The 121,816-nt window shown below is 48.9% G+C and overlaps 6 protein-coding genes across 19 annotated transcripts; 3 read left to right on the top strand and 3 right to left on the bottom strand.

Annotated features, from left to right (window-relative positions):
- Window positions 1-124: 124 nt before the first annotated feature.
- PGA5 (pepsinogen A5) lies at window positions 125-8,930 on the top strand. Its single transcript, XM_057727611.1, has 9 exons — window positions 125-180; window positions 631-790; window positions 2,796-2,913; window positions 3,408-3,526; window positions 4,224-4,423; window positions 5,890-6,006; window positions 7,175-7,319; window positions 7,413-7,511; window positions 8,617-8,930. Exons 1-9 carry the CDS (start codon window positions 125-127, stop codon window positions 8,764-8,766), a joined length of 1,164 nt encoding a protein of 387 aa, XP_057583594.1. The 3' UTR covers window positions 8,767-8,930.
- A 7,027-nt stretch (window positions 8,931-15,957) lies between these two features.
- On the bottom strand, window positions 15,958-48,978 carry VWCE (von Willebrand factor C and EGF domains). The gene is made up of 20 exons (XM_057727610.1): window positions 48,756-48,978; window positions 46,180-46,274; window positions 45,969-46,058; window positions 45,511-45,639; window positions 43,168-43,284; window positions 40,556-40,672; window positions 39,529-39,657; window positions 37,783-38,213; window positions 37,607-37,700; window positions 36,264-36,346; window positions 34,520-34,607; window positions 28,231-28,316; window positions 26,825-26,942; window positions 26,034-26,119; window positions 24,559-24,655; window positions 22,809-22,891; window positions 21,639-21,729; window positions 21,474-21,556; window positions 21,049-21,139; window positions 15,958-16,980 (listed from the first exon to the last, which is right to left on the bottom strand). The coding sequence occupies exons 1-20, from the start codon at window positions 48,863-48,865 to the stop codon at window positions 16,346-16,348; spliced, it is 2,853 nt and encodes a 950-aa protein (XP_057583593.1). The 5' UTR covers window positions 48,866-48,978; the 3' UTR covers window positions 15,958-16,345.
- Window positions 48,979-52,614: 3,636 nt separating this feature from the next.
- On the bottom strand, window positions 52,615-82,194 carry DDB1 (damage specific DNA binding protein 1). 2 transcript variants are annotated; one of them, XM_057728444.1, is made up of 27 exons: window positions 81,991-82,194; window positions 80,665-80,813; window positions 79,508-79,624; window positions 78,939-79,160; window positions 76,536-76,650; window positions 75,514-75,611; window positions 74,607-74,765; window positions 73,911-73,994; window positions 73,216-73,332; window positions 72,508-72,610; window positions 69,876-69,951; window positions 69,672-69,780; window positions 66,775-66,953; window positions 66,514-66,677; window positions 66,328-66,435; window positions 65,960-66,167; window positions 65,057-65,152; window positions 64,841-64,952; window positions 63,305-63,428; window positions 62,839-63,003; window positions 62,045-62,139; window positions 56,821-56,991; window positions 56,388-56,497; window positions 55,964-56,133; window positions 55,665-55,767; window positions 54,130-54,253; window positions 52,617-53,531 (listed from the first exon to the last, which is right to left on the bottom strand). In XM_057728444.1, the coding sequence occupies exons 1-27, from the start codon at window positions 82,049-82,051 to the stop codon at window positions 53,448-53,450; spliced, it is 3,423 nt and encodes a 1,140-aa protein (XP_057584427.1). In that variant the 5' UTR covers window positions 82,052-82,194; the 3' UTR covers window positions 52,617-53,447. The 2 variants fall into 2 exon arrangements, with proteins under 2 accessions (XP_057584428.1, XP_057584427.1); XM_057728445.1 differs by lacking the exon at window positions 73,216-73,332 and having other exon boundaries at window positions 52,615-53,531.
- A 121-nt stretch (window positions 82,195-82,315) lies between these two features.
- Window positions 82,316-94,202, top strand: TKFC (triokinase and FMN cyclase). 9 transcript variants are annotated; one of them, XM_057728449.1, is made up of 21 exons: window positions 82,331-82,410; window positions 82,518-82,622; window positions 82,893-83,015; window positions 83,118-83,893; window positions 85,853-86,042; window positions 87,023-87,133; window positions 87,208-87,389; window positions 88,678-88,756; window positions 89,052-89,141; window positions 89,781-89,815; window positions 89,892-89,976; window positions 90,067-90,156; window positions 90,707-90,823; window positions 91,188-91,307; window positions 91,415-91,552; window positions 92,646-92,752; window positions 92,836-92,939; window positions 93,052-93,085; window positions 93,194-93,283; window positions 93,641-93,794; window positions 94,129-94,202. In XM_057728449.1, exons 4-21 carry the CDS (start codon window positions 83,891-83,893, stop codon window positions 94,137-94,139), a joined length of 1,740 nt encoding a protein of 579 aa, XP_057584432.1. In that variant the 5' UTR covers window positions 82,331-82,410; window positions 82,518-82,622; window positions 82,893-83,015; window positions 83,118-83,890; the 3' UTR covers window positions 94,140-94,202. The 9 variants fall into 9 exon arrangements, with proteins under 9 accessions (XP_057584436.1, XP_057584432.1, XP_057584435.1 ...); XM_057728452.1 differs by having other exon boundaries at window positions 82,909-83,015; XM_057728446.1 differs by having other exon boundaries at window positions 82,518-83,015.
- A 78-nt stretch (window positions 94,203-94,280) lies between these two features.
- Window positions 94,281-105,154, bottom strand: LOC130849509 (lysosomal membrane ascorbate-dependent ferrireductase CYB561A3). Of its 3 annotated transcripts, none has more exons than XM_057728459.1 (8): window positions 104,953-105,154; window positions 104,714-104,802; window positions 102,571-102,678; window positions 101,334-101,532; window positions 99,114-99,322; window positions 98,339-98,493; window positions 97,458-97,614; window positions 94,281-96,173 (listed from the first exon to the last, which is right to left on the bottom strand). In XM_057728459.1, the coding sequence occupies exons 4-8, from the start codon at window positions 101,515-101,517 to the stop codon at window positions 96,087-96,089; spliced, it is 792 nt and encodes a 263-aa protein (XP_057584442.1). In that variant the 5' UTR covers window positions 101,518-101,532; window positions 102,571-102,678; window positions 104,714-104,802; window positions 104,953-105,154; the 3' UTR covers window positions 94,281-96,086. The 3 variants fall into 3 exon arrangements, with proteins under 3 accessions (XP_057584442.1, XP_057584439.1, XP_057584438.1); XM_057728456.1 differs by having other exon boundaries at window positions 94,847-96,805; XM_057728455.1 differs by lacking the exons at window positions 94,281-96,173; window positions 104,714-104,802 and having other exon boundaries at window positions 97,389-97,614.
- Window positions 105,155-105,563: 409 nt separating this feature from the next.
- On the top strand, window positions 105,564-111,716 carry TMEM138 (transmembrane protein 138). Of its 3 annotated transcripts, none has more exons than XM_057728461.1 (5): window positions 105,564-105,675; window positions 107,591-107,854; window positions 109,024-109,195; window positions 110,380-110,455; window positions 110,728-111,716. In XM_057728461.1, the coding sequence occupies exons 2-5, from the start codon at window positions 107,727-107,729 to the stop codon at window positions 110,838-110,840; spliced, it is 489 nt and encodes a 162-aa protein (XP_057584444.1). In that variant the 5' UTR covers window positions 105,564-105,675; window positions 107,591-107,726; the 3' UTR covers window positions 110,841-111,716. The 3 variants fall into 3 exon arrangements, with proteins under 3 accessions (XP_057584444.1, XP_057584443.1, XP_057584445.1); XM_057728460.1 differs by having other exon boundaries at window positions 105,581-105,693; XM_057728462.1 differs by lacking the exon at window positions 105,564-105,675 and adding an exon at window positions 105,761-105,888.
- Window positions 111,717-121,816: the final 10,100 nt, after the last annotated feature.

Raw genomic sequence — 121,816 nt, forward strand, 5'->3', positions numbered from 1 at the left:
TGACGTTTGGCAGCTGATAAGGCCACGCTCCGAGACTTGGGCTGTATATAAGGAGCAGCTCCTGCCTGCTACGGTACACCTTCCCATCTTCCCTTCTCTGGAGACTTGGGAGCCAGGAAGAACCATGAAGTGGCTGCTTCTGCTCACCTTGGTGGCGCTCTCCGAGTGCATCTCCTACAAGTAAGTCTGGGGGACGTGCTGCACGAAGAGCAGCTTCCCAGGGGCTGTATCCCTTTGCTACCCTTCTCATTACCTTTCTTTTCTCTCGTGTTTTTCCTCTTCCCTCTTCCCTCCCACAACTCCTCTCTCTTTCTCTTCAACCATCCCAAGCCTCCTTTCTCTGCTCGTTTGGGGACATAGCACAGCAGACACGGGTAACAGCCCAGACCCTCCAGTCCAACCTGAGTTGGGTTCCCAGCCCCAGCACTGGGCCCGGTGACTGTGGGCAATGACGTACCCTCCCTGCATCACTGTGTCCAAAACGGGAGCATCTCTCCTCTCAACTTCCTTCTTCAGCTCTTGGGCCAGCTTTCGGTTCCCTCCAGGCTCTCCATGGCACCCCATGAGCAGGCCCCTTGCCTAATTTCTCTTCTTCCTCCAAACCATCTGTTTGCAAATGCTCCGCCACAGGGTCCCGCTCACCAGAAAGAAGTCCTTGAGGCAGAACCTGATCGAGAATGGCAAGCTGAGGGACTTCCTGAAGAAGCACAAATACAACCCAGCCAGCAAGTACTTCCCCAAGGAGACTGCCACCTTGATATCCAACGAGCCCCTTCAGAACTACCTGGATGTGAGTGCACGGGCAGGCAGCGGGCCGGCTCCAAGGATGCGGCCCAGTGGAGAGAGGGGGGTCCCAGGGGTCTGGGAAGACAGGCCAGCGTTCTAAGCCCCCAGGCAGCAGTAACCCAGGGATCTGCTCCCTGGATCTCAGAGGTACAGGGAGGGCAGGAAGACTCACAGTCAGAGTTGTTGGTCTGATCTACTCATTCGTTCATTCATTCATCCAGTGCTTACATGTATGGAGCACCTTGTGTGTATCAGGCACTGTGCTGGGCCCAGAGAAGCAGCAGTGACCAAACCTCAGGGAGCCCACAGTCTAATAGGAAGGACAGACGATAATCAGTGAAGCTCACAAAGCATGACAAGTACAACCAGGCAGAGGCCACGCAGTGAAGGTGACACACTGAGAGTGTGCAGGTGACGGTCAGGGACACCTCCCTGGGGCAATGAGGAGAGAACAGGGGTTCCAAGAGGACAGGAGAGGGCCCCAGAGAGTGGGATGACTTGCACCTGACCCTGTGACAGCAGGGAGCAGAGTGTATTTGAGGAAAGAAAGCCAGTGTCCATTTTCAAAGCAAGGTCCGTGGGGGTCGGCGGGTGGAGAAAGACCAGTCTGGGACAAGGGTCTGCATCCTAATTGCCACTGAATCATCTTAACTAGGGGGGGGTTGACAAGATCAGATTGGAGTTTCAGGAAGATCACTCTGACTCTTCGTGACCCAATGGCCTTGCCCTTCAGTAGGTACTGTATGTCCCCTGTGTGAAAGCCAAGGTTATGAAGCAATGTCACCCGTCATTAGAAGCTTAGCCTGTGAAATTTGCCAGACCTGGAGCAAAATCTAGGGTCTAAAGCTTCCAAGCCATGGGACCTTGGGCAAGTCATTTAAATTCCCTGAGTGAGACTCAGCTTCCTCGTCCATAAGACAGAACCATTACTATCTGCCATCAGAGGGCTGTTTTGAGTAAGTCACGCAATAATGTAGGTTTTGCGGGGGGGGGGGGTTGTTTTGAGTCCTTAGCACAGGGCCTGGCCCTTGGTAAGAGCTTGGTAAAAGCCTGATAAAGTTAGCCCATTTGTTCACTTAACAAATATTTACGAAACGCCTACCCTGTGCCAGAGGTCCTCTGTCAGGAGCTGGGGAAACAATGGTGACTAAGCAAAGATCCTGGAGCTTATATTCTAGGGGGCAAGACAAATAAGAGACAAGTAAAGAAGGATGTAAGATAATTCCAGGTAATGACAAGTGCCACAAAGAAAAATTAATTAATTAGAGTACGGGGAAGAAGAAGAATGGGGCAGAGGCAAAGTTAGATAAAGTAGTCAGGGAGGGCCTCTTGGTGGAGGTGACATTTGACTAGAGCAATGAAGGATCGATGAGAAGGAGCCAGCCAAGGAAAGATCTAGAATAAATATTTTCCTAGCTCAAGGAATAGCAAGTGCAAAGGCCCTGGGACGGGAATGAGCTGGTCATTGAAGGAGAGCCACATCAGCGTGGCTGGGACACAGCTGGTAAGGGAGAAACTGCTGCCACTAAGAATAAAATCCTGAGGACACCCTTTCTTGAAACCCACTATATGTACCTAGGTTTAGGAATAAGATATCTCAAGGGGTCCCCACCTTTAGGTGACTTGTTTACCTCTCCTCCAACAATTGAATGAAAAAGCGCTTAAGCATTTACTCTGCCGGGTGCTGTAAGGTTCCACCCCTATTCAAGAGTGCATTCTCTAGGATGGCAAGACTATGACATTCAAGGCAAGAGGGGACAGCAGATTATTGTTGGGTGTTAATGAGGCTTAGAAAAGTCAGAGGGTAACAGAGCAATCGGGGAAGACTTCAAGGAGGAGGGGAGACCAGGCTGGGCCTCGAAGGATGGATACTCTGGATAGAGAGACAAAGGCAAGAAGGCCAGTGCAGGGGAAGGTGGGAGGTGGCCGAGATGACCCAGAGACTGTCCCCGGGGAGGCCAGACTGGGGAGCCCCCAGTCACTGCGCTATGCTGTCCCCACCCTGGCAGACGGAGTACTTCGGCACCATCAGCATCGGAACCCCCGCTCAGGACTTCACCGTCATCTTTGACACTGGCTCCTCCAACCTGTGGGTGCCCTCCGTCTACTGCTCCAGTTATGCCTGCAGTGAGTGCCCCCCCTGCGCTCTCCAGGTCCCCAGCACCAAGTCACCTAGGAGCCCTGAATGCTCAGGGGCCTCAAATAGGTCCGATTTCAAGCCTGCTGGAGTCAGTCAAGGTTCCACTCAGCAGGCATTCACTGAGCACCCACCAGGTGCCAGGCACTCGGTTAGGTGCCCTGGGGGATGAAGGGGTGAATTACACGTGGTTCCAGCCCTCAGGAAGTTCAGTCCAATGGAAGAGAGAGTGTGAGCGTGCACATCCCCACGGGCAGCCTGGGGGGTCCTTGGGAGGACCTTCCATCGATGAGATGGTCCCAATTGGTCCAATCAGACAGGAATGGAAACTGGGAACACATGGGCTCCAAGGTCTAAAGAAAAAGCTAACTTTCTCCTCCAAAGCCCCACCCAGAACCAAGGCACCCACCCCGGGAAGACACCCCTGGCCCATGACTCTGGCTCAGCTTTTGGAGTTTGACGATGTCTTTTCTTGCCCTTGCAGCCAACCACAACCTCTTCAACCCTGAGGATTCCTCCACCTTCGAGAGCACCAGTGAGACACTCTCCATCACCTACGGTACCGGCAGCATGACGGGCATCCTCGGATATGACACAGTCCAGGTGAGCACCCACTGGCCAGCCACCTCATCCTGCCCAGCCCTGGGGCCAGCTTCCGTCCCCGGAACCAGCTCTTTCAAGCAGTACGGGTTTTGGTGATCCCAAAAGTAACCTGATTGGGGCATGCGGAAAGGGGCAGAGATACCACAGACATTTCTAGCAGTTGGGGGGAGGCAGGGGCGGGGGAGAACAGCAGTGGTAAGGGGGTGGGGTGCCTGGATCAGAAGCCAACCTCAGCGCCACCCACGTTGCATGCAATGGAGGGGGCGGCGAGAAGGCAAAAAAGGCCTGGGTTCTCTCTTAGCACCTCCTCTTCTTCCTCCTCCCCACAACCCACAGCCCCCCTTGAGTCACAAAAGCTCCACAAACACCCCCCCCCCCCACTTTCCAGGGCACCACAGGGGTCTGGGGTCTGCTTTGCATCCGATCTTCAGAAACACACACACACGGTGACCATCTGTTCCGCAGAAAATTCTCACACCAAGTCGCAGACAGTGGCCATCTGGAGATCAGCCTCGACTGTTACTTCCCATGGAATAACAAGCATTCCCAGGGATAACCCCTCTCCCCTCCTTCCAGCCTGATGCACCAGAAGCCAAGTCCTACACGAAATGAACCAGGGATGCTCTGGCACAGGGCTGGCACCCCACAGTGCTCAGCCAGCACAAGCTGATTATGAATGCCTTGCTCCCCCACCCAGGTTGGAGGCATCTCAGACACCAACCAGATCTTTGGCCTGAGCGAGACAGAGCCCGGCTCCTTCCTGTACTACGCTCCCTTCGACGGCATCCTGGGTCTGGCTTACCCCAGCATCTCCTCCTCCGGGGCCACTCCTGTCTTTGACAACATATGGGACCAGGGTCTGGTTTCCCAAGACCTCTTCTCCGTCTACCTGAGCAGGTAAGTTAGGCAAGGAGGTCACGGTCACCTGGTCCAGGTGGGCTGGAGAGAATCTTGGCAAGCAGGAGATTGGAAAGGTCAATGTCTAAGGCTCAAGAGGTATATCTTTGGAGAGAATGGTGCCAAATTCCTCTCTGACGAACCATTTTCATTCATCTTATTTTACTGGAGAGAGTCTTTGTCACCTTGCCTTACACAAGTCAAATATACCATTAGCCATTTGCTCTCCAGAAGACCACCATTTAAAGCGAATCCACTTAAAACTGGGGCCAAAAGTCCACAGCAAAAAAATGAAAAGAAGATTTGATTGGGATTTACATCTTGACCAGTGAAACTTATAAATGATGAAAGCAAGTGTCTTTTATTAGTTAACAAAATCTATGTTCCAGGTGTGACTGTGAGTTAATTCTAAGAATAAGGAATAACCAAGTGTTGGTTTTGGGTGACTAGAAGTTTATGCCAGAATTTCTGAGGGTGTGTCATTCACTTTCCCAAGACACTCGACCTACCTCTGACACATCCTTCTCTTTTGAAGTGACTTGTCACCATTGATGTGCTTTTTTTTTTTTTAGTTATTGACTCTTCTGCTATAATCTTGTGTCACAGGTACTGTCAGATGTTTACAGGAAAGGCGGGGTGGGGTTAGGTGAGTGGAGTCACATTCTGTCTGTGACCAGTTCTTCGGTGATTAATTTCTTATCGTCATCTACATTTGATTCCCTATCTAACCAGAAACAGCAGAGATTTAGACAATGAATAGTCCAGTAACCAGGGCCCTTTTATCCTTTTTTCCTCTTGGCCACTTAGCATTCAAGTTTCAGCTCTTAAACATAATCTGCCTTAACGGGCACTTAGATACCAACTTGATTAGAGTTTCTCAATCTTAGCACTATTGACACTTTTGGACCAGGTGATTCATTGCTGTTGGGGGGTGTCCTGAGATGTTTGGCAGCCTCCCTATACTAGACGCCAGTGGCTCCCCCAACCCCCACCCAATCACGGCCATCAAAACCACCTCTAGACATTGGCAAGCCATGAACTACCCTTTCAAAGCCTTAAGAGCAGACACTGTCATTCATTCATTTCTCCTGAGGTCGCCACAGCAACGAGACTGAGTATGTGGTGGAAACCACACAGCACTTTGGAGCCGTAAAGACCCAGGTTCTCATCGCGGTTTGCAACCCCTCAGCTGTCTGACCTTGGGGACGTGGCCTCAGCTCTCTGAGCCTCAGTTTCCTCACTGTAAAATAGAAATAATAATAATAATAGTGACCACGGTGTGGATCTTGGTGTGAGGAGTACAGGAAACCCTGTGGGTCACACACTCTGCATGGCTCCTGGAACCAGCACGAGTCCAATCAAGAGTAGTTCTTAGAATGCTCGCAGCTTATGTCTTCAGTTGGATGAGTGAGTGAATGAATGAATGAATGAATTCATTCCTGCCTTTTCCCCTTCACCTTCCACAGCAATGAGGAAAGCGGCAGCGTCGTGCAGTTCGGTGGCACCGATTCTTCTTACTACACGGGAAGCCTGAACTGGGTGCCTGTTTCTGTTCAGGGATATTGGCAGATCACCGTGGACAGGTGAGGTCACTGTGGATGGGCAATATCCTGGCATGGGCCCCAGACCCCATTTTTTTACAGACTCGTAGTTAACTAAGAATTCCAGGATCCCCCTGGAACAGTCAGCACAGGGAAATGTGATCCAGGAGAGAAGGTGGAAATTGGGCCGAGCCAGAGAGACCCTGAGAAGAGCACGTCACTGGAGGAAGAGCGCTGTCAGGGACCCCCCGACACTCAGCAAGGATGAGAGAGCCACCTCCCTTCTGATCAAGGAGGCAGGACAGTCTACCAGCATCCCTGGGGAGAGTGGAGGACCACCCCCACCACCCTGTCCATACATCTCGGCGTTTAGGAAGACTGTCACTTTTGGTCTAGGGTCAGGGCAAAATGGCAGAGAAGTTGTTTCAAACCATTTCCTCCCACTTTCCCCTTCAAAGCCTGTCTGACCCCAGGCAGCTTCATCCTCTGGCTGTTCTGCCCCAAGCTGGCCTGTTAGGGTGACCCATTGCCCAGGTTTGCTCAGGAGTGAGCAGTTTCCTGGGATGCCAGCCTTTCAGTACTAAAACCAAGACAGTCCTAGGCAAACTAGGACACACCGGTCACCCTTCGTCTGCCTCAGCCATGCTAAAACCACATCAGTTCCTCCAACTCCCGCCCCTGCTCCCCTTGGGTCTGGAACAGGGCAGTCAGGGCTGGACTTACCTGGCCATCACTCCAGTGTCTCTGTCACTTCCCACCCTCTGTCCCCTCTACCTGTGATGTCCTCCTCCATCTCCTCACCTCCCAGCAACCTCTGGGTATCTGCCTCTCTGAGAAGCCTTCCCTGGTGCTCCACACCACCACCCTCACCCTGGCTTGTGTTCCTGTTCCCCTGCCATGTGCCCTGCTCATTCTCCTCCTCCTTGATCATAACTTATCTTTCCAACTTGAGCGGAAGCTCCCTGCAGCCGGAAACCATGCACCCATCTTGTTCGGCTTTGCATCTCCTGTCCCTGACACAGAGTAGGCACTCAGTAAATATTCATGGAATACATGAATGCATTGAATGAATGTGTGTGAACAAGAGAAGCTGAAATTTTATGCACTGGCCAATGGCTGGGGAAGAGGGATCCTCCACGGTCACCTGGTTCCTCCTTGGGAGATGTGCCCCTAGGGGCTCAGGGGACCCTGACTTGCATCTCATCCTCAGCATCACCATGAATGGAGAGTCCATCGCTTGTAGCGATGGCTGCCAGGCCATTGTTGACACCGGTACCTCTCTGCTGACTGGCCCAACCAGTGCCATCTCCAACATCCAGAGCTACATTGGAGCCAGCGAGGATTCCTCTGGTGAAGTAAGTCCAGCCCTGATTGCCCCGTTCTAGACCCAAGTGGTGGATCTGCTACACAGGAGGAATGAAAGCCCTTCTAATCCTCACTCCTTCCAGATGATGGTCAGCTGCTCCTCCATTGACAGCCTGCCTGACATCATCTTCACCATCAACGGTGTCCAGTACCCTGTTCCCCCCAGTGCCTACATCCTGGAGGTAAGGGGGCTCTGAGCCTTCACCCTAGATGTACCCACACAGAATGTGGCCACATACCTCCCTTGGCACAAGGGCAAGTGCACTTCCACAATCTGGAGCTAACATCTGCTCTGGACAGCCGCTGGAGAAAAAGAATACATCAAAAATAAATGCATTAATGAGGATTGAGATGCAACACCCCCGGGGGGAAAAGCAAAGCAAAGGCTGATGGCGTGAAAAGAAGATTTTTAGTTGGACACCAGAGTCCAAGCTCTGGGTCTCAATTACTAGCCCATGGATTCTGAGCAAGTTACAACCTTCCTTAGCCTCAGTTTCCTCATCTAAAAGCTAGAGCCTTCCCCATGCTCAGGGGGTGGTTAGGGTATCACGCGAGACTGGCCACATCAAAGCTACAAAGGGTTGGGCAAATGGAATCACAGCTTCCATAGGGTCAGAGCTTATAACACTCCTACTGTCTCTACCAAATAATAAATCTGTCGTTAGATGAGCCACAGGAAAATTCTGCCTTCAATTACAATGCCGATGAAAAACTAGTTTTGCCCAGTGGGTCGATGTTATTCAGCAAGAAGTACGGAAGCCAAGCCCCCCCCCCAACCAGGGATGCTGATTAATTAGGAGGGGATGGGGCCTGAACCATGGTGGGGGGGAGGGGAGGGGTGCAGAGGATCAAAGCTCCGCAGGTGATTCTAATACGCACCCAAGGTTGCTGGCCCAGTGACTTAGTGAATGTAAAGGACTAACAGCTGATCAGGTTTGCCACTGGTCGGGATCAGAATAATGAGAAAAGGCTGTGTCACCGGGGCTTCCAAACTCCTTCCCGGCAGCTGAGTTCTCCCTAAATCCCTTAGCTGCGATGCTGACGTCAGGGTGTGTGCATCTGCCAGAAACACTGGATAATATCTGGTAATCCCTGGAAACCAAGAGTGCAGTAAGCGGCTTACACAGGCAGACCCCAGGCCAGGAAGAGCCAAGTCCCCAGGCACGAGCCAGGAAGCTCCTCCTTGCACGTGCCTGGCAGCGGACCACGGCCCTGGATGCTCACGCCCCGGTGCCTGTCCCTGCTGGGTCTGTGTCCCAGCTCCAGTTTTATTCTCCTTTCCTACAGAGCGACGATACCTGCTTCAGCGGATTCGAGGGCATGGATGTCTCCACCTCCTCCGGAGAGCTCTGGATCCTGGGTGACGTCTTCATCCGCCAGTACTACACCGTCTTTGACAGGGCCAACAACAAAGTCGGCCTGGCTCCCGTGGCCTGAGCCCAAGTCTTTCCAGCCACTTCCCAGGAAGATCCCGTCCTAGTTCTGTCCCCCATCTTCGATGTAGATAATTCTCCTGATTGTTCTTCCTCTGGGATTGTGGAGGTGGAATCTTGGCCCTGTTCCCTGTTACACCAATAACATAGAATAAATCATAACCTTCTGGAAAATGCTTTGTGGGGTTGCTTCTCTTTGTCAAGGTTCCCCTTTACATCACTGGGGTCAGAACACCAGGGCACCGGGGGAGAGAATTGATTACATCCATTTGGACAGCACCAAACACCGTGACAGTGACAGCACAGGCTTTGTAACAGAGCCGGGAGGATGAACAGACCTCGGCTGGGCTGGCTGAGAGCATCACATAAAGACTTGGGGACCAGAAATGCCAGGAGGCCCGTTGCCTCCTCATAGGAGACAGCACCTGAGTTCTTGGTTGAAGGAGTAACTTCTTACTTTTCCCAAAGCCCAGAAGAGATAGTGAGAAAGGGAAAAAAGATTAAGGAGAAGTGCCCACTGACATTCCTACACAGGCCAGGCAGGGCGGAAATAACTGTGAGACATGAGCCAGAGCAGTGAGAGAAGCTGACACCCCAAAATCTACCAGGCTGTTCTGTGATGAGCTGGTTGATGCAGACTAACCCTTGGGAGCCCCTCAACTCTCTGGGTACAGGACACTGATCTGATCCATTTCTCTATCCGTGACTGAAAGAGGATGGTTTTCCATTCCGCAAGGAGTGGTTGAGGGAGCTGACACGCTGTGAGCAAATCTGCCCTCGAAAAGCATCCAGGAAATATCTAGAGCAGCATTTCTCAGAATGGGTTTTAGTAGCAAAATGTTCAATGAAAAGTTTCAAAATAAGTATGGAACCGGCTGCCTTCTAGACCCTTCTTCGAGGTTCACAAGGCATGATTCCCAATCAAAGGCTCTGAGAACTCCTGCTGCAAAGTGATCTGTTTCACCTTGACTCAGCTCAGCTTGTTCCCAGTTCCTCATTTGCTGGTGAACCTTTTGGAGTCCTGTGCTCCTCCGCGTGCACGTTGGAAAAATTCCCACAGCTCCTGCTTCTGCTGGAGACACCAGCCTGAGCGCTCGTGAGCTGGGCCTCCCTGCTGGGGGGTGCCCACAACAACACGGCTTTGGGAACTCTTGTCACATCATCCCCCAATTTATAATTCATCACGTAAAATACAAGATGTTAGTGTCAACGAAGGGGTGAGGTGAGCTCTCCCAGCCAGTGCTCCAGGTCCCCCCAGTGTCACTTATACACTTTCTAGCCCCATTTTCCACAGCTACATAGTCTTTTTTTTTTCTTTTTTGGCTGCATTGGGTCTTTGTTGCTGTACACAGGCTTTCTCTAGTTGTGGCGAGTGGGGGCTCCTCTTCACTGCTGAGCACGGGCTCTAGGTGCACGGTCTTCAGCAGTTGTGGCACATGGGCTTAGTTGCTCTGCGGCATGTGGGATCTTCCCAGACCAGGGATTAAACCCGTGTCCCCTGCATTGGCAGGCGAATTCTTAACCACTGTGCCACCAGGGAAGTTGTACACAATCTTTTTAAAACGTAAATTTGATCACATCCCTCCCTTGCTTCAAACGTTTCATCAATGCTCTGCAATTGCACTTGGAATAAGACAATATATCTTCGGCGTGGCTTCCAGGCCCTACATGCTCTGGTCCCCATGGACTTTCCCTGTCTCACCTTGATCCCTCTTACCCTGAGCTCCCACCTCCACAAATACCCAAGTTCTTCCCCACCTCCAGGCCTTTGCACACACTGTTCCCTTTGCTTGCTGTTCCCTTTTTTCTTGACCTGCTAACTCCTAGCCTCCTGCAGGTGTCAGCTTACACATCACTTCCCAGCAAAGCCCTCCCTGACAACCCTCTCACAGGGCGAGGCCCTCCTTTCCTTTATGGCACTGGTCACAGCTGGGGATGACGCCTTAGTGGGAGTGCTTGCGTCAGATGCACCGAGGCAGAGACTGTGATCATTTCCTGTTGAAGCTGCAGCAGCAGGAGCAGAGCCTGGCACGTTGAAAGTGCTCAATAAATATTTGTCAACCGAATGATGAATTCAAGAAAATTTTTTTTCTGGCCGCACTGCATGGCTTGTGGGGTCTTAGTTCCCCAATCAGGGATCGAACCTGCCTCCTCAGCAGTGAAAACACGGGGTCCTAACCACTGGATGGCCAGGGAATTCCCGCAAGATAATTTTTTGAAAGGAAACAATTAGAATAAGATGAGAGAGTGGATCTGTTTTGAGAGAGGCCATGGTTAAGCGTAAAGATGGGTCCACTCTCAACCCCCCACCTACATTCTGTCCCAGCCATATTTGGTCATGGGACAAACAGGTGAATTCTCAGGCTTCTGGGGATGAATTTCACGGCATCCTGGCTCTTTGCTGTGTTTGTGTTTCTATTTCCCGAGTACCTCCTATGCCCCCAGGCAGTATTCTAGGCTCCAGGGATGCAGCCAGGTCTCCCCAGACCCTTCCTGTTCTCCTGCTCCTGGCCCCAACCCCCTCCCCGTGTTCCCCCTTCTCAGCCCCAGCAGCTGCAGCTCAGCCCCTCCCTCCCAGGCCCTCACCCTGGGATTTCTGGGTCCAGACAGAATCTAAAAAGGCCCCCCATTAGACAGATCATTTATACTAGAAAACCCTGCGCTAACATACCTGATCTGACACTTCACTCCACAAGATAAGATGGATTCACATTCCTTTTCTATGGTCTCAGTCCTCTTCCCCATCCATCTTTCCCCATTTCCTGAGGGCCTCAGGGGTCCAAGCTAGCTCAATCCATCTTTCCCCCCATACTTGTCCAGGAGGTGTTTGCTTTTTCTTTTCTTTCTTTTTCTTTTTTCTTTTTTTTTTTTTTTGCTGCCTCACGCAGTGTACAGGATCTTAGTTCCCCAACCAGGGATCGAACCCGTGCCCACGGTAGTGAGAGCACCGAGTCCTAACCACTGGGCCATCAGGGAATTCCCCAGGAGTGTTATTTTCATCTCATAGGTCTCTGCTCTGATCTGTGGAATCCAGGCCCTCCCGAACGCAGATTCCCGCGCATCACTTGTGGGAGCATCCGTTGCTACAACCCCTAAGGCGTGCCACTTGGCACTATCCATCAAAATGAGAAATGGGCATAACTTTTGGCCCAGTAACTTGACTTCTGGGAATTTATCTTAAAGACAGACTTGCACACGTGCAAAATGATGTAAGGCCGAGGTTATTCTTCGCAGCATCATTTGTAAGAGCAAGATCTGAAACAACCCGAACGTCCGCTCCCAGGGGATGGTTAAATGCTGCTATGTGCACACAGGAGCCGCTGTGCAGCTGTTCAAAGCAAAGAAATGAGGATGCTCGCTGCAGACTGGGACGGAAAGATCTTGAGAAGACAGTGTTAGGTGAAAAAACACAAACAAACTGAAACCCAGGTGATAACAGAGCCTATACTATTCTATCTTTGGCTTATAAAGAAAATAAGGTTTGCTTGCATACACATAAAGAAACAGAAAGGGTGCCCAAGAGCCAGACGCCACAAAAGGGGTGGGGTGGGAAGCAGGGGGCCTAGGTGGAGGTAGGGATGGGGAGACTCCTCACTGAATACAATTTTACGTATTTTTATTTCTAATGATGTGGATTACCACACAGTCAAAATAAGTTAATGAAAGGCATTTTTAAACCTCTGAAAGTTTATCCTAATTTGAAACCTACTATGGTATGTCCTCAAGCCCGCTTATCTAATAAACTCCAAAAGCATGCATCTGGAACGGGGTCTGATCATTTGGCCCTTGGGGAATTCCCTAGGGCCAGTGAAACGGACCCTGTGGAAGAGGCTCCAGCCCACCCTCCCCCTCTGCTACTGCTTCTCAGAACCCGACATGTGGACTCCTAGGTAATGGAAAATGCAGGGTGTACTCACCCAAGAACAAACACTCCCCACCCCACCCCCCACACACCCCTTCTTGTTGGAGCCCGGGGTGCTGAGAATTCAGACCAGCTCATCCCTTCATTAAAAGCACTCTGTGCCCAGGAGTTCCCTGGCAGTCCAGTGGTTAGGGCTCGGTGCTTTCACTGCCGTGAACCCAGATTCGATCCCTGGTCAGGGAACTAAGATCCCACAAGCCAAGTGGCATGGCAAAAAAAAGAAAGCACTCTGTGCCCACCTGGAGTCTTGAAGGTGGTCCTCCAGCCTCCTGGTGCCAGCCAGCCCTGGGCAGGGGGCGTCATACTGGGGCTAATTGCAGGCAGACCATGTTCTTACCCAGTTGGGTCCCACCAAGGTCTCCCAACATGTCACAATGGCACTGCCTACCCACGAGGTGGGGGTGGGGGGTCAGGGGGGTGGGGAGAAGGGAAGAAGGAGAGCTCTGAGCTCCCCCCACAGGGGTCCTGTATTGACCACAGTATGGGTGATGAGAGCCCTGGGGGGCGGTGCTCTGTCGGCAGCTCCTGCACCTCCTCCCCCCACCACCAACCCCCCAGGTCTTCTTATGCCTGGAGCAAGCAAACAGCAGGCAGGTGTGATCCTTGGGTAGGGTCAGCTGGACATGCTGGAGAGCTGACAGGAGCCCAGGAGCAAGAGTGGCATCCTCAGACAATTCCGTGGCCTGTGCTACATGATCTCCCAGAGGGTTCGAAGGGAGACAGGGTTCCAGTTGCCCATGGCAGTGGCCTGATCTTTAATGAGAGTTGATTGGCTTTCTTCCCTTCTCTGTCTCCCTTCCCCCTCCCTCACCGTGCTCCCTGGGATCACCTCCAGGGTAGCCACTCTTACCCAGATCTCTTTCTCCAGGTCTGCTCTTGCAGAGCTCAAACTGAGATAAGGCATTCGGGATTTCCCTGGTGGCGCAATTGTTAAGTCTCCGCGCTCCCAATGCAGGAGGCCTGGGTTCCATCCCTGCTCAGGGAACTAGATCCTACATGCATGCTGCAACTAAGAGTTCGCATGCCACAGCTAAGGAGCCCGCAAGCCGCAACCAAGACCCAGTGTAACCAAATAAATAAAATTAAAATATATATATATAAGGTGGTCATGGCACCCTTGAATAAACTGCAGCTGTCAACTGTCTCTTTGAAACTCGAACGGAACAAGTCAGCCAAATGTGACATGAAGGAAGAAAGCCCAGACTGGGAGTCAGAAGCCCAGAGCCCTCCTCCCAGCCCCGCCTTCCTAACCTGTGCAACCTTCAGACACTCTCCTGACCTCTCTGGGCCTCTGTGGTCTCAGCTGTAAGTGGGGGATGGGGGTGTCTCAGATGACCATGTTTTTATACTTGGGCCAACTTGAGGGAAGTGTTTACAGCTATCCTCCCACCCCCAACTCCTCAGCCTTTTTTCCTTTTTTTGGCTGTGCTGTGCAGCTTGTGGGATCTCAGTTCCCCGATTAGGAATTGAACCTGGGTGACAGCAGTGAAAGTGCAGAGTCCTAACCACTAGGCCACCAAGGAACCACCCCCCACACACACACACACACACACCGCCCCAATCTTTTTTTTAATGTTCGAAATGAACACCAATTACTTGAGTTCTATGAAGAGGGAAGGCTAGTGCTAAAACTTGAATTGCACCCTTTATTGAATAGAGGGATAGTGTTGAGAACATTGGCACTGACTTTGAGTCTCTACTATGCTGACATATGGCTTGTTTGAGAAGTCGAGGCAGCCAGTGTTCTACACTCTCATCCTGAAATCAGATCCCAGGCAGCATCGCAAAGCTGGGCGGGCTGCACAAGGTCACAAGCACAAAGCACCGAGACTTAACGGAGTCTGTACCACATGCCACTGTCTCAACTCCATGGAGTAGGACCACTGTGATCCCATTATACAGATGTGGGAGCCAAGACCTAAGGTCCCACGGCTAGTCACAGCAAGTAGGGCTCAAACCTGGGTATCATGGGGCACCCCAGACCTCATTCAACCACATCGTTTGTGTTCTACTGGTCTCTAAGTAAGATGGTCTCTAAGTCCTTTGCATCCCTAACGTCTTTGGTTTTCATGCTCCTAATTCCAAGTTCATCACCCCTGCCATCCTGGTCGGATTAGGACCCCTCCGTACACTAACATCTGGGCTGGATATCCCAGATGGCCTTTGCAGCCAGTACCCACTGGGGACACTCCCCCTGGAATACATGGTGGGCAGCAGGACAGAGAAGAGCCAAGGGGAGGGTGGCCTGGGCCAGTGTTGGTGAGGTCTGTACACTGGGGGCTGCAGGTTATTCTGCAGGCCCTTGGGTTTCAGGGGCAGCAAGTTGGTGACTTGGTGACAGCACAGTTCTCTGTCTTACACACCTATCTCACTTCCTCCCATCAGTGCTAGCACTGTCCTCTTTCCAGCTGTCATGGAAGCTGGGCTGCACCACCCAGATGGCCTCTTCAGGACGGACACATTTACTCCCCCAGCTGCAGGGAAGGTTGTTGGCTGACAGCTCTCAGCCACCAGCCATCGGAGGGAACTGCCTTGGCTGACGCCCCTTTCCTGGGGTGGCCCCCGCAGGTAGAATTGCTGGCCAATATGGGACCACAAAGCCCTGTCCCCTTGTCCCAACTCAGGACGACTCTGAAGGCCACACCAGCCTCAGAGCTCCACAGGGGGTTGGCTGAGACCTTGGCACCTCCTAGCCCCACCCCTGCCTCCTGCTCCCCTCCCTGGTGCCCACAGATGTTAAAGTTGAGCACAGGCCCTAAGACCCCACCTGCCTACTGTTGCATCTCAGAGGTTCCCTCCCAGGGAATCCAACCCGCAAAGCCCTCTCCATCCATCTTTTCTCCCCACTTTATTTTATTGTTAATGTTTATTTATTGATTTATTTATTTGGCTGCATCAGGTCTTAATTGTGGCACGTCGGATCTTTAGCTGTGGCACATGGAATCTTTAGTTGTGGCATGTGAGCTCTTAGTTGCAGCATGCATGCAGGATCTAGTTCCCTGACCAGGAATCAAACCCAGGCCCCTGCACTGGGAGTGCAGAGTCTTACCCACTGGACCACCAGGGAAGTCCCTCCTCCCGACTTTAGAAGTCTTCCAGCATCAAACGCCACCAGGTGCTGACCTAAGACCCCTCCCAATCTAGCCCCAGGTCCGTGCAGGCTTTTCTCCCAAGCTGGGAGTTGAGGTGGGTCCTAGTTCACCTGTGGGCTTGCAGTGACGTTTTCCCACCTTTCCAAAGGCAAGAAGTGAATGAGCAGGGCAGCCTGGGGGAGACCGAGACAGATTTTAATCAGGAAACCTCAGGTGAGGACACATGATGGCTGGTGGCACAATCCTAGTGGAATCCCAGGCCCCTCAGACCCTCCTCCTCCAGAAGGGGGCCTCAGCTGTCCCAACCTTTCTCAAAAGATAGGTGGGCCATGTGGTCCAGGGAGGATGCTGACCATGGGGAACACGTTACTGGATTCTCACAACACATCCCACTTGCTTCTTGGGAACAAGGCTACATCAGGCCCTGAGGGTTTTCCATCCCCATCAGGAGTCCTGCTGGAGTCAGCAGCCTCATTGGCCCCCAGAGCCGCCCTGCAAGCTCCCAGGGCTACTGGCAGAGTCTTCTCTGTCCGGCGTCTCCCAGGCACGGCCCAGAAATGGAGGCCTGCTTAAACTGTGGACTCCTCCTCCTGTGAGGTCCCCGTGGTGGGCTGCTGGGGGCCGGGGCTGGCCGTGGCTGCAAGGGCTGCAGAGAGTCTGGAGGTGGCCAGAGAGAGTCTGCGAGGCCTGAGGACGGTGATGGGGGTCTCTGAGGACCTGGGGCCCATCATGGAAAGGGCTGAGGCTCCATGAGGGATGGTGGCAGGCAGAGAAGGCCGTCTGGATGCTGTGTGGGCCCCAGAGGCTGACGACAAGGACTCTGGAGTAACAGAAGGTGGCTCAGGAGCCCCGGGAGAGGCCGGAGGTAGAGATGAGGCTCCCGGAGGGATCGAAGGCCCTGATGGGGGCTGAGGGGTCCAGGAGGCCCCAGGCTCTCCTGGGAACGTGCCCCCTGGCCCCAAAGGGGGTTCAGGTGAGGCCTGGGCTCCTGAGGGCCTCGCGGGTAAAGTCTGCATGTTAGACAGGTTTGTTCTTAGGAGGAGCTGGAGGAGCTGGAGCACTGGCCTTTGAGGCGACTCCGCTGGGGGCCCCGGGCAGGAGCTGCAGTTGACGGGGGCCTCGGTGTCTCCCCGGGGACTCCGGGCTGCTTTGCTGATCTCCACGTCTCCACGAGGGGAGAGCCCCCGGCTTTCTTCCAGGGAATCTAGAGAGAGGGGCGGTGCAAGAAGACGCACAGTGTTTCACCCCGATGGCTGAGGCAGGTCTGGGGGGAGGTGCACCAGGGACAAGGCCCCAGCTCTGTCCTCTGAGGGTCCCTGCACACCTGGGGGGGGGGGGGACCCTACCAGCTCCTGCCTCCAGGGAGGGAAGACCCAAAAGGAACCATGAGCAGAGAGAGGCAGTTCACCAAGGCACTGGCTGTGTGACCTTGTGTAAGGCACATAACTCCCCTGGGCCTCCACTTCCTCATCTGTAAAATGGGCGTCATAATCACAATGACAGCCCAGGCAGGGCCGTGCAATGAGGACTGAATGAAACGGAGCCTGAGAGGTCTCAGCCTAAATCTGAATGTAAACTCTGGCCTTCGGGTGACAGTCATGTGTCAGAGTGGGTTCATCAGTTGTAGCAAATGTACCATCTGGTGAGGGATGTTGACAGTGGGGGAGGCTGTGCACGTGGAGGGACAGGGGATACAGGAGAGCTGTCTGTACCTTCTGCTCAATTTTGCTCTGAATCTAAAATCGCTCTAAAAAAGAGTCTATTGAAAAAAATTTGTTTTTAAGTCTCAGCCTGGAGCCCAGTGCATCATAAGGGCTTAATCCAAGGCAGGAGAACAAGGGAAGGAAGGAAGAATATTGGAGAAAAGTATGATCAGGGAGGAGACAGAAACTGGCAGACACACTACAAACTGGAATGATTACATTTTAAAATCATCAAAAGATAACCTATAACCTTTAAAAATTGTGAGTCACCATGCCATATACCTGAAATGTATAATATTGTACATCAACTATACCTCAAGTTAAAATAAATATATATGTGTATATATATATATATATAAACCATCAAAAGGACAATTACACAACTCTACCAAAAATCACTGAATTGTGTACTTTGAGTGTGTGATTTATATGGTGTGTGAATTATATCTCAAGAAAACTGGTTTTTTTTTTTAATTATCAAAAGGCAACAATTCACACTGTATTTTAATAAAAAGCATTTCTCCTTAAAAGGAGCTCTCACTAGGAAGAGGTCCATGGTGAACGTAGCTGAGGCAGGTGCCCCAGGTGAAGGAGGTGGGCTCTGCATCTCGCCTCTTTGGGCCTCAGTTTCCCCATCAGGAGGCAGGAGAGCAAAATGGGAACAAGCACGGGGTGAGGAATCAGAGAGACCTGGCCCTGAGTCTGACAACACCATCACCTAGATTTTGACTTTAAAGACAGAAACGTGGGGATTCCCTGGCACTCCAGTGGTTAGGATTCGGCGCTTTCACTGCCTGGAACCAGGGTTTGATCTCTGGTCAGGGAACTAAGTCCCACAAGCTGTGCAGGGCAGCCAAAAAATTTTTTAAATAAATAAATCTTTTTTTAAAAAGACAGAAAGCTAACCTCTCTGAGCCTCCATTTCCCCATCTGCAAGATGGAGATAATCAGAGCAGCCATGCATAAACATTCCCAGGGCATTAAAAAGAGACAATACAGGTAAAATGCTCAGTACACAGCCTGGTACCTTGGATACTGATGAGTCTCCAGAAAGCAGGGGCTAATACCCATCAGCTTGCAGAGGGGTTTGTGCTGGTTAAAGTCAAATCTATAATCACTCAACAGTTCCCAACATAATGACTGGATGGGATCAGGGTGTTTCCAGCCCCACCAGTCCTGACAGCAGCTCTTCATCCGCAGGTCTGAAGAGCTGCCCTAATACAGAATATCCGCTTCAAAAGGTCAAAGGAGTTAAACAGATATTTTATACAAGAGGAAATTCAGGTCACAAATTCATGGAAAAATTCACTGTCTTCCTGGAAGTTTAAAAAATGTGAAATAGCCACATGTAAGGTACTTTATGGACACGTTAAACTGGAAAAATTAAATTCAAAACATACAGTGTAGAGTTGGTGGGCATATGGGGGACCAGCTACGTCTCTGTAAGTTTCCTCTTTCTCTAGGACCCCATCTGGTAACGTGCTGTCATGCTGTGGGAGTCACCAAACCACTCCCAACACCCCGTGACCTAGTTACTCCACCTATTAAGCACACGATCCGAACACAACTCACAAAATTTGAAAAAAAAAGTTGTCTGACCAAAGATTTTTCACAGTAGGTCCATTACGGATAGGAAAAAAAACAGAAGAAGAAAGAAACCACCTAAATGTCAACCAAAAAGGCAAGGGGTAAGCAAACCGCAATATTTGGGAGCTTTTAAAAATGGCCAGCTGTGGGCTACATCAATACTTTGAAACTATGTGACAGTAGGTTGTCCATGTCCTCTTTATACCTCTGCAAAAAAGATCCACGTGGACGAACACCCATGATGGAGAAAGATAGACTAATGAGAACAATTTTCAGGAATCAATGCAGCAGAGTAGCCAGAAGCATCGGTTCTGGGCGCAAATCCTGGCTCCACTGCCAACCAGCTCTGTGACCTTGAGTACCTCACTTCATCTCTCTGTGCCTCAGTTTCCTTACCTGGAAAATGGGGATGCTAACAGTACCTACCACGAAGAGTTGCTGTGAAAAGGGAATGAAATAAGACATATGAAAACAGATAGATGGAAAAAAAAAAAAAAAAAAACAGATAGATGGCCAATAGGGACATGAAAAAATGCTCCACATCACTAATTATTACGGAAAAGCAAGTCAAAACCACAACAAAATACCACCTCACACCTGTCAGAATGGCTATCATCACAAAGACAAAACACAGCAAGTGTTGGTAAGGGAAGTAGAGAAAAGGGAACCCCCATGCACTGTTGGTGGGAATGTAAACTGGTACAGCCACTGTGGAAAACAGTATGGAGGGTTCTCAAAATACTAAAAATAGAACTACTCTATAATCCAGCAATTCCACTCCTGGGTATGTATCCAAAAAAAGATGAAAACAGAAATTCAAAAAGATACATGCACCCCAAGGTTCACTGCAGCATTATTTATAACAGCCAAGACATGGGTTAAGTTCATCTATAGATAAAGATAAAATGGATAAAGATGTGGTGTGTGTATATATATATATCTGTATACACACACACACACATGCACACACACAATGGAATATTATTCAACCACAAAAAAGAATGAAATCTTACCATTTGCAATAACATGGATGGACCTAGAAGGTATTATGCTAAATGAATAAATCAGAGAAAGATAAATACCATATGATCTCACTTGTATGTGGAATCATTTTTTTTTTAAACTGAGCTCATAGATATGGAGAACAGACTGGTGGTTGCCAGAGGTGGGAGGAAAGGTGTGGGCAAAATAGGTGAAGGGGGTCAAAAGGCACAAATGTTCAGTTATAAATAAGCCATGAGGACATAACGTACAACATGGTGACTATAGTTAATAATGCTATATTAAAATGCTATATTTGAAAGTTGCTGAGATTAGATCTTAGAAGTTCTCATCAGGAGAAAAAAATATTTTGTAACTATGTGGGGTGACAGATGTTAACTAGACTTAACTGTGGTGATCATTTTGCAATACATACAAATTTGAATCATTATGTTGTATACCTGAAACCAATATAATGTTATATGTCAATTACACCTCAATTTAAAAAAAAAAAAAAAGAAATACAAGGGTGAGTCAAAAATTATCCACACTCTGGCTGTAGAATTTACAGAAGTTTTAATATAAACAAAGTGCGGATAATATTCAATACATGATGTTCCCTGACACATAATGGGTACTCAATACATATTAGCAATTATTCTTCTGTAAAGTTGATTCAGTTCCTAAATTCTAATTTTTAAAAAAGGAAGAGAGCAGAGGAAGAGATACAGAAAGGAGGAGACAAAGAAGAAAAGCGAACAGTAAACAGACTTGTCAGACGGCACAGCACAGTGTGGCACAAAAAGCACCAACGAAGGTCAGCAAGCCCAGGCATGGGCCTGGGCGCACAACATGCTGGCTGTGTGACCTTGAGCAGGGCACGTTCCCTCTGTGAGCCTGGGTTTCTCACACCCAGCCCTGTACAAGTCCTGTGTTTCTGGGAAGAAGAGCAATGTGGAAAAACATGGTAGTGAGACTCCAGGATGCAGAGGCCCACTTACCTGGACAGGAGGAGCAGCAGTCCCTGAGGGGCGTGGAGGGGTCCGAGCAGACCTGCTGGCAGGGCACCTTCTCACAGCTCACCTCTCCCAGCTGGGGAAGCAGAAGGACACACGTGAGGAAGCCGGAGCACCTCACCCGCCCAGAGCAGCGCCCCCAAGGACCTCTGACACTAGCAGCTGGACCCACAGAAAGATCCAGGACAGAAGCTACAGGGTCTGGCCCTCACCTGAACAACCATCCACAGTGGGCCACCTTAAGGGAATGACAAAGGCAGAGGATACCGTTAAATCTGAAAGTATCCCCGCAGGTAACTAAAGCTGAAGAACAGCAGTACACTGGCTAAGTGGCTCCAAGTTTGGCAAAGGGACAGAAGGCTAAAAGCAGCCCTGGTTGGACAGCTCCAGGGTCCCCAGGCCCAGCTCACCTGGCATATGCACTGGGTACAGGGCTCATCGTCCAAGGTGAACACCTGGCCGTTCACCACCTTCCTCCCCTCGTAGTTGCAGTCTGCAGGGGCAGAGCAGACAGGGGCCATGAGAGCCAAGGCCCACCAGGGGGCCCTGCATGAGGGACGGCTGGTCCCACTCACCTCGGCACACCGGACAGCACTCCCCATCAGGGTGGAAAGGGTAGGAGCAGGTGATGGGGCAGTCCACGGGCGAGCAGGCCACCGAGCCCAGCTGCAGGACACAGAAAACGCACAAGGCCCTTCGTTCTGGGGGATGATGGGACACTCAAGAAAGACAGATCATGCAGCCATTGAGTGCCCATCGGAACCACCAAGGTAAGGCAAGAGGTCCACGGTCAGGGGACAGACTGAGTTAGAGGCTGTCCTCCCACTAGAACACAACCCCACCAGGCTCAGCCTTGTCCTCAGAACTCATCTGTCAACAGGTACCTGTCGAACAAATCCATGAACCGCCCAGGGCAGCTGAGAACCAAAAACTCAGGGCAAAGAACCCGGAAGCCAAAGCTCCCCAAATCACGTGGCTGTGAACGAACAGGGCCACTCAGAGGGCAGAGACGTTCACCCCAAGTTTCTCAATCTTTCTGCATGCCTGTCCCTTTTCACCCACAGCCAGCAAAAAGCCTCATCGGCATGAAACATTTCCAGCATGACAAGCAATAAGGACTTATTTTTTCCATTTTCCAAACACTAAAGGATATTCCTATCATTTAGACAGAGAGGCAGTATGGCTCAGGGGTGAACGTGTGCTTTCTGAGCAGATTCAGGATGCTGGGATCGATTCTTGGCATTTCACTTGACTAGTTGTGGGGTCTTGAGCAAATGACTTGTCTCTCTGTGACTGGTTTTCTCACCTATCAGTTTGGGATACAGGTGGTACCCACATCACAGGATTCCCTATAGATTAACTGAGGTTGTGCTGAGATCAGGGACCGGCACACAGCAGGGGCTTGAGAATGTGTGTATATAAAAGATTCCGTACAGAGTCCCGGGTTTGCATTCCTCACATTCACTCTCAGCAAGAATCCCTGGGCCATATTTTATACCATAAGGCCCCCAGGACCCTCCCTGGTCACCCAGAAGCAGAGGACTTTTGTCAGGCAGGGTTAAAAGTTATTTCTCTGGCCCTGAACAGAGATTCACCCTGGGCAGAGCTGGAGGGAGCCAGCTTTCAGCATGGCCCAGAAGCAGCCTTTCTCTTGGAGGTCTCTGGATTTTGCCTCCAGGGTTCAGGAGCTGGTGGCAGTTCCTGGGGAATTTCTGCGGACAAAGACTGGGTCTGTGTGGTCGTACCAGGCAGATGCAGCTCAGACACGGGTCCAGCATGGACGGGAAGGTCTGGTTGTTGTAGAAGATTCTGCCTATGTAGGTGCAACCTGCCAGAGAGAGCACATGATGAGGGCCAGCCAGGGGATGGCCAGCCTTCACCAGGGCAAAAGTCCAAGTCCTAGCTGGGCTGCAAAGATCAGGCCAATGACCTCTCTAGGCACTTGCCCAGGGGGTTGGGGAAGGGACAGAACACACATCTGGATTGGGTGCTGACTTTTTTTCTCGCTGGATTCAGCAAAGGGATCATAGTGTCTTCATTTCAGGGTTCTCCCCAAGGGAAGGGAGCAGTTCTCCTACCCATCACCAGGCAGGATCAGGATGAGGGACCTGGAGACTCAACCTGGGTGCTGGGTGCCACGGCCATCCTCTCTGCTCCACTCCATTCAGCCAAATCCCAAACCTCACCTTCCCGGAGGGTCCCCCCACAGTTCCCCTCTCTGCTTCCGGAAGCCTGCAGAAGCCCCATCTGAGCGCTGCCACCTTGATGACATTTATCACATACTAGTACGTATAAAAGCAGGTGATGAGACACCAGGGAAGCATTTTATAAGAAAAAATATATAGGGAGTTCCCTGGCAGTCCAGTGGTTAGGACTCCGTGCTTCCCCTGCTGAGGGTTCGGGTTTGATCCCTGTTGGGGAACTAAGATCCCACAAGCCACAGGATGCGGCCAAAAAAAAAGAAAAAAGAAAAAATATATAAAATATATCTATGATATGCTATATACCTATGACATTATAGATAGATATATAGATGTATGTTATAGATACATTATAGATATAGATAGAAATAGAGATATTTAGATACTGATGTTATATCACGAAAAGAGACTAGAAAGACAAAACCATGAAGTTAAAAGTGATAATGGGCCCTTTCCAATTTTTTCTTTGTTTTCTGTATTTTCTAAATGTTCTGTAATAAAACGTCACTTTTTTTTTCTTTACTGGATTACAATTGCTTTACAGTATTGTGTTAGTTTCTGCTGTACAACCAAGTCAATCAGCTGTATGTATACATATATCCCCATATCCCCTCCCTCTTGAGCTTCCCTCCCACCCTCCCTATCCCACCCCCTCTAGGTCTTCACAAAGCATCGAGCTGATCTCCCTGTGCTCTATAGCATCTTTCCACTAGCTATTTATTTTACATTTGGTAGTGTGTATGTGTCAATGCTACTCTCTCACTAAGTCCCAGCTTCCCCTTCCCCGAACCGTGACCTCAAGTCCATTCTCTATGTCTTCATCTCTATTCCTGCCCCACCACTAGGTTCATCAGTACCATTTTTCTAGATTCCATATATATGCATTAGCATACGGTATTTGTTTCTCTTTTTCTGATTTACTTCACTCTGTATGACAGACTCCAGGTCATGGAAAAGGTGAATATTACTGTCAAAGCATAAGGATCACTTTAATTTCTCCCTGTTCTCTAATTGTCTAAAGGTATGTTCCTTTATCACCCACCTAGGCTGTAAGCTCTGCATATCTTCATATCTGCTTCTAGCACCCAGACAGGGCCTCCCTTGGGCAAAGTGCTTTCCGTTCCTAAGCCTCAGTTTCCTCACCTCTAAAATGGGGTTGCCCTATGGGGTTGTTGCAAGGATGAGAGATGAAGCATGTGTGGTGCTTTGCACAGAGAAGTCTGATATAGGGTGAGCCCAGATGTGGGGGCCGGGGGTGCTGTGCACCCCCCCACCCCCCAGGCAGGGGTCTTACCTGCTGAACAGTCCGGGCAGCACTGTCCAGGGATCCGAATAGGGTGAGGGCAGGAGTCCACACAGTCAGTCCTCTTGCAGCTCACTGAGCCATCTGCCTGAAGGAAGGAGGAACTTCACCAAGACTCCACCTGCCATGCCAGTCCCCACCTCCCCACCCCACTCCACCCTGCCAGCCCCCCAAAAGAAAGGACAGTGCTGAAAACTGGCTGGGACCTGTCCTAAGGGGCACCATGAAGCAGCTGGAAGGTGGCAGGGTTCCCCCAAAGAGGACGGCTACTTGGGAAAGGGGGTGTGAGCCTTCCAGAAAGCCTTCATTTATCCCAGAGGGGGAAGGTCAGAGCTGGGGTTCTGGGCTCCTAGGCTTCCTGTCCCTTCCCCGCAGCAGCCGAGGCTGCACCACGAACCCCATTCAAATTCTGAGTTTCCCTGAAACCCTGGCTCACCCCAAATCTATGGAGTACAATCAAATCCTATTTTTATAGAAAGCTATTCCACCGGAAATGTCTTTCAGAAGATGAAAGCACCATATACAGTTTCTTTCTTTTTTTTTTTTTCATAAGAAGCTGAAGTTTTGTGTTATTTTCTTGTAATATGAGCGCCCTAGGTCAGTCCTAAAGGAGAAAAAAAGGCAGCGGATGTACTTTCCTCCCCACTCTAATTCCAATGAAACGTTCCAAGTTTTGTAAGAGTCTAAGGCTTTTTAACAAAGGGCGCATCTAAGGGACGTGAAGGCCATGCTTCTCACGCGCTCGTGTGCACACAAGTCACCCGAGAAGATAACTTGTGGGAATTAAAATGCAGATTCTGAGTCTGAGGCCTGGGCAGCCCTGAGGTTATTCTACCAGGCTCCGCCGCGATGCTGATGACACAGCCGGTGCGGGGACCTCATTGTGAGAAGTAAAGCTCTAGGTTCTAAGGGACTAAAAGCTCTTCTAAAGTAGAAAGAAAGCCGACCCATACTTAGATATGCTACAACGATTGCGTTTCTTGGTAAATAGCTGTGTTTGCACGTCTGTCAATCTGACTCTCAAACTCGCACACCCTCACCTTATCCATTTCTGATAAGATGAGGTCACGTGACTCACATTAATGAAGGAAGCACTGCAACTCACAGAAAAGGCCTGAACTACCGGTAGGCCCCAGGCTGCCCGACTCCCTCTGTTATCTGCGCCCCGGGGGAAACCTGCTCCTGGGAATCCTATTCCCAGCCCCTTAGGCCAGCAGCTCCCTCACAGGCACAGTGGGTCACATGCCACTCTTACGACAGACAGACTGCCAAGCCCTGTCGTCCCGAACATTCACCGAGGACAGAATAGCCTGGATCCCAGCCCCTCTGTAAAAACGGGATTTGACAGCATGGAAGGCAGACTGGGACAGGCCTGAGGTGTCCCCGCTTCTGGAGGGGCAGGGATGCCCGGCCCAGGACGGGGGAGTGCAGGGAAAGCAGCTGAAGGCGCGCAGGTTGTCATTCACCTGGCAGATGCATAACTCACAGGGATCACCGGGAGACCAGATCTGTCCAACCGGAAACTCAACCCCATTGTCGTCCAGAGAGCAGCCTGGCCGGGGGACAGTGGAGGAGAGGGCTGAACGGACAGAAGTGCCAAGGAGGGTCCTAAGTGCCTGAGGGGCCTACAGCACTGCCCAGCGAGGACAGACAGACGCCTCTGTGCACTCACACGGCATCCACACAGCCACCTGCTGGGCCCAGGGCTGCCCGCAGCTGCCTCTCGGCTCTCTCGGTTAGTGAATTTTGCTGCCCAACGTGAGCCTGGCATACACGGGCATGCTCACACAAACGTACAGCTCCATTCACACCCACAAACACATTCATTCACACACACAGAAACCACTCCCACACAGACACATGCATACAGATACAACACGCAACAAAAACACACAGAGAGAATGAATTGGGAGATTGGGATACCAAATTGTACACTCTAAATATATGCAGTTTATTGTAAAAAATTAAAAATTGAAAATTAAAAAAAACACACAGAGACACACACTCAAAAGCACACACAGGTACCACTCACACACAAACACAGAGACACATGTACACAAGTTCACACACAGATACCACTCACACACACAAATATACACACAGACACACACAAACACACTACCAAACACATACAACACACACAGAGCACACACACACACAGAAAGAGTCTTAGAGGGTGAAGCTCAGCCTCCCCGCTCTCGGGCATCCAGGCCTGGGGCTGGGTGTAGACTGGGACGCAGGGCTGGACGGCCCTCACCTGTCATGGGTGTGGGTTCCCTGCAGGTGAAGCAGCACTGCCCAGGGCCCAGCCACCACTCCTCGCGGGGGCAGTCCAGCTCTGGACATGGCGTGAAGGAACATTCCACCTCCCCATTCTGGAAGACAGCCAAGGGGCACGAACCAGTGAGGGCTGAAGAGGAGGCCGGCAGGCTGCCATCACCCCCCTAAAAGTGACAAACCTCCAGGGAGCAAGAGTGGAAGGAAGGGGCTGGGGTGAGGCTGGGAGAGGGTCCCGGGAATGTGCCGGCTGTGTGGCTGCAGGGTCCCCAGCTGCCCTAGCTGCAGCCTCAGAGTCTCTTCCCTCACTTCTGCAACAGCTTTCTGCTCTCTCTCCAATCCTCTCTCACCTGCAGCCAGAAGACTTTCTCGCGCACCAGTCTGATCTCACCACTCCACCACTTAAAACCCTCGGCAGCTCTGCCAAGTCCAAACCTTCTGCCTGGCTGGCAAAGCCCTTCATGACTGAGTTTGAGGCGAAGACTGTCGCCCCCCACAGACCCCTTCCCCTAAGCACCGCCCTTGGCTGATGGGGACCTTGTCCTCCACATGCCTGGATGGTTCCTTCGACCCCACTCCCTGGGGAGCAAGGGAGTATACACAACCGCCTGATGCTGGGGGTGGAAGAGCCCAGCTCCCTGGCCTCTGGACACACCCACGGCTGTGCCACTCACACTCCAGAGCTCCCCATGGAATCAGCACAAGACCCCGTCTTCACATGGCCCCTCCCCCTGCCTGACCTGCATCCCCGGTCCATTTCTCCTGAGAGCACACCCTCAGAAAACCACTTACACAAGGGGCCCGCCCCAGGTCCTGATTCTCGGAACTCAGCCCAAACAGGACCCCTGCCTCAGCCTCATCTCCGGCCCCTCTCACAGTCCAGGCTCCAGCCAGAACGGACATCCTGAGGCCTTAGAACACACCGTGCTCTCTCCTGCTTCCTGCCTTCTGCTCATGCAGTGCCTTCTGCCAGGTACACCTGTCTCAGCTCCTCACCTGGTTAGTCCTAGTCATCCTTCAGGTCTCAGCTTAGCAACCTTCCCTCCAAGAAGGCTTCCCTGAAGCCCACCGTCTGCTTAAGAGCCCCATTCCCCTGTCCATTTGTGGGCCCCTTGACGGAGGGGACCGGGGCTGTCTCACGCTCAGCTGTGTCCCAAGCGCTCAGCATTGCCCCAGGCATATACTAGGTGCTTTGTAAATAGCAATGCTGAAGAAGAGATTTCAAGGAGACTTCGTGCAGGCCTTGGTACCTGCTAAGGTCCCTTTAGTCTCTTTTCCACCTCAGTTTCCCTTTTGCTGCATGACAGCTCCTCTTCTCCTGGGCATGGCATCCTGAAAGGCCTGTGCCCTGCCCCCTCCCCAGCACCCACCCACTCAGCCCCCTACCTGGCAGACACAGGTGGTGCACTCGTCACCACCCCCACTGAACACAGCCCCATCTGCGTACCACCGGCCGTGGAAATAGCATCTCACTGCAGAGGAGAAAGGAAGAGGCAGCTCAAGGTCTTTGGGCAGCTAAAGAAAAGGGGGAGCAAATGGGCAGGAGGGTCTAAGGTGAAGAAAACGCATCCCCACAATACTCCACGGCACGCCCACACCCAAGAGCCCAATTGCCGCTCCCCTCCAAACCCTCACCTAAAGGTACACCAGTACTTAAAAACTGACAGAGAGGGACTTCCCTGGTGGTCCAGTGGTTGAGACACCATGCTCCCAATGCAGGGTGCACAGGTTTGATCCCTGGTCAGGGAACTAAGATTCCACATGTGGCCAAAAAAAGAAAAAAGAAAAACTGATAGAGAATGAACTACATGCAAAAGAAGATTCTTAACCAAGAAGGCAGGGAAGCCCCTAATAACTAAAGAGTAAGAGAAATGAAAAAATTAAAGAAGACAGCCCCAGACACCTATGGCAAGATCTGGGAATGCTACCATCCACTGGAGGCGGGGAGGATTCAGTGAGAGCCTCTCATCTGAAGATTCCCCCATCCCTGCTGGTAAAAACAACTTAAAAACCTGCCCAGGCCCCACCTGGCTTTAGTCAGAGGGCACTGGGTTCAAATCTCAGCTACACAACTCACTAGGGGCGAGATACTTAAGCTCTCCTGAGCCTCAGTTTTCTCATCTGTAGAATGGGATTAACAGTTCCTACCTCATAGGGAGTACATTGCCTATTCAAAAAATCTTTTAACTAAAAATAAGAGAGACAAAGGAGAAGCCACAATGAGATGGTAGGAGGGGCACAATCACGTTAAAATCAAATTGCATGAATGCTGGGTGGGTGACTCACAAGCTGGAGAACAGTTGTACTGCAGAGGTCCTGGGGGTTCTGAGCCCCACGTCAGGCTTCCTAACCTGGGGGTCCAGCAACGGGAGGAGGAATCCCCAGAGAATCAGACTTTGAGGGACAGCGGGATTTGGTGGCAGGACCTCCATAAGACTGGGGAAAATGGAGACTTCACTCTTGGAGGGCACACGGGAAAGTGTGCTCACCAGGACCCGGGGCGGGGGGGAGCAGTGACCCCATGGGAGGCTGGGCCAGGCCTGCCTGCTGGTGTTGGAGGGTTGCCTGCAGAGGTGGGGGGCAGCTGTGGCTCACCGAGGAGACAAGGGCACTGGCAGCAGGAGTTCTGAGAAGTGCTCATTGGCGTGAGCCCTTCCAGAGTCCAACATTAGCTCCAACAAAGAGCCTGTAAGCTCCAGGGCTGTGTCACCTCAAGCCAAACGACCACCAGGGTGGGAACACAGCCCCACCCATTAGCAGGCAAGCAGATTAAAATGTCACTGAGCTCCACCCACTAAATCGGATTAAAGTTGTACTGAGCTCCACCCACCCAGCCCAACCCACCATCAGTCCCTCCCATCAGGAAGCACCCAGGAGCCTCCTAGACAGCTTCCTCCACAAGAGGGCAGACAGCAGAATCAAGCAGTAGCAGCACTATTTCATCTTGTGGAACTGAAAATCACAGCCACAGAAAGACAGAGAAAAAGAAAAGGCAAAAGACTTTGTACCAGATGAAGGGACAAGATAAAACACCAGAAAAATAACTAAATGAAGAGGAGATAGGCACTCTTCCAGAAAGAGAATTCAGAATAATGATGGTGAAGATGATCCAGGACTTTGAAAAAAGATTGGATGCAAAGATCGAAAAGTTGCAAGAAAAGTTTACCAAAGACCTAGAAGAATTAAAGAACAAACAAACAGAGTTATGCAACACAATACCTGAAATGAAAAATACACTAGAAGGAACCAATACCAGATTAACTGAGGCAGAAGGACGAATAAGTGACCTGGAAGACAGAATGGTGATAATCACTGATGCGGAAAAGAATAAAGAAAAAAGAATGAAAAGAACTGAAGACAGCCTAAGATATCTCTGGGACAATGTTAAACGCACCAACATTTGCATTATAGGGGTCCCAGAAGGAGAAGAGAGAGAGAAAGGACCTGAGAAAATATTGGAAGGTATTATAGTTGAAAACTTCCCTAACATGGGAAAGGAAATAGCTACCCAAGTCCAGGAAGCACAGAGAGTCCCAAGCAGGATAAACCCAAGAAGAAACACGCCAAGACACAGAGTAGTCAAACTGACAAAAATGAAAGACAGAGAAAAGTTATTAAAAGCAAGAAGGGAAAAACGAGAAATAACATACAAGGGAACGCCCATCAGGTTAACAGCTGATTTCTCAGCAGAAACTCTACAAGCCAGAAGGGAGTGGCATGATATATTTAAAGTGATGACCGAGAAGAACCTACAACCAAGAATACTCTACCCAGCAAGGATCTCATTCAGATTCGATCGAGAAATCAAAAGCTTTACAGACAAGCAACAGCTAAGAGAATTCAGCACCACCAAACCAGCCCTACGACAAATGCTAAAGGAACTTCTCTAAGCGGGAAACATAAGAGAAGAAAAGGACCTACAAAAACAAATCCAAAACAATTAAGAAAATGGTAATAGGAACATACATATCGATAATCACCTTGAATGTAAATGGACTAACTGCCCCAACCAAAAGACACAGACTGGCTGGATGGATACAAAAACAAGACCCATATATATGCTGTCTACAAGAAACCCACTTCAGACCTAGGGACACATAGAGATGGAAAGTGAGGGGATGGAAAAAGATATTCCATACAAATGGAAATCAAAAGAAAGCTGGAGTAGCAATACTCATATCAGATAAAGTAGACTTTAAAATAAAAAATGTTACAAGAGACAAGAAAGGACACTACATAAAGATTGGGGGAATCAATCCAAGAAGAAGAGATAACAATTATAAATATATATGCACCCAATATAGGAGCACCTCAATACATAAGGCAAATGATAACTATGAAAGAGGAAATCGACAGTAATACAATCATAGTGGGGGACTTTAACACCCCACTTACACCAATGGACAGATCATCCAGACAGAAAATTAATAAGGAAACACAAGCTTTAAATGACACAATAAATCGGCTGGTTTTAATAGATATCTACAGGACATTACATCCAAAAACAGCAGATTACACATTCTCCTCAAGTGCACATGGGACATTCTCCAGGATAGATCACATTTTGGGTCATAAATCAAGCTTTGGTAAATTCAAGAAAATTGAAATCGTATTAAGCATCTTTTCTGACCACAACGCTATGAGATTAGAAATCAATTACAGGAAAAAAACTGTAAAAAACACAAACACATGGAGGCTAAACAATACGCTACTAAATAACCAACAGATCACTGAAGAAATCAAAGAGGAAATCAAAAAATACCTAGAGACAAATGACAATGAAAACAGAATGATCCAAAACCTATGGGATGCAGCAAAGGCAATTCTAAGAGGGAAGTTTACAGCAATACAATCCTACCTCAAGAAACAAGGAAAATCTCAAATAAACAATCTCACCTTACACCTAAAGAAACTAGAAAAAGAAGAGCAAACAAAACCCAAAGTGAGTAGACAGAGAGAAATCATAAAGATCAGAGCAGAAATAAATGAGATAGAGACAAAGGAAACAATAGCAAAAATCAATAAAACTAAAAGCTGGTTCTTTGAGAAGATAAATAAAATCGATGAACCTCTAGCAAGACTCATCAAGAAAAAGAGGGAGAGGACTCAAATCAATAAAATTAGAAAGGAAACAGGAGAAGTTACAATGGACACCACAGAAATAAAAAGCACCATAAGAGACTACTACAAGCAACTATATGCCAATAAAATGGACAACCTGGATGAAATGGACAGATTCTTAGAAAAGTATAACCTTCCAAGACTGAATCAGGAAGAAACAGAAAATATGAACAGACCAATCACGAGTAATGAAATTGAAACTGCGATTAAAAATCTCCCAACAAACAAAAGTCCAGGACAAGATGGATTCACAGGTGAATTTTATCAAACATTTAGAGAAGAGCTAACACCCATCCTTCTCAAACTCTTCCAAAACATTGCAGAGGGAGGAACACTCCCAAACTCATTTTATGAAGCCACCATCACCCTGATACCAAAACCAGACACAGATTCTACAAAAAAAGAAAACTACAGACCAATATCACTGATGAATTTAGATGCAAAAATCCTCAACAAAATACTAGCCAACAGAATCCAACAACACATTAAAAGGATCATACACCATGATCAAGTGGGGTTTATCCCTGGAATGCAAGGATTCTTCAATATACACAAATCAATCAATGTGATACACCATATTAACAAATCAAATGATAAAAACCACATGATCATCTCAATAGATGCAGAAAAAGCTTTTGACAAAATTCAACACCCATTTATGATAAAAACTTTCCAGAAGGTGGGCATAGAGTCAACCTACCTCAGCATAATAAAGGCCATATATGACAAACCCACAGCAAACATCATTCTCAATGGTGAAAAACTGGAAGCATTCCCTCTAAGATCAGGAACAAGACAAGGATGTCCACTCTCGCCACTACTATTCAACATAGTTTTGGAAGTCCTTGCCACAGCAATCAGAGAAGGAAAAGAAATCAAAGGAATCCAAATTGGAAAAGAAGAAGTAAAACTGTCACTGGTTGCAGATGGCATGATACTATACATAGAAAATCCTAAAGATGCCACCAGAAAACTACTCGAGCTAATCAATGAATTTGGTAAAGTTGCAGGATACAAAATTAACACACAGAAATCTCTTGCATTTCTATACACTAACAATGAAAGATCAGAAACAGAAATTAAGGAAATAATCCCATTCACCATTGCAGCAAAAAGAATAAAATACCTAGGAATAAACCTAACCAAGGAGGTAAAAGACCTGTACTCAGAAAACTATAAGACACTAATGAAAGAAATCAAAGAAGACACAAACAGATGGAGGGACATACCATGTTCTTGGATTGGAAGAATCAACATTGTGAAAATGACTATGCTACCCAAAGCAATTTACAGATTCAATGCACTCCCCATCAAATTACCAATGGCATTTTTCACAGAACTAGAACAAGAAATTTTACTATTTCTATGGAAACGCAAAAGACCTCGAATAGCCAAAGCAATCTTGAGAAGGAAAGACAAGTTGGGGGAATCAGGCTTCCTGACTTCAGGCTATACTATAAGGCTACAGTGATCAAGACAGTATGGTACTGGCACAAAAACAGAAATATAGATCAATGGAACAGGACAGAAAGCCCAGAGATAAACTATGGTCAACTAATCTATGATAAAGGAGGCAAGGATATACAGTGCAGAAAAGGCAGCCTCTTCAATAAGTGATGCTGGGAAAACTGGACAGCTACATGTAAAAGAATGAAATAAGAACACTTCCTAACACCATACACAAAAATAAACTCAAAATGGATAAAAGACCTAAATGTAAGGCCAGACACTATAAAAATAATATAACCTTTGGGACTTCCTGGGCAGTCCAGTGGTTAAGACTCCACGTTCCCAATGCAGGGGGCCCAGGTTCAATCCCTGGTAGGGGAACTGAGATCCCACATGCCACATGGTGCATCAAAAAACAAATAAATAAAATAAAAATAACATAACATTCAAAAGTCAAGGGAAATATAGTATTTAATAAGAACACTAGCTTTGAAATCAGGTAAGCTTGAGTTCAAGCTCTGCTCCTTTACTAACAGGCTTGCGTCTTTGGGCAGCGATGACCTCTCTGAGCCTCAGTTTCCTCATCTATAAAATGGAACTATGAATAGCACTCCCTCAGGACTGTATACACAGATTCAGTGAGATCAAGGGTTGGCAAGCAGCCCACACAGCAACAGCCCAGGGCCAGCAGTGATGGCCATGAGGTCATCTCAGGAAAGAAAACCACATTTTAACAAAGGACCAACTCATTAGTGGGGCAGGGGAGACCTCCTCCCAGTCTCTGGACAGAGCCACACCAAGGGTGGACCCAAACCCCTTCCTGTCAGTGTTGAAGGCACCACCCCTGGTAGGGGGCAGCCTGGGCTATGAGCCCAGTCTAGCATCCAAACCTTTGTGCACACAGTAGGTGCTCAATTAAGTAGGTGCTCAATTAAAACGGGCACCTTGAAATGCTTCACTTGATCTGAGTTTCTAAAGCAGAAACAATATCCTTCCTCTCTCCTCCACTCAACCCACCCCCAAAAACATACTCAAAAGACACCCCTCCACCCCCACATACAAAATGCTAAATTCCCCTGTCCTCCTCCCCCAAAGAGTCCCTTACCTGGTATACAAGTACAGCAATCTGACTTCGGGAAGGCCTGACAGGGGCCAGGAGGACACTCGGGGGAGATGCAGGACACATTTCCAGCCTGAGGAGGTGAGAGGTGGCATGGGTCGAGGAGGGCTGACCATCAGGCCCATCAGAAACAGCTCACTAGCTATTTCACACCACTCTCAAGATTCCTGCCCCACATGAAAGCCTCCTAAAGGAAGCTATCCTGGGACTTCCCTGGTGGTCCAGTGGTTAAGACTCCACGCTCCCAATGCAGCGGGCCCAGGTTTGATCCCTGGTCAGGGAACTAGACACCACGTGCCACAACTAAGACCTGGTGCAGCCAAATAAATACTTAACGATTAAGAAAAAAGGAAAAGAAAAGAAAGGAGGCCACCCAAGACCTTTAAATGCCACATGATCACACAAGGATACTGTACTAGGACCCAGTATCAGGGTTTATTACAGTTTCCAACAACCCCCTTTCCAAGACGAGGGGCAGACCAGAGAACAGAGCACACTGCCTTCCTCCTGAAAATGGATGAGCCTAGCCTCCCATGGCACTCCCCACCACGGCATTCTCCCCCCATGGCATACGGAAACTCTGTAAGGATGCTGAGAAGTGGAAAACAGGGGTTACTCCACCAGAGACATCTTCCTGTTCATCTGAGTTTTGAACCAAGTGACTAACACCAGCCAAGGAATTACATTTAAAACTCAATTTTTAAAAATCAAAGTTAAGACAAAAAAGCCCCTGGCTTTGGAGCCAGCCAGACCTGAGGTCCAGGGTCTACTCCTCCAAGCCGTGTGACTTTGAGCAAAGTACATCACCTCTCTGAGCCTCAGCCTCCCTATCTGTGAGATGAGCCCGAAAGAGCGCTTCTACCGGAGTTGCTGAGGATTGCGGGAAATGCGATAGGCATGAAAGCGTAGCTACTACATGAGTGTGGCGCACAGGTAGGCCTCAATAAGGGTGGTGGTAGCAGTCTACGTGCCCCCCGCATCTTACACTGCAGCTTCTGTCATCACTGTCAGACCAGGGGTATTTTTAAAGATGATCAAAGGCAGCGAGGGCTGGTGGTTAGAGCCCAGGCTTTGGATGCAGACAGATCTCAGCTCAAATCCCAACTCTGCCACCTCCCAGCCTCAGTCTTTTCATCTGTAGAATGGGCACAGTACAGCCGACCCTGAAGAGCCACCAGGAGCCTCAGGTGAGGAACTGAATGGAAAGTACCAAGCCCCCTGCCTGGTACGCACTGGGTGTTCATGATCCAATCCACAGGACAGCATCTGGCTGGGCCTGGCACATAGTAGGAGCTTCATAACTATTCTTAGAGCAGTGAATTTGCCTCAAGTAAAATACTCTTTAACAAGCTGAGTCTGCTAACGAGCCTTCTCCCTCCCAGTGTGGATACCTTTACTGCGCTGGCAAATATTCCGCCTGGAGAGAAAAACGGCCTCCCTCGTAGGAAGTTTCCGAGCGAGTTTCATCCCCTCCCCCTTCCTAGACAGATGGACGCTGTTTGCCTGTTGGCTCTTTTCTGCTCAGCAGAAGCCTCCCTGACTCCACCGACTACAGGCTTCCCATCCCCCACGCTTTTAAATTCGGCAGGTTCCAACCAAAATCCACAACCTGAGAACTCTCCCTCCATTTAACAAGCTCACCTTTAACATTCGGTCCTTCCCCCTTCCTCTAAAACCCCCAAAGGTTAAGAAAACACCTGCGAGGCTTCAGGGATCTTGTGATGCTCACCAGACAGACACAGACGGTGCAGTTCTGGTTGGGAGGGGAAAACACGTCCCCTTCAGCCCGGAAGACGTCACTGTGAAAACAGCCTTTGAAAGACAAACAGAAGTGGAGGCATCAGACCTCTTCAAAGTAGGGGAAGCTTGAGGTCTCATTACTTTTCCAGGCATAATGTACCTGGAACCTTCTCTCACTGGCTTGGATGCCCCAGGAGTGGCAGATCTAGGTACTCAGAACTGTGTGGCCCTAGGACCCCTGGAGAACTATAGGAGACACCCACATAGCGTGCCCCAGGAGGGTCCCATTCATGTCTGATAAATCCAGAATTGTATTGAAAGCATGGCATTTTATTCCCATAAGGCAGCAAAGGCAGCCAGACAGCCCCGGGTTCCAAACCTGGCCTGTCACCTGAGTGGCCTTGGACTTGGATGTGTCACTTAACCTCTCTGGGACTCAGTTGTCTTTATTGCAAAATGGAAATACCACCACATGCCCTGCAGGGGACTTGGAAGGATCCACAGCCTCAGATGTAAATGTACCCAGCCCTTTACATTCAGGGCTTAACGCACAGTAGAAACACAGTAAAAGATCACAATTAGTAAGAAAATCAGTAAGCTTCATTTTCACTTTAACCCTTAGAAAGACTCTTTCACTGCTGCTCAAAGTGCAGCAACTTCAGCATCTTATCACCAGGAGCTTCACAGACATGCAGCAGCTGGGCCCCTCCCCACATCTACTGAATGAGAATCTGCCTTTTAACAAGATCCCCCGTGATTCATGTGCAGGGTGAGTTTTGAGGAGCTCTGTTGGAGGCCTTGTTAAGATTTGGGGTCTTTAGCCTAACAGCAATGGGAAGAAAATGAAAACTTGTCAGCAGATTGTGGGAGGGAATCAGAACAGGGGTAGAATTTATAAACGATTACTCCTCCTGCAGTAGGAGGGAGCCTGAGGCAGGGGAGGGGACTGCAGAGTGGGTCTGGAGAAACGTGCTGAATGAATAAATAAATGAAAGAACAAAGCTCAAAAAGGTTACCCAGAAGACGAAAAGTTCCCCTTGAGAGCACAGACCAGTGGTTCTCAAAGTGTGGTCCCGAGAGCACAGACCAGTGGTTCTCAAAGTGTGGCTCCCGGGCCAGCAGCATTGACATCACCTGGGAACTTGTTAGAAATGCAAATTCCTGGGCCTTACCCAGCACCAGCTGAAACCAGCTCTGAGGGCTGGGCCCAGGGATCACCCTTCAGGTGATACACGAGAGTTGGAGAACAGCCTTTCACCTGCAGAAAGGCTAGGAAAGGGGAAAGGCAGGACCATGTGGGAAACTCACAGCCTTCCCTGGACCAGCTCCCACCTGTACACGATGGGCAGCATCCCCCATTTTCAGAGGGAATCGGGTGAGAACAAGCAGCTTCACACGTCACCTTTTCACAGGTCACTTCCCCATCCTAGAAGCAGAAACAGGAGTTCCAGCCACCACAATGTGCCAGACACCAGACCAGGGAAGCCCCAAGAGCCCCACACACCCACCTCACACCAGCACTGGGAACAGCCAGGCTCTGTCCAGCGGCTCCCTGACTCATACATGGCTCCCAGGTGCCAACAGGCAGAGGGCCCTGGTGCCAGCTGTGTGGCCTCAGGGCCCCTGGGCAAGGAAGGGGTCACCACCACCTTCTCCTGGAGTTGTGAAGGAGGTCCGAGGGTCCCCAACAGAGAGGGACTAGGCACCAGGGTGGAGAGCAGCTGTGTTGGGGCAAAAGCAGAGGACGTGGGCAGTGCAGGTGTGAGAGACGGCAGTTGTGTGATCCTGACTCCAGTCGGGGGCCCTGGAGCCCCGGGAGGAGGGCTGTGCCCTGGGGAGAGGGCGGGCCGGCCTGCCTCTGGAAGCAGCAGTAGCATCTTAGGGGGGTGCTGCAGGGGCTGCAGGATGGCAGACGGGGCCAGGACGGCTTTCGGAAAAGCTGAAACGGAAACACAGAAGTGTTTGGAGGGAGACAGCAGGGGGAGGAGGCAAGATTCGAGGGGCGTGGACTCAGGTCTACCACCACAAGTCACTGAATGTCTCTGGGCCACTTTCTTCATCAACAGGATGGGTCTAATACCACCAGTTCAACATCAGACTAAGGAGTCTGCGGTGACTAAGGGGAGAAGATGGATGAAAGTACTAAACTAGCAGTCCAAAGTTACAAGCTGGTAGTGCTGAAGGTCCAGCTTCTTCAGACTCAGCAAAATCAGAGTCTTCTCCCGTCTCTTCCTCGGGGAAGGAAAGAGACTCTGGTTTTCCTCAGCCAGGCAGACCTTTCTCTAAGCCCTCAGGGATCCATCCTGGGAATGACCCTTCCCTACTCCTGTACAAGTGGGGAGTATGTCTCCTACTCCCTGACCCAGATGTGGCTTCCCAGGAGGAGATGCTGAGGCTCAGGGAAGGAAGAATCCAGGTTTCTCTCTGGTTCCATGGCAGATGGGCCAGCTTCCAAGAGGATGCCTCCCCAGACACACACACACACACACACACACACACACACACACACACACACACACACTTAGGAACAGTGCACACTTTCCTTGCTGATGGACACCAACTACCCAACAGTCTGAAAGACAGGGAGAGTCAGAAAACACCAAGATGGCAGAGAAGGGCACAGATGTGGGGCAAGAGTGAGAAAGAGGAGAAAGGGAGAGAGTCACAAATCAGAGTGAGACCCTGAGAAAACAGGCTAGGCTGGGAGGGGGAAATGGGGTGGCTGATCTCAGACCATCACGGGAGATTACATGATGGAAAACTGGCCCTGGACTAGAAAGAACACTTTCAGTATTGACATGACATTACAGTGATGTTTACAGGCACGCTGTTAAATCATGGCAGAGATCTGACACCACACTGTCCAAAGTGTCCCTGGGAGCCCAGGTTACTGGGACTCCTTCCCTTCCCTCCTTCCTCACAGACTCCTCTATCATTGTTTTTTGGTTGTTTTTTTTTTTTTCTCTTCCTTTTACTATTTGAGGGGAAACAGGCTGGGGAAACAATAAAAGGAAAATAAAAGAATGGATAAAGAAGTGGAAGGAGAAAGAGAGGATGAAAGAGGGATGCTGGAAATAACAAACAAGATGACCTGAAAGATAATTTCTTGGGGAGGGAAGTCGGGCCCCCCTCCGACCCCGCCCCCACCCCCGCCCCGGCTCCGGCTCCGGCTCGGGCTCGGGGAAGGTGGGGCCTGGAGTGGGGGCGGGGCCTTGGACTCAGCCCAGCGCCAGGGGGCGGGGCCGGGCGCTCACCTTCACAGGACACTCGGTCAGCTCGGAGCCTGAAGCCGGGTCGGCAGGTGCACAGGAAGCTGCCCACGGTGTTATGGCAAGAATGGTGACAGACTCGCCTCTCCAGCGGCCTCCGACACTCGTTTACATCTGCGGGAGAGCCTCGCTACCGACGGCTGCCTTGTCGGGGCTATCGAGTCCTTCTTCCTCCATCCCTTAGCCCAAAAGGCTGGGGGAGCCTCCCTGCCATGTTCTTATGGGGTCCTTCCCTGCCCCAGGGTGCCGATGTGACTCAGATGTCTGGGAATGGGGCTGAAATCTAGTGCTAGTCTCCTTGGAAGGTTCATACATCCAGTAGGCATTTAATGAATGCACCAGTGACTCACGCCCCAGCACTGAGCAGCAGTGATTAAGTGCTGGTTGGTGGGGATGGGACCCACCGGGAATCTCATCTCCAAACCTTCCACCATCCCACTGTTGGGCATTGGGTGCTGTGGGCCCTTCTGAAAAAAAGAGCCTCAAAAAATCACTGCACCGCTCAGGGCAGGCTTCAGGACAAACACCCAACTCTGCTAGAACAAGGTCTTTTTTCAGGCCCATGGGACCCCACCTTCAACCCTTGAGCCAAGCTCAAGCCAAACATGCCAATCCCTTTCTGGAAATTTCTGCTAATGGGCTGAGAAAACAGGGGTCTCCTTCTAAACCAGAGGAACCAAGACATAACGTGCTTTATTTACCAAGGGGAGCAAAGGCAGCCAAGAAAATGGGTGAGCAGAGAGGAATCCTTGGGGTGTATCTGGGAGAGGGTGGAAGAGAAACATAACAGGATGAAAGTGGCGTGTGGCCAGGAAAAGTCCAAGACAGGGTCTTCCATGAGGAGCCACGCCAACCCCGGGGAAAGGCAGGCTCTGAGCAAAGGCTCAAGTGCTTGCAGGCTCCAGGGAACCAGGAGGTCCAGACTGTTGACCTTTCCCTCTCCCTGGGCTCGCCCTGTCCGTCTTCCTGATTGGCAGCCTAAGTGTGAAGACAACAGGGTCCCTGGCCTTACCTACACAGGAGTGCCGGTTGCCGTGGAGATGGAAGCCAGTTCTACAGGAACACCTGTAGCTGCCAATGCTGTTTTTACATTTTTGCTGGCAGGGGGTCCCAAGGCATTCATCAGTGTCTGGAAGGGAACAGGACATGGCTGGAGCTCATTTCCCCATGGAGTTTTGGAAATATGTGGTCCTCTCTACCTAACTCTCTCATCACCCCTGACTCTTAACCCCTCTCTTTCTCACCACCCACATTCAGTCTATCAACTCCTAAGTCCTCCCTAGACCAGCCCACTTCTCTCCACCCTCACTGCCATACCCTAGCCCTGGGCACCTTTGTCTCTGGTCTGGTCTCTAGTCTTGTGTGTCTTTCCGCCCCTCCCTGTGTTCCTCCCAAGCCACCCTCTACACAGCCTCCAGGATGTTGTGACCAAAGGGCACCTCTCGTCAGGCCACTTTCTCCTTAAAATCCCTCCAAGGCTCCCACAATCACCAATACTGCATCATAGCTCACGAGCCCTGGGCTGCCTTTCCCACCTCTCTCCCTACCGCTCACCTTTACTCTGGCCTAAATTCTGGCCATCTTCCAAGTGCACCATGCTTTTTTGGCCCTCCCCCTTTGCCCGAGTTCTCCTGTCTGCTTGGAAGGCCTTCTCATCTTGTCTGGCTGGAAAACTCCTACTCATACCTCAAAACTCAGCTTCCGTACCACTTCCTCTGTCAAAGCTTCCCAAGCCATTGCTTGAAATTGGGAAAAACTGAAAATAATCTACATGTTCGCAAGTAAGAGTTAGTAAACTATGGAATATTTGCACTGCAGTGTACCAGGCAGCAGTTGAAAAGAATAAAGCAAGTCTGTTGACCCAGATGTGGAAATATCTTCAAGACAGATTGTTGAGGAGAAAAAAGCAAGTAGAGGAATCACTGGGTTCAAATCGCAGCTGTAATGTGATCCTGAGTAAATTAATTTCTTTAGGCCTCAGTATTCCTACCAGGAAAATGGAAATAAACAGTATCAACTTCATAGGACAGTTTTGAGGAAGTAAACGAGAAAATGTGTAAGTGCTTAGCATGGTGCCCAGAACACAGGAGTTCAACAACTGTTAGCCACCCATCTCTTATCATCCTGTCTCTGTAAGTACACACGTGAGCACATACATGTACTGGGGAGAGGCAGGCAGGGCACTCATCAGATTGATAACCAAGTGCTGTGGGTGAACTACATTCCCTCCAAATTCATATACAGAAGCCTTAACTCCCAATGTGATGGTATTATGAGGTGGGGCCTTTGGGATGTAATTAGGTTTAGATGAGGTCTTGAGGGTGGGGCCCTCCTGACAGGATTAGTGCCCTTAGGAGAAGAGCCATAAGAGAGCTTGCTCTCTCTCTGCCTTGTGGGGACACAAAGAGAAGGCAGACATCTGCAAGGCAGGAAGAGAGCCCTCACCAATAACTGAGTGGGCCAGCGCCTTGATCTTGGACTTCCCAGCCTCCAGAACTATGAGAATAAATTTCTGTTGTTTAAGCCATGCAGTCTGTGGTATTTTGTTATAGCAGTCCAAGCAGATACTAAGACACCAGGTCTGTTCTCTAGGGAGCACAGAGGTTGGGAGTAGGAGAGAGGGCCATGGGGTTAGTACTATGACTGTTAAAACGTTTAAAATAATTTATGAAAATTTCAAACACAGAGAAAATGATGCCACAGTGTCAAGGGGACCTTCTGTCTTAGTTGCCTTGTTAAAGAGAGAATGTTTTCTGACATAATTTCTGTAAATAAAAATCATTTTGAGGAATGAGTAATTATTTTAAAAGGTCTCACTCATCCTGTTCACTTAGGAGATAAAGATTCCTTCTTGGGACTTCCCTGGTGGTGCAGTGTTTAAGACTCCATGCTCCCAATGTAGGTGACCTGGGTTCGATCCCTGGTCCAGGAACTAGATCCCAAATGCATGCTGCAACTAAGAGTTTGCATGCCACAACTAAGGAGCCTGCCTGCCACAACTAAGACCCAGTGCAAGCAAATAAATAAATATTAAAAAAAAAAAGATTCCTTCTCTTCCCTGGGTCCCCATAGCACTTCTCCCCTCATCCCAACCTCATTGTTCTTCCCCTCCCACCAGACATGGCGGGGTGGGGGGGGAGCTGCTGGAGGGCTGGATGTTTTCTTACTAGCTGTGTGTATCCAGAGCCTGGCCCAGCACTGGGGCAGGTGACTGAGGTGACTCTCCCAACAGCCCCCTGGGATGTGTCACCCATCCCCTCGGCCCTCCCCCATCTCAGTGGCCTCCTCCCTCTGGTTAGTCTGCTCCCCCTGCTCCTCCCCCTCCCCTTGACCTCTCCCTCACCTTCACCCTGCAAGATGGCAGCAGTAGTTTCTACAGAGACCCGTGGTCCAAAGCAAAGGCCCTAGTGTCAGACTCCTCCTCCTCCTACTGACGGAATGGCCTTGGGCAACCTCTTCCAGAAACTGAGGGTGAGAATAGCATCTCCCTCAGAGGACGGTGGTGAAGGTGAAACACAATCACGCCTGGAGAGCACACATTGGGCCTGGCAGGGCCTCAGTTCAACGTCAGAGCCTAGCAGCACTGGTGACAGCACCATCATCACCCCTCCCGGAGCCACTCACCTTGGCAGCTGTGGCGGTCGGCAGACAGCTGCATACCAGGCCCACACTCACACACGAACCCGCCTTCCGTGTTCACACAGTGGGCCTCGCAAGAGGAGCTTAAACATTCATCGATGTCTGGGGAGAGAGGAAACACTCTTGCACAGCTCACTCTGAACGTGGTTCGGGTGCGGGGAGAAAACACACCCCACGAGGACCCTGTGCCCACGTGGGGCCTGCCCTCAGCAGGTGGAACCCTCACCCCCACCCTAGGAAGAAAGAAGGCGCCAGGTGAGTTATCGGGCTATGAGGAAGCCCCCAGAAAGAAGAGGCCGAGGGGCCAGGCCTCTTTTGGACGCATGCAGAACAGATGATGGAGAGGCTAGCTGAGACAGAATCATTTCCAATGGCCCTAACCGCATGGCAACCCCAAAAGGGGGGGGGGTGGGGTGGGCAGGAAGGCTGATTAAATTCCCCTAAAGGCTTTTTGAGCACCCCGCTGTGTGCAGCAGAGCTGGAGGGGGACTGCCGAGGACACAAATGTCACTAAGACACAGTGCTGACTCTCCAGATGGTTGCGGCCTGAGAATGTGGGAGCCATGACACATATCAGGAGAGACCAACATGTGGTGGGTGGTGTGCGCCCCGCCAGGGACCGCCCAGCCACGGCAGGTGTGTGCTGGAGGAGAGATGGGCGAAGAGGACCAGGAGGCATCAGGAGTGGGGCCCATCAAGTGGAGAGAGTCTGAGAAGCTTCTAGGAAGCACAGGGAATGCCGGGGGGACCCAGCCTGGCTGACGTTCAGGTTCCCGTCAGGGAAGTATGAGGCCGAGCTGGAGAGGTGATGGGTTAAGGCTCAGCCGTGGAACGCAAAGGAGTCCCGAGGCTTCTGTCCAGGGTGACTGGATCCAAGTAGTGCTTTAGGGAGGTTCAGGCCTGATGGGGGGGTGGGCTGGGAGACAGAACTCCCCACCTCGGCTTCAAGGCCTCCCTTGCTATCTCAGAACCAGGAGGACCTATGAGGTCAGCTCCACCCCCTTCAGTCCACTCTGCCCACCTGAGCCTCCCTCCCCCCCAGACCCCTGCCTGCTGGCCACCTGCATTCTCCTTTCTTGCTCTTCCCACAGCAGGCACCTTTGGGACCACGCCCACCACCTCTAAGAAGCCCACCCTGACTCACCCTATCCCATCGGGCCCCTTGTGATGGTGGCCAGTGCCCCCATGCCCTGTATTTGCTTTGACACTGGTCTCTGGCTTTCCCTTGGTCCAGTTTGCCTCTGCAATGAGCAGTGTCTGGAAAGTACTTCAACCTTCCCGAAGGGTGGCAGCAGTAAGCACCAAAACTCCCTCATGGGACACTTGACCTAATAGTTCTCCTTCTGGGAATAATCAGAGAAGCTAACAAGAAGCCTCTTTACTTCAGCATTATTTATAGCAGTGAAACACTGCAGACAAGCAAAGGATGGATAGCACAGAACTGGATACTTAGATTACAGCAGCCACATCTGCAGCTGTTAAAAATGATGTCGTAAGGACTATTTCTTGCTCACAACACAAAGTGAGAAAAATAATGAACGGTAACTATAGATGAGGTATGATCCCAATTTTATAAAACAGACAGATAGGCATACCTGGCACACATCTACCCACAGTCACACACACTCACAAACCCATATACACCCAGGGGAAAGGGCAGGAAAAAAATAACTTCATTTTGGTAACAAATATCTCTGGGTAGGGACTTCTGGGACGTGTTTATTTTCCCCTTTCTACACTTCTTTTACTTTCCAAATATTCCAAAATAAGTTATTTTTTACTTTTATATTCAGGGGAAGAAATGTTATTTTTACAAAATCCAAATTAAAAAAAAGTTTTTAAATCACGAACAAATAATACTTTTACAAAATAACCACTGAGTTTCTCTTGCCTCATATTTCAAATGTCACTTTCCCAAGGGAGCCTTTTTTGTGGTCCAGCCCACCTCCAGTCCCGGTTTCCTGTGCCCCTGTGGGCCACAGTACCATGCACTCCGCCGGTGACAGTCCCATTATGGGGGGCTGGGGGGGTGGTCATTGTCCTTACTTATATCCTGCCTCACATTCTGAAGCAACATAAGAGCAGGGACTGCCTTCGTAACCCCAGCCCCTGCTCAGTTCCTGGTCCACAAGATGTGCTCAATAAGTATTTGTGAAATAGCAGAAGGGGCATATTTCTTGTGTTTGCCTGCCCACTTGCCCGCTCTCAAGCTTCAGAGCTGCTCCTGACTCAGCTTTGCTCTGGCATCTCTCCGGAGACGGTCCTGGGAGGACAGGGAGGAGACCTCATTCCCGCCTGCCCCCACCCAGCTGCTCCCAGACCTCTCACCGGTACACCTGATGCCGACAGCTGTCTCTGTCATCGAGAAGCCCACGGGGCACACTCGGGCCACCTCCTGACAGCCTCCATGGTTACAGGTGAGGTCACAGCCATACTCCCCGCAAGGTCCATGGGCTTCTGAAACAGGCACCGCACCTGTGAACATGCGTCATGCGACAGTACCAGCCTCCCCCACCTCCCCCAGCTCCTCCTAAATTCTGCTGGGAAAGGGGCTCTGGAGGCAAACAGGCCTGAGTTTAAATGCAGCTATGCCATTTACTGGCCATGTAACCGTGCGCGAGCCTCTAGCTTCTGTGCCTCAGTCTCCTCATCTATAAAATGGGAATGAGAATGCCTACCTAATAGGGTTGCTTGAAAATGATGTTCTAGGGCACAACTGTCCAGTGCCTGGCACGAGCTCAGTGTAAATAGAGTTCTTCCCATCAGCCACTGAACCCCCCAGTTACCTGGGCAGGTGGGCCCTTGCTCTCCATCCTGGCAGGAGCAGACATTGGGAGCGATGCAGATGCCACTCCCGCAGCCAAAGGAGCAGAGGGCTGAGAGGAGAAAGGCAGGTGAGGGAGTGGGGGCTGAGGTCCCCAATCTGCCCCTCAGGCCAGCCCAGGGAATGAGCGCCCTGCTGTGGAGGATGTTTGGGGCACAGGGACAGGCACTTACGAAGGGTGCAGTGCCCACTGCCCATGGAGGGCGCCCAGCCAGGGCAGCAGCTGCTTCCGAACCCCGAGAGGCAGACGTGGGGGCCCAGCCGGCGTCTGCAAGAGAGGAGAGAGCACCTTCCACGTTCTGTACTGGGAGAGGGGTGGGGGGAGGATTCATCTACTGTAGAGTGAAAGTTTCCCAGCCAGTCAGTAAGTCAGTCAACAAACATTTCTGGAGACTCCCCCCCACCTCCCCCACCAAGATCAATGGGAACTTTCCAAAGAATGACCCAGACAGTCAGTCCCTTCTGGAGGCAGAACAAAGACAGAGGTATAAGAGAACAGACACTAGTCTCCAACAGATGCTTGCCACATGGACACAGAGCAAAAAGGGGCCTCAGAGCTGAGGAGGGAGGACTGCAGTGGATGCAGAGCCCCTGGGAAAACTGCCTCAGGGCCTTTGCACTTGCAGTTCCCTCTATCAGGAAGGTTCTTTCCCAAATACACACAACTCACAGCTCCCCCACTCCTGTAAAAGGTCTGCTCATGCCACCTTCTCTGAGAGGCCCTACTTCTCCCCCCTTACCTTGCTTTATTCTGCTTCATAACACTTACTTCCTGGGACATGAAATTACTTATTAGTTGGTGGATTTGTTCATTGCCTGGCTCCCCTACTATTTCCTGAGGACGAGGCTACATCTTTTTTGCTCAACTCCGCACCAAGGGCAGCACCTGACACACAATAAATAGCTGTTGAGGGAAAGGTTGAGAAGGGAAGCCAACAGAAGAGAGGAAAAGGGGGTGGTGGAAAGATGTCATTTCCCCAAGGTGATATCTCTGGGATGGGGGAGCAGGCGCCAGGGAGCTGCCCAAAGGAGCGAAGGGTAACCCAGTGTTCCCCAGGCTGGGTGAGGCAGTCCAGCCCTGAACAAGCCCCTTTCCCCACATTCAAGAGGCAGACAAGGAACCAGGTACAACAACACAGTGTGACAAGTGCCACAATGTTACAGACTATGGAGACCGAAGGAGCTCAGGGGAGGTTTCCTAAACTGAGACTGGAGAGAGAACAAGGGCAGCCAGTGAGAGTGGAGGAATGTTCTAGGCAGGAGCTGCATGTGCACAGGCCTGGAGGGGAATGGAGACAATGACCAGAACTGGTTCTGGGATGGGCTGGGCAGAGGATGATGAAGTCCAGCCTGATCTGAACTGGAAATCCTGGAGCAACAAGAAGAGGGACAAGAAAACCCTTCCCAACTGTGTTTTACCCATGTTTGGAGGCTGATGGGAATGTCCTGCCAGTAGGGCAGTCTCTAGAGCACCCACAGTGTGCCAGGCACAGCAGCAGGGACTGGGACATGGATAGAAAGACAGACTCAGTCTGCTCTGCGGGAGAATAATCTGTGTCAAAAGCGACAAGTATTCCAGAAAGTGAAACTCAGGGCACATGGCAAAACAGAAACGTCTGCAGAAAACTGTCCCTGGAGCCTCCAAGAGCCTTTTCCCTCCCTTAAGTCATCACAGAAGAAGAAGGGGCCCTGGAAGGGGGTGGGGGGTGCGGCAGGGATGTTTCACCCGCTGCCCTCGCTGGAGCGATTATAGCAGCAGCCTGGGAAGGAGGAGCCGGCAGCTCCTGCTCCTGAGATGGGGCTCTCAAAGGGACAGGGGTGCCACCAAAGCGGCAGATGGAAGGATGCCCGGGAGGCCAGTGGAGCCTCACCCTCAGGTGGGCAAGGACCGAGCGCCCTCCAGAGCGCCCCAAGGAGCCTAGGGCGGGCGATGACGGGGAGACAGGTGGCAGGCAGGAAGGCTCTGGCATGCCGCGGAGCCGGGCCGATCTGAACAGGAACTGGCGGTGGCTGTGGCTGTGGAGCACACGTGCGAGTTGCGAGCCTGGCGGGGCCGCCCCCCTGCGCGCCCCCCCCAGGCCGTGGCCGCGGGCCAGGCCGCCCGCTGACACTGTGTTCCCTCGCTCGCAGCATCACGCACACACGCGCTCTGCCCTCGGCGGCCCGGCCCCGGGAGGAGATTCGAGGTGGGGGCGGCATCAATCGGGAAAGAGCAAAGGGGCAAACACCCCACCCCCGCCGGCGCGCGCACACAGGCAGAAACCGAAACATAACCCAGAGAGACCCCGGCGGTTCCAAGGTCCACGGCGTGCGCAGAGCCTGGGCACAGAGAAAGCTCCCAGCCCCAGAGCGGCCGGTGCCGCGGGGCAGGCCACGCACTGCCTAGGCGGAGCCACGGGCACGCTCGGGAGCGAAAGCCAGCCAGTCTGGAGACCGGGTGGCACGTCCCGGGGTCCCCTCGCCAGGGGTCCGCGCTCCACGGGACTAGGAGCGCCTCACCCAGCGCCTGGATCTTCGCTCCCCTCGCCAGATTCAAGTCTGGACAGCCCCCGCCAGGGGCGCAGAACGGGTACCCGCCCAGAGCACAAGCTGCTGTCCCTTTGTCCAGACCTCCTGGGCTGCGCCCGCACGCGGACAGTGCCCCAGGGGGGCGCCCCGACCCGCGGCTCTGGGACGCCCCTCCGCGCCTCCCCGCTCCGAGCCAGTAGCGCTCCGGCGGAGGGGCAGGGGAGGGGCGCGGGGCGCTTACCTCTCGGCCCCAAAGTGCCCGGGCGTCTTCCTCCCGGTGTAGCCGCGGGCCGGGGTCCCTGGCAGCAGGAACGCGACGCAGGCGGCCCGGAGGAGCAGTCCTGCCCACATGACCGGCGGCGGCGGGTCCCCCCGGCTCGGCTGGGCTCCGGCGCCGCGCGCGGGGGAGGGGGCTGCTGGCCCTCGCCCCTCCTCCTGGCGCCGCGGGGAGCGAACCAGCGAGCCCCGAGCTGGCACGCGGAGCCGAGCAGGGGGGCTGGGGACGCCGAGAGGAGGGGCCGGGGGCCGCGAGGGGACGCGGCGGACTGCTGGGGGGTCTCTGGGACCTCGGAACGAAACACACAAAAGGCAGCGGCGCTCGCCCGCCCGCCGGTGGCCTTCTGGGGAGGCGCGGATCCCCGGGCGGGGGCAAAGATCAGGGACCCCTGGGGGCGGGATTTTGTCCTCGGCCCACACCCCCTGCCCGGGTCTGGGGAGTCGGCTTCCTGCGAAGGGCTGTGGGCGTCAGACTGAGGCCCTGGGAGGAAAGAGACTCCAGGAACAAGGCTGGCGCTGGAGGCTGCGCGCCCCGGGCATTGCTGGTCTCGGTGGAGCCTGAGATGCCTGTGTTGTACAAAAAGGTGGGACGCGAGATCGTTTCGCTGCTGGGCACTTCTAGGCCGGCCCCCAGCCTGCCAGCTGGTCTGCACCCTAACCCTGGGTGTGCTGGTCAGTGGGTCCACCTGCTCCCTGGTCAGGGGACACTAGCTGGTCTTCAACGCACAGACGCCTCCTCTTTGTGCCCTTCTGCAGCTGCCCCAGGCCACAGTCAGAGATGGTAATCAGGGAAGTGGTGAGCAGGTGGTGGATGAAAATCAGGATCATCCAGCTGGGAGAAAGCTGAAAGGTTGACCGAATTCTTCCTTCTGCTCTGTGCAGGAACCTTCCAGGAACTTCCCGTAGCCACCCAGACCCAATCAGTTAAGCTTTTGCTTAAACACTTACAGGGATGAAGACGTCACTACTTATCAAAAGGCAGACCAATCCAATCTTCAATAACCCCATTTGTTCATAAGTGTTTTTCCTTCCCAGCTAAATAACCCCAGTTCCTTTGGTTCTACCTCTGCAATAGCCCTCTCACTGGCTACCTCAGCCTGTCACTAAGGTCCTTAACATTGGTTGCCACAAATGATTGTGGGACTCCTGCCTTCCCCCTCTTCAGACACCATACTTCTATTAACAAAGCCTAATATTACTTGGCTTTTTGGGCAACCCCATGATGCTGTTAGTTCACAACAAAGTTTACTAGTAAAGGGAAGCCTCAGGTTTTTTTTGGTTGTCATGTCTTTTTTGCTGTTGTTATTAAACACAAGCTGCTTAAGCCAATCTCCTTACCTGAACCTGTGTGGTTGAGTTTTTGCAGATGTTCACTTTAGGACTGTTATCTCACCTTGTTAGTTTTGACCCATCTAAGCAACACATTTTCAACAAGTAGGTTGCCAAAATACTCTGTATCATAAGATGAATGATACTTCCCTGTTTATGTCCATTCTGAGTCCTAAGGACCCTTAGGGCATCTTTCCTTTCTATCTCAAACATTCAAAGGTACACTTTCCCCCTCTACTGCTCAGACTGCATTCCTATCACTTACAAAGTGCTTTAGTGCCTACTGTCAATGTCCACAGTCAGAAATCTAGCCCTAAATTATTCAACAGGGATAAACAGAAAGCCCTTCCTTCACTTGGGCCTACAAAATCTCATCATTTCTACCTAGACCACCACTCAGTGTCAAATAGGTGCTCCTTCCTGGCCCTAGCAGCTATCCACAAATTCTCAACACACTTTCACAAGACAAGGTTCCTCTTACCCACCCGTCAGCCCTCATGCCATCTTCTCCCACACTCCCGAACACCTCGGCTACCTCCATTCTGAACTCAACTACTTTATGGTGTCCCACCCCCTCAATCTCACCCCTGTAACTCTGGCAGGCTTTGCTCCGTATTGGTCAGTGGGAGCTGCAATGACTGAGATGCAAGATTGTGCTTAAAGAAAATCCTCATCTACCCTCAGGAGAAGGAGCTCACGAAATTTGAGACTGTAAATTCCTACAGTGAATTCTGAAAAACAACTTTCTACATAGCCCCTGATATTTTTCTTTTCCCATTTCTTTGACCTTATGGCATTCACCTTGCTCCTCACATAGAGTTTGCTTCTTTAGTTTGGTTTTCACTGTTTTCTGTTTTTCTTGACTCTTCATTTGACCTTGAGGCTTCTCAAAGTTTGGACCCTGAGAGTCACTCACTTAATATCATTCATCTTCAAGGACAAGTTTGGGCCCTTACAGTTCCTCAGTGTTCCCTCCCCAGTTCTGTGGCTTGTGGCTTCTCAGTAACAAAAGGGACCCTCCACTGAGGGTGGAGGATTCAAGTTGTTGTTGGCTGTAGAAAGAAGGCCTCTGGCTTGTGACCCTTCCAAATGGTCATGTGATGAGTCAGTGTTTCTATTATTCTCCCAAAGGTCCATTCGTGCAGAGGCCTGGAGTGAGGCGAGCTCATCAGCGCCTACATGGAAAGCAGCCATTCCAGCTGGCTGTAGCAAAGCTCCCAAGGCAACCTTTCACCCCAGGAGAGGTGATTAATGGTTTTAAGAGGGGATGTGGGAGTGTGGCAGCAGAATGTCAGTTTCCAAAGGATTGCTGGAATTCAATCCAGAGTGAATATGCCCAAGACTGTAGGAAACAAAAAACTGCAAGGACTCCAGTTTCCAAAGTCAAGACTGAAGCCACTGGTAATAGCCTTCTACTGAACGTAGCAGGTCTCCGTGGCTGCAGGTCAGACCACTGAAAAGCACCAGAATAATAATCCCACCACAGTCTGTTTTTCTGACCTTGGCACCTTATAGTCAATCCTCCCATCTAGGATTAAATGTTTTAAATAATCACAATCTGGAGACTGTTGCTTGCCTGCCTCATTAAAGCTGGTCTCTGGCATCGGGGCAGGCCTTTTCAACTCAAACCATGACTTGAAGAATTCAAATCACAGTGTTGAGTTTCAAGTTCAAACTGTGGTTTCTGAGAGATGATTATTTTTTCCCTTAAGACCTTTATCCTCCACCCTCGGAAACCCCAGGAGAGTAAGGGGGAAAGAACCTTAATGAAACACAAGGAATGCCTCCAGGGAAGGAAACCTACTCCCGAAGACCCCCAAAGCAGAGATGCTTCCTTGCTCTTTTCAAGCTAGAATCTCTCAAAACCACAGTTTGAACTTGAAACCACAATTTTCCTGACACTGTATCAAAGGCTGGTCTTAAAGGAACCAGCCAATATGCCTAGGATCAACCCTGCTCCACTGTTGGGACAGAGCAGCCTTTATTCCCATTGGATCATTGGTGGAAATGTGGGCCCAGACACTCTGACCCACTGAGCTGAAAGAAGACAGGCTCTGTGTGCTGGATAGAAGGGTGAACCCCAAATGTGCCCTATTCCTGTATTTTCAAACCTAAGGCACCAAAGGCTTACTCACTTACACCAGAGGAAATAAAATCAGAATCCAAAGGGCATGTGGCAACAGGAAGCTGGGTGGTGCATGAGGAGCAGTGCCTGGGGGGCTAGTTGGCTGAACGCTGCACATACAGCTGGCTGTAAAATGACGTCAGGAAAGGCAGCTCAAGCAACCCCCAGGACCCACACATTACTAACAGAGGCAACTGGGAATCAAATAATGACCACAGAGTCAAGGGCAACCAAAGACCACTGAATTCCAAAAACCTGACACCCAACATCCTTGGGATCCCACCAAGAGCAATCACATGACAAAGGAGAGGTACAGACGACATTTCACTGCATGTTCCAGCAGCAAGGACAAGGGACTGCTGCAGTGGCTGTGAAGGAGGAATGGAGCTTGCAGGAAACTGGGCACAGAGTGACTGGGATGCTGGAGAGTCGAGCAGGGGGAGAAATGCAGAAACAAATGGATCTTTCTTCTTAGACTCTACTTTATTTGGTAAAACTCAGAAACTAACCACCAATTCATGTCCCCCCACCTCCTTCCCTCTGAAGAAGGCAGTTCCCCAGAGACAAAAAGGCTGTGGCTTGGAGATCATCCACCATCTGCAGGTTTTATACTCAAGCAGCCCACCGCCTGGTGGTCAGCCCTCCAGACCAAAGCTCTCAGAGGCAAGAGAAGAAAGCAAAGGAAGCTCTCACTTCAAAGACAACGAACCCCTCCCTCCCCTCCTTCCCCCCACCCACAACCTCGCCACACCCCCAACCTAAATAAAAAGATAGTGAAGACAATGCATGAGTGTGGGAGACACACACACGCGCGCGCGCACACAAACACACACACACACACACACACACACACACACACACAGAGCTTCCTTTCAGCCAAAGAGCTGCAAAATTGCTCCCTGGAAGGAGGACAATTGGCTACACCAATCTAGGCTCAGTGGCCCAAGGTGATGGCTGGAATCATGTGAGACTGGTAAAAATCCAGGGAGAAAATATTTCACCTTCAGCCCTTTCCCAGGTCTCCAGTGAACTGGTTTTAGTTCTAACGAAATCCCCGTTTCCACACAGGTAGGCTGTGGCTTCTGCGGCAGCCGGCTTAGGGAAAGGTTTCCCATGGCCAGGAGACAATGGCAGGGGAAGAGGAGGAGAGTAGGAGGGCAAAGCCTTCGGAGAGGGTCTGGGAAAGGGGCCCCCTGCCCTTGGCTAATGGATCCGAGTTAGCTCCTCCACAACCTTGATCAGGTCATCCGCGGTGGCCTCTCGCTTCATTCCGCTGCCATCATCATACTGCAACGAGGAAAGGGGAGGAGGAGGGGCTGTGAGGGCCGAGAGGGTGCTCTCCCTCCCCTGGGGAAGGGGATATCCACCACAAGGGAGGCGCCCTGCTCCACCACTGCCACGGCAGGGAGGAAGAACTCACCATCGGAAGCCCACGCCTCTCCTTGGGGGTTCAGGTCGGCAAGGTCTGCTGACAGCAAAGCTCCCCAGAGCCTGCCACCCGGTATATACTTCCCCAGAGGCACCATCTCCACTGGGCAATACCCCAAACTCCAGCACCATGGAAACGTCTCTTCCCTACAGGATCCTGACCCTGCCCCCTTCTTAATGGGTCTGCCAGAGATCCCAGACATGCCCAAATGTGCCCTCCTTGCTAAAGTTACAGTGCTCGGTGCCCGGTGGGGAAACCCACGAGCCTCAGCTGTATCTCCTTGCCCTTGACACCCCCCCCCCACCTTCCTGAGTGGGTAGAATAAAACTTGAAAAGGGCTGTTGGTATATGGGAACCAAGGGAGGGGAGGCACTGGTGTTCTGATGGCCTCCCGGCATGCCTGGACCTACAACGGACTTGAGTGACAGGCCCAGGGCTGAACCCTGCACAGCTCACCTGTAGGTTTGCCACAACCTCCTGCATCTTGGGCCGGCTGATATCCAGGAAGCTCTCAATCAAGTCCCCATCGATGAAGCCTGTAGCCGGTTCTGTCTTTCGCTCAGTATGAAAGGATCTCCAGGTGGACAGGTGAGTTAAGGAATATACTGATTATTTGGAAATAAGTACCCTTACTATGAGTCACCTCCACCTCTGCACAAGACCACAATCTAAAACAATCATCAGGATGAGAACAGGAAACAACAGTTTTGACTAAAAATCACAATGCTGGGACTTCCTAGGTGGCGCAGTGGTTAAGAATCCACCTGCCAATGCAGGGGACACGGGTTCAAGCCCTGCTCTGGGAAGATTCCACATGCCGTGGAGCAACTAAACCCGTGCGCCACAACTATTGAGCCTGTGCTCTAGAGCCCGTGAGCCACAACTATTGAGCCCATGTACCACAACGACTGAAGCCCATGCGCCTAGAGCCCTGCTCCGCAACAAAAGAAGCCATGGCAATGAGGAGCCCGCGCACCACAACGAAGAGTAGCCCCCGCTAGCCACAACTAGACAAAGCCAGTGTGCAGCAACGAAGACCCAACACAGCCAATAAATAAATTAATTAATTGAAAAAAAAATACAGGGAATTCCTTGGTGGTCCAGTGGTTAGGACTCTGCTTTCAATAGCGAGGGCATGGGTTCAATCCCTGATCAGAGAACTAAGATCCCACAAGCTGTGCAGTGAGACCAAAAAAATTAAAAATAAAAAAATACAGATATTAAAAAAAATACAGATAAGACTCTTAGTTCAGAGCCTGGACGTGCATGGATGTTTTTTTTTTTACAAATGCTCCATGTGAACTGGATGCTTGCCAAAAGAACCACTCTTTAAGTCTAGCCTTGACCTTCACAGATTAATAAACTGAGGCTCAGTGGGATGAGATGTGCTGAAAGCCCCACTGGTTGGCAAAAAACCAACCCATCAGCCTACCTCCTCCCTCAAAGACTCACAGCAGAAGCCCCTCCTGCCTCCCACGGGCTCCTTATCTTTCTCCTGTAATAAACAAACTTCCAGCAGTACTTGGATCCTAAGTGTCCCAGAGGGGCTGATCCTTGAGCTTCTGGAGTTTGCAGCTTCTTTGCTTTTCCCCTCTTCTTCTGTTAGCCTCTCCAACGAGAATCCTCAGACACTGCTACCCCCAATAAGATCTCTGAAATGATGTTCCTAAGTTGTGATCTAAACTTACGTTTGACAAGCAACACCAGAAAGGCCAGAGGCAGACATATTTCTGAAACAAAAATGTACACTTTCAAGATGAACCTGTGAAACAGGGTGATAAGTACATGGGAATTCACTACACTATTCTCTCCACTATTGTGTGTTTGCAATTTTCCATAAGAAAAAGATTTTAAAAGTCTGTTCCCCACAGGAACCTAGTCAAGACACTTCCTGAATGGACGGCAGTTTCCAGAGGCTGCTTAGGGTAATGCAGCTCTCTACCTGGGCCAGGACATGCTTCCTAGCAAGGGGGCACCTCTGGGAAGGATATAAGGAGTGTTCAATCTTGCCCACACTTTTGATGACTTTATTAAGTCGATTCTGCATGTCCAACAAGAGGTTGTACCAGCTCTCTGACAGTGAGGTCACCAGGCCTGAGGAAGCAAAGGGAGCAGCAAGCTGCAGGGCGAGCACTGCCCGCCAAGGGCAGCCCAGGCAGCAGCACAAGGAGGGACGAGCTGGCCACAGGCTCCTCCACGAAGCCCTGCTCTCCCTCGTCCCCCAGAATGGGAACAGTGTTCTCAGAAAGGAGGCCTACAAGGGACTGTGCCCCACAGGGGTCACCCTTACCAATCATGCCATTGACCGTGCCGAAGAGCACCGAGCCCTGGGTGGGGGTGGAGGTCTCGCCCAGATTCTGCATAACCAGAGAGCCGTGGCAAAAGACGTTGACAAATTCGCCCAAGTGGAAGAGCCCAACCTCCTGGAGGTGCTGCCGCTCCTCGTCAGTGGTGGCAGCGCTGCAAGGCAGTCCAAGAAACTCACTACTCAAACCTCCTGTCCCCGCAACGGGGCCCTGACAAGGACCACATGCAGCAGACAGATTCCCTGGTGCGCCCACCCACTCCACAGCGGAGCTGGGGTAAAGAGGCTCATCTCTGTGGCCTGATTCTCTCATGGAAACCCTCTCCCTCTGTGAAGAGGAGCACCCGAGGCTGAGAGAGGACCCTGAGTCCTCATCCACTGCAGACCATAACTATAGCTGGTCACTCACCTGTCCTTCTGACACACAAACAAGTTAAAGGCATTTTCAGCCCCCAGGAAATTGTCATCATCCAGGATTTCCACAGCACTCATCCAGTTGGGGTTAAAGTCTCGAGCAATCTTAAAAAAGACAAGGTACAAAAGGAAATACAATCAGCAGTCTGCATGGAAGCCGGTGCTGGGACCTGGCCAAGGGCCTGCCCTGCCCCATGTTTAACAACCGCCCCTGTGGAGAGATTCTCCTCAGTCTCTGGCCAACTCGGCCCAGAAATGGAGCCTAGGCAGAGCTCAAGCTGGGGGTTTCTAAAAACACTTAACAGATGTAGAATGTATGCTCCAGGGACGATGTTTCTGCCCCCACTGGGCCTGATTATCCCTCACCACCACAGAAGCACTTGCAGGGGTAGCAGCTGAAGTGAGCAGTCTGCCTCTGCCCCAACTACCTCTTCAAAGTTGCCCTCCATGGGCTTGTAGGCCAGCAGCAGCACTGAGCGCATCAGGTCGCCCACCAGGATGAAGTCGCCCTTGGTCTTCAGGTAGAGGGCCATGATGTTGTTGTAGTGGTTGCACTCGGTGCGAAGCTCCTTCTCCGTCGTCCACTCATAAAGCCGCACCTGTGACGGGCATTGCCTTTCTGTCAACTCAAGGGGCCTGAACCCTTCTTAATCCTCCATCTGTAGCACCATTTACCCAAGGGCAATGTGGGTGTGAAACAGTTTGGTGTGGAACTTGAATGAACGTTTTTAATTTCAGTACTATATATTCATGAAAGATGAAAACAGAGTGAGCACATGAAACTACTAATACAAACTTTCCCTTTACATAAGAAAATGAGTGAGGGTAAAGAAAAGTAATTAAGTAAATAGTAATGCAAGTAATACTATGGATGTGACAAGATGGTTTTGTGACTAAAGTTTGGTAACCGACCTATAGAAATATCTCTGGAAAGAGAAAATCCGTCTCCAATTTCCTGATCAGAAAGGAACAAGATCACCTCCCAACAAACTGCCTTTTCTGACCCCTTCTCAAAACTCATACATTCCGGGCACCTTTTGACACAAACCCAAAGAGCAAAGAAAACAGAATGGAAAAGCCCAACAGAAGCTAAAGGACTCTAAAGCACTAGAGTCTGTGGCCACCTCTCCACCCAAAGGGAAAAAAAATACCCCATTTTTCTTCTCCACTGCAGTGTTTCTTCAGTTACAATCACATCTCCAAAAGAATGAAGATGCTTTACAATCAGCAGACAGATGAACAGATACTCAGCATAGCCAGCCCTGGCAGACCCTTCAGGGTCCAGGTGGCCCCACCCGTGGCCTCTGCACAGATACTCCTGGACAGAATATATTAAGCCATGATATCTCAAGGTATGTCCAAAGAACCCTAGCTCCACAGGTGTGCACTCCAAGAGTCATTCATAATAACGACAATGGCTACCACACCTTCACTGGCAGGGTCAAGGGTGCCCAGAACACCCCAAATTGGGACAAGCCCAGCCTGGCTGGGCCTCTAGTCCTCCAAGAGTGGAGTGAAGAAGAGGCCAAGAGCTCCACACACTCCTGGAAACACATCCCACACCTCCCTCTCCATACTCCCCACATCCTTTTCTGCCACGGAGATAGTCAAGACCAAGGTCAGACACCACCAAAAATCCAAGATTCCCACTCTCAACCCAACAGGTCTTAGACCCCCACTGTCCAACACAGTAGCCACTAGTCACACATGGCTACATACAAAAACCTGGAATGCAGCAAGCCCAAGCTGAGATATGCTTTATGTGTAAAATACACACCAGATGTTGAAGTCTTGGTATGGAAAAAATGTAAAATATCTCACTAATAATTTTTTTATATTGATTACATGTTGAAATAATATTTTAGATGTACTGGGGTAAATACAATACATTACTAAAATTAATATCACCTGCTTTTTACTTTTATTCGTGTGGCTACTAGAAAGTTTAAAATTACACATGTGGCTCCTATATTTCTATTACACAGCAATGGACCTCTCGTAATCCCATCTCACATCCAACTCTTCCCAATTCCTGCATCTGTCTGCTGTGCCCTCTGGAATAGAGGGTCACTGGTCACAGGCAGCCTGTTCTCTAGCCGGGTCCCTTGTCACTCTTTGTGGACCTTTTGAAAGGGCCCTGTGACCCTCACAACTTGGCTATTCTCTCCCCCATTGTCCCTCGTATCACTGGGACTGGAGGGAGGGCAGCCTTCCATGCATCCTGCCTGCCGCCTAAACATGCCAGTTCTCAAGTTCACACCACCACACTACTACCACTGTCACATCTCCAAGCCCACCCCATCACTCTCGCCTAACACAACATCCCAGTAATTCTTGGTGACTTTAATATTCACAGAGAAGAGACTTCCAATACCCTGATCTCTGACCTTTGCTGACCCCCTCTTACCCACCTATTTTGTCCATTCCTGTGGTCACCCCTTAAGAGCCTGTCATTAAAAATAACTCCAGAATCTTGTGTTCCCAGTTTGACTGCCTCTCGGATGCCCAAAGTCCATCACCACAATCCTTGTCTTACAGATTCTCCACTCATTTGCCCCTCTCTTCCTCGATCATGCTCACCCAACAAAACCAGACTTTGGTAAAATTCTCATGTTCAATGACAAGCTGAGGAAAAACCACCAACCAGCATGACTGGTCTCATTTTAAATTCATACCTCCTCCACTCGCCTCAAAACTCCAATACCTCCTCTTCCATCCTTCCTCTCAGCTACTTCACAGAAGATGGACACAACCAAAGGAGGATTTCCACCTGTTTCCACCATCTGAGGCCAACACCGTGCACCAGAGCCCCCCTGGCTATTAAAAGCAAGGCTCCAGCAACTCTTCTCTAACAGACCACCATCATCAGCTAGAAACGTGCAGTATTTCCTAACTTAAAAAATTAAAAACTCCCTTGTCCCGACATTCCCTTGTAGTTACCTGATTACTCGCTTCTTTACTGCAAAACTCCTGGAAAAGGTTTCCTAACACTAGCTGTCCTCTCCTCCTCGTGCTGGTTGAACCCTCTTCAGTCAGGTTCCATCCCCACCACTCAACCAAAAGAGCTAAACCAATGGCCAATTCTTGATCCTTATGTTACCTGACCCACCGACAGCACTTACAGTTTATCAGTTCCCTCCTGCTTGAGATACTTTCTTTCCAACACTTCCAGAACAGTTTTCTCTCCATTCCTCTCCTACTTCACTAGGAACCTCCTCTCTGTTTGGCTGGATCTTCCTTCTCACTCCAGCTTTGAAAGGCCAGAGGGCCCCAAGGCTCAGTCGTCAGATGTCTCCTCTATCCACTCTCAGCCTGCAGACAGGTGATCTCAGGTGATCTCCTCCAGACTCTCAGCTTTACATGCCACCTAATAACTGCCATGCTGGTATCTCCAGCCCATCTCTTGCTAGAACCCATATCTCTCTCATCCCGCTACCTACCTGACATCTCCACTAAGATGACTACTGAAACTTAGCAACTACTGAAACTCTGAAACATAAGAAGAAATATACATTTGGTCTCTGTGCCCCGCGCCACCCCATTCCTGACACAAAGCTCCTAAGATCTTTGTAATTTCCTAATAGGAATGTTTTACACAGAGCTCCTAAATCCCTTGTCATTTCCTAGGTGATTGGAGTCCTTTGTTCTAATGATGCAATTCTTGGTGGTTCCTGGATAGCTAGGGATGGGGGCTGGTCACCAGAGAGACCAAGCCATGAATAGAAGCTTGGAAATTTCAGCCCCACCCTACTCCCATCCTGCAGGGAAGAGGGACTGGGGACTAAATTAATGATGGATCATGTCTATGTAATGAAGCCTCCATAAAAATCCCTAAACCATAGGGTTCAGAGAACTCTCAGGTTGGTGAATACAGCCACATACTGGGAGGGTGGTGTACTCCAACTCCATAAGAACAGGAGTTCCTGCACCCAGGACCCTTCTGGATCTTGCCATATGTACCTCTTCATCTGGCTATTCGTTTGTATCCCTTATAAAATCATTTACAATAAACCAGCAAACCTAAGTAAATGTTTTGAGGTTTGTGAGCCCTTCCAGCAAATTATCAAACCTAAGGGAGGTAGGGAATTTGGAGAACCCTTGCCTTTGCACCAAGTCAGACAGAAGTTTGGGTACCACTACCTGGGACTGGGGTTTGAAATAAGGAAAGTCCATGTGACTGAGACCTTAAACCTGTAAAGTCTAACACTAACTCTAGGTGGATAATGTCAGAATTCAATTAAATTACAGGACACCCAGTTGGAAAACTGGTTGGTATGGGGATTAAAAACCGCACGCATATGGTGTCAGAAGTGTATGACTAAAGAAACAGTTTTCCTTTACCCTCCAAAGCTGCTCCACTCACAACCTTCCCCCAACAGTACAGAGCAATGCTTCACCTTCAACCCATCACCAGAGCCCCTCAATACTAACATCTGCAGAATCTGACTACCCTTCACCTCCTCTGTCAGCACCCTGTTCCCAGTAACCATCAACTGCTGTCTGGATCATCACCAGAGCCTCCTAGCTAATCTCATTGCTTCTACCCTTGGTCCCCTACCACCTTTTCCAAGATGTGCAATGAGCTTTTCAAAATATAACTACAGTCACATCATTCATTTGCTCAAACCCTCTAGAGGTTCCCATCACCCTCAGAGTAATACCCCAAATCCTTACACACACAGCCTCTCAGGTTTCGCAGGTGCTGGCCCCTGGCTGCCTCTCGGATTTATCTCCCGGCACCCAGCAGCACCCTCCCACACAGAGCGCAGGCCTGCCTTGCACTCCTAGAGCCTGTCTTCTCCCAGACTGAGGCATGATGGCTTCCTCCCTTCCTTCAGGAACCTGCCCAAATGCCACCATATGAACAAGACCCTCCTGACCATGTGACAAAACAGCGCCATCTCCCATGCTCAGTCTGGTACTCCTTCAGCTTCTTGGCTCATTTTTACTTCTCACCACTTAATTCCCATCATCCCAGGTATACACATGTATTCTATTTGCTCATAGGCCCCAGAAAGCTAGCTCTTTATCCATTTCGTCTACCACTACATCCCAACTACCAAAACAGTACCTGGTGCACTGCAAATGTTCAGTTAATATTTCTTGAATGAATGTCAATTTAAAGTATTTAAGTAATGCCTCTCTACTCTTGATCTTTTCAGAACCTTTAATATGCTTTAAGAGGCACCATGAAGCTTCTAAGAGGAGGATACAGGACACAGCAGTTCCCACTTACTTGACCATGAAACATTTTTTTTTTTTTTTTTTTACAAGGGAGGAGGTGGGATCAAGCCAGAAGAAAAGTGGAGTATTTCACAGGCCTAGTAATTCAAGGATGTACTTTTGGCTCATTTTGTTCCACACAGATGAAATATTCTCAGGCCATGACACAGTCTGAGTGCAGGGGCCATGGCTCTTACCCTTTTCTCAATTCCCACAGCACTTAGGATGACACGCATGGGGTTTCACACAACCAAGTCTGATGTCTAGTCCAACCCCAGCTCCCCATATTCCCAGCTCCATCCTCCATACTCACTACTTTGTTACCCTTAAAATCGTGATACACATGCAGCTCCAGGAAACACAAGGGAAAGAGGTTTTGTGGCCAATGGTGTGAGGCCTGAGGCGTGACACCAACAGGATGGGCCTCACCGTGCTGTTGATGCTGGCTAACAGCTTCCCGTTAAACTCCACCATAGAGTACACGGCCCCTTTCACCTCCTTTTCAGCCACAGTCTGTAGTTTTCCTGGGGGGAAAAAAGATGCTCTTAAGTTCCTTATGAGCCCACACTTTAACTAATCAAAAGAAATCTGTGCTTCCCCTCTGGCTCTAATTCCTGCCTCCAAAACCACTCATTTGAAAGCAGGAAAAACAGAGTCAGTATATACTGGGGTTAACCACCACCAGAAGTATGAGCCCCAACATAACGTGCAGTGATTCCAGACAGCACTCAGGATCTGCCTCCTACCCATAAACTCCAGATCTCTCTCTCAAGATGGAGACCAAATTCCATCTCAGCTATCTAAGCTGACATTTTGGGGCTGACCCTTAGTCTTTAGAACCATCTTGGGTAGGGAAGATGAGAAAAGATGTAGAAATGAACACAAAGTGCTGATGCTGGGAAGAGGACCTAAAAGGCTGAGCAGCCGAGTGGAAAACACACCTAATATTCCTACCAGGATTCCTCTCGCTCTGGTTACCTCTCCCCTTTTTTCTTCCTTTCAAAGAGTAAAAAAGGAAGAAACACACGCTAGATTTTATCTGTGCCTCTACTCACATACTCCAAAACTCATTCAGACCATCAAAAGCTTAAGAGAAACATCTTGAGTCTCGTGTCACAGCAATTAACTCAAGTTCTTCTGCATAACTGAGGCTGAAACCTAAAACAGTCTGCTTACTTTCCCAGTTTCAAATCTCTCAAAAGCTGGAGACTGTGTCCACTTACCATCTGAATACTGAAAGACCACAATACGACCCTGCTTGGGCTCTGCCTCTTCAGGATACACCATGGCCGTGCCCACGATGAAGTATGTGTTGGGGTCTTTGCCCAACTTGCAGGAGACCAGGCTGAGGGCATACTCGTTCTGCAGAAACTGGTGGGCATGAAGCACTAGAAAGAGAGTAGCAGAGAGGTGACTGGCTGACGACCCCCACATGCGCACTTCTGTCCTTCTGTGAGGCCCACAGCTCAGCTTGAAGCAGATCTGCCTCCTGCTATTCCTGTCTCGCCAGCCTATTCTGACGTGAGGAGGCCCAGCACTCTGGACTCATGGCCAACTCAGAGGCCCCACCCCTTTCTTCTCCTAGGATGGTCTGTCAGTATCTATCAAATTCTAGAACATAGCAGAACCCAGAAAAGCCTAGCTTAGGGAGGACATAGGTACAAAATGATAGAAAGAGCTCATCTGCACCTTCAAAGGTGTGCTGGTCAATGATAAGGAGGTTATGCACCTCCACTTCTTCTCCAAAGGAGGTCTCGTGAGGGGCTGTGCTGCTGGAGAACAGCTTGCTGGAGCTGACACTGCTGGACAGGGCCTGGGAACAGAGAAAACACACATCACTCCTCTCAAAATCAGAATGGGTGCTGGGAACAGAAGTGTGAGCATCAGACAGGGTCAGGGAACAGAGGCTGAGTCTGAATGAGGAAAACGGAAGGCAGGCCACTGCACAGAGCCTAAAGAACAGAGGGCTTCAGAGAAGACACGGGGACCAAGGCTAAGGATCCAAATTCCATACAGAGTTGACACAGCAATCCAAAGCACTGCCAGAATCTAAGGGCATTAAAGTGCAGTAAAACAGTGATGCTACGTCTATCAAAAAAGCTAACGAGATAGCCAGGACATGGAAGCAACCTGAATGTCCATCAACAGATGAATGGATAAAAAAGATGTGGTACATATATACAACGGAATATTACTCAGCTGTAAAAAGGAATGAAACTGGGACATTTGTAGAGACATGGATGGACCTAGAGACTGTCATACAGAGTGAAGTGAGTCAGAAAGAGAAAAACAAATATCATATATTAATACATATATGCGGAATATAGAAAAATGGTACAAATCAACCAGTTTGCAAGGAAGAAATAGAGACACAGATGTAGAGAACAAACATATGGACACCAAGTGGGGAAAGCAGGGAGGGTTGGGGGGGAATGAACTGGGAGATTGGTATACCAAATAGTACACTCTAAATATATGCAGTTTATTGTATGTAAACTGTATCTCAATAAAAGTTCTTAAAAAAAAGGAAAGCTAACAAGAAACTCAGGCAACTTATTAAGAGTGACAGGCTTCCACCTCTCTCCATAAGAAGAGCAGGAGAGCACTGCAAATAAAAACAACAATGTAAGACCTTCTACTCTGGATTAAGGGAAGAAGCCATACCACAGATGTGTGAGAGCAAGAAAGGCAGAAAATACACAGAATAAAATAATCAGTTACCATCTCCACTGAGTCTGTGATGTGCAGCTCTAGACTGCCCCATTATTCTTCTTTTGCAGATGAGAAAACTGAAGTTGCCCTATGTCACACAGCTAGCAATAAACTGGAGCCAGTTCTGTCACACTCCAAATCCCATGCTCTTACCTATTATACCACACTGTTACCCACACCCTACACAAAGCACCCAAACTAATGTTAAGAGAAAAGGAATTATTCATCAGGTAAGGCTACCAAGTAGCAACATTACTGAAGGCCACACTTAGTCAAAGTTCTTCTCAAGCCTCTAATGAAGGGGCCAAATCCAGCTCACTGCCTGATTTTAGAAAGTCTTATTGGAACCCAGCTACATCCACCTGTTGTCTATGGCTGCCTTTGTCATGGCAGAGATGAGTGGTTGTGACTGAGATCATATGACCTGCAAAGCCAGAACTACTTACTAGCTGACCCTTTACCGAACAGTTTGCTCCTGCTCTCACATCATCTTTCCTTGTCCACTGCCCTCACCTGGGTGCTGGCACTGGGCCTCAGAGCGGTCGTGCCCCCACTCGTGTCCTGGACTTCAATGCGGCTGGAAAGGACCCCGAAGCACTGGGACACCTCCTGATAGCAGATCTTCCTGTGTAACAAGTATGGAACAACAGGGCCTCTCAGGAAAAGTCTAAGGTGCTCCACACCAACCCCGAGGTCACCGTCCCTGCAGCTCCCCTACCCTGCCCTCACCTGGGAGATTCGTAGAGAGGAACTGTACGAATGTGCAGCTTCTGGATCTCGTCAATGGTGCCAATGGTGAGCGTGCTGTTGTTGGCCAGTGCCAGGCTGGAAAGAAGGTTCTGGGTTTAAATTGAGTAGACCCAAAGAAGGAAAGGACTCTACAAGGCAACTCCATAAGGAGAAGAAAAACAAGGCGGAATTACACTGGCTTACTCCAGTGTAGTGGTTCTCAACTATGATTCTATGCTAAAACACACCTGGGGAACATGTTTGGTCCTGCCGCCCGAGATGTTCTTATTTAATTGGTCTGGTTGGGCCGAGGCTGAGATTTTTAACAGCTATCTACTGATACTAAAGCGCAGCACTGAAATATAGAACAGTGATTCTCAAACTATCAAACCACTTTGGCATCAGAATCAGCTGGGGGTTTGTTAAACTAGACTGCTGCGCCTGCCCCTGGAGTTTCTGATTCAGTGGGTCTGTGGGTGAGGCCTGAGAATTTATATTTCTAATGAGTTTGCAGGTAGTGCTGTGGCTGCCATGAGGGGCCACACTTTGAGAATTCCTGCTCCAGGGGAATATATAATGACCTCTACATCAGGAGTTCTGAAACTTGACTAATTATTTGAATCGCCTAAGAGGTTTTCTAAAAATATAGATTCAGATGTAGGGCCCAATCCTAGATCTACTAATCAAATGCTAAGAAGGATTCGAAAATAATTCTGTACATTTAAAAAGGCTTCCGAGCTGTTTCTACTGAATAGCCAAGATTTGCAAACCTCTGCTCTACACTTCCCATCTCAGCTAATCACTGACTTTGTCACTGGGAAACGGCTGGAGAGGAAGGGTTTGAAGAAAACATCACAATGCCCTCAATGCTGGCTCTTCCTGAGGAAAGAAAAAGAGGCTCACCTGTCAGGATAGCCATCTGAGTTGAGAGGACACATGTAGTTCACTTCCTTGAGGTTGACATTGGAGAAGACCAATTTGTGGTTGCTGCTGTAGATGACAGTGGGGCGGTCAGAGCAAGCAAAGACGTTGGTGGTAGAAAGAGAACGGAAAGTCCTCAATACGGTGGGCTGGGTGCCCAGAGTCACCTTCTTACGGTCGCTCAACAGGCCTACAGAAAGAACGGCATCAGGAGAAAAAAAGAAGGAAAGGGAACAGGACAAATAGCTGGATTGTGAAGGTTCAAAAGCAGCACCCTGAGGCTAAGAACTCTGCCAACTCCAATACTCCAGATTTTCCAAAAAGCCGCTCACTCAAAGTGCTAGTCTCACCTGTCTCAATGTTGAGCCCAAAGTAGAAAAGCGCCCCATCTCCCAAGGCACAAAGGAGGTAGTGGCTACTCTCAAAGGTGGTCATCAGGATGGAACGAGGAATGATCTCTGTGGGAAAGAGGTACATTAAGTTCTTGTTCCAAATTCTGATTCTGATCCCAACCCAGGTCCTTAAAATAAACACACCTCCACCCAGCATCTCTTTGTGCAGTAGCTCAAAAGAGGGCAGCTTCGCAATTCGGGCTGAGATGTCTGTCCAGAGGCCAATGGCACAAAGAGGGGACATTCCATTGCTGTCCCCTAAAGGGGTGATGTCCAAGCAGGCCACTTCATGTTCCATCTCTGTGTGGCTGAACAAAGAAGAATATGGCAGAGGAAGGTATCCAGGGATCAAAGAAGTCCCAGAGGACAGAAGATGGCAAAAAGAGCAGAGACATAAACACACACCTGATCTGTCGGAGCTCCTGAGGGTGGATCTGCAGGTAGTAGAGGGCCCTCCCCACGGCTACCACTACCTGGCTGCTGTTGCAGGAGGCCACACTGATGTTCTTGCCCTGAGGCTCCTTCCACTCACTGACTAGAGCTTTCGGTTCTTGAGAGACCAACCTCACAGATGCTGAAGTGATCTAGAGGAAGAAGAGCAACGTCTCCAAGCCCCTGCACGGATCTACACAGGGGTGAGAAGGTGGCAAATGCTGCCCTGGTGGAACCCTAAGAATAAGCTCCTCTACCATATAGATAATATTTTTCCAAAGTTCTGCAATGGTTAATACATGAAGATGTAATTTTTAGCTGAAGCCCTGAAGAAGACTGGCTTCAAGCAGCTTATAGCTTAACACACCTACAGCCAGAAAAAGCAAAGGCCCGTTTCATGCTGAGTAAGGCTTGGGGAACACAAACTGCACTCAATGGAAAGTTATCGATGGAGTAAGACCCTGCAACTACTAGTCTAGCTGTTTGTCTCAACTCAAAAATCAGACCTCTAAAATATCCAAGTTCTGGGAATTCCCCGGCAGTCCAATAGTTAGGACTCTGAGCTTTCACTGCTGAAGGCACAGGTTCAATCCCTGGTCCAGGAACTAAAATCCCGCAAGCCATGTGGCACAGCCAAAAAAAACACAATAAAATAAAATATCCAAGTTCTTTACTATGTATGAACCATTAAAACCATACAAAATTTTTTAGTAAAGTCTACAAAGCTGTATTAAAATACAGCTTATACATTTATTTCAGCACTGAAATAAAACAAAAAGCAGGTTGATAACAGTATTATGTATCAATACACCTTACTTATCAAAATTGAGTTTCTACTTAAAGAGGAAAGCCCTTTAGAATTATAAACACTATGCAGGATGCAGAAATACTGCAAGCTATTATTCATACTAATGAATTACATGGGATTACATAATACTTCAAAAGGTTATTAGTCTTTCCATTTGGTAAAGAAGCCCATCATTAGTAATAATTGAGCTGGTTTAAAATAGAAAATCAGCTTTTGAAGGGTCTGATTTAGTATAAATTACAAAACCAGGGCAGCAGTATAATTCTGAAAATTAAAAAAAGAAGAGGAAAGCCCTTTAGTAATAGCTATGTGAGCTGGGGCCAGTATTCAGGCCACTGGTTAGAAAACACTGACAAAGCGATGAGTCAGTATTTGGGCACTTCACACACTTGTTCAACAAACTGACAGCACCTTCCCTCTGGTTTTTAACAAACCCATCAATGCCTGCTGGCTAAAGGAAAACAAGAGGATAAAAAGATGGAGACAGTTCAATAATCCTCAGGCCCTCAAGTGCTATACTTGCCACAGGCAAATATTAACTCTGCTCAGTAGAGAATGGCTCAGAAGGTGAGATGGGGGGACTTCCCTGGTGGCGCAGTGGTTAAGAATCCACCTGCCAATGCAGGAGACACGGGTTCAAGCCCTGGTCCAGGAAGATCCTACATGCCTCGAAGAAACTAAGCCCGTGCACCACAACTACGGAGCCTGTGCTCCGGAGCCTGTGCTCCAGAGCCTGCAAGCCACAACTACTGAGCCTGAGTGCCACAACTACTGAAGCCCGCACGCCTAGAGCCCATGCTCTGCAACAAGAGAAGCCACCGCAATGAGAAGCCAGCACACCACAACGAAGAGCAGCCCCTCCTCGTCGTCACAACTAGAGAAAGCCCGAGCACAGCAATGAAGACCCAATGCAGCCAAAAAATAAATAAATAAATATTAAAAAAAAAAAAAAAAAGGTGAGGAGGGTGTGCAAAAAACCAAGAGCATCATGGACAATCCAAACTTAAAAAGACTGCCGGCGTCGAGAGCTGCAAAGAAATCAGGCTCTTGTGGCTAACAAGTGCCAAATCTGACCCCCATATCACAGAAAGATTTAAAATACGGATCTGAATAGAGTTAGAGCTCTGGTTATAATAATTAGTACACAGAAAGTGCTGCCAAAAGTCATATATGAATGGTAGCATATGACTAATTTTTTTCCTCTTTGTGCTTTTCAATATTTTCCAAATAAGTATACACTACCATTATAGCGAGGGGAAAAAAATGTCTCAGATGACAGGATATAATTAGTGCTAAAACAATATCCCTCTGCCCCCCTCAAAAATATATATAAATGATCCCATCCATAAAAGAAAATGTGAATAAATACAATATACAGTCATCCCTCAGTATCTGCAGGGGATTGGTTCCAGAATTCCCAGCCAATACCAAAGTCCGTAGATGCTCAAGTCCCTTATGTAAAATGGAACAGTATTTGCTTATAACCTACTCACATCTTTAAGTAACATCTCTAGATTACTTATAATACCTAATAAAATGTAAATGCTACATAAATAATTGTAAATACAATGTTAATAATGTGTAAATAGTTGCTGGTGTGCAGCAAATTCAAGTTTTGCTTTTTGAACTTTCTGAAGTTTTTTCTCCCCCAATTATTTTTTTGGCCACGCCACGTGGCTTGCAGGATCTTAGTTCCCTGACCAGGGATGGACGTGAAAATGCCAAGTCCTAATCACTGAATTGCCAGGGGATTCCCACCCAAATATTTCTGATCCACAGTTGGCTGAGTTCGTGTATGGGAAACCTGCAGATACAAAGGGCTGACCGTGACCGTACACGCATTTGTGAAGAAAAATTAAAGCTAAAATAGGAACAACTCCAAAGTTAAAAGAGTTAAGTTGCTCTCAACAGTCAGTGATTAGGTAATTTCAATTTTTTTCCTAGTCTTTTTACATTACTTTTAGAGCCATAAAAATTGATTTTTAAAATCTGGCGGTGTTATGCACTGCACTCCAGGTCAAATTCAAGTGTAAACGGGGCCTGCCCCTTTCTCAGTTACTACCTGGATAAGCTGCTGATGAGCCACGTTGCCACAGAAGAAAGTCTGCTGATCGTCCACAAAACCCATCAGTTCGGTTTCTTCCACTTCCTCTCCATTTAACATGAGAACTCTGCAGCAGAATGGAAGGCCGGGGTCAGCCAGACCAACTGCCCCACCTTGTAACCTGCACGTGAGCACTTGGAGCTAGCACCAGACTCATCTTACCTTGTCTGGCCCACAAAAGACAGCACCAAAGTATCATCAGTCTCCCGGTTAGGATCAGACCGCAGGGGCCATAGGCCTGGAACAAAGATCAAAGATTAAGAGACACAGCACGGACCAACACACGGCTCCTACTGTAGTCTAAGGAAGGAGCAGCCTAACCCCATGGGAAGAGCAAGAAATTTGGAGTCAGTCCTGAGATGAAATACCCACCCTGTTCCTCCCTGGCTTTAAGACTCTGAAGAAGTTAGATATTTTTAAAACTGTTTGAGCCTGATATTTTAAAGTTTTTCATTTGATTTTGGATGGGATAATTCACTTCCATGACTCAAAGTCAAAATTTATTTTTTAAATATTGAACACATAAGTCTCACCCCTATACCTCTCTTTCCAACCTAGCCCCAGAATAAGTTAACAATAGTTTGTTTATTCTTCCAATTCTTTTTAAGAAAATAGGTAAACACTGTGTTACAAGCCAATATAAATACACAATAGCCTATCACAAATCGTCTGCACTTTGTTTTTTCATCTAACATATGCCTGAGCCCTGATCAGAACAAAACAGTTCCTTGTTTTTGACATCCACACAGTATTTAATTGTATGGATGTAACAGTTTATTAGTAAGTTCCCACTGATGGACCCTTTTTCAGTATATTGCCATAATATACACTGCCACAATGAATAATCTTGTATTTACATCATTTTATACATATAAAGGTCTATGGGCTAAATGCCCAGAATTGGGCTTGCAGGGTAAATCACTAAATGCAGCTGTAGTTTCAGTAGACGTTGCTAATGAGCATGCTCATTTTCTCACAGCCCCACCAACACAATGCGTTGTCAAACTTGGATTCTGATATCTGGTATAGTATGACTATTTTGTTTTGATTCTCACTTCTCTTATTATAAGGTAGGCTTGTTACCTGTACATTCATGTACTTTGCTAATTTGGGGGCAGGAAATTTGGTGGTCTTTCTTGAAATTTTTTATAAATTAGAGATTAGGTCTTTGCCTATAAGAAGAACTACAAATGTTTTTATCCAATTTGCCATTTCTTCTAACTTAGCTTACAGTGTTTTGTTTTGGCCACACAGAAGTGTTTTATTTCTAATGCTGATGAATTTATCAGTCTTTCTTTCTGGCTTCTGTACTTTTGAGTCATAGTTTGAAAGACTTTCCTCACTCCAAAATTAGAAAGGAATTCACCACTTCTTTTAGCTTTTGTATGGCTTCATTTTTTTACATTAAGTCCTTGATCCACTGAGATTCTAGCAAGGTATACATTGTGCCGTATGGATCCAAACTTATTTTTTCTCAAATGACTCCAGTTATCCCAACACCGTTTATTCAAAAGAATCATCTTTATCTCACCAAGCTGAGATACCACCACTATCATACATTAAAGTTCCACATACAACTGTGTCTATTTCCGGACATTTGAGTCTGTCCATGGGACTCTTGCCCATTCGTGCACCAAAACCACACTTTTAGTTTCTACGGCTTAACAGATATGTTTTTATATTTGGTAGGACTAGACCTATCTCATTGCTCTTTTTTAAGTTTTCCTAGCTTTTCTTTCTTCCCGTTTCCCATTTGGACTTTGACTTGTCCAGGTCAAAGAAAAAAAACCTATTGATATTTTTATTGAAATACATTAAATATAAAAATCAAAGAAAGAAAAAGCTTTGTAATGTTCATTTATAAGACCTAGGCATGTCTTTTTCATTTGATCAATCTATCCTTTTAATCCTTTTAGAGTATTTTAAAATTTTCCTTACACAGATTTTACACAATTCTTGTTAAACTTATTCCTTGGTAGTTTATCTTTTTATAGCTATTGTAAATTGCCTCTTTCCCTCTACACTACACCTTCCAATTGACTGTGTTTTTACTTGAAAGCTATTGATTTCAGTACATTAATTTTATATCCTACCTTAATGAATTTTTATTGTCTACAGTTTTTCAGCTGATTCTCTTGGGTTTTGCAGTTTTATGATCTCTTCCTAATTCATAAACCTCTATTTTTTTAATTAACCTGTTCTCATCCTCTTACTTTTTTACATTCTGAATTACTTTTTTTTAAGATGCGCCTCTTATATACTACTATGAATTACTTTTTGCCTTATGATCCAATCTGATCATCTTTTTAACAGGTGAGTTCAGACCACTTATGTTTACTGATGTCAGATGTCTGATATATCAGTTACTCACACAGATGTTTGATATCAGTTCTGTCGTATTATTTTAGGTTATGCTTACTGTTGGTATACTATAAAAGTCTTTCACTATGCAATCTTTCTTCGATCTGAGTATTACAGTTCTGGAATTTAGAAAGATTTATGATATTCTCAGTCTCCTCTTTCTTTAGGGATTCTCTCAGTTTTCTTATATAAACAACATTAAATTTCCCCCATTCCTCTACTCCATTATCCAATTCTGGTCAATATTCTCTTTTTTTAAGTTTACTTTGGAACTTTCATGTTTAAACTTCTATCGCTTATTTGGCATTATGACCTTTTTCTACTCTTCATTTGATCTGCTTTCCTCTAGCTCCCACCCAAGTGTCTTCATGGCATGTAATGAGGCCAAAGTCAGTCAAGTAAGATCTGCATCCTATGTCCGCCAAAAGGCTACCTTTGATGCCTGGCAAGTCAATGCTGGCATGCTCGTGGATTCCAATTCCATTCCGGATGATCCGCAAGGAACCTTCCTTGAAAGCCCCAGAGCAAGTGACCAGCTGCAAGTAGAGAAAAGGTTTCTAAATAACCCCCTCCAGAGACTGGGGCAACTAGACTGATGCTCAGAAAGTAAACAAGCTATACCTAAATCCAAGGACTCTTTGTTGTGGAACTAGGTTTGAGGATGCAGACTTAGCAGAGGCTGACCTCCAAAGTCTCTCAAATTTGTCAAGCAGATAGGATGTCCCAGTCCAAGAAGCAAAAGGCTCCTACCACTGTTCCTATCAAGCTTGTTTCCACTCTAGGAACCTAATTTACTAGAAAGAGCACAGGATCTCGAAGCAGACACACCTGCCATTTAGTAGTTATGTGATCTTGGACAAGCTGCTTAACCCTTCTCAGCCTTAAGTGTCCTCATTTCTGAAATGGCCAAGAATCCCTGTCTAACAGTGTGTTTGTGTGATTATACATAATGTATGTAAAGTGCCTGGGAGACCAAGATAGGCACTCAATAAATGCTAGTTACCCTCACATCACTGGAATTAATGAGTGAGGCTCTTAAAAGTTATCTGCAGTGCACATTCCCCATTCTAGCTAAGCAGACCCAGGAGGACACAGTTTGAGTGGGCATACCAACTACCCCTTTCCAGGATGATCCCCTTACCTGTCCCTGCCCCTGCCTCTCCAGATCCACCACGCACATGTCCACAATGGGTCCTAAATTAGTAAAGGTTTCCATGGCCACTACATAGGAGCCTTGTTCATTGCTGTCAACATTGAGCTAAAAAAGAAAGAACCACCTTAGTCCTAGAACACTCCAGACCCACCCTAAAGAGATGGTTATCATCCAAAACAAACTCAACTCTACTAGATCTGCCCTTCTTATGCTTTACTGGATGCTTATAGAAGGGAACTACTGACTAAGGAACATGGTTATCCTACAGGTGACCCTAACCGGCCAGGGATTTCTAATCTGGCATCCCACGAATGGATTTCACAGAACAGTTTGAAAATTAATGTAAAATGTTGGTATGCATTTTTCTGCAGAGAAGGTTCAAATTCTCCTATTCTAGAGAGGAATAAGTACATCAGACTATCACATATTTGAAGGTAGAAGCTGGGTCTTGTTCATCATTGTATTCACAGTACCTAGCACCTTGCCTGCCACACCTGTCAAATGAACATTTAGGACAAAGAGCTCATCAGGGTAGGGTGCTAAATCAACCAAGTAGAAAGGTGGACAGCAGGGATATGGATGAACGGAAGAAACTCTAAGAGGCACTAAACACAGGAAGAACTTGATGAAGAAGCAGTGAAGACTGCAAAAAAGAAGCCAGAAAGAAGAAAATGTCTTCTTACCTTGACAAGCTGGGAGTCACCAAGGCGAGACCCGACAAACACAACACCGTTATCAAGGTACGTCAAGCACTCAGCTATAGAGGTCTAAAAGAAAATTAACTGCATGAAAGACATCAGAATGGACTTCGAGTGGGATCCAGACACCATCCTACCCACCTCTCAGACATATGCTGAGAAAAACCAAAACTACAGCCATGATTCCCAAAACAATTCTCCATTTCCAATCCCCAGGTCACACTCAATAAACATTTCTAAATCTCTGAAGTTTGTGACTTACCATTTATCATATCGCTATAGTCAGAAAAATCTATAATTTGTCTTGCAGGTGCCTGCTCCAAATGATCATTTTAGTCCCAACAGCTCCAGTCTCCTCAAAATAGCCAGAGACTCTTCAATTCCCTGCATTGTTCTTAACAACACTTTTTGGAACGTCCTCCCATAACTGAATATTAGCCTTAGATTAGCCTTTAATTCTATAGTGTATCATTTTTGTTTCTCTTTCTTTTAATACTTGAGGTAGTACCCCACTGCTTGTGAGATTCTCTAGAATCTACTCATTCAAAATCAACTTCCACAGCAGGACTGAGCATCTGTTGTTGGGTGTTAAGTAATATAATTTCCAGTTGCAGTTTAGGACCACACACGTGGGGTCACTAGGCACCTAGGAGAAGGTAAAAGAGTAGGGACAAGGCCTACCTCTCCAAGGAGTTCCACTCGGAGATCCTTGAGTGTGACAGTGCCATCCATCTGTTCCTCCTTCTCCAAAAGCAGCATGAATAGCCGTCCTTCCATGTCTCCCAGCAGATAGCGAGAGCCATTGGGGTCCACGCGATTGTGACACACAATTGTGCTTTGCTGCCAAGAAGGAAGATAGTCATTAGAGACTAAGCATCTTCTACAACCAGAGAATAAATCCTAGCAGACCATTCCCTTTACCAAACCCAGCCACTTTATGAGCAAGGAATTCGCTCAGCTCACGTTACATGTGTGATTGAAAATGGGGACATTTTATTTTGAAGACAATGTTCGGAGGAGCTCAATATTATTCTAGTGGAAACAAATATAGAGAAGAGGAAGCAGCTCTAAGTATTCACTGGACTGTACATGCTACCACAGACTTTGTTATTTAGCCTCACTACCACTAACTACCTCTTACCATGAATGCAGCCATAGATTGTTGTTTATCCTCAAAAATAAAACAAAATAAAATTAAGCTTTTAAGGCTTCATTTTTATAACTTGAAGTTTTAAGGTGAAATTTTTTATGACTAATTTTGTAACTCTATACATACTTTTCACTGTATTATTTTACATGATTTGAGTCCTGAAAACATTAACATTCAATAGAATTTCCTTTCTTCAAATTGCCCCAGTGAATGGAAAGGATAAACTGGATTTTGATTATTATTTCTCTCCCTTAGCAAGAAAGCTCTTTGTAAACAAAACCAAGCCAATCCTTCTTTGTATTCCCAATGACCCACACATTATCTTATATACACAGTGAATAATATAACAGACACCTGTGAATCTACTTCTGATAAATGGTGGGGGGGGGGGGTGGAGAACAAACAGAAAGAAGAAAAAAGGAAAAGAATGCTGCTCACCTTAATGATGGGAGGAGCAATCGCCAGGTATTTGTCACCATTGTGATAAGTGATTGATTCCTGTCCAATGATGATGGCGCCTCCAAAGGGCTCTGGGACTGCAGGAGAAAGAGCAGCATTAGAATGCTCGGCACTTGGGACCTGCCAAACCCTGAGGCAGCAAGGGCACTGATCCAGCTATCTCTGAGGCAAACTTGAAAATAATCATTATTGTAGACATCAAAGTCCAGGGAACATGATAACCTTTTTCTGAGATTCCTGTCTTAGAAATTATAGGCTGCCCACTCTGTACTCCTTGTAATACTTTTATTGCCACTCTCTCGGAGTTTCTGAGATCCGAAGGGTGGAGAGTCTTCCCACTGTTCTTCCACATGCATTCTTCCCATTTCTCTCTTAAACTTATGATCCCTTCTAACTAAAAGTTTTTGCTTTTTTCCCATGTTCCTTAGCTTAATTTCCTCTATTATTAGGCCTACCATATAGAAGAGCCAATTTGCACTTAAGAGTTTGAAAACTTCTCTACTAGGTGAAACACACAACAGTGCTGGGGGAAGAATACAGGATGAAGAGCAAAGAGGCCTGGATTCCAGCCCAGGCTTTGTCAGTGAGGTACAGGAATAGGCAAGTCCCTCGGCCTTATTTCCTCATCTACGAAATAAAGGAGCCAGATAAAATAAGCTCTATTGGTCCCTTTCAGTTCTTCAAAATCTTGCCCAACAATAAAATAAAACTAATTTTCATATGCCACTCTGCAAATTATTGTTTTAGTTAACCCCACCACCCCAAATAAGGAAAGCCATACCTCTGGGGGAAGAGTAAAAAACAAGACAACCCCAAAGACAGAAATGCAAAAAGCAAAGGGAAGCACATTTACCAACAGCAGACACAAGGGAGGGCTGAACAATGCATGTGCTCAACAGCACTGGAGCACTTAGAATATGGGCAGAGACGAGGAGGAAGGAACAACAGGGAACTGGCCCAGACCTGTGGCAGAGGCAAACTTCCTAAATCCCCCAACAAACCTGCAATCACCATGGAAGCTTCAGCTTCTACGTTTTCCTGTTTCCAAGGGCCCTTATTGAACTCCTTCTCTCGGAGAGACACCTCATAGGTTTTTACGTGCCGCCCCTGAGGGTCCTAGGTGGGGAAAGGTGGAATCGTTAGTCTCTAGGAAGGGTGAACCCTGGGCTGGAGAGGGGCCCTGAAAGGGACAGCGTCTGACACTTCTGTCACACCAGCCTTCCCATCCTTATACATCAGCATGCTGACAGCCAGCAGCTGGCTTGTGACAGTCTGGATAGACTGTGACTAAGGCCGACTGTTTCTAACAATTGAACCAACAAAGAGAGATTTAAAAATTAGAAAGATGAACTTGTCACACTGTACTAACCACTACAGAAATATAACATACACATATGAACATTTGTGCATGCATATGTATATATATAGGATATTATATGTATTCTCCAGTCCTCATCTTCAAGGAACTTACGAAACAGCTAAAGAGGAAAAACAAACACACCGAGAAGTTAAATACATCTAACAAAGTTTTAAAATTTGTTTGATACAAATGAGAACCTATTGTATAGCACAGGGAACTCTACTCAATGCTTTGTGGTGACATAAATGGGAAGGAAATTCAAAAGAGGGGGATATATGTATACGTATAGCTGATTCACTTTGCTGTACAGTAGAAACTAACACAACATTGTAAAGCAACTATACTTCAATAAAAATTTTTAAAAATAAAATATAAAATTAATTACAGTCCAAAAACAAAATTTGTTTGATACAATTCTCAGACGCATTCTGATAGGGTGACAGTAGAGAACAGAACACACTGCTCCTCTAAAGTTAGTCGAAACCTCCAATCCAGCCATTGTCAACACCATCTTCCCCTCCTTTTTCTGAATCATGACTCACTTCAGACCTGGAGCTGTCAAAGTCACCTTTAAGAGACTAAAAGAGCTGGCACGGGGCCAGCGGAGGGTGGCCTCATGAAAGGCCAGACCAGGCTCCAAGAAGTTATGGAAGGAATCCGACAGTGTGTTTCAGGGCAAGGCCCGCATCTTAATCACTGTTACAGCTCCTGAAGCACTCTGCATGGCTACCTTTCACATGGTATTTTCCCTTTTCCTTTCTTTTTTTTTTAAATTTTGGCCATACCACGAGGCTTGAGGGATCTCAGTTCCCGGACTAAGGACTGAACCCGGGCCACAGCAGTGAAAGTGCCAGATCCTAACCACCAGGGAACTCCCTCACGTGGTAGTTTTCAAATCGACTTTTGGTCACAAAACAGGAGAAAAAATAATTTTTAGTTGATGAAAAGATTTTCCCATCAAGGATTAGGGGTAAGACTCAACTTCACCATAAATTCAAGCTGGGGTTTGGATTTGGGCCTCTGAGACACACATATGAAAACGAAGATCATTCACAACCGGCAGCCCTGAGGCAGCACTGAGTCAGCCTTGAAAAACCAACATCAATTTTTTAATGACCTGATATTTACAAAGCTGAAGAAGGCAAATTCTAAGTTTTTATTTCAGCTCTGATACATAATGTATTGTAAATAAGATTAAACAAAATCTCCTAAGCTGGTTTCAACCTATTCAAATGAACTTTGTATCAATCAGCCTCAAAACTATAGCACACTAAGAAATATACCAAAATATAACAGTATTTCCAATCCTTAACACAGCTATCAAAGTGTTTACATGCCCACACACAGTACTTAGACCTGGACTAAACTTTCTTCCATCATTTATTCAACCACATACTAGTGAAATAACCTCGTACTGTACTGGCACTTTGTTAAAAGCCTGAGATTTTACCAAGATACATGCATGTTAGTGTGGTACTCTGCCACCCTGCCCCCTCCCCCCACCCCCTCAAGAGATCTGGCCCGGAGAACAGCTGCCCAGGATCAACTCTACACAAGTTCTAGGCACAGACTAAAATAGAAGTCAAGAGCCAGCAGTCACCAGAAAGTGAGCACTAATCAAAATGTACCTCTTCTTGGAAGACATAAAAAGCATCCCCAAGACATTTTCTCACTGCTTGTAAAGGCAATTTCCAGATCATTTCTTTACAGCTAAGTTTTAATAATCCCCTAGCATGCCAGTAAGAGACAAAGTGTAAACTGGGTCACCCTATAAAATCTCCAAGGCCCACAACCAGAGTGTAATCGCAGGATTAAAGCCTGCTACAATCCCAGACTGCCTCCTGCCTCCACAATAAGCACTGCCTCTCTCAAGGTGCAACCAAAACCTGACACGTATTAATTATATCATTCAAAACATTTCAGGTCAAATACATTAAACACTCCTGCCTACCCTACCATGAAATCCAGACACTCTGATTAGCAAAAATGAACTCCCACTGTGCCAAACCATACAGCTTCTCCCTCTCTCCTCCTGCTCCAGTACCTGGTAGACAAAGCAGATGGTAGGTGCTTGGCAACCATATAGGAACTTAACGTCGATAACATGCAACTCCTCCAGGCGGATGTTAAAGGCCTTGAGTTCTTTATTGTCCCGGTCTAGTGGAATAACCTTGAAAAGGCCATCATAGAGTCGCAGGCCAATCATTCGGCACTCGGGGTCTATGATGCCAATAATGCCCGTCTCTGAGGGGCGGCCAATTCGGTCCTGAGAAATAAAACTGGTGTTAGGGAAGAACCTCAACACTTAGAGTAACAGAAGACACTGGGCACCACCTTCCCAGGGTGATTTTAAGAGTGGTAGTAAGACTAGTGGCATCTCTTTGACATGCCAGGACGCCCAAATGTCAAGATATGCCTTTTTTCAAAACACCGAATCTCAATGAATTATTACCTTGTCCCTTGGACTCTGAGTAAACTATAGAAGTCCTTAGTGTTTTCTCCTTGTTTCTCTGATCACAGAGAGAGAGAGCTGCCCCAGCAATTCAATTTTCTTCACTGAATCATGACAACCCTACCTGAAAAACTCTCATCAGCCTGAAGCAGCCACCTCACCTGGACGTTGCCATGAGCTCGCGTTATGATGTCAATGCTCTCGCCATTCTGCTTATACTCCAAGATGCAGGCATTGTACTTGGCTGTCAGGATAAACAGTAGGTCCTTGCTCTCCCCCTGGAAACCAACATCATTCTTTCAAAAGAGGTCTCTTTTGAAAACAAGAATACCTGTCTAGGCTTTAATCATTCTTTAAGCATACTAAATTCTTTTCTCCCTGAAAAAAATCCATGGTGAGTATGTAACACACATTAGTTACACACACACCCTAAGGGTGTGTACAAAAGGCCAGGACTGAAGCTGGTAAACATCTAGTCCACTTTCACGATTTTCCATCTCTGCTCTACATGCAACGTATTCATTTTGTTCCACGTCAGCTAATCTCAATTATTCCATTCAAATTCTGAAAGAGGAATGTAACGCCTCCTCTAATCCCCTCCAAGTACTTGGAAAAAGAAAAAAAAAAAGAAAATGTGAACAAGGGAAGCTCAAATGCATCTACAAAGTCTTTCTTACTTATTAACAAAGACCCTAACAAAATGAGCATTTTGTTCAAAAGGTTATAATTTAAATTTTGAATCCAGTGCTTTCTTGTCAGATTCACTTAAGACATAATTAAGCAACGTAGTGACCATTTAGAAGAAAACAGTTGAATTATAATAGTGAAAATAATTCGATGATAAGTGTTAACAGTGAATGCATGTTATGTGCTAGATTCTGTGTTATTAAATCACTTAATCTTCACAATAACTCAGAGGATTGGATACTGTTATCCCCATTTTGCAGATGGGGTAATAAGGCTCTGAAAGGCTAGGTGATACCCAAAGTTTGATTTAATAACGAATAAAGCCAGTACAGCCCTAACTCTAGAGCCTACTCTCTAAACCACTATGATGACCCACAGGATGGTGACCCACATTTCAAACTACTTTAATATTCCCTTCTAAAGAAACTGACTTGATAAATTTTTCCCTAGCAAATCTATCCTATTTCTTGGAAGCTTATTAAATAAGAATATTAATTGAAATCTGCCATTCAAAGAATTTCTCTCCTAAGCCTTATTGCACCCATCCTAAGCAAGCAAACACATAAAACAACATAAGCCCAACTACAACTAATAGTTCTCCCTTTGTTGCCAACCAACCCAGAGCACTTACCTTGGGCCTGAAAAGCTCCATAACAGCAATCTTCCCATACATGCCCACCTCTTTGACGGGCCGAAGCCCCTCAGCAGTGACCACATAGATCTCTAATCTCGTGTTTTTGGCAATCAACAGGTTCAAGTCTTCAGCTGAAGTAAAGTGTCCTGGAAGAACAGATCCTCTAATTTTTAAAGCCAAAGCACTAGCTAAGTAATCCTATCACTTCTACTTAAAACCTCCTGAACTCTCATTTACTTCACATATTTCTCTGGATCCCTGCATTCACTCCCTTCTTACCAAATCCTCAGAGTCTCTCTTCATACATTCAAGAAAGCTACTTCCTTCATCAGACTAAGAAAACTGGACTGGCCTAAGAGCAGTATGTCCTTCAACTGACAATGACTGTGAAAACCTCTCAGATGGCTCTGTGCCCTCGAATTTCACTTTTCCTATTGCAGTGGCCGACTCATCCTGTCATTAAGGGATGCTGGAGAAAGTGTTCTTCTCTATTCACTACTTAGTTGAATTTTCACAAAATCTTTACCAAACAGATCAGATCAAACGAAGAGAATTCTCAGAGCTTTATCTTAAAACACTGTTTTGTTTGTACCTCTTGCCCTCCCAGCAGTCTACCAAAACCCCATCTGCGCTCTTTCACCGCCTCCAACTCTCCAAACAACAGTTTTCTTTTGGAATCATGATTAGGATTTAAGTAAAAATACAAGTTTGAGGGCGCCATATTCTGTTGAGAACTTGGTTCAAGATGATTATTCCCGGGTTTTGGACATTTGTGTCCTTAACAATTCTTGCATAAACAAACAAGGCAAAACCAGCACTGGGCTGGGCCATTCCAAACCCTCTTCTCCAGCAGCTCCCTCTTGTAAACAACAGCCCCAGGCAAAGCGGACTCCTCTCTTTCGGGAGAGTGCGGACATTCCTTACATCCCTCCACCTCCTGCACCTCCCAAGGCTCTTGCCCTAAAGTCGCCATCAACCACCGCCCCTTCCCCCCCCAACCACACGAGGCCCATCTCGCTGCCTAAGCAACACCGCACAAGCAACTCACACTCCACTCTCTGTCCCACTGGGCGCGTCCCTGTCCTCGAGGCCAAGTGACCTCCGAGAGCGAAAGGGGACCCTCAAGAACAGCTTTTACTCCCCCAAAGGCGCGTGTTGAGACAGCTTCTTTAAAGTCGTGGGCCGTGGGAGGTCCCTCGGCCTCCAGAGTCTTCCATTCCCCGGGCCCGGTCCTGACGGCCACCGGGGGGCCGCGGGCTCCCCTAGGCCTCGGTTCCCCCCAGCACCCTCCCTCGCCGGGGTCTCCTGCCCTGGCAGCCTCACCGGTCACGCAGCCGTTCACGGCGGTGGGCTTCTGTGCCGTTACCACGTAGTTGTACGACATCTCGAGGCCTGGAGCAACCTAGCAGGACTCAAGCGCAACGAAATAGAGACGGACCCGAGCGAAAAGACAGGGGGCCCCCACCCGCGCGCGGCGAACTCCACTGCCGCTGTCTCCGCCCCAGAGACACGTTGCAGGCCAGAGCGGCCGGCGCGCGGGGCATCACGGGACGGGCTCCCCCGGCCTCCTGGAGGACTCAAGGCACCCGAGGCGGCCAACCAAGGGAGGCCCCGCCCCCTGGAGGCCCCGCCCACTTTACCGCTCGAACTTGGAGTACCCGGATGAGGGTGTCGCGTCGTGGGTGTTTGCGAAGCGGCGGTGGTTACTGAGATAGCGGTCGCAGGCGAGAGTGGTTAGCGGAGGTGCGCCGACGCCTTCTCCTCCCCCGGAGCTGACCCGCCGACCTCATCCCTTAGTCTGCGCCCCTCGTTCTTCTCCAGACCCCGTCCACTCTCCCTCCTTGTTCCAGGAGCCCTCGGGGCTGGTCCCCCTTTTGGAACTAGGAGGTACTGCAGAAGCCTCGAGAGGGGAGGACGGTTACTTCAATTTGTGCACCTCCCAGACTAGAACCGAGGTTCGTACCTTCCTCCCCCGAGTCTTCCCAGTACCTCTCAACCCAGTCCTGCCCTGACCCTAGAATGACCGATCAGCCCCGCTTCACCTGGCGGGCTTTGGGGGGGAGGCACTTAGACGCTCCCCTCTCCCCTTAGAACTTGTGTTCGTGTTTGAAGGGCCCAGCCGGCACTTGCCTAGCATTATTAGTGGTCCTGGGCTGTGCACATTCTGACCTCAAACACAAAATCAGAATTTCCCTGGTGAGAACTTTAGTGACCCAGGAAAGCAGTCATTTAGCCCTGCAGCTTCCAGGCCACTACACATCAGACAGGCTCTGCGAGGAGTGGGAGGAGAATCACGTGGCTTGACGCACCTGCGCAAGGCCCCAGAGGAGGCAACCCCCATTTTACAGGTGAGGAAGCAGAGGCTCAGGGGAACTGGTTTACCCAAGATCCCCCAGTAAGTCGGAGGCAGAGCTAGGTGCCGAGGCAGGTGTGGATTGTTTCCATTGCAGACACATGCACTCGAACCCAAGACCCCGGATGAGCCCAAGACCCCTCTGAACCTGGCTGAACCGAAAGGAGCTAAAACGTTGTGGTTTGCATGTGTGGTTTGCCGCACCCGGGACTTTCTGCCTTGACTTTGGAAGCACTGGATTATCAGTAGAAAGAACGCAGGATCTGTAGAAAAACTAAACATGGGTTTGAGTCCTGGCTTTTACTAGTATGGCCTTGGACACATCACTAGAGCTCTCTGGGTCAGTTTTCCAGAAGCAAAATGGAGTCAGGCTCAACCTCCTCCTTCCTGGTGTGCTGCCAACACTGACAAGAGCAAGTGTGTGAAGATCTTTATGAACGTATTCACTGTGTGTAGTGCCCATGTGGTAGATGAAGTTACTCTGTGGGTAACTTTGTCCCTTGGCGATAAGGTGGGCACCCCTCCTGAGCAGAAGGCAGCCGTGTGCCCAGTGTGGATCAATCAGTGTTCTGGCAGCCTGGTGTAGGCGTGAACCTTGGTCAGCCCCATGCTCTTCTCCATCCCCAGCCCGTGTTCTAGAGTTTGGACTAGGATCAAAGTCTGGGGCAGCTCCCTAATTACTAGGGCCCTGGAAGCATGCTTGTGCCAGGAGGCTGCAAGTGCCTTCAGCAGTTCATGTTGTTACCCCTTCCTGCAGATACTGCTTGCCAGCTTCACTGCGCTCAGGCCCGGTAGCACCCACGGCATTGCCCATCCTCCGGCAGCTCATTGCGAAGGTGTGAACTCGACTTTCTTCAGAGCCTCCCCAGCATGGTGAGTTCCATGAGGGCCAGGGCAGAGGAAGGGCAGTATGGGGTTGGGGCAGTAGGAGTGCCAGCCCTGGGCATATTGGAGTTCCTTGCTCCCTAACCAAGAGATGATGCTGCCTCCTGAGGTTAAGAGAGAGGGTCATTCTCAGGGCCTGATTTCCCTTCATTTCCCAGCTGGACCCAGCCAGGCCTGTGGCTGCAGCCTCTGAGTCCCTCCCGGGCCCATCTGCCCCTGGTCTGGGTCATGCCTTTAGGTTAGAACATTAACAGCTACTTACTCTGTAATAGACACTACCAGTCACAGGAGTTGTGGGGAAGGACCTGGTGCCTCTTCCTGAGCCTTGGGCATGTGCCGGCTTGTGGGATCTACACTCACTGCAGGAGGCTCAGCATGCCCCTGGACATGCCCCAGGCCCATTCTAGAACTGATTGGAAGCAAAACAGCCCTGGACAGACCTGGGTTCAAATTTCAGCCTACCACCAACCAGCTGTGTAATGTTTTACCAAAGACTTAATCTCTCTGAGCCTCTTTCCTCATCTGCAGATTAAGTGGTGAGATGTTGATCAGGCCAGGGTCCTAGGGGCCTCCCAGAGTTGCCTAGTTGACTTTCCTTTCTTTTTCCATCCCCTCAGGCCAGTGGGAACCAATGATGGCACTGGCCCCCGAGCCCTCCTCTGGCTCTGGTTTGGGAATAGTTGCAAATCCCAGGCAGGACAGACTGTCAGAGATGGTGAGGGGGCACATTCTTGAAGGGTGGTGGCTCTGGAGGCTGGGCTTGGAATTGAGACCCACTCTCAACTTCATTGTGTATTCCAGTCCCTGGCAGGCTCTGAGAGCCACAAACCCATGCCGTCCCCACAGCAAGACCTCTGCTACTCTCAGCCTCCCTTCAGCCCCTGGGGAAAGCAGCATGATAAGGCCAAAATGCAGTCAGCTTTGGAGTCAGACAGACCTGGACACTTGCTGGCCATGTGACCTTGGGCAGAATCATGTAACTCTGCTTATTTCCTCACTGGGCTAATTTTCCTCCATAGGGTTGTTGGAATATTAAATGAGATGTGCTTAAGAGCACTTAGAATGAGGTGTGGCTCTCAGACACTCCTCTGGCCCCCGCCGGACCCAGGAAAGGCTCAAGTTTGCATGAAGGAACCAAGTTCCAGCAGGCTGGGGGAAGGAGCTTCTGGGAAGGCTTAGCTGCAGGCTGTTCCCAGGCCACCAGGCGGCGCTGGTAGCCTGGCCCTCTCTGACCTTACTGGGCACCAGTTTCACTGTTTGAGACAAAGGCTAGAGCTGCAAGCAGTCTACGGGCCTCATTCAGCTAGCTCCAGCTTTTCAGAGATGGTTGAAGAAGGGAGTAGCTCCCTTTTATTCCATTTCTACTATATAGCAGGCATATAGTCTTGTTATTAAACCGCCATCTTGCAGAGGAAGCAGATGAGTGTGGGGCCTGTCTAGCCTTTTGCCCTAGCACAGGAGCCCCAACTGGGGTTTCTCCTTTGACAGAAGGCTGTTGGGCCCCAATTTTAAATTTTATTTTATTTTTTAAATTTTATTTTTTTGGCCACACTGCACGGTATGTGGGATCTTAGTTCCCCCACCAGGGATCAAACCCACGCCCCCTGCAGTAGAAGTTCAGAGTTTTAACCACTGGGCTGCCAGGGAAGTCCCCCAATTTTATTAATTTTTCTTATACTCAGGACTGTAGTTCCCCCATTTTCTTTTTATCAAAGCCATTCTGCAGGATAAATTTAAGCCATAAATTAAGCATTGAATAAAAAGTCACAATTAAGAAATCATGGAAACATCCACCTGATAAAAAGATGCCTGATTCAAGAAACTGCTGTTCCCTGGAGTTTCTGGGTGCGTGTGGGCTAGGGGTCTTAGTCATAGCAGTGTGGCTGGGCAGGATGGGGGTGTTCCTGCCAGCTACACCCAGAACCTCCTCCCCCTCTTTTCCCGCAGACCTCCAAGAAGCTAGTGAACTCGGTGGCAGGCTGTGCCGACGATGCCCTTGCTGGCCTGGTGGCCTGCAACCCCAACCTGCAGCTCCTGCAGGGCCACCGTGTGGCCCTCCGTTCTGACCTGGACAGTCTCAAGGGCCAGGTGGCACTACTGTCAGGTGGGGGCTCTGGCCATGAGCCCGCCCATGCCGGTGAGCACCCTGGGCCAGAGGTGGGGGTGGGCTCTGGGCAGTGTGCACTGGGGCTCCTGGGAGATCTTTGGTGCTGTTAGGAGTTTCTGGACAGAGCTCGGCCCAGAGTCAGGAGCCCAGGGTTGACTCTGGCTCTCCCACTCCCTTGAGCTGTGATCCGGGGCTAGTCATGGCCTCTCTCTGTGCCTCAGTCTCTACATCCATAAAAGCATAGTGTTGGGCCAAGTGATCTCTCAGGCCTTTCCCACTCTGAGAGTCGGTGATTCTGTGAATCCTGCTGGCCTCCCAGGCCCAGCTGACCTGCCGTCGCCTCCTCCATGAAGCCTTCCTGACTTTTCCAGCCTAGAGCAGTATCCGTCTTCTGAATTCCCACCCTGCAATTTCACATTCAACATGGACAGTCCTGGGTTGTTTCCCATTTAGTGCCAGGCATATGAACTCTCCTTGAGAGCTCAGAGATGGGGCAGGGGGGAGGGTGGGGGGGTGCAAGGGACCAGGCTTTATATCCTCTGTATCTTTCCTATTTCTCTCTGGCAAATTCATCCATCTGTTCAGCAAACGTTCTTGAGCCCCTGTTGTGTGCCTGGCATTGTCTGGCCACTAGGGGCACAAAAGTGACTCAGACAGACAAGGTGCCTGCCCTCATGGACCTTCTGTTCTCCTTTGGGGAGACAGAATCCAGGTAAACACATAAGTGATCATTCCAGGGATCATTCCAGGGCATGTAAGTGAGGTAATGAAGACAGGAGAGCAGGGTAAAGAGACAGCGAGTCACTGGGCATGGGGTGAGTAACTACTTCATTTGGGAGTTCGAGGAAGTCCTCTCCAAGGAGATGAAAGATCTGCAGAGAGCGACCCAGGTGCTCTTCTGCATCAAGCACACAGTAGGGCTCGACAAACCATGACGCCCAGGAGCATGGGGAGCCCCAGGGACTGCAGGCCCAGGTCCCTGCCCAGCACCCTCTCCCCACCTCTCTCAGGTTTCATAGGGAAGGGGATGCTGACAGGGGTCATCGCGGGAGCCGTGTTCACCTCCCCGGCAGTGGGCAGCATCCTGGCAGCCATCAGGGCAGTGGCCCAGGCAGGCACAGGTAAGCCTGGCATGCGGGAGGGGCTGCTGTGGGGAGGGCAAGTGCTGACAGGGCCCTGCCGACTGTTCCCGCAGTGGGGACCCTCCTCATTGTGAAGAACTACACTGGGGATCGGCTCAACTTCGGCCTGGCCCGGGAGCAGGCCTGCGCAGAGGGCATCCCTGTGGAGATGGTAGTTATCGGGGATGACAGTGCCTTCACCATCCTGAAGAAGGCAGGCAGGCGTGGGCTTTGTGGCACAGTGCTCATACACAAGGTGAGGGTCTCCTCCCAGCACACCGCTGGCTAGCCCATCCCAGTCCTCTCTTTCCAGGCAGCACCTGGTGCTGGCCCTTTCCAGTCATCTGTCCCACCTCCTAAGAAGCCACTCCTTCCCCATCGCTCCCTGATCCCAGAGGGGCCCACCATCCCTGTAACCATCTCATCCCAGATCCAGCCATTCATCCTCCCAGCCACTTTCCTGCCCTTCCCCACACCCGACCATCACCTCATCCTGGTGACCCTACTCCCCAGCGCCTCTCAACACACATCCTCCTCCGAGCCCCACCCTTCCTGTCTCAGCCTCGCTTCAGTGCCTGTCTTCTCGTGCCCAGGTGGCTGCAGCTGCCTCCTCACCCGGCTCCCCTTCCAGCTTCCTGCCCCCCCAGTCTCTTCCCCACACCACCTCAGAAGTGTCTTTCTAAAATATGTCTGACCAGGATGTTCACCTACAGAAAGCCCTCCAGGGTTCCCAGAGTCAACCCAGGCTCCACGGTCAGGCGCCCACCACATTCTTGCCCCTCCTTCCTCAAGTTCCTCTCCCATCATCCCTGTGCTCCCCTGATGTGCCATTAATAGCAGTTCCCTGTACCACTGGGCTGTGGCTCCCCTTTGGGGCTTTGCTGATGCTGAATTGTTGGCCTTGAAAATCCTTTCCTTGTCCAGCCCCCTTTGGTGTGGCTAACTCCTGCTGTTCTGTGGAGGTCCGCCTCTGATGTCGCTCCCTCTGGGAGATTTTCCCTCCCACCACGCCAAGCAGCCTAGGACCCTCTCCTCAGTGTTCCCATAATACCTATCACAAACTGCATCATCGGGTTTGCCACCTTATGTGACGCGTTCAGTTTGTGTTGTCTCTTTCCCCAACCCCTCCCCAGACCGAGTTCCTCCAAGGTAGGGACTGTGACTCAGACACCTTTTTTTCCCTTTTTCAGCACGTGCTAGGTGTTTGGCAATAAAAGTGGGTAGGTGGGTAAAGTGAGCCACAGTGCATATGCCGTGGAGAAAGAACTGTAGCCTAGCGATTGGGAAACTAGCCACCAACTGGCTGTGTGACACTGAACAAGTCATCTCCCCTCTCTGGGCCCATCTCTCCATTTGTAAAATTCCTCTGGCTCTGGGATTCTTGAAGATTCCTGGCAGGTGTCCTAAATATGGCAGCCAGGTTGATGTGGCAGGACAAAGAGATTCCTTGTTTCCACCTAGAAACTCAGCCCCAGCCTGTCTTCTACCCGCAAGTGGTACAGTGACTCCTTCCCCATTGGGGGCCTATCTCTGTGTGGATGCAGGTGGCGGGTGCGCTGGCTGAGGCAGGTGTGGGGCTAGAGGAGATCACAAATCGGGTGAGCGCGGTCGCCAAGGCCATGGGTGAGTGCCGGCCCAGGGCTCGGAAGGGGGCAAGGGAGGTTGAGGCCCACCTTGGACCAGGAGCACGTTCCTGGCAGCAGCGCAGGCCTCCCAGGTCACTCCCCAGGGGCTGTGGGAGGGACTCCCTGCGGGAGCTCCTGGGAATGGCAGCCTTGGGTCCCCAGGCCGGGTTTCTCTTCCATCACTGAGATGAAGAGTCTGGCAGCCTTGTCTCAGTGAAGAGGCTTCCGAGGCATTGCTGCTGCCTGATGCCAAGGGCAGAGCAGTCATCCCTTTCACACCTTGTTTCTCCTAGGAACCCTGGGAGTCAGCTTGTCCTCCTGCAGTGTCCCTGGTTCCAAACCCACCTTTGAGCTCTCAGCCGATGAGGTGGAGCTGGGCCTTGGTAAGCTTGTGACACTCCCCACCCCATCCAACCATGCCCGCTGCCTGGGGTTTTCCCCATCTTCTGCCCTAGGAGCCATCTGCCTGGTCCTCTCTGCTCATGTGGAGCTGTCGCCTAGGGGGTCTTAGTATTTTTAAGTGAGCGCGTGAAATCTGGCCCAATGTGCCTGATTTCTGCCAGCTTTGCCTTCCACACCCAGGGTTCTGGCCACATGGGGCTCTGTGCCCCGCCCACCCCCTTGCCTGTGCTCTCACCACTGCCAGGTCTCCGTGCCCCTGCCAAGATGCAGCCCTTCCTTCAAGAGCCATTCAGAGGCCACCTGCAAAACTTTCCCTCTTCCTTCCCTGTGCTTCCAAAGTGATGGAAGGAGGCTTCGTCTGGCCTCTGTGACTGCCTGTCGTTAAGCTACTTAACTAGTTAAAGGTTAAGTAAAGTTCTGGCTCTCTCCACCGCCAAGCCATGGATGCCATAGAGCAGAGATGCTGTATTTTCATCATTTTGTCTCTTTCTCCCCACCCCACACTCCCCACATAACACGTGCCTCGCGTAGTGCTGAGCACTTAGAAAATCCTTGACCAGAACACACTGAGCGAATCCCCAGGCAGAGAGCAGGTCAACAGTGCTTGCATCTATCTACAGGGATCCACGGGGAGGCTGGCGTGCGCCGGATAAAGGTAGGTGGACTTCCCAGCGAAGGCTGGCCCAAAGCCAAGGCCCCCGACGCAGCTCACTCCCAGCTCCCTCTGACAGATGGCGACCGCGGACGAGATTGTGGCGCTCATGCTGGACCACATGACAAGCTCCTCCAACGTGTCCCACGTGCCTGTGCAGTCTGGTGAGGGGCCGCCATGCTTCTCCCAGCCTTTCCTCCCACTCTGGGAAGGGGGCCCAGAGAGTCTCACCTGGGTGTTGTGTCTGCCCACAGGCTCCTCAGTAGTGCTGATGGTCAACAACCTGGGCGGCCTGTCCTTCCTGGAACTGGGCATCATAGCGGATGCCACCGTCCGCTCTCTGGGTGAGCCCCGCACTGAAGGGGACCTCATGACCCCTGGAGTTTCTTCCTTCCTGCCCTATGAAGCTGAATGTAAGAAAAGCAGCTGAGATAGGGTCTTGCAGTGGTCCAAAGCGTGGGCTGCACAGTCCGTCAAGCCCGAGTTAGATGGTCCCTCCACCACCTGCATGCTGGGTGCCGTGCGCCTGTTTCCTTGTCTGTAAAGAGGGGGTGATAATAGTACCTACCTTGTAGGCTTGTTGTGAGGATTAAATGGGATTAAATATTACGTAGCACACATAGCACAGTACTTGGGACCTGGTAAGAACCCAGTAACGGAGACCTGTAATGAGTCATCTGCCCCTGTAGAAGGGACTCCTCCAGGGAATGTGGTCATTCAGGGCATCACTGAGGGATTCCCTGAGGAAATCCAACCGGCTCCCTACTGACTTCAGGGCCCCAGCTCCCACAGTCCTTGTTTTTCTCTTCCTTGATTTGTTTCACTGATGCTCTGGGGGGGAAGTGCCCACTCTTCCCTCCTTGCCTCACATGCTTCCACGCTCTGGTACTGCAGAGGGTCGCGGGGTGAAGATCGCTCGTGCCCTGGTGGGCACCTTCATGTCAGCCCTGGAGATGCCTGGCATTTCCCTCACCCTTCTGCTGGTGGATGAGTCCCTCCTGAAACTGATAGGTGAGACCTGGAGGCTGGGGTCAGCCAAGCCAGAGCCCCCTACAGCTGGAAGCAGTCAGCTGGAAGGAGCCAAGGGGACTTGGAGAGACACACCCCCCCCGCCCCGGGGCTGACCGTGACAATCAGGACCCTGTAGAGAGAGGCCCTTTCTCGCTTCCCCAGCCTTCTCCAGCTCTCACTGGACTGTGGAGGAGTTGGTATTGGGATCCTCCCCCAGGGACCCTCCCCCTTCCCTTGTACACAGTGGGCACTCAGTACTTGCTGTTGAGGTGGAGGGAACTGGAACACCAGGTGGGGAGTCCAGGCCCCACTTGATCCCTGGCTGGCCAGCCTGTCTGTAAGAGAGTCACCTTGCTGTTCCTAGATGCTGAAACCACCGCCTCGGCCTGGCCTAATGTGGCCAAGGTCTCAGTGACTGGGCGGAAGCGGAGCCGGGCCACCCCCGCCAAGCCCCTGGAGGCCCCTGATTCCACTGCTGCAGGAGGTACAAGCCATGCCAGAAGGGCCCTGGCACCCATATCTCCCACACGGGTCACGTTCGGTTGTGAGAAGGGCCAGGCAGGACTCCTTCCCACTGTCCTACCTTTCCAGGCGCAGCCTCGAAGCAGATGGTGCTTGTGCTGGAGCGGGTGTGCACCATCCTCCTGGGTCTGGAGGAACACCTGAACGCCCTGGACCGCGCTGCTGGTGACGGGGACTGTGGCACCACCCACAGCCGCGCTGCCAAAGGTTGGTGCCAGGGCCCGCCTGGGGCAGGAGAGGGGTGGCATGGCACACTGATGCTGAGATTTTGGCCTTTCATGAACCAGAACAATTTCGAAAATATTTGGAGTGCTCACATGGGGTTGGGAACTTTTATTTTACCAAGAGAGGTCGTTCACAAAACCTAGCACTCCTTTCACCTGTTTTCATAAAGAAACACTTCTCTTTTTTTGGCCATGAGGCTTGTGGGATCTTAGCTCCCTAATCTGGGATCGAACCTGTGCCCCCTGCAGTGGAAGCATGGAGTCCTGATCACTGGACTACCAGGGAGTTCCCAAGAAACATTTGTAACACTACACTTGTAGGAAGGTTTTTACTGCAAGATAAAATGTAATCTTTTACAGTGAATAATAACTTCAGGTTATTCTAAAGGGAAATTCATTCTGTTGTCCTTATTTTTCTCAGCTTACCCAGACCGGGGAAAAGTTCTTAATTATCCAGCATCCTTCAATCAAGAAAAATGTATTTAGAAATAGAGACACAGATGTAGAGAACAAACATATGGACACCAAGTGGGGAAAGCGGGGAGGGTTGAGGGGGGAATGAATTGGGAGATTGGTATACCAAATTGTACACTCTAAATATATGCAGTTTATTGTAAAAAATAAAAAATTAAAAAAAAAATCCACAGGAGAAAAAAAAAAGAAAAATGTATTTAGTGCTGAGGTCAGGTTCTGCCCTTGACTCTGTGGATACAGTAGCAAGCAAAGCAGATTCAAATAACTGCCCTTATGGTTTATGTTCTTGTAGGAGAGAGAAACTATGAACAAGGTAAATCAGTAAAACACACACACACACACAAAAAGAAGCAGGGAAGTGAGGAAGCATCATCACCTGCTAGGTGACTGCCAAGGTCCCTGTCAGGGACCTGTTCCCCCCCCCCCCCACTCCAGACCACAGCAGGATAGAGAGGGAGCCTGGGAGTCTCTTCAAGTTGGTCCCCTCAGCCTGTGCCAGCGCCCATTCCTCGCGCCTGGCAGCGAGGCCTGGGTACTTGGTTGGGGTCCAGGCAGGTGGGAGGCGGGTCTCTGAATTCCTTGTCATCTCTTTCTGCCTGCAGCGATTCAGGGGTGGCTGAAGGAGGGCCCACCTCCTGCCAGCCCTGCCCAGCTCCTCTCCAAATTGTCAGTCCTGCTACTGGAGAAGATGGGAGGCTCATCTGGGGCGGTGAGTGCCAGCAGCCCCCAGGGGTGGAGGGCTGATACAGAGGGCTCCTGGGTGAGGGTGCTCAGCATCCTGGTCCTCCCCAGCTCTACGGCCTCTTCCTGACTGCAGCCGCCCAGCCCCTCAAGGCCAAGACCGACCTCCCAGCCTGGTCTGCTGCCATGGATGCTGGCCTGGAGGCCATGCAGAAGTGAGCCGGGGCCCTGGCCCTAGACCAGGGGTGGGCTGGGGGAGGTGGTTGATGTCACCCACCCCCAAAGTGACTTCCTGCAGTGAGCCTCATCTGTTCTCTTCCCTGCCAGGTATGGAAAGGCTGCCCCAGGGGACAGGACTATGGTGTGTATCTGACCTAGCCCTTCCCCCTTTTGAGCGTAGAAGCTCTGAAGGCTTTGGGGCTCAGTGGCAGGGCCTATCCTCAGCCCCTCTCTCCCTCACCTTCTCCAGCTGGATTCTCTGTGGGCAGCAGGACAGGAGCTCCAAGCGTGGAAGAGCCCAGGGGCTAATCTGCTCCAAATCCTGACCAGAGCAGTCAAGGTGAGTGAGGCTGGGCCCAGCCACCCAGGGAGACAGACTCAGAACCACTAGGTGTGTTTGAACAAGTTAATGTCTTTTCTGTACCTCAGCTTCCTCCTCTAAAAGTGGAGGAGAGTACCTATCTCAGAGGATTGATGTGAAGAGGTGTGTAGGGCCCCGCACAGGCTCTGGGACATAGCAGGCCCTCGGTCAATGGTGGCCCCTTGCCTTGTTTGCGGTGGGTGGGTTGTGACATCCCCACCCTGGGGACAGCGCAGAGGGTCCTGGCAGAGCTGGGACAAGAGGGTCCGGGGTCCTTGGCAGGAATGAAGTCTGGTGGCTCCTCCTTGAACCTGCGCCCACGCCCCCACCCCTCAGAGTGCAGAAGCCGCAGCCGAGGCCACCAAGCATATGGAAGCTGGAGCTGGAAGAGCCAGTTACATCAGCTCTGCGCGCCTGGACCAGCCAGATCCCGGGGCGGTGGCGGCCGCGGCCATTCTCCGTGCCATCCTGGAGGTCTTGCAGAGCCAGGGTGCGTGAATGCCTCCCTGGGCCTCAGGGCCTCTCTCATTGCTATGCACAGTGGCCACTGTTACTTATTTCTGCCTCAGAACTGTCGCCCTCCCAAGCCTCTCGCCCTCGGGGCCTATTCTCTGAGTTCAGCAGGAATTCCCCCACCAGCCTGCAGAATCCCTCCACTGTAGAAACTACAGGCTCAGAGCAGGTCACTGCGCTTTCCCTCTTTGGGGAGGGGGTAGTCCTAGGGTCACCAGGCTCTGCCCACAGCCAATTCTGAGCTTTGATGAGAAGGCTTTTCCCGGGGTGGCAGCACCCCCTTTAACTGGCAACTCTAATTTGGTTTTTAGACTCCCTGTGAAAGGTCTTCTGCATCTGAACTGAGCCAGTGTAGAAAAGCAAGCCAATAAACCACACTGAAGCAAAAGAGCTGCTGCTTCCTCTGAGGGACCTCTATCCAAATGTGTGAGCAAGGGGGCCCCCTAACACCCCTGGGACTAAGTCCTCACCCCACCGTTGAAATGCTCACCTCCCATTTCCTACCACCTGAGGCCCAAAGGCAGGGTCTGTGCAGCTGGGCCAGCTCCACTGTCCTTCCAGTGCACACACCACACCTGATGGGTGTGCTTTTCTCAGCAGCAGACTAACAGAATTCACTGATTCTTCAGGAACCAAATGGGCAAGTGGGTCTCCAAAAGAAAATGACCGTATTCTAAGGCTCAGTGGTAGAACAGAAACTGCACCCGGGCAAGCCCCCAGGTCTCTCTAGAGCCATCACTCATGGCCCCTGGGGGAGCTGGAGGGGCTACTGAGTCTGCCTGGTGGAGACCACGCAGCACACACTTTGTGCAGTGGGGCAGTTAATGGCACTGGCATGGATTCACGTTTGACACAGACATGACTTTGAATCCTGGTTCTGCTTCAAACTAGCGACATAAACTCAGGCCTATCATTTAGCCTCTTAGAATCTATAAAACCAAATAGTGCGCACCTCATGGGCATGTGGAAAGGATTCAAATGAACTGGTGAAAATAAAGGCCCCAGCAGTCCAGGTGCTCACTCACCTGCTCCACCACCAGGTGGCCTCAGCTCTGGCAAGGGGGCCACCACTTACTTTGCTCAAACTTGGCTGCAGGCTTCAACCCGTTGGCTTCCCTTTCCCTGCCCATGGTCCCCCGTCCATCAGCAACACCACAGGTCGCTGACCACAGGGCACAGTTATCAGTGTGCACAGATGCACACCCAGCAGCTGGGAAGGAAACTCTGGCATTAGACACCTGGCCTGTGGATCCCAACTCTGCCATTTCCTGCCTTTGTGACCTCAGACAAGTCACTTACCCTTTTTGAGTCTTGTGTTTCAGATTATAAATAGGAAACATATCCTTCCTGGTAAGATAACCAAGTGCTCAAAGGCCATTCACTGTAAAGGACATGTACACAAACCAAGAGTCACATGTGATTCCAGGAAGACAGTCATGTGGATCTTTGGTGCCTTCGGGTTTCCCCTCCCCGGGTCTGAGGGTCAGAACTAGCTTGAGGCTTTTGCAAGTTGCCCAGAGCTCACTTAACCACAGTGTCATTTCAGCAGAGAAGGCTTTGATTCTTAAAAAGACGTTTAATGAAAATCAAGCTTCATAAATGCGAAACACCTACCCATGTGGAAAGAGCGGGAGTTGGTCCTGTGACCAAGATGCCTGACAGTCATCCCAGTGGCTTTTGAGGGTTTCAGCCACTAGGGAGTTTCAGTCGCAGCCATCCTGCCAGCATCTGGTCATGTGGGGTGGCGTGGACAGTCAGCCTCATGGCCACCTGCCAGGAAGTAAGCCCACTTGGGACCCCAGATGTCGTGCTACTTGTCCCGTGAGCACAGCAGTATGGGGCCTGGGACCTGGCAGGGCTGGTGTGGAAAGGGTAGTGCCAGAACTTAGGAGCAAGACCCGCCACCCACCTCCCGTCGGGAGAAGGGCAACGGCTTGTGCTCCGGCATCACACCCAAGACTGGGTTTGCCAGGCAAGCAGCCATTGTGGGGCAAGTGAGGCACTGTGATACTCGGCGAGGAACGCCTCTGGAGGTGGCCATGGCTCCCAGGGCTCTGCCGGGTACAACGCAGCACAACTTTGGCACATTTCATAGTGAGCTGGAGAGCAAAATTAGCTGGGCGAGGGCCTTGCCGAGAGAGTAAGGTTGAACCTGCCTGGGGACAGGCAGGCAAGCCTGGACCCAATAAGGGGAAGGAAAGGAGGTCCGAGGCACCCCTGCTACTCCTCCAGGGGACAGCTGGGGACAGGCTGTTCTCGGGAGAGCAGGTTACCAGGGTTCATAGGGCTGGCTGACAGGGACAGACATGTCAGTCACAGGGAAGGGCCAGGATCCAGGCCCCAGCTGCAGCAGCAGCTAGAAGGGCACGTACAGCACACGCAGACACAGAATGCAGTGACGCGAAACAACAGCAACGAGCAGGCAGCTCCTCAGCTTCTCTGCAGAAGCAGCTCTGCCATTCTCCCCTCTCCTCCATCACCTTGCCGTGTCCCAGCCCAGCCCCTCGTCCAGAGGGGCTGGGTGGAGGTAACAGAACAGATGAAGCCTGGCCCGGGGCCGTGGCCTAAACTTCAAGGGAAAGCCGATGGACGCATCAGCTCCCTCACTTTTCACACTGTGAACTGCACTTGATTCCCAGCTCATGTGAGCTCTCGGGATTCTCTACCACGTCCCTAGGGCTGTGAGGGGAAATGAGCTTGACTTCATATGAGCAGGAGTGGCATGAGCGGCCAGAACAAGGAGGGCCCAGGGTACACGGACAACCTGAGAAGTCAATGCCAAGAAGTGGTGGAGAAGCCAAAGCCACCAAGGAGAGCATGTGGGCAGCAAGTTGTGGAGCGAGCAGGCTCCCTGCAGAGGCGAGGGGAGATGGGTCTGGAACCAGACGGGAGCCCCAGGGAGAGCAGAGCTTCTGAAGGAGTCCAGACCGCACCACCAACTGCTCCTGGGAGCCCCTTCCTGCTTCACTCCCCGCCATGCAACAGGGTCTGGAAAGACAGGCAGATGCACGCGGGTTAACAGCATAACATCGAAATGGCCCCTGACCTGCTGGAGTCACGCGAGGCCTGAGCTGGTCAGACAGACCCCAGCCTGCAGTGAGTCCCAGTTCACGCCACCACACCTTTCAGGGAAGCTCCAAAATCCCTCAGCCAATACACACCCTCTCACCATGTCCCTCAGGTGCCTGCATGGCCAAGAACAGGCAGACCTGTTCCAAGCATTCAACCTGTCACCAAGCACCCACTAAATAAGCTCCCATCCCACTAGCTGAGCCCTAAAGCTGAAAAGTAGAAATTGCCATACCCCCTCATCGTGCTCAAGCCCTTCCTTGGAGAAGATAAGGCCACACTTGTCCTCCTGAAACCACAGCAATTTGGGGAGGGGAATAACCCCAGTCTTCTCCCGATGGACAGGCCCCCAGGAGCCTGAGCCTGAGCAGCTGCTCTTGCCGCGACAGCCAGCCTGTGCTGGGTTGACACTGATGCTCCCCATCAGCCAGCTCAGCCCCACCTTCAAGCTACTGGGTTTCCCACCATGTTACTGGGTTGATCTTCCCAGCAAAGCCCAAGCCTTTACTGGGTGACCCTACCCAAGACCCAGCCCTACCCCAACCTGGAACAGGAGACCAAGACCCCATACCTGTCTTTCAGCCTGCATCCCCAGCTCTGGGCGTTTCCAAGATGAAGCCAGTAAGATATAGAGCACCAGCAGCCCGAAGACCACCACCAGCATCCCAGAGAAGTTGGCAAAGACAGCCTCACTGGGCAGGTTGGAGTACAAGTTGGTGCCATTTTTCCTGCAGGTGACAAAACAATGTGGGCCCTCAAGAAACTTTCCTACCTGTTTTTACCCAATGTGAGACTCAGTGCCACTAAGAGAGGATGAGAAAAGCTTCCCAGGGCCTGCTCTGACCTGGAATATTAACATACTTTCCAAGTCTCTGCCAGGTGCCTGCAGAATGCCTACGAGGAAGCTAGAGCTTATCCCAGACGTGAAATGAACTTGTCCAGTTACATAACGAGGAAATGGCACAGCCAAGATCTACCCAGGTCTGACCTCAAATCGTGTTTGCTTTTCACTGCACCCCCACTACCTCAAAAAATGAAGAATGCTAGTGGTTAGGTGTGCAGGCTCTAGTCCTAACTCAAATCTCTGCCACTTACTGGCTGTGTGCCCTTAGGTACATTGACTAAACCTCTTTGTGCCTCTGTTCCCTAATTTCTAAGTGGCAGTGACAACAAATGCTGTAGGGCAGGTCGAGAATTAAATTTAAGACATTCAGAATAGTTTCTAGCACACGGTAAGTTCTAAATCACTTTGATGCCAGATAAGTATTTGCTAGCCAGTTTATCATTCTCAACCTAAAGAAAGACTGATTCCATTAACCTTCCAGATCAGGAACGAGCCCAACCCCAAAGGCTTCCCTCCCTTGGATGGGTCCTATGATCATCGAGTGCGTCTTCTGAAGACCCTATTCTTTCCCCTCCACCTCAGAGTTGTGGGGGCCCCATCCCACTCACAGACTGAAGAAAAGCTTCTCATTAATGCCGGAAATGACAGACGCAATGGCCAGGGAGAGAATGGAGGCTCCAAAGAAGACGTGGATGGGTTTGAGGAGGCTGCGCAGCCACACAGATGCCCAGGGCAGCAGGAAGACCGCAAAGCCCAAGAACCACTGTGGACACAGGAAGTACCTGATTGTACTGTGATCAAAGGCCTGCCAGGTCATCCCACCCACCAGCGCCCCCTACCCAGCAGTGAACCTTCGCCCTTCTCTCCCAGCTTAAACCTCCCACCAGGCACTGCCCCAACACCACACCTAGCCTCCTCACACAGGAATGTTACCTACGTGAAATGCTTAGCTACCCCCACTCTCCCGCAAACCCAGCCATCCTTCTTTGTCTCTGCTTCCTTCCTGTCCTGGCTCACAAAACTCCTTACTTGTCCAAGACTAACATCAGAATACAGATACTACTTCTAGAATTGCTTCTGGTTCACAGAAAGGGGGGAGTGGAGAAGGTGGAAAAGATGATTTAGAGTCAGTGTAGTGTGTGATGTGACAAAGTTGGCTCAGAGTGCTCCGGGACCACAGGTGGGCAGTGTGAGGGGTAAGAGCAGGAACAGGGTGCATGAGGGAACCACCAATCTCCCACAGCCCTTAAAACTGCTGATCCTATAGGATGTGCCTGCAAGACCATCTCCAGCCTGTGAGCAGAAGGGATATTTGGCGCTGATGCAAGTGAAGCCCCAACCAGAGCTGGCAGCATGGGAACACAAAGGACAGAGAGTACCCACCTGGCAGGCGAAGAGGAAGATGGTGGTGATGCCCAGCCAGCTGTGCAGGGAGTAGAGATTGGGGATCTTTTTATGGTTGTGAAAGTCAAAGACGGCATGCAGCCCCAGCACAGTCAGGATGAAGGCCAGCAGGTGAGTGGCTGCGTGCCCGATTTTCCAGGGCAGCTTGGGCCCTACCCATGACTGGGGCAGGCGGTAGACCAGCGACGCTGTAGGAGAGAACGGTCCCAGGGCTCAGCCTCTTCCCCTTATGCTCACGCATGCATTAGGGGAATTACTCTGACGTGATCCCAGACAGCCTCCCAACAAAAGAAGGAAATGCTAGGACAGCAGTATCAACTCCTCAGCATCGTCCATCCTTGCACCATTTCTGGTATAGCCATCAACCATGAAGGGGGGAGAGAAGGGATCATGATAAAGGGAAGGAGCGGGGGGAGGGATAAACTAGGAGTCTGGGAATAGCAGATACAAACTACTATATATACAATACATGAGCAATAAGGTCTCTACTGCATAGCACAGGGAACTCTATTCAATATCATGTAATAAATTATGATGGAAAAGAATCTGAAAAAGAATATATATATAATTGAATCTCTGCTGTACACCAGAAACTAACACAACACTGTAAATCAATTATACTTCCATTTTTAGAAAAGGGGTGGGGGTGGTGAAGAACAAGTTTCGTGGACTTGCCATTCTGTCATTACAATAATAAATGCCACTTGTATGCAGTTTTACAGGTTCAAAAGCAATGTCACATTCCTTATTTCATCTAAGTGAATGAATTCTCACAATTCCCACACTGTAAGTCCCACACTGTCTTAATTACAGTAGCTTTATAATAAACCTGAATAGATGGGAGAGTAAGCCCTCCAACTATGCTCTTTTTCAAAACCTTCCTGACTAATCTTGGCCCTTGGCATTTCAAGATAATTCAGTCTGATTGTCAATTTTCACACAAAAAAGCACTGAGACTTTGGGGTTGAAATTAACCTACAAAACAATATCAGGAGAACTTACATCTTTACAATGTTTCCAACAGTCTTCCAATCCACTTACACAGTAGTATATCCCTCCATTATTTAGGGCTTCTTTACTTTCTCTCAATTCAGTTCTATGTTTTTCTCCGTAGAAATCTTATATGGCTTTCGTTAGATTTATGCCTAGGTAATTAATGCTTATGAATGCTATTATTAATTAAATCATATTTGATATTAAATAATACTTTAATATTAACTTTTAAAATTCTACTTATTTTTTCCCACTTTTATTGGTCTGTGTAGAGCATAATGGTCTGCCTTATATACATCGCGAAATGATGACCACAGTAAGTTCAGTGAGTGTCCATCTTCTCATATAGATACAAAATTAAAGACATAGAAAAAAATTCTTTTCTTATGATGACAACTCTTTGGACTTACTCTCTTAACAACTTTCATATTTAACATACAGCAGTGTTAATTATACGTATCACGTTGTACATTACATCCCCAGTGCTTATTTCTCTTAAAACTGGAAGTCTGTACCTTTTGACAGCCTTCGTCCCATTGCCCCTCACCCCCACCTCTAGTAACCACAAATCTGATCTCTTTTACTATGAGTTTGTTTTTGAAGTATAATTGACAGCACTATGTTACTTCCTGTTACATAACACAGTGATTTGATATTTCTGTACATTTCAAAATGATCACCACGATAGGTCTAGTTATGATCTGTCACCATACAAAGATATTACATAATTATTGACTGTATTCTCCACAGTCTACCTGTGACTCATTTATTTTGCAACTGGAAGTCTGTACCTCTTGCTCTACCTCAGCTATCTCTCTCCTCCCCCCACCACTATAAATAAAGTTTTGTTAGAACACAGCCACATGTGTTTCCGTATTGTCTCTGGCTACTCTCACAATACAATAGCAGAGCTGAGTAGCTGCAACACAGGTCATAGGGCTTGCAAAGCCTAAAATATTTACTATCTGGCCTTTGACAGAAAAAGTTTGCCAACCCTGTCCAAGTGTATCTGTGCAGCTGCCCTTCTCAGATGCTCCCGTTCTCACAACTTCTTCCTCCAAATGACACCTGCGCCCAGAGACAACCCACCCCACCTCACCCCTATAGCCCTGAACCCGACAGTAACAAAGGCCAGGCTGGAGAGGGAGACCGCTGCCCTGTATGGGCCTAGGCCACCCCACATCTCCTCTGCTGACCCGTACTCACCAGCACTGTAGAACACCACCATGCCTGTAACCATAAGCACCGGGTGCCAGTTGAACATAAGCAAGCTGCCATCCCAGGCAAAGCCATCGTGCCAGTACCGCATCCAATAGATGGTGGAGAGGACGCTCATCAAGCCCAGGGAGCATAGCACCAGGACGGACAAGTAAAACCATCCCACAGCCATTCTGATCAGGCACTCCTAGAGGAAGCGGAAATCACATGTCCCTGCTGGCTCAGGTGCACCCCACATGTCGGCTAAAGGAGGTAACATTGACCTTGCTCTTGGCCAGAAGCGTGGTTCCCCTACCATCAGCCTGCGCACTGTCCCGTGAAGCCTTGATGGTTGGGTGGACCCAATCTCTGGTTATGAACAGTAAGTGAGGCCCAGCCCTAGCACTTGGCGGTGTACAATGCAACCAGCTCAGGCCTAGGGCTGGCCCTAGAGAGAGGCCTCCTCTGCTGTGGCTGGATGCCAAGGCTCTAGGTCCAGAACCCTAGGATGCGATTTCCCTCACAGGACCAGGAGGTAAAGAATTATAGCCCCACTCCCCACGAAAAGAAAGGACAGAAATCAAAATCCAGGCTAGATCACACAAGTGCCCAGGCCTTCAATTCTAACATAAGGCGACAAAAATCACAATCTTCACACTACTATTAGGCCACCTGGGAGGAAGTGCTATAGGATTCCATTTCTGCAGCGAAGTGCTTCCCCAGACTGTGACCCCTATGGGCTAATCCTCCCACTGGGAGGTAAGATGGGGTCTTCACTCCAGAGTCCCCATACTCCACACCTTGAGTTGGGCAAAAGCTCTCAGCTGTCCCCAGACCTGAAACTTCTGCTTTCTCTTCTCTGGGGAAAGTCCAGAGGAGACAAGAGGAAGTAAGAACTCATGATTTAGAAAGCAAGAGCTTATTTTGAGATTTCCACGTGGACCCAATAAACTCAGAAACCAACTCCGGCTGCAGGCATGGTGAATGCCTCGCCCCCTAAGCAGATGCTCTTAAAAGCCAGGCAAGTGGGCATGAGGGTTGGCAGGCAGTCTGCAAAGCCACAGGATGCCCCTGCTGTCAGCATGGGCACAGCTCTCATGGAAGGCACACTGCCCCGTGGACTCAGGCCAAGAAGGCGACACAGTGGCATCCTGCAGTTCAGGTCCCTCAACCTGAACCTGCTAACAGAGAAGAGGCCCCTAAAATCGCCGAGAACTCCCAAGGAGATAAAACACTTGACTCTCACCTTTATACCTAGTGGCAGGCAGACAGAGGGGTGACCTGGACTCCAATTCTTATGCTCTGAGGCTCCCTGAGCAAATCACTTCACATTTGTAGGACTTGGTCTTCTCGTCTGAAAGAAAGCCATGGCAATAGGATATAACTCACTAAAAGGCAGCTATGAGCAGACACCACACCAGAACCTTACACACACAATCCCATCTGCTCCTCTTGACAACCCTGTGAGGAGTTATCCCCATTTTATAGATGAGAAAACTAAGGTACAGGAAGATTGAATAGGACCCAGTAAGTGGGCAGGGAGTTTCAAACCCTTGTCTATTTGGTTTCAAAGCCCATGTTTTTAACTTGACCACAATTTGTCAGAGGGTCAAGTGAGAAAAATGTGAGGACATTTTGAGAGTAAAGTATTATAATTTTCTTGGTATTGTTACAGCATTTCATCCTAACTACCAACGAAAACCTCAAGCTCATGGCCCCCATTGCTGCCCAGGCCTCCCAATAGCCCCAATTCTATGTCATGCCAGTTTTCTCCATGCCAGGTGTCCACTTAACCAGAAACAGATGCTGAGCTCTCACAAGGAGATCCAAGGTGGCAGTAATCTCTGAGAAAGCAAGATCTGTGGTCTGGGGAGAAAAATAAGCTTCCAGGAGGTTGGAGGGAGAAAATAATACCACTTGCTTCCTAGCTTTATGACTCAGCGACTGGCGCTCAGAGATTTGCTACCCAGCCTCAAAGCTGTCCCCTTAGTTCCTGTAAGAGCAGCGGAAGTTTCAGGTCACCAGAGGTTCAATCATCCCCCCGAGAAGGGTCAGCACAAAGGCACTCTCAGTCAGCAAGCTCCATCCATTGGATACTATCTACTTTTAATTTCTTTCCCTTTGTAAGAGGAAAAAAGAAAATATGATCCAAAAGGGCCCATATCCATCCCACTAGAAGAGGTCTTGGATTACTGCTCTGGGACAGACTTGGAATAGACAATGGGGACCCTTTCCTGACAGACAGCTGGAATGTTTGACTGCTCACAGTACACAGACGAGCCCTCCCTCTGCTCAAAACAGACAGCAGAAGGAGAAAGGACGAATGCAGTGAAAATTGCAATCCAAACGCTGATTATCCTCTCATTTATTCCAAGAGTGCAGGATGTGCTAAGATTTCAGGATGTGCCAAGATTTCAGGATGTGCCCGCCACTCCTATTCTGCCCTCACCTGTAGAGCTGCATTCTAAGACAAAAGTCAGCAAACTCCTGTAAAGGGCCAGGATGGTTAATGACTTTGCAGGCCATACAGTTTGTCACAACTATGTCATCAACTCTGCTGATGTATTGCAAGAACAGTCATAAACAATACCTTCACAAATGAACATGGCTGTGTTCCAAAAAATTTTATTTATGGACACTAAAATTTCAGTCTTTATATCATTTGCACATGTCACAAAATAGCCTTTTCTTTTTTTTTCAATCATTGAAAAATGTAAAAACCATTTAGGCCAGCCAGATTTGACCTGTGGGTCACGTTTGTTGACCCTGACCTAAGGATTCTACTCTCCAACCTAAGACGCTTCTCAATCCCTTAGCAAAAACGGTTCTCCCAGGCTGCAAAACAGATCAGGTCCTGGGGTAGGAAATGGGTATATCCTATTTGACCCTAGTCTTAGGAGAAGTCTCTATTCCAAACTCTTTCACAATTATTTAGAAGCGCAGATAGATGAAGGCACGGGAAGTCTGATTGTTGCTCCCACTTCCCGGATGAATGGTGGGGGTTTTAGGAACCCTGAGAAGCAGATTTAGGGCTCAAGTCCTAAACTCTTATCTTACAGATCAAAAATATTCCCCAAAGAAGGAAAGTGACTTGGCCACGGTGAGTGGCAGAGCTGGTACAAGACGCCAGGTTCACTCCCCCTGTGCTCCGAGGACTACTCCTCACTTCCAAACGTAGATTCCGTAAAGTCAGGGACTCAGGAGTGAGGGGCCCTAAATTCCAGTCAGGAGGTAGATAACGAAGGTCCTCCTTAGCACCAGATTGATCACAGACCCGCCCTTCGGACTGTGCTCTGGTCTGACTCAGGTGTCCGGAGAAGGGTTCCAGGAACCCGGGGACCGATCCCTGACTCCTCCGCAGGGACCAAGGGCCTTTGGTCCCAGCTAACCTTCGGTGAAAATTAAGGCGAGGGGCTCCGCCTGCTGACTGCGACTTCCAAAGAGCTTTCGTGCTTTCCAAAGAGCTTCCTTCCACCACCTGTGGAAGGAAGGACACGGAGAACGTTGTCCATTTCCTAAAAGAGAAAACTGAGGCAGAGCGAGGGGTCGCGACAGCGCGAAGCGAGGCAGTAGCAGAGCCAGTACTCGAACCCAGGTCCCTGAACTCCCAGCCCGGGCTCTTTCTCACCCTCGAACCACACTGGAACGCAGGGGGACTCAGGTCTCCGAGACCCGCCTCTTGCCACCCGGTGCTAGAGCCGCCGCTCCCGAGGCACCTGGGAGATGGAGTGACAGACTCTCGGGAAAGCCCGCGAGCGCCCGGTACCGCCGCTTTACAGCCGACAGGCGGGGCCAGCTCCGCCACCTTGTAGGCTCGCGGCACTTCCGGTCGCGCGCGCGCGGCCGCCTGGGAAATGAAGTCCAGAGTCGCCGGGTCGCCGGCTACCCGCGCGCCAAGGTCCTGACCCCTAACTCCAGTTCCTCTACAGGCATTTCTTCCCCAAGCCCGGGGTTCCAGGGACCACGAACGCCCTCACGAATCGGCCCTGTCCCTCACCCCCAGCCCCTCGGTTCCGTGGAAGCGGGAATGTTCGGGCCGACGCGAAGCTTCTGGCCAGGGGCTGGCCCTCGGCAAGGCCGCGCGCGGGGTGAGCGGGAGGCTTGGCCGGTAGCTGGGAGCCCCTGGAACAGGGCGCAGCGACGCTGGGAAGGCCTGGAAAGGCGCGGGCCCAGAAAAGCGAGGACCCAAACATGGCGGCCGTGCCGGCCATAGAGCGGGGAGAGAAAGCCGAGGACAAGCGGCTAGCAGGGCGCAGACGGAGCCCGCGTCCGCCATCTACTTCCGGAATTTAAAACCGGTTTCCGGAAGCCAGGACGGCGTCCCCATGACAACCGACGTTGGGCCTTTGAGGTGAGAGCGCTCGATGAGGTAAAGTGGCCAGAAGTCGGAATTTTGATGTTAATTGCTTTGGTTTGGGTTTTTTGCTAAAGCAGCGCTATTTTAAAGTGGATTAGGAAGGGTGAGGAAAGTTACTCCTGGGACAGAGAGAACGCGGCAGATAGCGGTGGACAAAATGCGAAGACCGCTTTATCACCTTGCGAATCACCGCTGCCCTAACCCGAGGTGATGGTCATCCTTCCCGTAGAGATGGCGGCGGGCTGTTCTATATATCGGACCGTCACAGCAGCCCTCTGTGGTGGCCTGTGAAGTACTAGTTAAGAGCACGGGCTTTGTTATCACACCTAGTTGTGAATCCTGGCTCTGCTCACCCGCGACCTGGAGGAACAACTTGATTCTACATCCTTGCCTGTAGAGTGAGAGTAATTCTTTCCCACGTTGCAGAGTAGTTGCGAGGGTTAAAGGCAATTATCTTGGTAGCCAAGTTTATTATGATGTCGGTACGTAGATGATAGCTATCGATATCATTTGATGACTAAGGAGACTCGGTTCAGAGAAAAGCGCATCCGTACGTCCACTTAAGTGGGACTTCTCCATCAGGTGAGGTGGACGAGGTTCCCCAGCTTCTCAGAACCACTGTGTAAAGTGGGGTAATAAGCATAATAATGGCTACTTCTCAAGATGGGTTAAAGATAGGATTAAATAAGGAAATGAACACGAAGAGTTTATAAACTAACATTTTACAGATGTTAATTTAATCCTTCTGTAACACTTCAAAGCATTTTGAAATTTGTTTCTAGATTTGATCCAGTGGCGGGTTCACAGGACACCCCCAAAGGAGCTTCTGGCTCTTGCAATAAATGAAAATAAAGGCCCAGCTCCTCTCACCTGGTGCCACTGTGTTGCTACCATAATTGTAAACATTAGGAGAGCACTATTTCCTCTCTGCTTTTTCTGCCTACATCACTTCCTGCTTCTCCTATGCCAACGTTTTTCCCACCTAGTTACATATAAACCTGTCAGTTATGTAAGAGGCAGGTTTGTGCAGTAGTTAAGAGTACAGACTCTGGACCCAGACTGCCTATATCTGAATGCTAGCTCTGCCACTTACTAGCAATGTGACCTTGGACAAATTATTTTACCTCCCTGGGCCTCAATCGTCCCCTCTGTAAAAATGGAAGAGTAATAGTGTGTCTTCTACCTCAAGGGTTATTGAGAGATTTAAATAATGTTAGTGCTTAGAATTGTAAGCATTATTGTAAGTGATATACAAAGGTTTGCTGCTGCAGTTAGTATTAGAATTAGTATTGTTACATAACCAGACAGTCACTCTGTATAGTACGCCTAGATTCCTTTGCACTCAAAAGTGTTTAGAAAGAACTCTACAAGAACTTACCTGGTGGCGCAGTGGTTAAGAATCCACCTGCCAATGCAGGGGACACGGGTTCGATCCCTGGTCTGGGAAGATCGCACATGCCACGGAGCAACTAAGCCCGTGCACCACAACTACTGAGCCTGAGTGCCACAACTACTGAAGCCCGCCCACTTAGAGCCCGTGCTCTGCAACAAGAGAAGCCACTGCAATGAGAAGCCTGCACACCGCAATGAAGAGTAGCCCCCGCTCACAACAGCTAGAGAAAGCCCATGTGCAGCAACAAAGACCCAACATAGCTAATAAATAGATAAATAAATAAATTTATAAAAAAGAAAGAGCTCTACATTTAGAGGGTTTCAGGCATGGAAAAAGGTTTGAGGGTGAGGGTCCCTGGAAGGAGTGACTAGTTGGGGACTTTTTGTTGCTGTTGGTTTTATTCACTGATGTATCCCAAGTACCTAGAATGGTACCCGGCACATAGTAAGTCCTCAGTAAATATTTACTGTATTAATGAATTTCTAACCTTTTTTTTTTTTTTTTTTGCATCAACAGGCCCTTGTCTTAGAGCAAGGGAAACAGCTCTGATTCTGAGGAACTATCTTGTCCCTCAGTGCCTGGGAGAGTATCAGGACTATTTTCTGGGGAACTGTGGAATGTGCCCTTGGGGGCCCAAGATCACAGAAGGAAGATGCTCCAGACCAGTAACTATAGCCTGGTGCTCTCCCTGCAGTTCCTACTGCTGTCCTATGACCTCTTCGTCAATTCCTTCTCAGAGCTACTCCGAATGGCTCCTGTCATACAGTTGGTGCTTTTCATGTGAGTTCAGTGGGTGGGACTGGACAGGTCAACCCAAGCGGTCTGAAGGCCCCGACGATCATGATTTAGCATTTTAAAGTTATTAATAGAGAAATATCAGGGAGAATAAAATTGCACTTTGTCCTGGGTACTCCATGGTCCATAGACATGTCACAGGGCTTGTTTTGATATATTTCTAACAAGGGCTTGGGACATGGGGAGCAGTGAAAATGAGGGTCAGATTGCCAACACTGTCATTTTCTCCCTCTTCGAGTAGAAATACTTTCTTACACTGCCTCAAAAGAGGGTTAACAAAATGTCAGATAAAAAAGGATAATCAGGGACTTCCCTGGCAGTCCAGTGGTTAGGACTTGACACCTTCACTGCTGTGGCCCCGGATAAGGGTAATCGTGTTAATAACGTATATGCATCCCATAGGATGGAAGCTATTGGCATTTTTCCTGCACAGTGATTTTTAGTTTCCATGAGGCAAGTTCTAAACAGAATGCCACAGTCTTAGACACCGTTTTCCTTCACTCAGCAAGTGTTCATCGGCCTGCCAGACAGTATTCTAGTGGCAGTGGTGAACCTGACAAGTTCTTGCTTTGATGGGGTTTCCATTCTAGTGGGGAGAGACAACAAACACATTTTAAAAAATAAAGAAGATAGTTTCAAATAGTAATAAATGTTACACAGTGGATATAAAGTAGCTGCGGTGGGGAGGGGAAGGCTACTTTAGGTAGTGGGGTGAAAGAAAAGTCTTTCTGAAGAGGGGACATTTGAACTGAGACATGAATGGCACTAAGACACCAGCCTTGCACAGACCAGGGAAAATGCATTGCTGTCTTCTAGAGGAAAACATCTGACAGGACCAGGTTATATGACAGTCAGGGCTGTCATATTCTGGATACAGGGAGGAAACTAGCTGCTTCTCACAGGTGCTTCAGAGCTTTATTGCATTGGGAGTGTCAGGAAAGCCTTGTCCATAGGCTGTAGCTCAACTGATGGGGCCAGTGGGTAATTTTAGCTTCATGTCATTTGGGGTCCAAAACCCACACTACCTATGGGGGTGTTTCAGAGGGCTATATATAACAGGGAAGGACAGACCTCATGGTGTGCCTTAGGACTCAGGGCTGTTGGGTCCTCCCCAGGCCTTCATTTGGCTGTCCTTTTGTTTTCTGTGTCTGCAGCATCCAGGATATTGCAGTCCTCTTCAACATCATCATCATCTTCCTCATGTTCTTCAACACCTTCGTCTTCCAGGCTGGCCTGGTCAACCTCCTCTTCCATAAGTTCAAAGGGACCATCATCCTGACAGCTGTGTACTTTGCCCTCAGCATCTCCCTTCATGTCTGGGTCATGGTAAGAGTGAGGCTCTGAATCCTTAAAGGGCTAGGAATAGCTTTTCTGTGGGAAGGCAGCATCTCTGGATGTTTATATCTCACAGAATCCTTGATAAGCAACAGGTGACATGAATGTGGTCCAGCCTGGAGCTAGAGATATGAGAATTTTGTGAGGAGCTTTTACCCAACCTTAAATGTTGAAGAACAGCTTTATCCAAGAGTCCAAGGTTACTCCTGGAACAATTTGATTCACTTTTGCCTCAAAAGGCCTGCCAGGGCTAAAACAGGAAGTTGAATCTGTTTCATCATTAGCTGTTTGGGGAGGTGAATATTGATACAGGGTATTCTTAGGCATCAGTGTTCCATGGGAAATAGGCAGGCAGGAGTGCCACTGGCCCTTTAGTGCTGCATGCCCTGTGCTGCATCCCCATCACTTACACTAGGAGAACCGACCCCCAAGATGCCTCCATTTGGTTCTAACATAGGCTTCAGAGTAGATCCAGTTTTCATGGTTTCAGATTTCTTTCTTGTTTTTGTTTGTTTGTTGTTGTTGTTTTGGCCGCACCACGTGGCTTGTGGGATCTTAGTTTCCTGAGCAGAGATTGAATCCGTGCCCCCTGCAGTGGAAGCACAGAGTCCTAACCACTGGACCACCAAGGAAGTCCCTCAGATTTCTTCTGCTTCACAAATTTTTCCAGCTCATTGGGTATCTCATGTGTTTCTCATGTACTCATTTGATGGAACACATTAAAACCTCAGGGTTCTCTAGTCATTTCTTTACTAAAGGCACCTTCTCAGACTAAACGTCCCATTAGGTTGTCCTCAGATTCCACAGAGAGAGCTAGAGCAGGACAGTGCCGAAATCTCAAGGTGCTTCCCAGAGAGGATTGTCACTGCTCTGGCTCCTGGAGCCAAAATAGTCCTGGCTTTGTATTGTGAAGCTGTTAATCTGATTAAACCCTGAGTGCACCATGCCTTCCTCTGACAGGAACTGAGCCTAAGATTTCCAAGGCAGGACAGTGACCATGTTGAACTCCTGAGATAACGTGTATCATTTCTCCTTGGCAAAGGCTATGGGATGAAAGGAAATAAATGGCTTAGTTCAAACTTCCTCCCTCAGGGTTAAAAGAATATTCCCTCTGCAGCAAACAAACGGGAACTTGTTTTCCCTAACCTTTCTCCATCTACTCATGTCTCCTTCAGAACTTACGCTGGAAAAACTCCAACCTCTTTGTCTGGACAGATGGACTTCAAACATTATTTGTATTCCAGAGACTAGGTAAGGACCAAAGCAACCTCAGGCCTCACTTCATTCCCACCTGTGGCTCTGGCAGCGAGGGCCTTGAACTTGGCTTCCCAGCCCATCACAACTGGCGTGGGATGAGTGGAAGAGCCATGCCAAAAATAGGAGAGACTACTGTCCTCTGCCCTTTCTGGGTGTCACTGGGAAATCATGAGGCAGGGCTCCTCAGCCTCATCCGGTTATGTTCTTACCCTGAAACCAATACTCGGGAGCATCCCTGAGGCTTCTTTTCTGTTTATCATCCACAGCGGCAGTGTTATACTGTTATTTCTACAAACGTACGGCTGTAAGACTGGGTGACCCTCGCTTCTACCAGGACTCTTTATGGCTGCGCAAGGAGTTCATGCAGGTCCGAAGGTGACCACTTCTTGTCACACTGATGGATGCTTTTCCTTCCTGACTGAAGCCACATTCAGGGCTCTACAGAGGGGGTGGTCAGCCCTGTGCACTAGGAAGCAGCTTGACATTCCTAGGACAGGCCCAGACCAGTTGTGTTCAGCAGTTGAGAGGGAAGAGAGAGCCTCCTAGCAAATTAAAGTGTTCCCCAGTACAGACTCCCGTATATCCTCCCTTCCCGGCCTCCTGCCGCAGTTCTGCCCCCTGTCCTTTCTTGCTCTCTTCCCCTCTTCCTCCAGAGGGTTCTGTGGCTTCATCCTGGGGAAGGTTTTCACTGAGCCCGGGACAGGAGGAGCTCCCAGCCCCTGTTCTGTTTGAACTACATACTGATGACTTTTCTGGGCTCCTGACTGATCACACCTCAGACATTTAGATTTTATACCCAAGGTACTTTTTTTTACATTTTATAAATAGGAAATAAATTCTTTTCCGTAAATGATGGAGTCTCGGCCTCTGGATCTCTTCGTGGTTACGAGGCATGCCAGGTCCTAGCCTTAGCATCTACTTGGTCGTGGCCGGTTGAGCCACAGAGCAAATATGGATATTTATTGAATGCCGTTGTGAGTACAAGGTATTTTTGCAGAAATTTAGGGTATAATCTGATGCTCCACCCCATCCCTGCAGTTCCAGACCTCTGTGTTTTATTCAGTCTTTCTCCCTGTCAGAGCCCTAAATTGCCCTCAGGAGAGTAAAAATGTTCCCTAGACTCTTTTGGCAAAAGAAATTTTAAAAGTTTATGTGCCCATAGTATCAGTTTTCTATTGCCAGGATAATGTTGTGTAACAGACCCACCACCAAACTTCAGTGGCATATAACAATAAACAGTTCCCGTGATTCTTGAGTCGTGGGGTTCAGCTGATCTGTCTGGGTTTGGGTAATTTTTGCTTGCACGTGTGTCTGTGGTCAGCTGTGGGTCAGCCAGGCAGCTATGATGATCTTGAGATCCTTGACTCTTGGCTAACCTAGGCTGACCTCAGCTGGAATGACTCTGCTTCACATGACTTATCCTCTAGCAGACTTGCCTGGGTCTGTTTGCATGACAGTGTCAGGGGAGCAGGAGAACAAGCCCGAGGGTGCAGTCTCATTTCAAGCCTCTGCTTGTATTGTGTCTCTTAGACGCTCACTGGTCAAAGCAAGTCATGTGACAGCCCACTGTCTGGGAAAGCTTTACGAAGTTTCCTAGCAAAAGGCATGGATACAGGGAGGGCTGTTAATTCAGTCGGTCTACCCCACCAAAGTTGTTCGGTGAAACTCATTATTCGGAGATACATTAACCCAAGAATTAGCAAACTTTTTCTGTGAAAGGCCAAATAGTAAATATTTTAGATTTTGAGGGCTTTGTGGCCTCTGTCGCAGTTACTCAACTCCGACGTCGTAGCATGAAAGCTGCCAGAGATGATATGTAAATGAATGACTGGTGTCACAAAATATTTTTCTTTTGATTTTTTTTTCAACCATGTGAAAATGTAAGTCTAATCTTAACTCGAGGACCATACAAAACAGTCTAGATTTGCCGCCAGGCTGTGGTATGCTGACCCCTAGTTTAGAAGCCTAGAATGAAGTTCTGGGGAAAGTTAATCAACTGTGCTGTCCAAATTTATCAGATATTTTAAAAGAAAGGCGTGGTGTTCAAAGAAAATACCTAAGATCCCATATCCTATAATTGGAAGAAGTGATCTAAAGAGTCTTAACAAAGCTACCGTCCATACTTACTGTACCTTCATCTGTACAAAAATGATGATGAATAGCCAGATTGTTTAATATTTTCATAAAAACTCTTACAGGAATATCATAATCCCCTTTGTTCATCACAATCCCTGAAAGAAAGGCAATTTTCTGTGTGCCAAAATGAATCAGGGCTAGACTGTTCTCTGTAGTCTTTGCAGCTAGTGAGTACAACCAAATGCCTGTTTCCTCACTCACAATATAAATGGCACTTTGTGGCACTAGGAGTCTTGGGTGGGGCGGTGGGGGGTCCTTCCTCCCTCCCTCTCTTCCTTTCCTTTCCTTAATCGTTAATACATTCACATGATACAAAATTCAAGTTATAAGAAGGTTTATGCAGTTAGTCTCCCCACTGCTATATCTCAGCCACTGAGTTCCTTCTCCCTCCCCTCCTTGACAATCTACATTTACTTACATACTTCTTATAGACAATATAACATTTCAGAAACATTTTTACAGAAGAAAAAATTGCCATATCCAACCCCAGTTATTTATTTCAAGTCTTCTACAGTATGTATTTATATTTTATATACAGTTGTAAATATGGGGAATATGCCATAACATAGTTTGCTTTTTTTTTTTTTTCCACTTAGCAGTAGGAATATATTTTTAAGATGTGATATAAATTGACTGCTTGGGGACAGTCAGTTTTCAAAGAGTAGAGGAAGAAAATAAGCACTTTAAAAAAAATGCTTAGAGATTTCTGGTAGCATGGAGTTGCTTCTGGCTGGCCAATGCTCCACTCAAGACTAGAAAAACCAGATGAAATATAAAAATCATCTTTTTAAAAGGCCTTAGAGAACTACTGAAGGAAAGAGGATAAAAGGGCCTAAAATTCTAAAGTAGAGTGAATCATAGAGACGTGAGCTGACAATTTGCGGCAGATTTTCCCTTGGGAGTATTTGCTGACTGGATTTGAGAAAGAGGCTGAGAATCTAAGCATTGCCCAGACAGAGGGTTGCAGCCAGGGACCAGAGAAGCCAGCTAAGCTTAGTACTCTCATAACACTGGAGGAGCAAAGTTGGGGACTGCAAGAACCTTGAAAACATAACACATTTTGTCTTCACGATACTTACCAAATTCTGAAGCTGTGTAGGGCCAGAGGCTATAAAAAGCTAAGCCTTGGGCTTTCCTGGTGGTGCAATGGTTAAGAATTCACCTGTCAGCGCAAGGGACAGAGGTTCAAGCCCTGGTCTGGGAAGAGGCCACATGCCACAGAGCAACTAAGCCTGTGTGCCACAACTACTGAGCCCACAAGTGGCAACTACTGAAAGCCTATGCACCTAGAGCCCATGCTCCACAGGAGAAGCCACTGTGATGAGAAGCCCGTGCACTGCAACAGAGAGTAGCTTCTGCTCTCCTCAACTACAGAAAGCCTGCACACAGCAATGAAGACCCAGTGTTGACATTAAATTAAAAATAAAATAAATTTAAAAAAAATAAAAAGCTAAGCCTCAAACCTCTGAAAAGCAGAATCGAATTTTTGGCAGGCTTCTGGTGCTGATGATTAGAACTCAGGACCTACCATGGGGAGGGGACTGATGAAAACACAGGGCTTTCAGTTGCAAGCGCAGGAGAGCTCCTTACTAGGAACAAGATATAACAGGTGGGCTAAGGCTTATCAAAATCACGGTGCAGCTGCAAGCCAGGTAGTCCCTGAGTGTATTAAGGAGATCAGCTCCCATTCTATCTGCGTAGCAGAGGAAACAGCAGAAGAAAAAACATCTAGAGGTGTTCTAATTTTTTTATACACAATTTCTGGATCTAATAAAAATTACTAGCAACTCAAGAGATAAGACCATACTGTTTTTTCTTTGTTTTTTTTCTAAATTCCTTTATTTATTTTATTGGCTGTGTTGAGTCCTTTTTGCTGTGTGTGGGGCTTCTTTTAGTTGCAGTGAGTGGGGGCTACGCTTCGTTGTGGTGCCCGGGTTCCTCATTGCCGTGGCTTCTCTTGTTGCGGAGCACGGGCTCTAGGCACGTGGGCTTCAGTAGTTGCAGCACATGAGCTCAATACTTGTGGCTCACGGGCTCTAAAGCGCAGGCTCAATAGTTGTGGTGCACAGGCTTATTTACTCCGCGGCATGTGGGATCTTCCTGGAGCAGGGATGGAACCCGTGTCCCCTGCATTGGCAGGCGGACTCTTAACCACTGCGCCACCTAGGAAGCCCAAGACCATACTGTTTAAAACCAGAGCAAGAGTAGAAAATAGAAACAGCTGAGCAAATATTGGAGAAAGTTGACAAGGAGTTTAAACTATGATGGATATGCTCAAAATATAGAGAGAAATACGGAGGAAATAGATTTAAGTATTTAAACTACACCTGGGACTTTTGATAATGGCTAATATGCCTGGGAATGATCCCTCCACAAACAACTGTAAAATCTAGACATAATACAAAAAAACAGCTACTTGAAGACACTGGAGAATGAAGGGAAGCAGAAAGTTTGATGGGGAGTTCACACTCAGAAGAGAATTATGGTGAGAAATTTCCCTATTTTTGTTGCTTGTAACTTGGCAGCTGACAAAGTGGTAGGTACAATATGCTGGTGGAAAAATCACAGTATGAGTACTGAGCCAGGGCAGCTTAAGCCACTAGAAGGAAAGATGGGAGTCTCAGAAGGGAAGAGCCAGAGTGGGGGGGAATCCCCAAGTTCTGTCTACCTGCATCTCAGCCCAAGCTCTAGGCCACACATGTGCCGTTCAGACTCAAGGCAGCTCAGCTCGAGACAGAAAATCTGAACTAAGATCAGAGCTGCCACCCCATAAGTGTGATTTGCACTGTATATCCACCCAAGATAATTGCCTAATAAAATAAAAGAACCATCACTCTTTGGAAACAAATAATAGAAACCAAAGTCTCCACAATTTAACGTTGAAAACCGACACCAACACTGAGGTGATCCAGATACTGGAATTAACAGACAAGGATATTACAGCAGCAATGAAAGTATGTTCTCAGTGAATAAAAAGATAGGCAACCTGAGCATAGAAACAAATGACTTTTGAAAAATAAAAACCCTGGAAATAAAAATCAAAGTAACTGAAAATTTTTAAACTAAATGGATGGAATTAAATTCTACAGCAAAAGAGGAAATTACAGAATGGGTCACTGAACTAGAAGACAGACCAACAGAAATTACCCATGCTGTAGAACAGAGGGAAAAAAGGATTTTTTTAAAAAAGTCTCACAGACCAGTTAGATAATGTCAAACAGTCTAAAATATGTGATTGGAGTCCTAGAAGGCAAAGAGAAGGAAGAAAGCAGAAAAAAATATTGAAAAAAACAGTCAAGAACTTCCCAAATTTGATGAAAGAAATTTACAGATTTTAGATACTCTACAAAGCCACCCCGATTAACACAGAAAGGCCACATCTAGGAACATCACAGTCAAATTATTGAAAGCTAAAGGTGAAGGGCAAATCTTGAAAGCAGCAAGAGAAAAACAACACACCACATACAGAGGAACAGCAATTAACAGCTGCCTTCTCACCAGAAATCAGGGGAGAGTGTAACAACATTTCAAAAATGCTGCAAGTCAAAGAAGTTCAACTCAGAAATCTAAATTTACCAAAAATATACTTCAAGAAAGAAGTTGAAATAAAGACGTTTTCAGATAAAAAAAAAAAAACTAAGAAAATTCATTGCCAACAATCCTGAGCTGTAAGAAATGTTAAAGGAGTTATTTGGCTTGAAGGGGAATGATAACAGATAGGAACCAGATCCTCAGAAAGGGAAGGAGCACATCAGAAATAGTATCTGAGTAAATATAAAGACTTTTTTTTAATGTTTTTCCTACTAATTTCTTTATAATACATATGAGTATAGGATGCACATTTTTTTCAAGTACACAAAATATTCACCAGTATAAGCCACATGCTGAGCCATAAAACAATTCTCAGTACATTTAAAAGAATAAATAAATTTAAAAGGATAATGAGTATGTTCTTTGACAATAATGGAATTGAGTTAGAAGTCAGTAACAATATGATAGCTAGGTGGTTCAGTCTAAGTCCAATCAGGAGATAGAAACCACCCAGTGATTTAAACATGGCAAGTTTAATAAAGAGAATCATTAAATTATAAAAGAACTATAAAGATGTAAAGAGAACTCTAAAAGGGTACCTGAGGGCTGAGGACAAACTTCACAGGGTCCCCCACCCCCAAGGCTGGGGTTCAGACCTCATGGCAGCCCACTGGGTGATGGACAGTTTCACTGGTTTGCCCAGGCTAGAGCTGGTTCACAGTTGCCAGGCAAGAAACAACCCTCCAGGACACAGGCAAGCTGAGGCCGATGGGCAGGCACACAGGGAGTGTAGGGACACCACCTATAGGCACCAAGCCCAGAGCACACCGTGTCCACATAGGGAGGATCCCAGGAAACAACCCTCCAGGGCACAGGTGAGCCAAGGCTGTTGGGCAGATGCACCGAAAGAGTTGGAGTGCCCTGTGTGCACAAGGCCTGGAGTGTGTGATGTCCACACCCGGCATGGAGAGCCATGGGAATCAACCCTCTGGGGAGAAGAGCCAAGCTTGGTGAGCAGACACATGGAGCTGGGGCACCACTGTGGATACACGCTGTCCATGTCTGGAGGGCCTTGGGAAAAAAAACAATCCAGGGCATAGCCAAACAAGGCTGAGGGAGAGGGCACAGAGTTAAGGAGTTGCCATGGGTGCAAGGCCTGGAGCATACATTATCCTTGACAGGGGTGGGGGGCCACAGCAAAGTGGTCACCAGGTGTGGACCAGGTTTGCAAGATTGCCGAGGGACTGCCTGCTCTTAGCGTGTGGCTGGAGGAGAGTGTCGCCTTATATACTAGATGTCCCCACACACAGCGCACTTGCGCACTGAGAGACCACAGCGCGAGAGCAAGGAAAAGCAAACCTGAACTCACCGGAGCCAGGAAAACAAGCCATTTTCTTCCTTCGCTATCCCTCCCAGCGCCCTCTACTGTCTGAGTTTACCATCATGCTCATTGTAAGGGAGAAATACTGAGTCCAGTCCGTTATCACAGGACAGGTTCTGAAGGTGAATGTGGAGCTAAGGTCCATCTTTTCAGCTACTCAGCTTCCATCCACCATTCTACACATATTTGAACTTCCATATTATATTCTTACTGACAGCTTATATCTGTTCTTAAAAGTGACATTCTCATTCTTTCCCCCAAACAAGACCTACAGTCCCAACAGTCACAGTATCCATAGCTGACTATATTAATTACTTCACAAATTTTGTTATGGTCCCACTAAATGTTCTGTTACCTAAAGATTAAATTATAAAGTTGACCTCCAACAAATTGTAAATAGAGAGATAAAAAGGAAAAAATGGTCTGTATATACAAATAAACACATGCATACAAGGAGCAAAGAAACATGTATAGCTACTACAGCCCTCATTTTTGTAATTGGTCACTTTTGTAACTGGTCACAAGGTTGTAGTTGATATCCATGGCTTCCTTCTTCAATTACTCATTCCATATTTTCCCTGCCCTCCGCTAGAGCATCTGCTGCTGCTCTGGGTTCTTTACCTGGTAGAGTGACCCAAACCCTCATTCCTAAAGGATCTGAGTCCTACTTTTTTGGGGGGTGGGGAGCATGGATATACTAACAGGTGCCCCAGACAATCTTCTGGGTTCCAGACATAGTCCTCCTTGTCTCCATTTGTAGCAGCAACCCAATTTCCCCTCAAGACTCAGGGTCAATCATTCCAGCCAATAGACTGGACACCCCCCCCTCTTTTTTTCTTTTCTTTTCTCTCTCTTTCTTTTTTTCTTTTTTTTTTTTTTTTTTTTGTCCATTGGTTTAGTGGCATAAGGAGCCCAAAATGGTCAGGTGGCAATCTCATTTCCCAATTCAATAGTACCATTATTATATCCCTTGGAACATTACTCACTTGGGAACTAAGATCTCCAAATCAGCAGGCTCAAATTTTTCAGGGTCAGAGGCAATAACTCTGCAGGTGTTTATTAGGTGTAATAGTGAGAAGAGTCATTCTCACACCCACCCCTTGACTCCTGGAGCCATGTATGCTGGCCAGGGGGATGACAGTACCATACAACGGTCTTTGATTCAAAGGCATACTTCATTCAAAGGGTAAATTAGAACCCTCATCCTTTCAGGGTGAGTCTTCAGGAAACCACTCTACTTTTCAATTAAACCACCTTCTTCCAGGTGACGAAGTATGTGTGGTGAGATCGGTTATTTCCACAGGCATGAACCCATTGCCACACTTCCTTTGCTGTGAAATGAGTGTTTTGATCAGATGCAGTGTTGTGCAGAATGCCCTGAGGAGCACACCACGTCTCTGTTGGGAAGACCCCAGGGAACTACACTTCTATGAAGTGAGCCAAGGCTGGTAGGTGGGAGTACAGAGGAACTGGGGCACTACTGAAGAGGCAGAGTCTGGAGAGTGTGGTGTCCACACCAGAAGAGCCCTGGGAAACAACCCACTGGGGTGCAGCAAGCTAAGGCCGGTGGGCAGGTGTACACAGGCGATGAGGATGCAGCTGCAGGTGTGAGGCAGAGGCCAGGTGATCACCAGGCCTGTACCCCCCTTGGCACACAGCTGGGGCAGAGCACCACTGGATGTCCCCACACACAGGCACCTCTGACAGACTGTGCAGCAGGAGCAAGAAAAATCAAAACACAGCACGCTGCAACCAGGAAGAAGAGTGCCTTTCTTCCTGCAGTGTCCATCCAGCGCCCTCTACTGACAGCCTAACATCATGCTCGCTGTAAGGGAAAAATGCTTCCAGTCTAGTCCAGTACCGCAGAACAGGTACTGAAGTGTTTATCTGGAGCTGAGGAGCAATAGGTTGATAACTGCCACACTAGGAAACCACTAAATATTTACAAATTATACTTACAATTATAAATAATCATCAAAAGAACGAAGGATAAACATAAGACCAGCAAAGAAAAGAAAAAAAAAACAGACCATGGGTAAATAATAGAGAAAAATATATGAAACTAAAAGTTAATTCTTTTAAAAGTTAGTTGATCAGTCTTTAGCTAGAGTGACCAAGTGGTATTTATCCCAGGAATGTAAGGTTGGTTTAACATCTAAAAATCAGGGACTTCCCTGTGGTCCAGTGGGTAAGACTCCACTCTCCCAATGCAGGGGGCCTGAGTTCAATCCCTGGTCGGGGAACTAGATCCCACATGCTGCAACTAGGAGTTCACCTGCCACAACTAAGATCCTCTGTGCCACAACTAAGACCCAGCACAGCCAAAATAAATTAAAAGAAAAAAAAAGACAAGAAAGACTGCACTTCCACTGCAGGGGTCACGGGTTCCATCCCTGGTCAGGGAACTAAGATCCTGAATGCCACGCAGCACAGCCAAAATCAATGAGTGAAATTCACCAAATCAGTAGAAAAAAGGGGGGAAAGCATTTGATCATTAATTAATTGTGGGACTTCCCTGGTGGCTCAGTGGTTAAGAATCTTCCTGCCAATGCAGGGGACACAGGTTTGATCCCTGGCCCGGGAAGATCCCACATGCCATGGAGCAACTAAGCCCTTGCACCACAACTACTGAGCCTGTGCTCCGCAACTACTGAAGTTCGCACACCTAGAGCCCATGCTTTGCAACAAGAGAACCCACTGCAATGAGAAGCCGGTGCACTGCAACGAAGAGGAGCCCCTGCTCACCACAACTGGAGAAAAGAAGCCTACTTGCAACAATGAAGACTCAAGGAAGCCAATAAATAAATAAAATTTAAAAAATCAATTAGTTGTATTTGTGACAAAATTCAACACTCATTCATGATAAAAGTTCTCTGCAAACTAAGAATAGTTAGCATGTACCAAAATTCCAGACTCCCAGAAGGAAGCAAATGTTCAGTTCAGGCACAGTGAGCCACTTTGGATTGGTGGAAACCTTTCAGAAATCCAAGTTGCGAGACACCAGCCAAAGGCCAATCTTGCAAGTAGGACTTCCTAAGGATAGCAGTCTCAGGCCTGCTATGTTAGCTCTTTCCTGTACAATATCACAACCAAGCTGGTTTCTTTCCAGGAAGGCAAAGTTGGTTATACCTTTGAAAATCAATGTAATTCATAACATTACCAGAATAAAGGGAGGAAAGCATATGATCATCTCAACAGATGCAGAGACAGCATTCAATAAAATGTATCATACCCCTTTCAGCAAACTAGAAAAAGAAGGACCTTTCTTATACTGATAAAGATTATCTACCAAAAAAATTTATCATTAGCACATTAATTGTAAATACTTTCCCCTGATGTTAGGAGCAAGACGAGAATATCCATTATCACCACTTCTATTCAACATCATACTGGTGGTCCTAGCAAGTACAACAAGGTGATAAAAAGAAATTGAAGATACAGGGATTGAAAAGGAAGAGATAAAACTGTATTTTCTGATGATGTGATACTATGTATATTAAAATCCAAAGAACCACAAAAGCCTACTAGAAATAACTGATTTAGCAAGGGCACTGGATATTGGGAGAGGCAGTCAGCCTTGGGCCCCAGCATCCCTGCACGTTGTTCCGGCTGAAAATTCCAAAACGAAAGGCCTGTCTCCTGACACTGAGCACACTGGCAATTAGGTAGGCCAAGGCCATCATGGTGTGACTGCGGTGTAATTGTTCCCTCCCCCAGAGTAGGGGCAGACTGCCTTATTTGCTGCTTGCTAAAAAAGTTCTTTGGCCCTGGGCTCCTCAGATGTGGCATAACCCACTGTGTGCACCGCCATCTGGGCTCATCGTGTCACTCATAAGACCTGGGTACAGGGCAAACAGGCTGCCATGACGATGCTCCTGCTGTTTGCTGTGCTATGAGTAATTCAATCTTATTGCCTACTTGTAGCACCTTGTGGCATGTCTACTCCTTGCCATCCTCTGTGACAGGGGTGGGCAAAGTTTTTCTTAAAGGGCCAGATGGTAAGTATTTAAGCCTGTGGGTCACACAGTCTCTGCTGCAACTACTTAACTTAGCCTGAAAGCATGAAAGCGAAAGTGTGTAGCATCAATCAGCTGTATACAAAGTGTAAATCTGCAGGTGTGGCTGTGTGCCACCCAAAAACTTTACTTACAAAAACAAACAGCTGGCCCACCTTCCTTTTAGAGTTGGACATCTGAGGCACACAGGAACTTGCCTAAATCTCTTGTCTAGCAGGGAGGGGAGGCAGACGTGCTAACTCCAGACCCCTTTCCACCTGTCCCAGCCCTGCTGTGTGCCTTGCTCTGCTG

The sequence above is a fragment of the Hippopotamus amphibius genome, chromosome 3, assembly GCF_030028045.1.
Source record: "Hippopotamus amphibius kiboko isolate mHipAmp2 chromosome 3, mHipAmp2.hap2, whole genome shotgun sequence".
NCBI classification, from domain to species: domain Eukaryota; kingdom Metazoa; phylum Chordata; class Mammalia; order Artiodactyla; family Hippopotamidae; genus Hippopotamus; species Hippopotamus amphibius.

Bases quoted from the DNA above. Each gene is read 5' to 3' on its own strand.
- PGA5 (XM_057727611.1), top strand. From the start codon at position 125: ATGAAGTGGCTGCTTCTGCTCACCTTGGTGGCGCTCTCCGAGTGCATC. The intron at 4,424-5,889 runs GTAAGTTAGGCA...CACCTTCCACAG, and splicing joins TTCTCCGTCTACCTGAGCAG to CAATGAGGAAAGCGGCAGCG. The intron at 7,320-7,412 runs GTAAGTCCAGCC...CACTCCTTCCAG, and splicing joins GCGAGGATTCCTCTGGTGAA to ATGATGGTCAGCTGCTCCTC.
- VWCE (XM_057727610.1), bottom strand. From the start codon at position 48,865: ATGTGGGCAGGACTGCTCCTCCGGGCCGCCTGCGTCGCGTTCCTGCTG. The intron at 24,656-26,033 runs GTGAATGACAAC...TCCTTCCTTCAG, and splicing joins GTGAGTTATGCATCTGCCAG to GCAGATGGCTCAGTGAGCTG. The intron at 21,140-21,473 runs GTGAGCTGGGCC...CTGCTTCCCCAG, and splicing joins GTACCCAGTGCATATGCCAG to CTGGGAGAGGTGAGCTGTGA.
- DDB1 (XM_057728444.1), bottom strand. From the start codon at position 82,051: ATGTCGTACAACTACGTGGTAACGGCACAGAAGCCCACCGCCGTGAAC. The intron at 79,161-79,507 runs GTGAGGTGGCTG...TTTATTTCTCAG, and splicing joins GAGCTCATGGCAACGTCCAG to GACCGAATTGGCCGCCCCTC. The intron at 53,532-54,129 runs GTGAGCTGTGCA...TCCTCGTTGCAG, and splicing joins AGGTTGTGGCAAACCTACAG to TATGATGATGGCAGCGGAAT.
- TKFC (XM_057728453.1), top strand. The intron at 87,134-87,207 runs GTAAGCCTGGCA...CTGTTCCCGCAG, and splicing joins AGTGGCCCAGGCAGGCACAG to TGGGGACCCTCCTCATTGTG. The intron at 87,390-88,677 runs GTGAGGGTCTCC...GTGTGGATGCAG, and splicing joins GCACAGTGCTCATACACAAG to GTGGCGGGTGCGCTGGCTGA.
- LOC130849509 (XM_057728459.1), bottom strand. From the start codon at position 101,517: ATGGCTGTGGGATGGTTTTACTTGTCCGTCCTGGTGCTATGCTCCCTG. The intron at 99,323-101,333 runs GTGAGTACGGGT...TCTCTCCTACAG, and splicing joins GGTGGTGTTCTACAGTGCTG to CGTCGCTGGTCTACCGCCTG. The intron at 97,615-98,338 runs GTGAGTGGGATG...TGTCACCTGCAG, and splicing joins GAGAAGCTTTTCTTCAGTCT to GAAAAATGGCACCAACTTGT.
- TMEM138 (XM_057728461.1), top strand. From the start codon at position 107,727: ATGCTCCAGACCAGTAACTATAGCCTGGTGCTCTCCCTGCAGTTCCTA. The intron at 107,855-109,023 runs GTGAGTTCAGTG...CTGTGTCTGCAG, and splicing joins ATACAGTTGGTGCTTTTCAT to CATCCAGGATATTGCAGTCC. The intron at 109,196-110,379 runs GTAAGAGTGAGG...TGTCTCCTTCAG, and splicing joins CCCTTCATGTCTGGGTCATG to AACTTACGCTGGAAAAACTC.